This window comes from Lepus europaeus, chromosome 16 (genome assembly GCF_033115175.1).
Source record: "Lepus europaeus isolate LE1 chromosome 16, mLepTim1.pri, whole genome shotgun sequence".
NCBI classification, from domain to species: Eukaryota; Metazoa; Chordata; class Mammalia; order Lagomorpha; family Leporidae; genus Lepus; species Lepus europaeus.
Genome location: NC_084842.1, coordinates 49,091,805 through 49,231,339, shown reverse-complemented (window position 1 = coordinate 49,231,339; position 139,535 = coordinate 49,091,805). Strand labels below are relative to the sequence as shown.

At 43.7% G+C, this 139,535-nt stretch overlaps 1 protein-coding gene across 1 annotated transcript; it reads right to left on the bottom strand.

Annotated features, from left to right (window-relative positions):
* Window positions 1-55,487: 55,487 nt before the first annotated feature.
* Window positions 55,488-137,930, bottom strand: MTMR9 (myotubularin related protein 9). The gene is made up of 10 exons (XM_062213009.1): window positions 137,663-137,930; window positions 114,775-114,883; window positions 107,607-107,732; window positions 89,041-89,214; window positions 85,900-86,117; window positions 73,948-74,109; window positions 72,234-72,375; window positions 70,006-70,226; window positions 62,630-62,781; window positions 55,488-59,667 (listed from the first exon to the last, which is right to left on the bottom strand). Exons 1-10 carry the CDS (start codon window positions 137,842-137,844, stop codon window positions 59,504-59,506), a joined length of 1,650 nt encoding a protein of 549 aa, XP_062068993.1. The 5' UTR covers window positions 137,845-137,930; the 3' UTR covers window positions 55,488-59,503.
* Between the last annotated feature and the right edge of the window lie 1,605 nt (window positions 137,931-139,535).

Genomic DNA, 139,535 nt, shown 5'->3' with positions numbered 1-139,535 from the left:
TTGGTTCTACCCTTTCAGGGACAAGTCAAACATTTGTTTGTTAGTTTAGATGTTTGCTTACAACATTTCTGTATACACAGCATAATGACTTTAGCCCTCTAAATTTACGATACTATGGGTGATTCCAGATGGTATCCAGGAAAACAAATGAGAAAACCAGTCTCTAGCTCCTTGGAAGAGAGTAGGTGTGACTTAATTTGTGCATGATTTCTCTTGCAGCTGTATCATTTCACAGCAGTGATAAAAGCAACAGCATGTTAATATTCTGATACCTAAAATGCGGATTAGAAAGGTTAACAGTTTGTCACCCAGCACTTTCAATCCCCAACCAGTGGAGCCCTGGTGGGGGGGCCAGACAGAGCATTAAACTGGGTGGGCGTATCTTGGAGAGCTAGGAATGTGTTCCCAGAGCCTTTAGGGTTGCACGAAGGCACAGACTTCCCCTTTGGGTGCCAGCGAGGGTATTTTAAGTCATTTGGCTTTGGAGTATCGCCTTCCTCGGTAGGAAACTTCTCACATCTGACAAGAACAATCATCTTTCCTCCTAAATAGCCCAGTAAGCATGTAAAAACAGAAGCAGCATACTTGGAGTAGGTATGTATGTGGACTCTCTTGAGTCTTCCAAGGCATAAGGCAAGGGGGAGGGCCACGAGGTTAGCCTTTTGGGCAGCGGTATCTGGCGGCAATGCTCTTTATTTACTTACTTATTTGACAGATAGAGTTAGACAATGAGAGAGAGAGACAGAGAGAAAGGTCTTCCTTTCCGTTGGTTCACTCCCCAAATGGCCGCTACGGCCGGCACTGCACCGATCCGAAGCCAGGAGCCAGGTACTTCTTCCTGGTCTCCCAGGCAGGTGCAGGAGCCCAAACACTTGGGCCATCCTCCACTGCCCTCCCGGGCCACAGCAGAGAGCTGGACTGGAAGAGGAGCAACTGGGACTAGAACCTGGTGCCCATATGGGATGCTGGTGCCGCAGGCGGAGGATTAACCTAGTGAGCCATGGCACCAACCCCAACGGCAATGCTCTTGCTTCCAGAGTTTCCTGAAAGGTTACTATTGCGTACTTAGCCTTTTAATTTCCCTAATCCATGAAGTTGTCTTCATCTGTAAAGAATTTCCAACCTGGAGCTTCCAATGGGATGTCAGTCAGGTACAACCTGCTGTACCTAAGTCCCCGGAAGGCTCTGGATGCGAGGTGGCTGGATTTAAAGATGGTGTAATTTTTAGAATAGTGTTTAGATGATCAGATAATATGGCTCAGTGTTTCCCAGACAGCCGCAGTGAGCCAGGAACCTCCCCGTTGTTCCAGAAGCGGCAGCACATGGTGAGGTGGGCTGCCCCGGAATGCACCACTCTGCCTCCTGCAGAGCATCGCAGGTGCCTGCAGGTGTGCCCAGACAAGCTGTCAGCCTCAGGTGACTATGTCCAGGCTCTTAGAAAAACACATCATTGGGCAGTTCCTTCTTCAGATTTTGCATCAATAGTCTCAGCCTCATCTCATCCTTGCCTCCTGTTTGCAAAGCAGTCCAAGAGCTCTCTGGGATCTGTCTGTCTCAGGAAGGGTGCTGGCTACAGATTCTAGCCTGAGATGTGAGGATTGCAAGCGGCAGACCTCGTTAGCTTATCTTCAGAGTGACGCCTTCCGAGGAGGCGGCAGCTCTGGCAGCGTATGGTGACAGTGAGTCTTAGGCAGTCATGCATAAGGACCCTTTCTTCATAACGGTTGACACCAGTGACTCCATCTTAACTTCCATATTCTCCCCTTGACATCTCTTTGCTGAAAAGCACCATCGATCGTCATCCTGTAGCTAAGCCCTGTGTGTCAGCATCAACTTCTTCCTGATGTTTGGTCTTATCTGGTCCCACAGATGGGGGAGGGGTGGAGAGTGCCAACCAGGAGAGAGTGTCAGAAACCCTTTGACAGTCCCTCAACAAAGAGATAGAAAGAGGGGGCCGTAGGCCGAGTTTACCTGCAGTCCTTTGTAAGAGCTGTCATTTCTGGGGGCCGACAGCCACCACCTCACAGCATGATCTTGCTGGCAGTTGTCATGTTGTAGAATTTTGACAGGCAATAAACCCAAAACTCAAAAAGGAAAATATTTAACAAAATCAACAAGAACATAAAAAATCAAGTTTGCGTGTTAAAAACAACAAACAGTCTTATAGCAGACATATTGTAGTTTGTTGACTGTTCACCTTAGGAATAGCAGGAAAAGCTGATTTACTACACAGTAAGCTCAGATTTTAAAAACTCTCAAAGTCAGCAAACCTAACCAAGACAGAATTAATTTATTTTTTTCTCTTTTACAACTATAGCACCTCATCTTTTGAAGTTCCAGGGCCTACTAATAAGTAACAATTTTATTTGCTCACCACTATGTGGGAGCTCTTGAAATCAGGCATTCCATATATATTTTTAGATATACCAATGTTTCTAATTGTGTTCTATTATGAAGAGAACAGATGCTTACTGAACCTATGTGTCATGAAAAGCAGAAGCACTCATAAAAGTTTTCAAATTTTGGAGCATTAAGTAGAGAAAATGTAAATCTTTTTCATCTTTGTTTACAAAGACATGGCTCACCAAAGTCTTGCAAACCTTAGTCTTTCAAACAGAAAAAAATCTTTAAACCTAAAAGACAAAATATTTAAGTATACTGGGGCTGGCGCTGTGATGCAATAGGTAAGGCCATGACCTGCAGCGACAGTATCCAAAATGGGCACCAGTTTGTATCCTAGCTGCTCTTCTTTTGATCCAGCTCTCTGCTATGGCCTGGGAAAGCAGCAGAGGATGGCCCAAGTCCTTGGGCCCCTGCACCCGCTGGGAGATGTGGAAGAAGCTTCTGGCTCCTGGCTCCTGGCTCCTGGTTTTGGCCTGGCCCAGCTCTGGCTGTTGCAGCCATATGGGTAGTGAACCAGCAGATGGAAGGTCTCTCTCTCTGTCTCTCCTTCTCTCTCTGTAACTCTGCCTTTCAAATAACTAAGTAAATCTTTTAAAAAAAAAAGTACTAACAATATTTTTTTAAAAAGATAGGAATCTACAAATTTCATCAATGCATTCAGTCTCATTTTAACTAATTATTTTATTTATTTAATTCTTGTTTGATCTCCATTAAAAGTTCTATGAATTTATCAGATTTTTATCAGAGTTCTAGAAATTCTTCATTAGTCCATTTATTTTTTTTAAGGTTTATTTTATTTATTTGAAAGGCAGAGTTAGAGAGAGAGGAAGAAGCAGATAGAGATCTTCCATCCACTGGTTCACTCCCCAAATGGCCACAACAGCGGGGGCTGGGCCAGGCTGAAGCCAGGAGCCAGGAGCCTGGACCCTCTTCCAGATCTCCCTTGTGTATGCAGGGGCCCAAGCACTTGGACTATCCTTTGCTGCTCTCAAGGCCATTAGCAGGGAGCTGGATAGGAAGTGGAGCAGCTGGGACGCCAACTGGTGCTCATATGGGATGCTGGCACTGCAGGTGGCAGCTTAACCTCCTGTGCCCCAGCACCAACCCAGTCCATTGATCTTAAGGCTGTAGTGATCCTGTGTTCAAGAGTATTTGTTAGAGTCTTGTCCATGAATCTGATTATAAATCTTTCCAGAGAAGAACAAGAACTGTGGGTGACAAATAAAACATGATTGAAATTTGGGGAAACAGTTTAGCAATGGACAAGGAGAAGTCGTTGTTTCCATTGCATAGAGTGCTTTTAAAAAGCACCACAGTGGCTTACGATCTATTCTGCCATTCAGGCAATGATGGCGTGGCAGCAATTCTAGAGAACTTTGAAAGGTCCCAAATTCCTTTTTGTATATTTTTAATTAAGTTAATAATCATGACAACAACATCCCACCAGGAAGATCAGATCTCTAGACATGTTCTATAATCTCTAGAATATTTATATCAATAACATACCTACATAAGTGTAACAAAGCTTATGATTTTATAACTTGACCGTACTTTCCATTTAACCAAAGTGAATCTAATTAGCTATTATCTCTGTAAGATGAGAGCTACATCCTTTGAAGATTTCCAGGGGCCAGCTGGAACTCTCAAGGCCAAAGCACTTAATTTAGAACTTTGATTTTGAGAATGCCTGTCACAGATATCAAATGCTTCAGAAACATTAGGTCAAAGTAGGATGCCTGATCATTATGAAATAATCGTAATCATTCATTTAATCAGGGTGATTAACCAGTTATTGGCCAGATTTAATTGTACTTCAGTTTTAGACCAGACTTAACTACACTTAAATATTTTTAAAAGAAGATAACAAAAATCTCAACTCTTCAGACTCAGTTGTCTAAACACTCAAAACCCAACAAAGATAGCAAAAAATGCAGGAGATGATATTGACAAAACATAAAATTTCTGTCTCTCAATTAATTACCAAAAGGTAAAGAAGACTCTTGCAGCGAGTTTCTCCTGGTAGCTCATCCAGATAACTCGGGCGCCAAGCCTGATGGAAAGGTACTGAAGCTTGATCAGACGCTGGAGTCGTCTGTGGCCAAGGTTCTAAGTGGCAGCACATTATAAAAGAGCATGCAAAGCTTGAATAGAAGAGTACCTCTATGAAACAAAAGCAGAAATTGTCTAATTACATGGGACAGTTTGAATACATCAAGAAAAACCAGGAGTATAGAATCAAGTCAGCCTACCTTTCCTAGCTTCTAGGATAAACATTTTTAGTGTCGGGTCATAACAGATGCAGAACCAAGAGCGAGAAAATAGCTTAGAGGAGCTAACTAGATATTTGACAGAGTTACCAAGTAAACAGAAACTATTAAAAGGAGAAACTACACTTAAAAAAATAGATTTCAAAACCAAAGTTGAAGACTTTTTGTAGATATCACTAATACATATAGATTACTGAGGTTCTTAACAGCCTTATTGCTTTAACATAGGGGTTCTAATTCTAGTCTACGTTGGTGTACCTTTGATAGCAATGCACAGTTTTTAGTAACTCATATAAATAATTTCCTCCTAATCTCACCCAAGACCCACATTTCACGAGCCTTCTGTAGCTTTCTTTGATTCCCTCAGTATTTTGTGTTCTATTGTTCATCTGTCTCCTTGCAGAACACCAGCTGGTTCACTTTAGGACAAGTACTAGCTGCTTCTTCCCTTAATGGAGATAGCCCTCTCTCACTCCCCCCTACCCCTCTTCATCCCCCTAGGCACATTCTCGTGAATACAGCTTCCTTTCCATTCCTTGCACCCCTACCGACTGGTTTCTTAATTTGCAGTTTGAAATAATCCTTTGTGGGGCCGGAGCTGTGGCACAGCAGGTTAACACCCTGGCCTGAAGCGCCAGCATCCCATATGGGCGCCAGTTAGAGATCCAGCTGCTTCACTTCTGGTCCAGCTCTCTGCTATGGCCTGGGAAAGCAGTGGAAGATGGCCCAAGTCCTTGGGCCCCTGCACCCGCGTGGGAGACCTGGAAGAAGCTCCTGGCTCCTGGCTTCGGATCAGCTCAGCTCTGGCCGTTGTTGCCAATTGTTTTGTTGCCAATTGACCTATAGATAAAGCAGTGCTCATAAAATTTAACACCATTGGGACTGGTGCTGTGGCATAGTGGGTAAAGCCACTGCCTGAAGTGCTGGCATCCTATACAGGCGCTGGTTCAAGTCCCAGCTGCTCCACTTCCGATCCAACTCTGCCATGGCCTGGGAAAGCAGTAGAAGATGGCCCGAGTCTTGGACCCCTGAACTGGTGTGGGAGACCCCGGAAGAAGCTCCTGGCTCTTGGCTTCAGATTGGCACAGCTCTGGCCATTGTGGCCACCTGGGGAGTAAACCAGTGGATGGAAGACCTCTCTCTTTCTCTCTCTGCCTCTCTTTCTCTCTGTGTAACTCTGCCTTTCAAATAAATAAATAAATCTTTAAAAAGAGGAAATAATCCTTTGAAGCCTCTAAATTAAGACAAAACATTTTCAATAAAAGATATGTAGAATTTTAACACTTAGAAACTTTACAATCATCTTATGTTGTCTTAGAGCAAAGCCTTTTGGAGATTTTAAGAAGCCAAGAGTACATGAACTTATATTTAGAAACGCTTATCTTCTTCACATTTACCCAATTTATTTTTAACAATTATGCTTAGATAACTTAAGAAACTAAAATATTAGACAAGCATGGTTATTATCTCAAGTCATGTTCTTGCCAAAGAACAGCTGTAGAAACTGAATTGTACTTCACACATAGGAGGTAATGAACACTGCATCATACTTTCACCTGCATTATTTGTTCTTAGGTCAAAACTGTACCTTTATTATTTTAAATATCTACTCAACATAAGCAAATCCAGGCACAAAATATGTCAATGACTCTGAAAACATCTTTACTTTGTTTTTATCAACAAATTTAAAGCAACCTATTTATCAAATTTATTTAAGTCACATGAACAAAAAGGAACTTGGATTAGTTTAATAGTGTTAACATTTTTTAAAAAGATTTATTTATTTATTTGAAAGGCAGATTTACAGAGAGGCAGAGGCACAGAGACAGAGAGATCTTCCATCCACTGGTTCATTCTCCAGATGGCCACAATGGCCAGAGCTGTGCCAATCTGAAGCCAAGAGCCAGGAGCTTCTTCCAGGTCTCCCACATGGGTGCAGGGGCCCAAGGACTCGGGCATCTTCCACTGCTTTCCCAGGCCATGGCAGAGGTGGATCAGAAGTGGAGCAGCCGAGATTTGAACCAGCACCTGTATAGGATGCCGGCACTGCAGGCAGTGGCTTTACCCACTATGCCACAGCACCAGTGGTGTTAACTTTTATGAGCACTGTTTTATCTATAGATCAACTGAAACAGACCTCTCAGGTAGGTTACTTCCTGTTTAGAAACCTGAGCTTTGGTTGGGGAGACTTTATATCCTTAGTCTCCTAAAAAGTTAAGATCTGGATGGTGTTTTCAACTGAGTCCTCCTGAGAGGAACTGCAAATGAGAATATCTTCTACCCTTTATAGAGTGGATGCAGTCTTTAATTGGAGCTTCCTAATTTCCTTTGGGAGGGTGTTACCAAACAGTTAAGGGTTATCTAAAGTCCTGAGGAAGTCCAGCTATACTGTTGAGTTATCTTTGAGGACCAATCAGTCCATTTGAAGACAAACAGATACTGGGACCGCTGGCAGAGGAGGCATCCTTTAGGTCTAGGACTGTGTCCTAGGAGGTGCCCTAGCTACCTGATCTAGTGTAGGGCAGAGATTTGGTGTAGCAGGGGGAAGCAGAATGACTGCCTCATTCATGGCACTGAGCTCTGAGCCATTCTGTATCCCCTCCTTTGGCTTTAAAACAGGTAGGATGGAGGTATTACAAAGGGATTGACATGGAACTGGGGCTCCATGGTTGAGAAACCTACCAGTCAAGGATTGGAGTCCCCACTTAGTTTCTGGTTTGAAGGGGTTACTGGTGTCAATGGCAAAACACCGTCCTGTCCTTTAAGAGGACCGTGAGAGACAGCACATGTGGCCCATCCAAGTTGGCCTTGATCCCAAACTTGGGCATCCACCCTGTCTCCGATTTCAGCAGGAAGACCATCCAAGCTGGGACTTGTCTTAGCACGTGTTAGCATCATGAAAAAAAAAAATATTGAGACTTAGGGGCAATGAACCTGAGAGAAGTCCAGAGATGATAGCAAGTCCCTGCCAAGGGAAGGAGTTAGACACGGTGGCACCACCAAAACCTGGTGAGAGGTGAGAATACTTTCTATCTGCAAGCCGGAGGTGAAGTAAACTCTTGAGGGTGAGGTCTGCCATCAACTCCTGCGATGACACCACTCTAGGAGGTTGGGGGGACCACGTGGGAACTCAGTACAGGGTAAGGGGCTCCCGTATCAATTAGAAAACCACTGTTCTTACCTGCGACATGGGAAGTCACCTGGAGCTCCAAGCTTGAGCTGATTACAGGGGGTCGTGGGCCCTGTCTGCCCCCAGATAAAAGCATGGGGGAACTGGGAGACCTCCAGTCCCTTCAGAGCTGAAGGCAGTATCCTACTTCCTGTGCCCCTCTCTTTTACGTGGAGGACAAAGGCCAGGTGGATTTTTCAGGTAGGGACATGCCCTGTGCCAGTGTCCAGCTTCCCACACCTGAAACATTTCCTTTGGGCCTTTTAACCATGGCAGAACACCTCCTGTACCGACCCTGGGGTTGCTGGGTGCTGGGTGCTCCTACTGCTCTCACGAGGCTGCTGCCTGGGCTGCTTTCCCTGTTGAAGTACTTTTTTCCTCTTCAGCCCTGTCTCCATTATTAAACACCTGAAATGCTCTATGTACCATCTGGTTCATGGGAGTCTGGGATCCCATGACAGGTTTCTGAAGTCTCCCAATAATTAAGTAGGTACCCTAGGAGTGGGTCCATGAGAATGAATGTAGAGTTACCCGTAGCGGTAGAACAGCTTCGTGAGCCAGGAAGAGAAAAGGCAGGCATGACTACATGAGGCTGGTCGTGCTCAGGTGCCCGTCCTGAGCCCTGGCATTAGGGGAAGTCTGGTATCCCAGGATCTCCTTTCTGCAGCCCAGCAAGGGGGCTTCCTGTGGCTCTGTGTCCCAGCCCTTTCTGCAGCTCCTTGTGGGTTGACAGACCTGGGATCCCATCCCAAACCTCAGATGCAACCCCCCTGCACCCTGTTCATCTCTGGGGACTTCACCATTGTATCTACAGCCCTTGGCTCCTAGGGGAGTTGCCACCATGCCCAGGGCCCTTGGTGCCTAGGTACTCTGCTGCACCCAAAGCTCCTGGGCCCTGGTGGGAGGCTAAATCACACATGAGGTCTGGTTCAAACCTCAGGCCAGACCCATGTCCAGGCATTTTCAGACCTTGGAGCTAAAACCTGCACCCAAGGACCTCAGGGCTAAACCAGCAAAGGGTGGGGTATGGTCATGAGAGATACCAAGACCCAGGTAGCTAGTAGCAGCCTGACCCCTCCTGGAAAGAGTGGAGTGGCCCACATCAACTGCCCATGGAAGCCGACACTCCATAGGAGCCCTGCAAATCCCACGTCTGGGCAAGGAATGAGCCTGACCCTGGGCCTATTGCCCTTTGCAGCTGGGCCTATTGCCCTATTTGCCCTGGCCAGCAGACATGGCCCGGAAAGGTGGCAGAGTGTGCATGCCAGCCATGTTAGGCCAATCAGATAGATAAATAAAACAGTCCCATGGTGGGGTGGGGGACAGGTTTTGTCAAAACTACAGGTTTTATCAGAATCAGAAGCCCGGTACCTGATCCCACCTCCCACCAGAAGGTGGTTGGTTACCTATTCCCGCTCCCAGATCTCAAATCCAGAAGCTGGATATGGGAATCTGGTCCAGAATTTCTGGCTGCCTGGGACCTGCCCCTGAAGCACCCTCCCTGACTCCTGTGATAGGGTCCCTCAGCGACCTACCCCTCCCTCTCCCGAAGGCAAGTAGGAAGGGTGATGAAGGAAGCGGGGGGCCCTGAGAGCAAAAGACAGGGGTTAGGCCAGTGCCGTGGCTCAACAGGCTAATCCTCCGCCTTGCGGCGCTGGCACACCGGGTTCTAGTCCCAGTCGGGGCGCCGGATTCTGTCCCGGTTGCTCCTCTTCCAGGCCAGCTCTCTGCTGTGGCCCGGGAGTGCAGTGGAGGATGACCCAAGTGCTTGGGCCCTGCACCCCATGGGAGACCAGGAGAAGCACCTGGCTCCTGCCTTGGGATCAGCGTGGTGCGCCGGCCGCAGAGCGCCGGCCACGGTGGCCATTGGAGGGTGAACCAAAGGCAAAGGAAGACCTTTCTCTCTCTGTCTCTCTCACTGTCCACTCTGCCTGTCAAAAATAAAAAAAAGACAGGGGTTAGCCATGCACTCACCATCCATTCCGGAGCTGTGCTTTAAAAAGCTCAACTACTCATGGTGGTGTAGCAGATAAAGCCGCTGCCTGCAGTGCTGGCATCCCACATGGGGGCTGGTTCAAGACCCGGCTGCTCTACTTCTGATCCAGCTCTCTGCTATGGCCTAGAAAAGCAGTAGAAGATGGCCTAAGTCTTTGGGCCCCTGCACCCATGTGGGAGACCCAGAAGAGGTTTCTGGCTCCTGGCTTCAAATCGGCGCAGCTCTGGCTGTTGCAGCCAATTGGGGAGTGAACCAGCAGACGACGGAAGCTCGCTCACTTGCTCTCTCTGCCTCTCCTTCTCTCTGTGTGTAACCCTGACTTTCAAGTACATAAAAATCTTAAAAGAAAAAAAAAAAAAATGGACCACCTCTGGGGAGCCTGGCAGAGGCCGGCATCTCTCACAGCTCCTGCCAGGTTGGGGGCGTGATGGAGAAGTGCTGTGTGCATGCACCCTGCAGGTGGGCAGGTGGGCAGGTGATGGCAGCAGCTACACCCAGGCACTCCCGCACCAGCTTGGAGGCAGGGCATCTCATTGCTGGCTCTACCATGGCTGGGAACTGGGAAGTGACCAGAGGCCTGTATTTCCTGCCTTGTAGAGTGCATTTGGGCCCAGGTGGGGCCTGGTCCCGCAGACCCATAAGGTTCCTCGGCACGGCAGCTTGTGTTCTCCTCTCCCTGGTTTTCTAGGACGTACCTACTGCCTTTTTCCATCAGCTGTCCCCTGCGTCCTGTGTTCCACGGGGGTTCAGCTTCCACTTCATTCCCAACTACTAAGACAGAACACCAAAGTATTTAGGTGCTCAAGAGATGCCCAGAAACTGTGAGCCGAAGATGAAAGAGAAAAAGAGGCTTAAGTGGAGCACAGTAGCAAATTTTAGGTGCTGGAGAGAGACAGAAATAAAAGCTTCACTCAGCAAATGTCTGAGTCGTGTCTATTTCCTGCTCCCCACCTTCTCCTGGCTGTTGGCTTTTTGGTCCCCAAGCTGGATTTGTCCCAAGTTCTTGTCTCTGCGTAGACAGAGTACAGGAGTGGGAGCAGGGCGTGTCCTAAGGTGTCACAGCTCTGAAGTCAGTGTGGCCGGCCTTCTAAGGACAGTCGCTCCCCCGAGGAGAATCATGTGCACCCCAGTTCAGCCGCCCCCTTTGTTGCTTAGGGGCTGGCGCCCTAATTGAATGTATAAGGCGGGGGGGGGGGTGTTTGGGTGGGGTTCAGTGTGTGTGACGATCTCTGGGACAGACTTGTGGCTTCTCTATGTAGGCTCAGCACACATGTGTTCTTCACAGCATCATCACTATGGAGGCGGCTCTGGTGCATCATGGGAATGTGGGTGTGCTAAACCGGCAAGTTAGGGCTGGAGTTTTTAGTGGAGTGGGGCCAAGGCCTAGAAACTGCTGCAAACCTCTTAGCTCCTGTGTCTCTCACTAACTCCCTGCCTCGCCCGTGTGGATCCCACTGCCTCTGGCCAGTTCGGAGCAAGGGGATTGCTAATTCCATACCCTAAAGTGACTACTTTCTGTGTTCTAGTAAATTAGTGAGGGTTTTCAAGCCCTAGTAACTGACTTAGCTTGTGAAGAGACTTTAAAGATTACGGAAGTCACTATATGCACCCCATTCGGTGATGGAAGAGGTGGCGTTCCTCCCAGACAGGTGAAGAGACTGGCTCAAGTCACAGGGCACCAGGGTGCTCACCAGGACATCTGTCCCTGGGGCGCTGACCTTGTAATACACTGTATCATGAGTCCTAGCACTGTCCCTTTACCTCACCTTTGAGAATCATGCTTTTATGTTTAGTACAATTTTACAGGTGCCCATGGATTTGGAATAGGCACTGACCTTGGGCCCAACAGACCAAACCAATTAGAGTTTCATCACAGCGGCCAAGGTCGATAGCAAGAAGTCCTGTGGCCAGTTAAGCGGTAAATGATTGACCAGGCTGTTGCCAATTAAGATGCTTTGTGGGCCTCCTTCTGTTTTTCTATATATGCTTTCAGATGCCAGTGTTGGTTACAGTTCTCAGAAGTAACCCTGACTCTCGGAGCTGCTCGACGCACAAATCACGTTGGTGTTGCTTTGCTCTGCTCAGATAAATTCTACTAAATTTAATGGCCTCAGGAATTTTCCTGTTCACAGAGTTGGCATGGTTGGAAGAAGCAGAAGCTCCAGAGACTGCGGGGAGCGGAGGGAACCCCTCACAGGTACCTCTGAGCTCACTGTGCTGTTCTCTTGCTGTTTCTGGGGTTTATGGATGAATTCCCTCTTTGTGAAGACCCCCGAGATGCGCGTTTACAGTGCAGTTCGGTTGAGCAAGTATTCGGACCTGGATGGGTTGGGAAGTTTCCGCAGAGGACCCTCAAGGGGAGTCTCAGATGCTTGACCGGGTTGGCCAGAAGTCGGACTGAGTTCAGTAGGAACAGGGCTGGGTCCTGGAGGGAAGCCTCGGGCGTCTGGTGGGATTGGACAAGAAAAGCCTCATGGGTTCCGTGGGAGCAACATTTCATCGGCAGCCTTGGAGTCTGTCACTCCCGCTTCTGGAACTCCATCCAGGGCTTTTGCCATGAGGGGAATGCTTAACCTCAGGCTGGTCCCCATGACGGGTTTGTGCTAAGAGAGGGCGCATGACCCTGGTGGGGTTTGCCATGCTGCCTGGATCAGAAGATAAACTGAAGTAGGTCAAGGGTTTGGAAACCTTCCATTTGGATCCAGCTCATTTCATATGTAGGAATTCCCAGAATCTAGACTTAAGAGAAACAGAAATAGGTGAACCTTACTGGAAATAACTTGGATAGACTGACCACATTGAGGGATTGGATAAAATTGTTTACTTGTGGGGCACATTAAAGATCAGTGACCCCCCAGAAGGAACAGGATGTTTTTAAGTTAGCACACAGAAGACTTAATGGGGGGAGATCATGGAATGGCGGGTCTGCCTCTTTAACTGCCCTTGTGCCTTGGTTAAGACCTTTATTTCAGCGCAGTAGGTTCAGGTATCTTAGTCTGGCATAGAAGATGCTTCGTTTGCCCTGTTTGTTAATGGGCCCTGCCCTGGACCCCAGTGAGAGCAACACATGCCGGGTTGAGAAGCTGCTGGAAGTGTGTCCCTCCCGGCCCCTGAAGAAGGAAGAATAAATCCTGGGCCTATTAGAGTGGCGATGTTGTGGAGTGTACATGTCCCCTAGCTGGCTCTGCTCCGTGTGTTTGTCTCTGCTGGAGGACAGAATTCCGAGACATAAAGTGCACGGATCGGGGCAGGATTTATGTAAGGAGATAGCACACGCTCAGAAGTGAATGCAGGCAGCCTCGTGAGAGGAATCGCATGCATCCCAGTTCACCTGCCTCTTTGCTGGGTGGCGGTGACGCCAAAATTGAATATACAAATAGGGTGGAGTTTGGATTGGGCTCGGTGTGTGTGTGTGATGAACTCTGGGAAGGATTTCTGGCAATTTCACGTGGCGTCAGCACACACGTGTTCATCATGGCATCTTCATGATGAACGAGGCTCAGGTGCATCATGGGAATGTGAATGCTGAATTGGCACGGAAGGGGGCGGAGTCTTGTAGTGGGGCAGGGCTACAGAACAGAGGCTGACATAGGCCTCTTGGCGCCTTTGCTTCCTAACTAGCCCATTTGGGAGAAGGCAAAAATACTGGCGTCTATAACAGGCCTCACCTTTGACTGTTTTGTCTTAACGAAGCTCCTACTTCTGCTTTTCTTTGTCTTGGCAGGTGGTGATGTTGAGGCCTGAGATCTAGTTTAGAGCAATAATTAGGTCATCAAGAACATGATAAGGGCCTTCTGACCTGACTTCCATGCTGACAGAGGGCAAACAGCAGATGATAATATCCTTGGAGCAATTGCTTGTTGAGAACACAAAGGAGGCTCTAGAAAAATCAAAATGGTTGGGGCTGGCAGCATGGTGCAGCAGGTTAAGCTGCCACCTGTGATGCCAGGATCCCATATGCGAGCCAGGTTGGAGTCCTGGCTGCTCCAGCTCCTTGCTAATGTGCCTGGGAAAGTAATGGAAGATGGCCCGGTTGCTTGGGACCCTGCCAGCCATGTGGGAGACCCGGATGGAGTTCCAGGCTCCTGGCTTCAGCCGTTTGAGGAGCTGTTGCAGCCATTTGAGGACTTAACCAGCAAATGGAAGTTCTCTCTCACATTTCTCCTCTTTCATACTTTTTTTTTTTTTAAGTGGCTCATTGCAACCTCCGGGTGTGGTGACACCTTCTAGCCAGTGACGGGTTCATCTTCAGACGACTGACAGCAGCCGGTCCCTTTGAAGGCTCTGGCGCAGCATAAGTGGAAGGGAACTTCACCTTGCATAGTTGGCTTTTCTTCAACTTGGTCCTCAGCAACATACCAAAAGTAGGATGTCTTTGCGAGGTATTGCCTGAGCTAGAAATCGTAAAATAGTGTTCATCTATAAAAATGCTGATGTAAAAGTTCAAGATTGCTTGAATTTTACTAGAAATTACTGAAAGTTAAATGCTAATATTTGGTAACTAAATACAAAACTCCTTATGCTTAGAAGTAAGACATGTTTAGAATTAAACTATAGAACATGGACGATTTTTTAAAATCAATTTTTCTATATTTTTATTTTATTTTATTATTTTTTTGACAGGCAGTGGACAGTGAGAGAGAGGGAGACAGAGAGAAGGGTCTTCCTTTGCCGTTGGTTCACCCTCCAATGGCCGCCGCGGCCGGCGCACCGTGCTGATCCAAAGGCAGGAGCCAGGTGCTTCTCCTGGTCTCCCATGGGGTGCAGGGCCCAAGCACTTGGGCCATCCTCCACTGCACTCCCTAGCCACAGCAGAGAGCTGGCCTGGAAGAGGGACAACCGGGACAGAATCCGGCGCCCCGACCGGGACTAGAACCCAGTGTGCCGGCACCGCAAGGCAGAGGATTAGCCTAGTGAGCCGGGGCGCCGGCCTCAATTTTTCTATATTTTTAAAGACTTATTTCTAAGGAAGAGTTAGAGGAAGAGACAGATCTTACATCTGCTGTTCCTTCCCTAATTGGCTGTAATGGCTAGGGCTGGGCCGGACTAAATACAGAAATTGGGAGCTTCTTCCAGGTCTCCCATGTGGGTGCAGGGGCCCAAGCACTTGGGCCATCATCCACTGCTTTCCCAGGCACATTAGCAGGGAGCTGGATGGAAAGTGGAGCATCTGAGACTTGACCTGGTGCCAATATGGGATGTCAGGGTTATAGGTGGCAGCTTTACCTACTATGCCACAATGCCAGTGCCCTTCTCTTATTTTAAAAAAATTCTCATGGGGCCAGTGCTGTGGCATAGAAGGTTAAGCCTCTGCCTGCAGTGTCAGCATCCCATTTGGGCGCCAGTTTGAGTCCCAGCTTCTCGGCTTTCGATCCAGCTCCCTGTTAATGTGCTTGGGAAAGAAGCAGATGATGGTCCAAGTCCTTGGGCCTCTGCACCCATATGAGAGACCCAGAAGAAGTTCCTGGCTCCTGGCTTCAGACTGGCCCAGCTCTGGCCATTGCAGCCATTTGGGGAGTGAACCAATGGATGGAAGATCTTCTTTTTATCTTTTTTTTGTAACTTCACCTTTCAAACAAATGTTCTTAAAATTTTTTGAGAGGCAGAGAGACAGATAGCTCCCATTCACTTCCCAGATGCCTGCGATGGCTGGGGAAGGGCCAGGCTGAAGCTAGAAGCAAGAAACTCAACCTGGATCGCCTACAAGGTTGGCAGGGATCCAAGTACTTGAGCCATCACTTGCTGCCTCTCAGGATCAGCGTTAGCAGGAAGCTGATATTGGGAGCCAGAGTTGAGTTTTGAACCCAGGCACTTAGATAGGAGATGTAGGTATCTCAATCGCCAAGCAAAATGCATGTACTCTCCCAAGTTTTTTTTTTTCTAAAGTAGGATAATCAGTGATTCCAAAATAGGAGGAATGGAATAAGTCAAATAACAGAATGGAGAGGCAGGCTCTAGGTTTGTGGGTGATGAATCTTGTGAAAAGAATCTTATGATCAACTGGCTAAAATTAGAAGGAAATTAAACTTTTTCAAAGAACTCAACATTAATATTAAGGGTAGAAATATGCACATTAGAATTTGGGTCTCTGCATTAAAACAAGGCTTTCTTGGAGAATTGATCTGTTCATTATGGAGAATAGAGTATATAAGGTCGTCTCGTTCTCTAGGTAAACTGAGCCTTCTCTATTAGACCTGATTTCTCCTGTGATGCTGTGGCTTTGTCTATTTTTGAAATCCTTTGATATTTTGGTTGGTTGGATGACTAATGTGTGGTAACCTATGATCTTGATCAAGTTTTCAACCTTTGATATTTTTGACAGATTTCTCAATCAAATGGAATCCTTTGCCCTCTAACCTTGGGATATTCCAGAAGGACCCCTGGAGCTACTGAGAGGGAGGTCTTAGTACTATTTGATAAGTTGCATGGAAAGCATCATCAAATATATGATGCTAGATCTTTTAGTTTTATGAGCGTATTAGTATGTTTCAAAAAGTCTATGAAATTCATAGACATCTGAACGATTTGAGACAGAGCTCTCCCACCTGCTATCCACTCTCCAGATGCACAGGAACCCAATTACATGAGTCATCACCACTGCCTCCCAGGATGCATGAGCAGGAATCTGGTGTCAGAGCCCGAGTCCAGCATCAAACCCAGGCACTCCAATGTGGGACCAGCGTCTCCTACTAGGCTACATGTCTGCCTCTCATCAGACTTTTTTTTTCCCCCTTAGAGATTTCTTTATTTGAAAGAGTTAGATCTTCCGTCCAGTGGTTCACTCCCCAAATGGCCACAACAGCTGGGGCTGGGCCACGCCAAAGCCAGGAGTTGGGAGCTTCTTCCAGGTCTCCCATGTGGGTGCAAGGGCCCAAGGACTTGGGCCATCTTATACTGCTTTCCTAGGCCATTAGTTGGGAGCTAGGTCAGAAGTGGAGCAGCCAGGTCTCAAACCAGCAACCATATGGGATGCTAGCACTGCAGGTAGTGGCTTTATCTGCTATGCCACAACTCCAGCTTATGAAGACAAGCAGTAAAGATTTGGCCTGCTAGTTTTAATCTGGCTATCTGTGGAATAGAACAGGAATCGGCAAACTATCAAGGTCCCTTTATACTATATTATAACAGAGGGTAGAAAATTAACCTAGGCCTAGGACAAGTTCATGAATGTGTGCTGGCTGGATGTGGCTGTGCCAAGGGAATGCAGGCTGCTTCTGAAAACCAGTCACCAGATGAATGGCATACTGAGTTTTAAAGGCTGTGTGGGTCTGATCTCACACAGATACAACATCCGGGCCAGGTGACTCAATTGGAATCATTATTTAAGTTTATAATAGTTCGCCATCATCCCCATGACCTATTTGGATTTGTGAAGGTCACATCAATTCAATGGAAATAGGTAGAAAATTGACACGCTTGCATCCTTTAAGCCCCTGATGGTCCTTAATGAGGGCAGTGATGTCTGCCACTGTGGATGGTCCTGCATAAGACTCCACTTCCACATTCATGCTAAATGCCTCTAATCTCATAAGCATGATAACAGCAGGAGTCCAGTTCAGATGCTTCATCTAAGAGCCTCAAAAGAGCTGTGAATTCACTTCTCCCTGGCAAATATCTGGTAAATGTCACATATCCCTTTAGTGAAAGAGTGGTGAAAACTGCTGATACATAAACTCCCCACGGTGCAGTGGAGTCATTCCTTAAGTAGAATGGGGTCTTAGAATAGCTCCTACTTGGGGCCTACATTGTGGCAAAGCAGGTAAAGCCACCACCTGTGATGCTGGCATCCCACATGAGTGCCAGTTTGTGTCCCAGTTGCTCCACTTCTGATCCAGCTCCCTGCTAATGGCCTGGGAAAATCAGCATAATATGGTCCAAATACCTGGGCCCCTGCACCCAAGTGAGACCTGGATCAAGCTCTCAAAACTGGCTTCAGCCTACCCAGTGCTGGCTGTTGTGGCCATCTGGAGAGTCAACCAGTGGATGGAAGATCCTTCTCCCTGTCTCCCCCACCCCTCTTTCAAAATAAGTCTTTTTAAAAAATAAAAAGGTCTTATTTGGAAACTGGATAGAGAAATGATTTTTTTCCTTCCCATTGTGCCAACTGACATCAGTCTGTTAAGTTTTTTTACTTGTATTTATTTGTAAGGCACAGAGAGCAATGGGCCATCTATAGATTGACTCCCCAAATGCCTGTAATAGCTGTAGCTAGGCCAGGCTGCAGCCAGCAGCCTGGAATTGAATTCACATCTCCCACATGGGTGACAGGGACCCGAGTTTTGGCCACTACCTGCTATCTCCCAGGGTGAGCATTAGCAGGAAGCTAGATCAGAAGTGGAGCCAGAACTTGAACCAAGGTGCCTGACATGGATGTGGGCTCCCAAAATAGCAACTTAACTGCTGAGCCAAACTCCCACCCATGACATCAGTCTTCAACTCACTCACTCTTGATCATATATGAAATCTTGAAATTCGTGCCCATTCTTTCCACTGGGATCTCATTCACAGAGATCTTTCATTTAGGTGTTTTGTTTTTGTTTTTGTTTTGCCAGAGTGTCTTGGCTTTCTATGCCTAATATACTTTCATGGGCTCTTCAGCCAGATCTGAATGCCTTCAGGGCTGATTCTGAGATCAGAGTGCTGTTTAGGGCATCTGCCATTCTATGAGTCTGCTGTGTATCCCGCTTCCCATGTTGGATCATTCTCTCCTTCTTAATTCTATCAGATAGTATTAGCAGACACTAGTCTTGTTTATGTGATCCCTTTGACTCTTAGACCTATCATTATGATCAACTGTGACCTGAACTTGATCACTTGAACTAGTGAGATGGCATTGGTACAGGCCACCTTGATGGGATTGTATTGGAATCCTCTGGTGTGTTTCTAACTCTACCGTTTGGGGCAAGTCAGCTTGAGCATGTCCAAATAGGACAGCTCCTCCCTCTCTTATTCCCACTCTTATATTTAACAGGGATCACTTTTCAGTTCAATTTAAACACCCAAGAATAATTGTGTGTTAGTTCAGAGTTCAACCAATACTATTAACTAGAACAAAAAAAAATACTAAAAGGGATAAAGTATTAAGTTGTCCATCAACAGGACAAGGGCTGATCAAGTCATTGTTTCTCATAGTGTCCATTTCACTTCAACAGGTTTCCTTTTTGGTGCTTGGTTAGTTGTCACCGATCAGGGAGAACATATGATATTTGTCCCTTTGGGACTGGCTTATTTCACTCAGCATGATGTGTTCCAGATTCCTCCATTTTGTTGTAAATGACCGGATTTCATTGTTTTTTACTGCTATAGAGTAGTCTATAGAGTACAATTTACCTAGATTTTTATTTCCTCCTTCCCAATCTGTATATTTTAAAATTTCCTCCTCTTGTCTCACTGTATTAGCTAGGACTTCTAATACAGTATTGAAAGCAGTGGTGAGAGGGAATACTTTTATCTTGCTCCTGGTATTAGCAGGCAAGTTTCTATTTCCTCATCGTAGTGTGTGCTGATGGCAGCATAAAGATTTCTTTATCAAACTGAGCAAGTTCTACTCTATGCCTAGTTTGCTAACAGTTACTGTCAAGGTAGGAGGATTTTGTTACTGTTGTGGTCATATGATTTTTCTTTAGTCTGTTGATTTGCTGGATTGTATCTTTCATTGTTGCCTTTAAAATTTTTTTCTTTTTAAATTTTTTTATTAAACTTTTATTTAATGAATATAAATTTCCAAAGTACAGCTCATGGGTTACAATGGCTTCCCCCTCCCAAAACTTCCACCCACAACCCTCCCCTTTCCCGCTCCCTCTCCCCTTCCAATCACATCATGATTCATTTTCAATTCTCTTTATATACAAAAGATCGGTTTAGTATAAATTAGGTAACGATTTCAATAGTTTGCCCCCATATAGCAACACAAAGTGAAAAAAAAAATACTGTTGGAGTACTAGTTATAGCATTAAATAAGAGTGTACAGCACATTAAAGGCAGAGATCCTACATAATATTTTTTTAAAAATTAATTAATTTTCTATGCCATTTCCAATTTAACACTAGGTTTGTTTTTTTTTTTTTTTTTGATTTCCAATTATCTTTATATACAGGAGATCGATTCAGCATATAATTAGTAAAGATCTCATCAGTTTGTACCCACGCAGAAACACAAAGTGTAAAAATACTGTTTCAGTACTAGTTATAGCATCACTGCACATTAGACAACACATTAAGGACAGATCCCACATGGGATGTAAGTACACAGTGACTCCTGTTGCTGACTTAACAATTTGACACTCTTGTTTATGGCATCAGTAATCTCCCTAGGCTCTAGTCATGAGTTGCCAGGGCTATGGAAGCCTTTAGGGTTCGCTGACTTTGATCTTATTCCGATAGGGTCACAGTCAAAGTGGAAGTTCTCTCCTCCCTTCAGAGAAAGGTACCTCCTTCTTTGATGGCCCCGTTCTTTCCACTGGGATCTCACTCACAGAGATCTTTCATTTAGGTCTTCTTCTTTTTTTCTTTTCCATGGTATCTTGGCTTTCCATGCCTACAATACTCTCATGGGCTCTTCAGCCAGATCCGAATGCCTTAAGGGCTGATTCTGAGGCCAGAGTGTTGTTTAGGACATCTGCCATTCTATGAGTCTGCTGTGTATCCCACTTCCCATGCTGGATCTTTCTCTCCCTTTTTGATTCTATCAGTTAGTATTAGCAGACACTAGTCTTGTTTGTGTGATCCCTTTGTTTCTTAGACCTATCCAAGCCATCAAATGTGAACTGAAATTGATCACTTGGAGTAGTGAGATGGCATTGGTACATGCCACCTTGATGGGATTGTATTGGAATCCCCTGGCACATTTCTAACTCCATCATTTGGGGTAAGACTGATTGTGCATGTCCCAAACTGTGCATCTCCTCCCTCTCTTTTTCCACTCTGAAATTTAACAGGGATCACTTTTCAGTTAAAATTTAAACACCTAAGAATAATTGTGTTAATTACAGAGTTCAACCACTAGTACTAGAACAACAACAACAAATACTAAAAAGGATAAAGTATTACATTGTACATCTAGAGTCAGGACAAAAGCTGATCAGGTCATTGTTTCTTATAGTGTCCATTTCACTTCAACAGGTTTCCCCTTTGGTGCTCAGTTGTCGCCGATCAGGGAAAACAAATGATATTTGTCTCTTTGGGACTGGCTTAATTCACTCAGCATGATGCTTTCTAGATCCCTCCATCTTGTTGCAAATGACTGGGTTTCATTGTTCCTTACTGCTGTATAGTATTCTATGGAGTACATGTCCCATAATTTCTTTATCCAGTCTACTGTTGATGGGCATTTGGGTTGGTTCCAGGTCTTAGCTATTGTGAATTGGGCTGCAATAAACATTAATGTGCAGATGGCTTTTTTATTAGCCAAATTAATTTCCTTTGGGTAAATTCCAAGGAGTGAGATGGCTGGGTTGTATGGTAGGGTTAGGTTCAGGTTTCTGAGGAATCTCCAGACTGACTTCCATAGTGGCCTAACCAGTTTGCATTCCCACCAACAGTGGGTTAGTGTCCCTTTTTCCCCACATCCTCTCCAGCATCTGTTGTTGGTAGATTTCTGGATGTGAGCCATTCTCACCGGGGTGAGGTGAAACCTCATTGTGGTTTTGATTTGCATTTCCCTGATTGCTAGTGATCTTGAACATTTTTTCATGTGTCTGTTGGCCATTTGGATTTCCTCTTTTGAAAAATGACTATTGAGGTCCTTGGCCCATCTCTTCAGTGGGTTGTTTGTTCTGTTGTTGTGGATTTTCTTGATTTCTTTGTAGATTCTGGTTATCAACCCTTTATCTGTAGTATAGTTTGCAAATATTTTTTCCCATTCTGTCGGTTGCCTCTTCACTTTCCTGACTGTTTCTTTTGAAGTACAGAAACTTCTCAATTTGATGCAATCCCAAATGTTAATTTTGGTTTTGACTGCCTGTGCTCCTGGGGTTTTTTCCAAGAAGTCTTTGCCTGTACCTATATGTTACAGGGTTTCTCCAATGCTCTCTAATAATTTGATGGTTTCGGGTCGTAGATTTAAGTCTTTAATCCACGTTGAGTGAATTTTTGTGTAAGGTGAAAGGTATGGGTCTTGCTTCAAGCTTCTGCACATGGAAATCCAATTTTCCCAGCACCATTTATTGAATAGGCTGTCCTTATTCCAGGGATTAGTTTTGGATCTTTGATCAAATATAAGTTGGCTGTAGATGTTTGGATTGATTTCTGGTGTTTCTATTCTGTTCCATTGGTCTATCCATCTGTTTCTGTACCAGTACCATGCTGTTTTGATGACAACTGCCCTGTAGTATGCCCTGAAATCTGGGATTGTGATGCCTCCGGCTTTGTTTTTGTTGTACAAGATTGCTTTGGCTATTCGAGGTCTTCTGTGTCTCCATATGAATTTCAGCATTATTTTTTCCAGATCTGAGAAGAATGTCTTCGGTATCTTGATTGGTATTGCATTGAATGTATAAATTGCTTTTGGGAGAATAGACATTTTGATGATATTGATTCTTCCAATCCATGAGCATGGAAGAGTTCTCCATTTTTTGGTATCCTCTTCTATTTCTTTCTTTAAGGTTTTGTAGTTTTCATCGTAGAGATCTTTAACATCCTTGGTTAAGTTTATTCCAAGGTATTTGATTGTTTTTGTAGCTATTGTGAATGGGATTGATCTTAGAAGTTCTTCCTCAGCCGTGGCATTGCCTGTGTATACAAAGGCTCTTGATTTTTGTGGATTGATTTTATATCCTGCTACTTTGCCAAACTCTTCGATGAGTTCCAGTAGTCTCTTAGTAGAGTTCTGTGGGTCCCCTAAATAAAGAATCATATCATCTGCAAAGAGGGATAGTTTGAGTTCTTCCTTCCCGATTTGTATCCCTTTAATTTCTTTTTCTTGCCTAATAGCTTGGCTAAAACTTCCAGAACTATATTGAATAGCAGTGGTGAGAGTGGGCATCACTGTCTGGTACCAGATCTCAGCAGAAATGCTTCCAACTTTTCCCCATTCAATAGGATGTTGGCCATGGGTTTTTCATATATTGCTTTGATTGTATTGAGGAATGTTCCTTCCATACCCAGTTTGCTTACAGTTTTCATCATGAAAGGGTGTTGTATTTTATCAAATGCTTTCTCTGCGTCTATTGAGAGAATCATATGGTTTTTCTTCTGCAGTCTGTTAATGTAGTGTATTACGTTGATTGTTTTGCGGACGTTGAACCATCCTTGCATACCAGGGATAAATCCCACTTGGTCTGGGTGGATGATCTTTCTGATGTGTTGTTGCATTCTATTGGCCAGAATTTTATTGAGGATTTTTGCGTCTATGTTCATCAGGGATATTGGTCTGTAATTCTCTTTCAATGCTGCATCTTTCTCCGGCTTAGGAATTAAGGTGATGCTGGCTTCATGGAAAGAATTTGGGAGGATTCCCTCTTTTTCGATTGTTCTGAATAGTTTGAGAAGAATTGGAGTTAGTTCTTCTCTAAATGTCTGGTAGAACTCAGCAGTGAATCCATCTGGTCCTGGGCTTTTCTTTGTTGGGAGGGCCTTTATTACTGTTTCAATTTCTGTCAGTTATGGGTCTGTTTAGGTTTTCTATGTCTTCCTGGCTCAATTTAGGTAGGTTGTATGTGTCCAAGAATCTGTCCATTTCTGATAGATTTCCCTGTTTGCTGGCATATAAGTCCTTGTAGTAATTTCTGATGATTCTTTTTATTTCTGTGGTGTCTGTTGTTATGTTTCCTTTTTCATCTCTGATCCTATTGATTTGGGTCTTTTCTCTTCTTTTTTTAGTTAGGTGGGCCAATGGGGTGTCAATTTTGTTTATTTTTTCAAAAAACCAGCTCCTCGTTTGGCTGATTTTTTGTAATGTTTTTTTGGATTCAATCCTGTTGATTTCTTCTTTGATTTTAATTATTTCCCTTCTTCTACTGGGTTTGGGTTTGGTTTGCTGCAGATTTTATAGATCCTTGAGATGACTTGAAAGCTCATCTATTTGGTGCCTCTCCAATTTCTTAATGTAGGCACTTATTGATATAAACTTTCCTCTTAACACTGCTTTTGTTGTATCCCATAGGTTTTGGTATGTTGTGCTGTTATCCTCATTTACTTCCAGAAAATTTTTGATTTCTCTTTTAATTTCTTCTATGACCCATTGTTCATTCAGGAGCATGTTGTTCAATCTCCATGTGTTTGCACGTGCTCTGGGGATTCCCGAGTTGCTAATTTCCAATTTCATTCCTTTGTGGTCTGAGAAGTTGCATGGTATGATTCTAATTCTTTTGAATTTGCTGAGACTTGCTTTATGGCCTAGTATGTGGTCAATCCTAGAAAAGGTTCCATGTACTGCTGAGAAGAATGTAAAGTCCTTAGATGTAGGATGAAATGTTCTGTAGATATCTGTTAGATCCATTTGGGCTATAGTGTCATTTAAATCTGCTGTCTCCTTGTTGATCTTCTGTCCTGTTGATCTGTCTATCTCTGAGAGTGGAGTATTGAAGTCCCCCAGTACTATTGTATTGGGGTTTAAGTCTCCCTTTAAGTCCCTTAACAAGTCTTTTAAATAAGCTGGCGCCCTGTAATTAGGTGCATATACATTGATAATCGTTATATCTTCCTGTTGAATGGATCCCTTAATCATTAAATAGTGCCCCTCTTTGTCTCTCCTGACAGTTTTTGTGGTAAAGTTTATGTTGTCCGATATTAAGATGGCTACGCCCGCTCTTTTTTCATTTCTGTTGGCATGGTATATCTTTTTCCAGCCTTTCACTTTCAGTCTGTATGGATCATTGTTGGAAAGATGAGTTTCTTGTAAGCAGCAAAAAGATGGGTTTTGTTCCTTAACCCAATCAGCCAATCGGTGTCTTTTAACTGGACAGTTCAAGCCATTAACATTCAGTGTGACTATTGAGAAGGAGTAACTTTGCCCTGCCATTTGCCAAAGATATTTTCTAATATCTGGTTTGAGATTCCTGTGATCTTTTGCTGTGAGGTTTCCTTCCTTTACCTTCTTTCATATTGGTGACCGTGTTTCTGTGTTTCTGTATGTAATACATCTTTAAGCATCTTTTGCAGGGCTGGACGAGTGGCAACAAATTCTTTCAATTTCTGTTTGCTGTGAAAGGTCTTTATTTCGCCTTCATTCACAAATGAGAGCTTTGCAGGATATAATATTCTGGGCTGGCAGTTTTTCTCTCTTAGTACCTGGGCTATATCTCGCCATTCTCTCCTGGCTTGTAGGGTTTCTGATGAGAAGTCAGCTGTGAGTCTAATTGGAGATCCTCTGAGAGTAATCTGGCATTTCTCTCTTGCACATTTTAGGATCTTTTCTTTGTGTTTCACTGTGGTGAGTTTGATTACAACGTGTCGTGGTGAGGATCTCTTTTGATCATGTTTATTAGGGGTTCTATGAGCTTCCTGTACTAGGATGTCTCTGTCCTTCTCCAAACCTGGGAAATTTTCTGCTAGTATCTCACTACAAAGGCCTTCTAATCCTTTCTCCCTTTCCATGCCTTCAGGAACTCCTAGAACCCGAATGTTGGGTTTGTTAATAGTATCCTGTAGATTCCTGACAGTATTTTTTAGATTTCTGATTTCTTCTTTTCTTTGATTTGACTGTTTCCTTTCCTGTTCTCTGTCTTCTAATTCCGATATTCTCTCTTCTGCTTCACCCATTCTGTTTTTAAGGCTCTCTAATGTGTTTGCCATTTGATCTATTGAGTTCTTCATTTCATTGTGGTTTTTTGTCACTATCGCAGTTTCCTGTTCTACTAGTTTCTGCATTTCATTTTGATTCCTCCTTAATATTTCATTTTCACGGGAGAGATTTTCTAACTTGTCCATTAAGGATTTCTGTAGTTCAAGAATTTGTTTTTGAGAACTTCTTAATGTTCTTATCAATTTTTTGAGATCTGCTTCTTGCATTTCCTCTATCTCTTCATCTTCATAATCTTGCATTGGCGTGCCTTGTTCACCTGGGGGCATCATAGTGTCTTCCTTGCTCTTGTTACCTCGGCTTCTATGTTTGTTGTTTGGCATGTTGGAGATAATTTATGGTGTTTTGTGTGTGTGTGTGTGTGTGTGTTTTTATGCTGTGGTGTTTTTTTTCTCGTTATACTATTCCTCTAAGTGAGCTGTCTGCTTTGTTGGAGCCTTAGGGGCTATGATGGGTGTGGCCAGAGAGCTATGCTTCAGGTAAACTCTTCAGGTTTAAGGCTGTGCAAAGAGCGTCCCAGATTGCTCACTCCCTTGCTCCTTGCTGGCTCGCTTTCTCTTTTTTTTTTTTTTTTTTTTTGACTCAGTTGGGAGTGGAGTTGAGGGTAGTTGAAATCTGGCCTCTGTGAGTATTCATTTGATCTACCCCTGGGACCACACACAGAGTTTATGCAGCCCTCAATGTGTTCTCCAGTTTCGCTAAAGTTACTGAGTTTGGCTGCGCTTTACATATGTAAAATCGCGGTGCTCTTTGTTTTGCTTGGTGAGTGAAGGGAGAGGCCTCTGTTCCCCCCCCCCCCCCCAGTGTCTCGGGTTTCTGAGGTCTTTGTCTTACCCTCCTCGGTTCCCGCGCTGGCGAGATTCTGTGGCTCTGGCTCGTCTCCCGCCGCTCGGCTCGTCTCGGTTGGTTTTCCACGTGGTGGGCTCCCTGTAAGTCCTCTGTGTCACATCCACAAGATCTGGAAGCGTTTCCTCTGCAGTTTTTTTCTTGAGTCTTTTCCTGAGGCTACAGTAATTCCACTTTTATGAAACTTTATTCTCCCAAACTAAGGCGCATGCCCTCACTATCCGCCATGTTGGCTCCGCCCCCCCTCTTTTTAAATTTTTGAGATAACATTTTAAATTTACATTAGAGTCAAAGGCTTAATGCTCTACTAAATAGTTCAACAAAGAAAAGGTAAAAAGATTGTAGTTCAGTAGGAATATAGGCAAGGATTATAAGCAATAATCAAACAAAACGATGTCTATTCCATCATCTACAGTAAGTTTTAAAATAGTCACGTCATTAAAACTATAGAAGCATATCATGCCTCTTTCTTTAAAGCTTTATTTATTTATTTATTTATTTGAAAGGCAGAGCTACAGAGAGGTAGAGGCAGAGAGATGGGGAGGGAGAGGGGGAGAGACAGACATCTTCCATCTGCTGGTTCACTCCCCAACTGGCCACGATGGCTGGAGCTGCGCCGATCCAAAGCCAAGAGCCTCCTTCCGGGTCTCCCACGTGGATACAGGAGCCCTAGGACCTGGGCCATCTTCCACTGCTTCCCCAGCCATAGCAGAGAGCTGGATCAGCAGTGGAGTAGCCGGGACTAAAACCTGTGCCCACATGGGATGCCAACACTGCAGGTGAGCAGCGCTACCTGCTATGCCACAGCGCCAGCCCCAGTACATCAATCTTAACAATTTGTTTGGCAAAGATTTCAAACAAAGTTTTACAAAACAGTATGTTTACAGGAAAACTCATGCACGCAGGTATTTTTGTTCACAGTTTCTTAAAAAATTTAGATCCACCTTATAAGGGAAAAAATGTGGTATTTGTCTTGCTGGGTCCAGCTTATTTCATTCAATATGATTGTCCCCCAGTTGCAAATATTTTAATGCAAATGATAGAATTTCATTCTTTTTGTAGCTAAATAATCTGTTATATGTGGAATTTTCCTTATCCATTAAATTGATCATGGACACTTTGGTTGATTCCATACTTCAAATGTTGTGAACAGTGCTGCTACAAACACGGTGGTACAGGGATCTCTTTGATGCGATGGGTTCATGTCCTTTGTGTATATACCCAGTATTGGGATTGCTGCATCATATAGCAAGTCTGTTTCTAGTTTTTTAAATTTCCATTACTGTTTCCACAGTGGCTATGCTAATTTGCATGCCCACCAACAGTGTATGGGAGTTCTTTCTCTGAATCCTCGCCAGCATTTGTTACTTCAGTCTTTTGGATAATAGCCATTCTGACAGGGGTGAGGTGATACCTCATTATGGTTTTGATTTGCATTTCCCTGATAGCTAGTTATATTGAGCATTTTTTCATATATTTGTTGACTCTTTGTATTTCTTCTTTTGTCAGTTAAGATTTTCTCATTTCGTAACTGGATTGATTTCGTTTTTGGTGTTTTACTTTTTTTCTTTTCTTTTTTTTGACAGGCAGAATGGACAGTAAGAGAGGCAGAGAGAAAGGTCTTCCTTTTGCCGTTGGTTCACCCTCCAATGGCCACTGCAGCCAGCGTGCTGCGGCCAGCGCACCGCGCTGATCCGAAGCCAGGAGCCAGGTGCTTCTCCTGGTCTCCCATGGGATGCAGGGCCCAAGCACTTAGGCCATCCTCCACTCCACTCCCGGGCCACAGCAGAGGGCTGGCCTGGAAGAGGGGCAACCGGGACAGAATCCGGTGCCAGCACCGCAGGCAGAGGATTAGCCTATTGAGCCGCGGCACCGGTCGTTTTTGGTGTTGTTGATACAGTCTGGATATTAATCCTTTGTTGGACAGGTAACTTGGAAATATTTTTCCCATTCTGTTGGCTATCTCTTCACTATTGATTGTCTCCTTTGTTTTACAGAAGCTTCCAAGTTTGATATAATCCCAATTGTCTAGTTTTTGTTGTGTGTGGTTTTGGGATCTTATGCAAGAAATCAATACCCACACCAGTGTCTTGAAGCATTTCCCCTGTATCTTCTTCCAGCAACTGCAGTCTCAGCTTACACTTGGGTCATTGATCCATCTTGAGTTGGTTTTTTTACATGGTGAGAGGTAGGGATCTAATGTTATTCTTTATGTATATCCCTCCAGTATTGCCAGAACCATTTATTGAAGTGATTATCCTTTCTCCAATGTATGATATGCGCACTTTTGTAAAAAATGAGTTGAGTGTAAATATGTTGATTAATTTCTGTTCCATTGATCTTTGTGTCAGTTTTTTTTTTTTTTTTGACAGGCAGAGTGGACAGTGAGAGAGAGAGACAGAGAGAAAAGGTCTTCCTTTTGCCGTTGGTTCACCCTCCAATGGCCGCGGTAGCGCACTGCGGCCGGCGCACCGCGCTGTTCCGATGGCAGGAGCCAGGTGCTTCTCCTGGTCTCCCATGGGGTGCAGGACCCAAGGACTTGGGCCATCCTCCACTGCACTCCCTAGCCACAGCAGAGAGCTGGCCTGGAAGAGGGGCAACCGGGACAGGATCGGTGCCCCGACCGGGACTAGAACCCGGTGTGCCGGCGCCGCAAGGCAGAGGATTAGCCTAGTGAGCCACGGCGCCGGCTGTGTCAGTTTTTGTGCTGATGCTAGGATGTTTTAATTACTTTGGCTTTGTTGTATGCTTTGAAGTCCGATATCGTGATACCTTCTGCTTGCTTTTTTTTTTTTTTTTTTATGCTCAGGATCACTTTGGCTATTTTGCATCTTTTGTGATTCCTCATGAATTTTAGGACTGCTTTTTCTAATTCTGTAAAGAATATCATTGGCAGTCTGGTAGGGATTGAAGTGGATCTATAGATTGCTTTAGGTAGTATAGACATTTTAATTCAATCCATGAGCAAAGGATATCATTTCTTTATTGTGTGCACTTGGCCATTTCTTTCATCAGTGTTTTATAATTTTCATTGTAGCGATCTTTCACCTTTTGATTAAACGTATTCCTCATTTTTTTATAGCTATTGTATATGGGATTTCTTTCTTGATTTCTCTTTTGGAGAAATCATCATTAGCATATAAAAAGCTACTTACTATATTTATGTTGATTTTGTAACCTGCAACTGTACTGAGTTGGTTTTTTAGCTCTAACTGCCTTTTGGTGGAGTGTTCAGGATTTCCGTGTACAACACTATGTCATCTGCAAATGTGGATATTTTCACTTCCTCCTCTCATATTTTGATGCCCTTTATTTCTTTCTCCTCCCTATTGCTTTTGCTAATACTTCTGGTGCTGTATTGAAAAAGAGAGGTGCAAGTGGACATCCTTGTCTTTTTCCAGATCTGAGGGCAAATGCTTTCGGCTTTGCCTCATTCAATATGATATTGGCGGCTGGTTTGTGATATATGGCCTTTATAATTTTGAGTTTTGTTCCTTCTATACTTGGATTTTTATAATGAAGGGATGTTTAATCATATCCAATGCTTTCTCCACATCTATTGAGATGACCTTGTGGTTTTTGTTCTTCATTCTGCTGATGTGATTTATGATGTTTGTTGTTTCATGAGTATTAAAACACCTTTGAACCTCTGGGGTAAATCCTACTTGATCGTGATGTATGATCTCTTTGAGGCAGTGTCAGATTTGATTTGCTAGCATTTTGTTGAGAATTTTTGCATCTGTGTTCTTCAAGGATGTAAGTCTGTGGTTCTCTTTTTGTTGTGTCTTTGTTCAGTGTTGATACCAGTGATGCTGGTCTCAAAGAGTTTGTCAGGGTTCCATTCTATTCAATATTTTGGATAGTTCCAAAGTATTGTAGTTAGTTTTTTTTAAATGTTTTGTAGAATTGAATAGTAAAGTCATCAGATCCTGGAATTTCTTTGATGAAAGACTTTGATTACTGCTTCAATTTCATTGCTTAAAATGGATCTGTTTAGATTTTCTAGATATTCTTGATTTAATCTTGGCAGATTATATGTGTCCAGGAATTTATCCATTTCTTTAATTTGTAAGCATAAAGTCACCCACAGTGGTTTCTTATGATCCTCTATATTGCAGTGCTATTGGTTGTAATTTTCTTTTCATCTCTAATTTTAGTTGTTTGAGTTTTTTTCTCTGTTAATCTGACTCAATATTTGTCTATTTTGTTTATCTTCTTTAAAAACTGTTTTGATCTGTTGTATTTTTTTAGTGTCAGTTTCAATTATTTCTGCTGTAATCCTTATTTCTCACCTCTTGCTAATTTGGGGTTTGTTCTTGTCTTTCTAAGTTCTCCAGATGCATCATTAGGTCATTTAATTGAGACCTTTTTTTTTAATGTAAGCACTTAATGCTATAAACTTCCCACTGAATACTGTTTTTGTTGTATCATATAGGTTTTGATATGTGTGTTTTCATTTCATTGATTTCAAGAAAGTTTATTTCATGTTTCATTTCCTAGTGACCCATTCAGTAACATGTTTAATCTCTACATAAGTGTTCTGTTGATTTCTAGTTTTATTCCTTTGTGGTCTTGGAAGATACATGGTATGATTTCAGTCTTTTAAAACTTACTGAAAATTGGTTTTGTAGCCTAATATATTGTCTATCCTAGAAAATGTTGCTGAGAAGAATGTGTATTCTGTAGATGTCGGGTGAAATTTTCTGTAAATGTCTATTAGGTTCATTTGCTTAATAGTGTGGTTCAACTCCTATGTATCTCTGTTGATTTTTTTTTTTTTTTGGCCAGATGATCTGACAGTTGATGATGGGGTTGTTAAAGTCTCCTACCTTTTTTTTTAATTTGAGCCTATCTATCACTTTATATCTAATAGTATTTGCTATATATAGCTGAATGGTATATTGTGTTGGGTGTGTATATATTTATGATTGCTATATCTTCTTAATAAATTGGTCCTTTTATCAATGTATAATGTCCTTTATCTTTTTTTTTTTTACAGTTTTTGATTTACAGTTTTGTTTGATACAAGAGTAGCTAATCTTATTTGGTTTTGGTTTCCATTTGCCTGTATATCTCTTTTCAGCCCTTCACTTTCAGTTTATGTGTATCTGTGAAGCAAATTTCATTTAGACAGCATGCTGTTGGGTCTTTTTTTTAAAAAAATATTTATTTGAAAGGCAGAGTTACAGAGAGGCAGAGACAAAGATCTTCCATCTGCTGGTTCACTCCCAAGATGGCCACAATGGCTAGAGCTGCGCTGATCTGAAGCAAGGAGCCAGGAGCTTCTTTTGGTCTCCCGTGTGGGAACAGGGCCCCTAAGACTTGGGCAATCTTTCACTGTTTTCCCAGGCCACAGGAAAGAGCTGGATTGGAAGTGGAGCAGCCGGGACTCAAACTGGAACCCATATGGGATGCTGGCGCTGCAGACCGGGGCTTTAACCAGTGCCACAGCACCAGCCCCACTGTTGGGTCTTGTTTTTATCCATTCAACCGACCTAAATCTTTTGGCTGTGAAATTTAATCCCTTTAAATTCAAAGTTAGTATTGATAGATAACAACTAATACTTGTCATTTTGTTGATTGATTACCAATTGAATCATGTTTTCCAGATTCATCCATTTTGGAATGACCAGATTTCATTTTTTTTTTATTGCTCTGTAGTATTCCATGGTGTACATATCCTGTAATTTCTTTATCCAGTCTTCAGTTGATGGCCATTTGGGTTGATTCCATGTCTTAGCTTTTGTGATTTAAGCTGCAATAAACATGGGGATGCAGATAACTTTATTTACTGATTTCATTTCCCTTGGGTAAATTCCCAAGGAATGGGAATGCTGGGCTATACGGTAGGTCTATATTCAGATTTCTGAGGTATCTCTATACTGTCTTACATAGTGGCTTTACCAGTTTACAGTCCCAACAACAGTGGATTAGGGTATTTTCCCCACATCCTTGCCAGCATTTTTTGTTGGTTGGTTTCTGTATGAAAGCCATACTAACAGACAGGGGTGAGGTGAAACCTCACTATGGTTTTGATTTGCATTTTCCTGACAGCTAGTGATCCTGAAAATTTTTCCATGTGTCTGCTAGCCATTTGAATTTCCACTTTTGAAAAATGTCTGTTTAGTTCTTTGCCCATTTCTTAAAGGGGTTGTTGGTTTTGTGGTTGTTGAATTTCTTGATCTCTATAGATTCTGGTTATTAATCCTTTATCAGTTGTATAGTTTGCAAGAAATTTCCCCCATTCTGTCAGTTGCCTCTTGACTTTCCTGAGTGTTTCTTTTGCAGGAAGGAAGCTTGACAATTTGAAATAATCTCATCTGTTGATTTTGGTTTTGATTGCCTGTGTATCTGGGGTATTTTCCAAGAACTCTTTGCCTGTGCCAATGTCTTGCAGGGTATCCACAATGTTCTCTAATAATTTGATGATGTTGGGTCATAGATTTAGGTCTTTAATTCATTTTGAGTGGATTTTTGTATAAGGTATAAGGTAGGGGTCTGGCTTCATACTTGTGTATGTGGAAATTCAGTTTTCCCAGCACAATTTGTTAAAGAGACTATCCTTGCTCCAGAGATTGGTTTTAGCTCCTTGGTCAAATATAAGTTGGTTGTAGATGCTTGGATTGATTTCTGGCATGTCTATTCTGTTCTGTTGGTCTATCCATCTGTTTTTGTGCCAGTACCAGGCTGTTTTGATAATAAATGCCTTGTAGTATGTCTTGAAATCTGGTAATGTGATGTCTCTGGCTTTGTTTTTGTTGTCTAAGATTGCTTTAGGGCCGGCACCGTGGATCAATAGGCTAATCCTCCACCTGCGGCGCTGGCACACCAGGTTCTAGTCCCAGTCAGGGCACCAGATTCTGTCCTGGTTGCCCCTCTTCCAGTCCAGCTCTCTGCTGTGGCCAGGGAGTGCAGTGGAGGATGGCCCAAGTGCTTGGGCCCTGCACCCGCATGGGAGACCAGGAGAAACACCTGGCTCCTGGCTTCAGATCAGCGTGGTACACCGGCCGCAGCGCACCAGCCACAGTGGCCATTTGAGGGGTGAACCAACAGAAGGAAGACCTTTCTCTCTGTCTCTCTCTCTCACTGTCCACTCTAACTTTCAAAAAAAAAAAAAAGATTGTTTTAGCTACTTGGGGTCTCCTGTGTTTCCACATGAATTTCAGCATCATTTTTTCTATATCTGAGAAGAATGTCCTTGGTTTTTTATTGGTATTGCATTGAATCTGTAAATTGATTTCAGAAGTATGGACATTTTGATGACATTCTTCCAATCCTTGAACATGGATGATTTTCTCATCTTTTTCTATGTTCTTCTATTTCTTTATTTCATGTTTTGTAATTGTCATCAAAGAGATCTTTGATATCCTTGGTTAAATTTATTCCAAGGTATTTGATTTTTTTTTTGTAGCTATTGTAAATGAGATTGATCTTAGTTCTTTTTCATCCATTGCATTGTCTGTATATACAAAGTCTGTTGATTTTTGTGTATTGACTTTATATCCTGCTACTTTTCCAAACTCTTCTATGAGTTCCAATAGTCTCTTAGTGGAGTCTTTTAGATCCCCTATATATAGAATCATGTTATCTGCAAATAGGGATAGTTTGACTTCCTCATTCCCAATTCATATCCTTTTGATTTCTTTTTCTTGCCTAATGGCTCTGGCTAAAACTTCCAGAACTGTATTGAATAGCAATGATGAGAGTGGGTGTTCTTGTCTGGTATCAGATCTCAGTGGGAATGCTTCCAACTTTTCCCTATTCAATATGACGTTGGCCATGGGTTTGTCATAAATTGCCTTGATTGTGTTGAGGAATGTTCCTTCTATACCAAATTTGTTTAGAGTTTACATCATGAAAGGCTGTTGTATTTTATCAAATGCTTTATCTGCATCTGTTGAGATAATCATATGGTTTTTGTTCTGCAGTTTGTTAATGTGGTGTATCACATTGATTGATTTGCAAATGTTGAACCATCCTGCATATCAGGGAAAAATCCCACTTGGTCAGGATGAATGATCTTTCTGATGTGTTGTTAGATTCGATTGGCTAGAATTTTGAGTGTCTATGTTCTATGTTCTAAGTTGTCTATGTTCATCAGGGAAATTGGTCAGTAATTCTCTTTCTCTGCTGCATCTTCTTCAGGTTTAGGAATTAAGGTGATGCTGGCTTCATAGAAAGAATTTTGGAGGATTCCCTCCCTTTCAATTGTTTTGAATAACTTGAGAAGGATTGGAGTTAGTTCTTTTTTAAATGTATGGTAAAATTCAATAGTGAAGCTGTCCGGTCCTGAGTTTTCTTTATGCAGAGGGCCTCTATTAGTGATTCAATTTCTGTCTTGGTTATGGGTCTGTTTAGGTGTTCTATGTCTTCATGGCTCAATTTAGGTAGGTTTTATGTGTCTAGGATTCTATCCATGTCTTCTAGGTTTCCCAGTTTGTTGGCATATGGCTCTTTGTAGTAATTTCTGATGATTCTTTTTTATTATTTCTGTGGTGTCTTATATTTCCTTTTTCGTCTCTAGTGTTATTGATTTGGGTCTTCTCTCTCCTTTTTTTGGTTAGTTGGGCCAATGGTGTGTCAATTTTGTTTATTTTTTCAAAAACCCAGCTCTTCATTTTGCTAAGCTTTTGTATTGATTTTTTTGTTTCAATTTTGTCTATCCTCTAATTTTCATTATTTCTATTCTCCTATTAGTTTTTGGTTTGGTTTGATATTTTTCTAGATCCTTGAGATGCATTGATAGCTCATTTATTTGGTGCCTTTCCAATTTCTAGGCACCAATTGCTATAAACTTTCCTCTTAACACTGTTTTTGCTGTAGCCCATAAGTTTTGTTACATTGTATTGTCATCTTCATTTGTTTCCAAAGACTTTTTGATTTCTCTTTTGATATCTTCAGTGACCCATTGTTCATTCAGGAGCATGTTGTTCAGTCTCCATGTATTTGCATAGATTCTAGAGATTCCTGAGTTGCTGATTTCTGGCTTCATTCCATGTGGTCCAAGAAATTGCATGGTATGATTTTTGATTTTTTTTAATTTGTTGAGACTTGCCTTATGGCCTAGCATGTGATCAATCCTAGAGAAAGTTCCATGCACTGGTGAGAAGAATGTGTATTCTGCAGCTATAGGATGGAAAGGTCTATAGATATCTGTTAGGTCCATTTGGTCTACAGTGTTGATTAAATCTACTGTTTCTTTGCTTATTTTCTGCCTGGTTGATCTTTCCATTGCTGAATGTGGGGTATTGAAGTCCCCCATTATTATTGTATTGGAGTCTATGTCTCCCTTTATATTCCTTAACATTTCTTTTAAATAGCCAAGTGCCCTGTAATTAGGTGCATATACGTTTACAATAGTTACATCTTCCTGTTGAATTGATCCCTTAACCATTATATAGTGCCCGTCTTTGTCTCTTTTAACAGTTTTTTTTGTTAAAGTCTATTTTGTCTGATATTAGGATGGCTATACCAGTTCTTTTTTTGTTTCTGTTGGCATGATATATCTTTTTCCATCCTTTCATTTTCAGTCTGTGTACATCTTTGTTGGTGATCTGTGTTTCTTGTAGGCAGCAAATAGATGGGTTTTGTTTTTTAATCTATTCAGCCAGTCTATGTCTTAACTGGAGAGTTGAGGCCATTTACATTCAAGGTGACTATTGATAAGTAACGACTTTGTTACTTATTTGTTACCTGTCATTTTACCAAAATATTCCTAGTTTTTACTTTGAATTTCCTTTGTACTTTTACTGGGTGATTTTCTTCCTTTACCTTATATAATAGTGATGTTTCTGTGTTTCTGTGTGCAACATGTCTTTAAGCATCTTTGATAGGGCTGGAAGAGCAGTGACAAACTCTTTCAATTTGTTTGTTATGGAAGTTCTATATTTCACCTTCATTCATAAATGAGAGCTTTGCAGGGTACAGTAATTCTGGGTTGACTGTTTTTTGCTCTTAAGACTTGAAATATATCTCGCCATTCTCGCCAGGGTTTCTGATGAGAAGTCTACTATGAGTCTAACTGGAAATACTCTGAAAGTAACCTGGCATTTCTCTCATGTACATTTTAAAATCTTTTCTTTATGTTTTATTATGGTGAGTTTGAGTACAATGAGTTGTGCTGAAGATCTTTATTGATCATGTCTATTGGGAGTTCTCTGTGCTTCCTGTATTTGGATGTCCCTTTCTTTCTCCAAATTAGGGAAGTTTTCTGTTATCGGTTCACTAAAAAGGCCTTCTAATCCTTTCTCTCTTTTCATACCTTCAGGAACTCATAGAACCCATATGTTGGGTCATTTGATAGTAGATTCCCAAAGGCGTTTTTGGTCTATCTATTATTTCCTGCAATTTATCTTCTAAGGTGGATGTTCTTTCTTCTTACTTCACCAATTCTGTTGTTTAGGCTTTATGCTGCATTTTTTAGTTTGTTCTAATGAATTATTCATTTCCAAGATTGTATTTTTTTCTCTTTAAGATCTCAATGTCATCAGAAAAATTTTGTTTCATGTCATGTACAAATTTTATTAGTTTGTGCATTTGCTTCTTATAACTTGTAAGTAATCCTACGATCAATTTTTTTATTCCATTTCTGGCATTTCTACAGTCTCTTCATCTTCACAATCTAGTATTGAAGTGTTGCGATCTTTTGGGGGTGTTATGTTGTCTTCCTTATTCTTGTTTCTTGACTCAGTGTGTTTATTATTCAGTATTTGTGTAGATACTTGTTGGTTTCTTTGTTTTTTCGCTGTGGTGGCTTTTATCTTTAGATTATGCCTCTGTGGATTTATGGAATGTCTACTTTATCAGTGAATACCTAGAGGTGTGTGTTGGGTGGCTAGGGAGCTCTGTTCAGTGCCCCAGGGTGAAGGGAGTGTCCAAGGTGACACCCAGGTGGGCGTGGTAAATATTTTATTTATATATATAATTTTAAGCTGAGGGGAGGTTTGTTTTGCTCTCTTGGTTTAGACTCAGCTCACCTCCACTCCTCAAAGGAGACCAGTGCCTGGGCACTAGCCCCAGTTGGTATCATATTGGCACATACATATTGGTATAATATTGGCACACAAAGGATCTGTGCAGTCCTCAGTGTAAGCACAGATTACACAGCAATGTCCCTAACCAGGGAACCAGGGAGACCAGAGCATGTGTGGAGCCTCCCACAGCAATTGCCCAAAGTCCCAGCCACACCCTGAGCCCCCCAACATGGCCTCAGTGTTTTCACAGTCACAAGCATCCAGCCCCCTGTCAATTCTCCCTGCCAGATGTGAGAGTCTTCCCCTCAGCTGGTTGCTGGGTACAGACATGAGCTGGTACAGCTGTTTTGTATATCCAAAATGGCATGTGCTCTCTATCGGTTTGTTACAGGACATCATTGCAGGGTGATTGGGGAGAGAGAAATGTGCCCCCTCCTTTTTTTATTTCTCTTCTAGTTTGGCTGGTACACTATCTCCCATGGAGCTCTAGGCCGGGTTCTCTCCAGGTTCTTCCTGAAGCTTTATTGCTAGTGGCTTGGGCTGCTACAGTCTGGTCTCGCCTCACTCTCCAAAGCTGGTGCTGAGACTTTCAGCAGCTGGGGTCCTGAGTTGTGTGCATCCAGGCCCTCCACATAGGTCCACAGTGTCCCTCCAGCTTGCATGGAGTTTCATCTGCTGTTTTCTCCCTAACTCTTCCCTGATACTGCACTCTCCCCCATTTTTAAAAACTCTGTTCTCGAACATTGGAGAAACCCTGCAAGATATAGGTACCAGCAAAGACTTCTTGGAAAAGACCTGGAAGCACAGGCAGTCAAAGCCAAAATTAACATTTGGGACTGCATCAAATTGAGAAGTTTCTGTGCTACAAAAGAAACAGGAAAGTGAAGAGGCAACCGACAGAATGGGGAAAAAGATTTGCAAACTATGTAACAGATAAAGGGTTGATAACCAGAATCTGCAAACAGATCCAGAAACTCCACAACATCAAAACAAACAGCCCACTTAAGAGATGGGCCAAGGACCTTAATAGACATTTTTCAAAAGAGGAAATCCAAATGGCCAACAGGCACATGAAAAAATGTTCAGGATCACTAGCAATCAGGGAAATGCAAATCAAAACCACAATGAGGTTTCACCTCACCCCGGTGAGAATGGCTCACATAAAGAAATCTACCAACAACAGATGCTGGCGAGGATGTGGGGGAAAAGGGACACCAACCCACTGTTGGTGGGAATGCAAACTGGTAAAGCCACTATGGAAGTCAGTCTGGAGATTTCTCAGAAACCTGACTATAACCCTACCATACAACGCAGCCATCCCACTCCTTGGAATTTACCCAAAGGAAATTAAATCGGCAATTAAAAGAGCTGCCTGTACCTTAATGTTCATTGCAGCTCAATTCACAATAGCTAAGACCTGGAATCAACCCAAATGCCCATCAACAGTAGACTGGATAAAGAAATTATGGGACATGTACTCTATAGAATACTATACAGCAGTAAGAAACAATGAAATCCGGTCATTCGCAACAAAATGGAGGAATCTGGAACACATCATGCTGAGTGAAATAAGCCAGTCCCAGAGGGACAAATATCATATGTTCTCTCTGATGGGTGACAACTAACCAAGCACCAAAAAGGAAACCTATTGAAGTATAATGGACACTATGAGAAACAGTGACTTGATCAGCCCTTGTCCCAACTGTTGATGTACAATTTAGTTTTTTTTTTTTTTTTTTTTTTTTTTGACAGGCAGAGTGAATAGTGAGAGAGAGAGACAGAGAAAGGTCTTCCTTTTTGCCATTGGTTCACCCTCCAATGGCCGCTGCGGACAGCGTATCTCGCTTCTCCTGGTCTCCCACACGGCTGCAGGGCCCAAGGACTTGGGCCATCCTCCACTGCCTTCCCAGGCCATAGCAGAGAGCTGGCCTGGAAGAGGGGCAACCGGGATAGAATCCGGTGCCCCAACCGGGACTAGAACCCGGTGTGCCAGCGCCGCAAGGCAGAGGATTAGCCTGTTAAGCCACGGCACCGGCCTGATGTACAACTTAATGCTTTATCCCTTTTAGTATTTTTTTGTTTTGTTTTACTTAATACTATTGGTTGAACTCTGTAATTAACACACAATTATTCTTAGGTGTTTAAATTGAACTGAAAAGTGATCCCTGTTAAATATAAGAGTGGGAATAAGAGGGAAGAGATGTACAATTTAGGACATGCTCAATCGGACTTGCCCCAAATGGTGGAGTTAGAAATGTGCCAGGGGATTCCAATACAATCCCATCAAGGTGGCCTGTACTAATGCCATCTCACTAGTTCAAGTGATCAAGTTCAGGTCACAACTGATCATAATGATAGGTCTAAGAGTCAAAGGGATCACATAAACAAGACTAGTGTCTGCTAATACTATCTGATAGAATTAAGAAAGAGAGAACGATCCAACATGGGAAGCAGGATACACAGCAGACTCATAGGATGGCAGATGCCCTAAACAGCACTCTGGCCTCAGAATCAGCCCTGAAGGCATTCGAATCTGGCTGAAGAGCCCATGAGAGTATATTAGGCATGGAAAGCCAAGACACTCTGGCAAAATAAATAAATAAATAAATAAATAAACCTAAATGAAAGATCTCTACGAGTGAGATCCCATTAGAAAAAACGGGCCATCAAAGAAGGAGGTACCTTTCTCTGAAGGGAGGAGAGAACTTCCACTTTGACTATGACCTTGTCTAAATAAGATCGAAGTCGGCGAACTCAAAAGGCTTCCATAGCCTTGGCAACTCATGACTAGAGCCTGGGGAGATTTCTGATGCCATAAACAAGAGTGTCAAATTGTTACATTAACAACAGGAGTCACTGTGAACTTACTCCTCATGTAGGATCTCTGTCCTTAATGTGTTGTTCAATGTGAATTAATGCTATAACTAGTACTGAAACAGTATTTTACACTTTATGTTCTGTGTGGGTGCAAACTGATGAAATCTTTACTTAATATATACTAAATTGATCTGTATATAAAGATAACTGAAAATGAATCTTGATGTGAATGGAATGGGAGAGGGAGCAGGAGATGGGAGGGTTGTGGGTGGGAGGGAAGTTATGGGGGGAAAAGCCATTGTAATCCATAAACTGTTCTTTGGAAATTTGTATTTACTAAATAAAAGTTTAAAAAAAAAACTCTCTTCTCCTAGACTAGAGCAATAACTCCCTCCCTACTCCACCTCTTAATCCCTTTCAACACTTCTACTTCTAAAGTAAGATTCCCTTCAGAATTTCTGGTCTAGTTTGGTGGTGATGAATTCTCGTAGTTTTTGCTTAGCTGGGAAATGTCTTATTCCTTCCTTCCTTCTAAAAGATAGCTTCACTGGATTTAATAATGTTAGCTGAAAGTATCTTTTTTTCTTTTGAGACTTTGAATATATTACCATATTCTCTTTTGGTCTGTAGGGTTTCTCTTGAGAAGTCTGCTTTTAGTCTAATTGGTTTTCCTTTATTTATGATTTGATGTTTTTCTCTTCCCATCTTTTGGATTATCTTTATTGTTAACTTTTGACAATTTCATTACAATATGCCCTAGAGAAGATATTTTTTTTTTTTGGTTGAGTCTCCTTGGGGTCCTTTGCACTTCCTGCATCTGGATGTCCATATCTTTTTTTAAGACTTACAGTTTTCAACCATTGTTTCATTTGGAAGATTTCTCAATGCCTTTTTCCTTCTCTTCTCCTTCAGAAGTACCTATAATGCAAATACTTGGTTGCTTAATGGTATCCCATTTTTCACATAGGCTTTTTTTTTAACTTTTAATTTTTTTATATAAGGTGAACAAATGTCATGTTCTTAAATCTGTAAATATGAAATACATAATTATGCTTCTCATTTTATCCTCCCTTCCACCCACATGCCCATCCTCCCTCCTTCCTTTCTTGTTTTTTAATTTTTACAATGACATACTCTTAGTTTATTTTACAACCACAAACCTAACCCTCCACCAAATAAATAATTCAACAAGTAGCAAGCAGTAAAAACCACTGTTCCTCAAGAGCATGGACAAGGGCTGTAAACAATGACCAAATATCAAAATGTTAATTTCACTCATATACATTACATTTCTTGTGCTCTGTATATTAATTACCACAAATCAAGGAAAATATATTTGTCTTTTGGGACTGGCTTATTTCACTAAGCATAATGATTTCAAGTTGCATCCATTTTATTGCAAAAGACAGGATTTCACTATTTTTCATAGCTGAATAGTATTCTATTGTATATATACATCACATTTTCTCTTTTTTAATATTTATTTATTTATTTATTTGAAAGAGCTAAAGGGGCCAGCACTGTGGCACAGTGGGCTAAGCCTCTGCCTGCAGCATCATCATCCCATATGGATACCGGCTGCTCTTCTTCCTATCCAGTTCTCTGCTATGGCCTAGAGAAACTTGGGCTCCTGTACCCACTTGGGAGACTGGGAAGAGGCTCCTGGCTCCTGGCTCCAGGTTGGCTGCTGTGGCCATTTGGGATGGAAGACTTTCTCTCTGTCTCTCCCTCTCACTGTCTGTAACTCCAGCTCTCAAATAAGTGAAATCTTTAAAAAAAAAAGAAGTACAGAGAAGGGGGAGAGAGAGAGAGAGAAAGGAGGAGGAGGGGGAGAAGGGGAAGGAGAAGGGGAGGAAAGAGTGGGGAGAGAGAAGGAACACTATTCCATCTGCTGGTTCACTCCCCAAATGGCCTGAGCCAGACCAAAGCTGGGAGCCAGGAGCTTCATCTCGGTCTCCCATGTAGGGGCAGGGGCCCAAGGACTTAGGCCATCTTCTGATGCTTTCGCAGGTACATTAGCAGGGAGCTGGATTGGAAGTGGAGCAGCCAGCACACGAACCAGCACCCTTATGGGATGCGGTACTGCAGGCTGCAGTTTTACCCACTCCATCACATTGCCAGCTCCACTGTATTTTCTTTCTTTTTTTTTTTAAGATTTATTTGAAAGGTAGAGCTACAGAGAGGCAGAGACAGGGAGAGAAGTCTTCCATCTGCTGGTCCACTCCCCAAAGGGCCACAATGGCCAGAGCTGGGCTGATCTGGAGCTAGGAGCCAGGAGCTTCTTCTGGGTCTCCCAAGCAGGTTCAGGGGCCCAAGGACTTGGGACATCTTCTGCTCTCCCAGGTCATAGCAGAGAGCTGGATTGGAAGTGAAGCAGCCAGGACTTGAACCGGCGCCCATATGGGATGCTGGCACTGCAGGCAGAGGCTTTATTTGCTATGCCACTGCCAACCCCTCCACATTTCCTTTATCCAGTCATCAGTGATGGACAAATGAGTTGATTCTCTGTCTTAGATATTGTGAGTTAAGCTGCTATAAACATGTGCTGATTTCATTTCCTTTGGGGAAATTCCCAGGAGTGGGATGCCTGGGTCACACTGTAGATCTGTTTTCACAATTCTGAGGAATCTCCGTACTTCTTCCATAATGGTTGTTCTAGGGTTTCTGATGAGAAATCAGCTGTCAGTCTAATCAGAGATCCTCTGAAGGTAATTGCATTTCTCTTGTGCACATTTTAGAATCTTTTATTTGTTTTCCTGTTGAATGCTTGACTGTACTGTGTCATGGTGATGAATTTTTCTGGTCATATATTTGTGCTTCCTGTACTTGGATGTCCCTTTCTGCAGATTAGGGAAGTTTTCTGCTATTATTTCATTGAATAGCTCTTCTAATCCATTCTCTTTCCACACCTTCAGAAACTCCTAAGACCTGTATGTTAGGTCATTTGATTACTATCACATAAATCCCAAACACTGTTTTCAGTTTTTCTAGGTTTTTTTTCTTTTTTTTTTTTTTTTTTTGGGTGGGGAGGAGGAAATGCCTGAGATATTTCCAAAGATTTGTCTTCTAGCTTGGATATTCTTTCTTTGGCCTCACCAAGTCTGTTAAGGCTTTCCATTGTATTTGTTAGATATATTCATCATTTCTAATATTTCAGATGATTCATCTTCAAGATTTTTGTCTCTTGGCAAAATTTTTCATCCATGTCGTGTATAGATTTCCTTTTTTTTGTTTTTTGACAGTTTTCAGCCTTTTATTTTTTATTTTAAATTTTATTTAAGGAATACAATTTCATGGGTTTCATAGATTTAAGAACATAGTGACAATTCCCACCCTTCCTTCCCTTATGCCCATACGTCTATCCTTCTTCCTCATCCCTCTCCTATTGCCATTCTTAATTTTTACAAATATCTATTTTCAGTTTACCTTATAAGATTAACCCTACACTTAGAGTTTAAAAAAATAGTATAAAGAAAAAAAAAAACCACTGATATTCAACATTAGAGACAAGGGCTCTAAAAAATCATCAAATCTCAAAATATTAATTTCACTCTAATGCATTACATCTTAGGTACTCTGTTAGTTACCACAGATCAGGGAAAACATGGTATCTGTCTCTTTGGGATTGGCTGATTTTACTAAGTATAATGGTTTCCAGTTGCGTCCATTTTGTTGCAAAAGACGGGATTTCTTTATTTTTATGACTGAGTAGTATTCCATAGTGGGTGTGTATATGTATATTTTATATATACATATACACTATATATGTATATATACATTATATATCATATATATATATAATCATAATTTTTTTACCCACTGATCAGTTGATGGACATCAGGGTTGATTAATTTATGAATTGTTTCCAACTGTTTTTGAGTAATCATATGATCATTCTTTTGAATTCCTTTCCAGGCATTTCATTAATCTCTATCTTCACATTCTAATATTGAAGCACTATGTTCCTTTGGGGGAGTCATAGCATCTTCCTTGTTCATATTTCTCTATTTCTACATTTACTTTTAGGCATTTGTGAAACCACTTGTATATTTTCTTGTGGCTTTTGTCTTTGAAATATGCCTCTGTGGCTTAGTGGAGTGTGTGTTCCTTCAGTGTGTACCAGGTGGGGTCAGGGAGTTCCAGGCAGTGTTCAGAGTGGTGCAAGAGTCCAGGCGACACCCAAGTTGGGTGTGGTAGATCTCTGTTGTGAGCAGGGGTGAGGTATAAGCACATCAGCTGGTGTGATCAGTGCCTCACCTCCTCTCTGTGCCAAGGGGATCCATGCTTGGGATGAGCCCACAGTGGCTACATACCCCACCCACACATATGTTTGAACCACACAAAGATCTGTACAGTCCTCAGTGTGAGCACAGAACCCTCTGCAATGATCCACCCCCGGCACTTGGGGAACTCTGAGTCTCTGAAGCCAGACACGGTGGTTGCCTAGGGCCTGAGTTGCACCTCGTGCCCTAGCATGTTGTCATAGAATTCCCAGTCAGGGCCAGCATTGTGGCATAGTGGGTAAAGCCACCACCTGCAAAGCTGACAGGGGAAGATGGCCCAACTGCTCAGGCTCTTAACACTCTAGTGGGAGACCCAAAGGAAGCTACTGGCTCAGCCCTGCCCTTGCAGCTCTTTGGGGAGTGACCCAGTGGATGGTGTCTTCCTCTCTCTCTAACTCTGCCTTTCACATAAATAAAGTCTTTAAGAAAAATTCCCACAGTCATAGCGTGCAGGGCTCCCCAGTCACAGGGAGCAGGGAATCCACTCTCGGCCCCGAGAACTTGCTCCATCCACAGGGAGAGCCGAGGCGTTCCCAGAACCTGCTGCCTGTCAGAGTTTCCGCCTTGGCCGTATGAGTGTGGTCACTCACGATCAAGTTAGGAGAGGGGAGTCCCTCACAAGCTGACGTGGGCTCCCCGCCCCTCCCAGTCCTCCAGCCAGACTCAGTAGGGGTCATGGATGTATCCCTCAGAAAAACTTCCCTACATGAATGCACACGAGCTGCTGCTGCTGCCTGCACTCACCTTATCAAGACGGTGCCTGCTCCCTGCTTGTTGCTGCGAGCCCTTGTCTGGGCGACGGGAAGCAGGCAGTGTGCTCTCTTTTCATGGGGTTAAGTGGGCACCCTGCCCCCTGCTGGCTCTCCAGGCTAAACTAAAAATCTGTTCTGCAAGGTTCTCCCCAAGGCAGTTATCAGCAGTGACAGGGACTGACACAGACACAGGCTCCTTCCACTTCTCCCTGAGAGCTGGCATCTCCTTTCTTTCTTTTTTTTCTTTTAGAAAGCTTTTATTTAATAAATATGAATTTCATAGCTACAGCTTTTTTTTCAAGAATTTATTTTATTTTATTTATTTGAAAGAGGAGTTACAGAGAGAAGTAGAGCCAGAGAGAGATTGAGGTCTTCCATTCTGCTGGTTCACTCCCGAGATGACCGTAACGGCCAGAGCTGAAATGATCTGAAGCCAGGAGCGAGGAGCTTCTTCCAGGTCTCCCATGAGGGTGCAGAGGCCCAAGGACTTGGGCCATCTTCTACTGCTTTCCCAGGCCATAGCAGAGAGCTGGATCGGAAGAGGAGCTGCCAGGACTTGAAATGGCACCCATATGGGATGCTAGTGCTGCAGGCTGGGGCTTTAACCTGCTGTGCCACAGTGCTGGCCCCCAGCTTCTGGATTATTGTGGTTCTTCCCCCCTACCTGCCCTCCTACCCCCACTCCTGTCCCACCTCCTACTTCCTCTCCCATCCCATTCTTCATTAAGTTTCATTTTTAATTATCTTTATATACAGAAGATCAACTCTATACTGAGTAAAGATTTCAACAGTTTGCACACACACAGACACAAAGTATAAAGTACTGTTTGAGTACTAGTTTTACTGTTAATTCTTATAGTAGAACTCATTAAGGACAGAGATCCTACATGGGGAGCAAGTGCACAGTGACTCCTGTTGTTGATTTAACAAGTGACACTCTTATTTATGATGTCAGTAATCACACTCTTGACATGTGTTGCCAAGGCCATGGAAGCCTCTTGAGTTCACAAACTCCAACCTCGTTTAGACAGGGCCATAAGCAAAGTGGAACTTCTCTCCTCCCTTCAGAGAAAGGTACCTCCTTTGATGGTCCTATCTTTCCACTGGGGTCTCACTCACAAGGTCTTTCATGTAGGTCATTTTTTGCCATAGTGTCTTGGCTTTTCATGCCCGAAATGCTCTCATGGGCTCTTTAGCTAGATCTGAAGTTGTATCTCTTCCCAACTGCCCGACTCTTAGCTGCTGAGAGTGGCCCTCTGTGGAGTGGGGGAGGGGAAGAAGCAAACACTCAGACTCGGCTGCCCAGACTGAAGTACAGGTCAGTGGTGGCAGTGGAATTCGGCAGGTGCACAGTGATTTCTTCCTCCCCTGGTGCGGCAAGAGCACTGCTCATAGCTAGTGGCACAACTGTCTGCATGGTTTCTCCCTCTCTTCTCCTCATGTCCCACGGAATCTTCATTGTCTTTTTCACTTCTTTGCTGAAAATTCCCATCATTCAGACCCCTGGAAACATGGTCCTTCCTTTGTCTCTTCATATCCCAGAGTAGCTGAAGTTGGTGTGGCTACAATCTATTCAGCCAACTCGGGAGTCCCCTGCTCCGCTTCCGTCTTCATGCTTGGTAATTCTTTTCTTTTGTCTTCCAGGTAAGAAATTGTTTCCTCAGCTTGGCCTATCTGCTGTTGAAGCTTCATTCATATTGCTTTATTTCATTAACTGAAGTTTTCAACTCTAAAATTTTTGTTTGGCTCTTTTTAATGATTTCAATCTCCTAAGTGAATTTCTCACTCGTGCCGCGTAGTATTTTCTTCATTTCTTCAAGCTGTGTTATCTTGTATCACACCGAGTGTGATTATTTTGACTTCTATTTCTGGCATAGTTTTCTTCAGATCGGGATCTTTCTGGAAAACTGTGTTTTACAGGTGCTGTGCTACCTTTCTTCATTCAAGAGACTGAATGTCCCTACTTTGACATCTGTGCATCTGGTGCAATAGTTCCTTTATGTAGTAGGCTTCGTTTTAAGAGCTTGTTTAGATGGAATGCAAGGGTATCATTTGGTTTTTTACTTTGGCTTTGGTTTTAGGTGAGCCCATAAATACACCTCTGAGTGATTTTTTTTTTTATGTGATCAAGGTCAGCCCATGTCAGCGTGTGGTGCAGTGGCCTAGTCTGCAGCAGCTTGTGGGGGTGCAAGTGTGTCTTTAAAGGTGAATGCGGGCTTCCTGAGGTGTGCACCCTCAGTGCCCTGAGAGTTTGGTGTCGGTTACACTAGGAATTGTGATAGCCATGGCCTCATTTTTGGTGCTGGGGAACACGGAGGGTGCTCTCCACCTGTCCCCCTGGCATGGCTGAGTGACGCTGGCACTTGTGCACCAACAGCTGTGGCTCTAGGATTGTGTGATGTGGATGGGAGCTTCCCAGGTCCTGCTGGGAGAGGGCAGCTGGGACTGGGGCTTATAGCACCAAAAGCCCCAATCCCAGGACTGGAGGATGCGAACTGAACCCTGCTCCAGTGCTGTTGAAAGACTACAAGGCAGACACAAGATTTTGCATGGGGAGGTATGCATCTGGAGAGGTGGAATGCTAGCTGCAGGCAGGTACTTGTTCAGGTCCCACCAGGGAGATTCCGCTGGGTTTGAGGAAATTGGCACTGGTTGTTACAGTCCTGGTGTTGCAGGATACAGTGGAGTTGTTCCCACATCTTGCAGGGCAGCAGCCAGGATTTGGGGATGGTGGTCGCCGCCTGCATGAAGCCGAGCGATGCAGGTACTGAGTGCCTGTGAGTTACTCCAAGGACCATAATGACAGCATCGAGTCCCAGCTCCGCAAGGCACAGATGGAGCACCCCGCAGTGTTCACACACCACGCAAGGGTGCTGCCGGGGTTTGTGCCTGGGACTCCCAGCACCACGGGCAAGGAGGTGCAGAGGGAACTTTCGCGGGTTGAGTCTTTTTTTTTTTTTTTTTTTTTTTTTAATGGGTTGCTGCTGGTTCCAGCCCCAAGAAGCTGAGGGGGACCCTCTTGGATCACAGAATGAGTGCAGCTCTGGGGCTTCTGCCCAGAACTCCTGCAGCTTCAGGATGCGGGGAGTCTGCTCCGCACCCTGTAAATGGCCCTGGCCACCCCTGGTAGCACTGTGACTGCTTGCTGTCTGCCGAGATGGAACCGAGTTTAGTCGTGACTCTGCCACAGGCAATGGTGTCCCAAGTTGTATTAATTTTCTCACGTTAAAACCAGCCTTACGGGGCCAACACTGTAGCGTAGCAGGAAAGCTGATGCCTGCTGTCCCAGCAACCCCTGTTCCTATCCAGCTCTATGCTGTGGCCTGGGGAAGCGCAGGAGGATAGCCCAAGTCCTTGGGCCACTCCACCCACGTAGGGGACCTCAGGGAAGCTCCTGACTCCTGGCTTCGGATCAGTCCAGCTCCAGCTGTTGTGGCCGTTTGGGGAGTGAACCAGTGGATGGAAGACCTCCCTCTGTCTCTGCCTCTACCTCTGCCTCTCTGTAACTCTGCCTTTCAAATCAATCTTTTGAAAACCAGCCTTACCTACTTGGGATATCATTCCCTCCCCTGTTATTCAATTTCCTGCCTTTGGATTGCAACTCTATGTTTTGTTTTTATTTTAATTTTTTTTTTTTTAGGCACCAGCCCCTAGATTAGAAATTTTAATTTGATTATATTTTAAGTACTGATAAGAATGGGCTTCTGCCATATTTTTTTTTTTTGTATATTTTGTAATGTCTTGTTCCTCATGTCTTCCATTGCTGTTGTCTTTTGCATTTAGTTGAAGAATTTTTTTTTTTTTTTGAGAGAAAATACTCCTATCCACTGGTTTACTCGCCAAATACTGCCAACAGCTTGGGGAGGGTCCAGGCTGAGGCTGGGAGCCAGGAACTCAAGGCAGATCTGCCATATGGGAGGCAGGACCCCAACTACTAGAGCCACCACCCTGCCTCTGAGGGTCTATGTTCACGGGACACTAGACTCAGGAGCTAGAATTGGGAACTGGACAAAGGGTACTCTGATATGAGACGCTGGCCTCCTAACTGGTGTTTTAATTACTAGGCTAAGTGCCTGCCCCTTGAGTTTTTGTAGTGGTATCTTTCAATTCCCTTCTCATTTCCATTTCTGTTTTCTATATTTATAATTACTGTAAGTATTACATATAAAAATATAAAGTTACAATGAATCTGGGACAAGTTTGGTTCTTGGTTAAGATACCTGTTAAGGCATCTGCCTCCCACCTTGGAGTCCTGGCTTTGGTTCCTGGCACCAGCTTCCTACCAATGTAGAGACCCTGGGAGATAGTGCTGATGGCTCAACTGATTGAGTTTCTGTCACCCCCTTGGGAGACCTGGAATGAGCTCCCAGGTCATAGCTTTAGCTCTGGTGGAAATTTGGGGAGTAAATTGTCAGATGGGAGCTTTTTCTGTTTGTTTCTCTCAGTCTCTGATAACAATTTCAATAGCATAGAAAAACTGTATTCCTTTATGGCTGTTACCCACGCTTTTGAATTGATATCCCAGATTGTTATACATTGAATACCCAAAAACAGACTTATAATTATCTTCCATTCCTTTAATTCTTGTAGAAAATAAAGTGGAATTATAAACTAAAACTACAATACTCCTGGTTTCTACATTTGCCCTATTACCTGAACTGGAGATATTTAATTCTTCGTATGGGTTCAGTTATTGTCTATCATGCTTTCATCTAAAAGATGCCTTTAGCATTGCTTGTAGACCCTGTCAGCAGTGACAAACTCACTTGCTTTTATTTATCTAGGAATACCTTAATTTCTTGCTAGTTTTCAGAGGACAATTTTGCAAGATAAATTCTTGGTTGATTTTTTTCTTTCTGGCACGATTTAAAACATAACGTCTTCCTTCTGGCCTCAATGAATTATGAGAAATCAGCTGATAATGTCATTGAGGACCTCTTATATGTGATGAATTGTTTCTTGTTCCATTCTAGATTCTATGTTTAATTTTTATTTTATTTTTTTATTTGAGAGGCAGAGGCACAGAGAAAGGGAGAGAGGTCTTCTATTCACTGGTTCACTTCCCAAATGGCTGCAACGGCCAGAGCTGCGTCAATCCGAAGCCGGGAGCTTCTTCTGGGTCTCCCACACGGGTTCAGGGGCCCAAGGACTTGAGCCATATGCTGCTACTTTCCCAGGTGCACTAGCAGGGAGATGGATTGGAAGTGGAGCAGCCAAGGCTCAAACCAATACCCATATGGGATGCCGGCACTGCAGGCAGCAGCTTTACCCGCTATGCCACAGCACTGGCCCCGGTAACGTCTAATAGTTTTAGTATAGTATGTCTCAGTGTGGGTCTCAGTGAGTTGACACTACTTGAAGTCATGGAGCTTCATGGATTTGTAGATTCAATCTTTCATCAATTTGCTTTGCTTTGGGGCCAGCACTGTGGTGCAGCAGGTGAGGCTGCTGCCTGCAGCGCCGGCATCCCATATGGGCACCAGTTTGGGACCTGGCTGCTCCATGTCTGATCCAGCTCTCTGCTAGGGCCTGTGAGGGCAGTGGAGCATGGTCCAGGTTCTTGGGGCCCTGAACCCATGTGGGAGACCCGGGGGATGCTCTCGTCTCCTGGCTTCAGATCGGCACAGCTCCGGTTGTTGATTTTCACTCTTTCCTAGGGTTTGTTCGTACCACTATTGTTATCAAAGGTTGTAGTAGCTCACGTTTACTTTCAAATAATTATTACCATTGAGGGCTGCAGTTGTCCATGCTATTCTTCCAGCTACTTTTTGCAAAGACTGTGTCATTTGGCGTGTGTGGTCAGTCAATCCTCTGAAGCTTCACTTTGGGTGCCTTGAGTGTCAGGGGCTAAAAACAAAGCCATACACACAGACACCCCTTCCAGTCCTAGCATATCAGTCTGTACTGGGGTCTTCCTTTAACTTCTGTGCGAGATTGGATAAGTGTTGTACATCACCCCTCAGCAAAAGTTCAGGCTTTTCTTCATACTTTTCTGAGCATGCATCTCCCTTGGGCATTTACATGGCCTAAATTCTCTGTGTACACACATTGCTTTAAATGCCTTAATTTCCTAGAGATCCTCCTGTGCTTTTCCCCCCAGGCCTGAGATGGTCTATTACGTGTCATGTCATTTTCCCCAGGTGTCTGTAGGCTTTTTGGTTTCCTCCTAGCGTTTTCTAATGTATTTTTTAAAGATTTATTGATTTGAAAGGCAGAGTTGAGCCGGCGCCGCGGCTCACTAGGCTAATCCTCCGCCTTGCAGTGCTGGCACACCGGGTTCTAGTCCCAGTCGGGGCGCCGGATTCTGTCCCGGTTGCCCCTCTTCCAGGCTAGCTCTCTGCTATGGCCTGGGAAGGCAGTGGAGGATGGCCCAAGTGCTTGGGCCCTGCACCCCATGGGAGACCAGGAGAAGCACCTGGCTCCTGCCATCGGATCAGCGCGGTGCGCCAGGTGCAGCACGCCAGCCGCGGCGGCCATTGGAGGGTGAACCAACGGCAAAGGAAGACCTCTGTCTCTCTCTCTCTCACTGTCCACTCTGCCTGTCAAAAAAAAAAAAGGCAGAGTTAAGAGGCAGAGAGTGAGAGAGAGGTTTTCCATCCGCTGGTTCACTCCCCAGATGGCCACAGTGTCTGGAGCTGCTTTTAGGGCCCCCACGCAGGTGCAAGGGGCCAAGCACTTCCTAGGCCATAAGCAGAGAGCTGGATGGGAAGAGCAGCTGGGACGCAAAACAATGCCCATATGGGATGCCGGTGCTGCAGGTGGAGGGTTAGCCTATTATGTCACAGCGCTGGCCCCCATCCTATACATTTTGAATGACTTATTTTTCTCTTTAAACATTAAAGTAGCGGGAAAAAATATTAAAATTAAGCACTATAACTTATAATTAAGCTGTGAGAGATACATAGCATACAATATGCCATCTTTACCATTTGTAAGTGTATAGGTCAGCAGTGTTCAGCATATTCACATTGCTGTATAAAAGATCTCCGTAGCTCCTTCACCTTGCAAATGGACTCTACACCCATTGAACTCTCCTTCCACTCCATGCAGCTCCTCACAAGCACTGCACATTCTACTTTGTTTCTATGGATTTGACTCTTTTTAACAACCTCGTGTAAGTGGAGTCATTCACTACTTTTGTGACTTATTTCAGTTAGTGTCATATCTTTGTGCATGGTAGAATTTCCTTCCTTTTTGAGGCTGAATATTATTCCATTGGTTAAAAGGCACACCTTTCCTTATCCACTCACCTCTTATGGGGCATCTGACTTGCTTCCACCTGGAGCCTATTTACGAGCAGTGCTATAATGAACACGAGTGTGCCAGTATCCCATCACTAGACTCCCATACTGTCTTCCACAGCAGTCGCACCATTTTACATTCCTACCAACTATGCATAAAGTTTCAATTTCTCCACATCCTTACCAACACTTAGTTTTTCTGATAAGTCATCCTTATAGGTGTGACGTCATTTCTTACTGCAATTTTTGATTTGCATTTCTCTAGTGTTATCTTTCCTCTCGTTAGCTGTATGAACATCATCTTTGGAGAAATGCCTGTTTAAGTCCTTTGGTCCCTTGTTGAGTTGTAGAAGTCTGTTTTAGATATTAACTTTTTTTTTTTTTTTTTTTGGACAGGCAGAGTGGATAGTGAGAGAGAGACAGAGAAAGGTCTTCCTTTTTGCCGTTGGTTCACCCTCCAATGGCCGCTGCGGCCGGCGTATCGTGCTGAGCCGAAGCCAGGAGCCAGGTGCTTCTCCTGGTCTCCCATGCAGGTGCAGGGCCCAAGGACTTGGGCCATCCTCCACTGCCTTCCCGGGCCATGGCAGAGAGCTGGCCTGGAAGAGGGGCAACCAGGACAGAATCCGGCACCCCAACCGGGACTAGAACCCGGTGTGCCGGCGCTGCAAGGCGGAGGATTAGCCTGTTAAGCCACGGCACCGGCCTAGATATTAACTCTTGATTATATGTTTTGCAATTTTCTTCCATTCCATATGCCGTCTTTCACTCTGTTGTTTGTTTTGATGCACGGAAACTTAAAATTTTGGATGCAGTCCTATCCGTCTGTTTCTGTGCTTCTCGTGTCATACCCAGAACATAATCAAGTCCATCATCATGAAGATTTCCCTTGGTTTTAGGAGTTTTACGGTTTAATCTTTCATGTAAATCTTTAATATATTCCAAGGTAACTTTTCTATGTGGCTCAAGGTAAGGGTCCAGCCTCATTGTTCTGCATGTGGCTTTCCAGGTCTCTCAAGGCCTTATTTTGTGAGGAGTCGGTCCTTTCCCCACTGTGTGGTCCTGGTGTTCCCGCCAAAAATCCTTCGAGGAGACACTTAGCATCTCGGTGCACTCTTTCATTCCATTGGTCTCTGCTTAGGTGAGTACTACAGTTTTGATTACTGTAGTTTTGTAATATGTTGAACTCTGTTACATCATCCTTTATTTTTTATTTATTTGAAAGGCAGAGTTATAGAGGGGGAGAGAGGGAGAAAGAGAATCAATCATCCCTCTACTGTTTCACTCCCCAAATGGCTGTCATGACTCAGGCTGGCCCAGGCGGAAGTCAGGAGCCAGGAGTTTCTTCCAGGTCTCCCATGGGATACAGAGGCCCAAGCATGCAGACCATCTTCCACTGCTTGCCCAGGCCATAAACAGGGAAGTGGACCAAAAGTAGAACAATGAGAACACAAACTGGCGCCCATATGGATGCCGTTGCCTCACCCTTTATTTTTAACCTAGGTCACGTTAATTCTCGTTACAGCACAGAGTTTGATTTTGCTTTATTTGAAAGATCTTCAAGTTGGCTTATAAATAAATCTTGAAAGCCTCCTTTGGGAGGCTATAACATATTTGATGCTTAATAAACACCCTGTCGGCTGGTGCCGCGGCTCACTAGGCTAATCCTCCACCTGCGGCACTGGTACTCTGGGTTCTAGTCCCGGTTGCTCCTCTTCCATTCCAGCTCTCTGCTGTGGCCTGGGAATGCAGTGGAGGATGGCCCAAGTGCTTGGGCCCTGCACCCACATGGGAGGCTCCTGGCTCCTGGCTTCGGATCAGCGCGGTGCGCCGGCAGCAGCGGCCATTAGGGGGTGAACCAACGGAAAAAGGAAGACCTTTCTGTCTCTCACTGTCCACTCTGCCTGTCAAAAAAAAAAAAAAAAAAAAAAAGCTTTATAGCCTTCCTTTTCCACAAATTCGATTAAGAAACATCTTCAAAAAGCTTATGGAATGTGTTTTCCACAAATTTTTTGAAGCCTTTTTATATTTTTCATAGGTTTACCTGGTACTTCCTCTTCATTATATTCAGGTTGTACTTTTTTTTGGCCCCTGTACTATTTTTAAATTTTTTTTTAAAAGATTTACTTACTCAAGGTAGAGTTAGAGGGAGAGACAAAATCTTCCATCCTCTGGGTCACTCCCCAAATGGCCACCAGCGGCTGGAACTGACCCGATCCGAAGCCAGAAGCTTCTTCCAGGTCACTTGGGCCATCTTCTGCTTTCCCAGGCCATCAGCAGGGAGCTGGGTCAGAAGTGGAGCAGCTGGGACTCGAACCGGTGCCCATATGGGATGCTAGTGCTGCAGACGAATGCCTAACCCTACTATGCCACAGCACCTTTTCCCCCACGAAAATGATGCTGTGTTCTCAGAGGAGCAGAACATAAGGCAAACGATGTCACATTCTATTCATTACTAGTGATGTTAACTTTTGCTTGGATAAGGTGACATTTATCAGGTCCCTCCACTACAGAGGAAACAGTCTTTCCCTTGGTAACCAGTATGTAACTTGTGAAAAGACATTGTGGGCCTCAGACACCTTAACTGGCTGGTCCTAGCATTCATTGATGAATGGCCTAAATCAAATTCCATCATTCTTTCTACATTTAAGAATTGGTATTCCATAGAAAGGCTTTCCCTTTTCCCTAATTTACTTATATTAATACGTTCTAAATCAACAGAATGTGCAATACATACTCCTAATTCTGGGAAGGTATGAGATTTAGAAGCAAGGACCATGATGTCCACAACTTCCTTGAAAATATTTCGGCACCATAACAAAGGAAATATATATGTGCTAAGCAATCGTGGGAAATGTTATTCACTCAAACAGGATATGGGAGATCACCGTCCTATTCTACCTACAAGGTTGGTCTCAAATTTTTCAAGTATAGAGTAAAGTAAAGCAATTTTAATTAAAACTGTCCAAACCTTCACAAATCTGAAAAAAAATCAGCCCTAAAGATGTAACACTCGAATAAATTCAAATTTTATTATCATTGTCCATAGAAAGGTAACACTAGCATCTGCGCGGCAGAGGGCAGAGGCAGCACACCACACACAAACAGTACACGGAAGGCAACAGCACTGCGCTCGCTCAGATCGCTTCCCGACGTGGTAAACCAGCTGGACCAATCGGCCCACTCAAGGTGAATGACTCCAGGTTCAGGACATAAGTAAACCCACCATCTAGTGAACATTACAAATAATATTAAAATGTTCTACACACTTAGACAAGTTCAGAATTTTTCCTTTAGACAGGTTCACACTGTAAAAACCTGTACCTTACAGCACACTGAGGTTTTAGCAAAGCATAATTGACACATTTGCCATCCAGTGCAATTTGATTGTGTAAGACAGGAATAATAGTGCACTTAAATCCAGAGTCACATTCAAAGATAGCAAGAGTACAGTTCAAATACCTGGCTATTGAAGAAATACATATTCCTTTATATAAACTAAGTTGTGCAAGTACCATATTTTTAGTGTAGAGGGGAATAGTTCTATCGGGATTCTAAACAGGGTGTCGCGTAATTGTGTAGAATAAATCACCTCTCCAAGGCTCTGTGCATTTTAGAAGTGAAGCGAATGTCTTGGCTCAACAGACACAGGCAGTGCTGCACACCTCTTTCAGTACAAACCCCAGAGGTACTCCTTAGACTCACAGAGGGAAACAGGATGGCGTCAGGAGCCCTCGGGCCCTCGCCAGGACAAGGCAGGGTCTACAGCGACCCTCCTGACCTGTTCAGCAGTGTCCGTCACTCCAGGGATACAGCGCTGTTTCCTAGGGGATCTAGATAACAAGTTCAATTTTTTGAACAACTCAGTCCTAGAACTTCAGAGGGTTGCTTTTGGGACTAATGATTTAAAGGAAGAAGATGCTGTGGACAGTGGATTATAAAGGCTAGGAGAAGACAGAAGTAGTCATCAAGAAAATGAGAATCGGGCAAACTGATACAAGAACTTTAGCATTTCATATCATCTAAGCATACAGATAAATGGTAGAAATCAGTCTTTTAATGTTTAAGTATGGCAACATAAAAATATTACCTGACAATAACTTAGGTTAGTTGCTTCTCACTCTTTAACATGGCCAGATGGTTTATCCCCTCCGGCTGGTGTCCTCTGCTGTGGCTAGCTAGAGCATAAACCTGTACCAGATGGACTGAATGACTTCATTCCTGGAAAAGTTCAAAGCTTCCAGAACAGGGAAACACTAAATATTGCCCCTGTTTGTCCAGGAAATACTTTTCTGATTAACCGTGCTCATAACAGCCTCGCGTAGTTTCCATTAAATCTGGAAGTGGGCAAATACCAAAACCTGTGCCCCAGGTTAAGGGCTGCTAATAAGTGAACTCTGACCTCCTAACCAGAGTTACAGGAGACTCCAAACCAGTGGTCATGGCATGATGATGACATTTTCTTAAAGATAAACTGAATCAGGCACCAACGTTTAAAGAAAAGCTTTAAAATCCTTCATATATTTTAAATGAATATTTCTCACTGTCTTTCTTAGAAACAAAGTGTATCCATAGGTTATTTAAAACTTATTGAATTTTTACTATTTCTGCTTTTCTTATTTAATAAAGATTTGACCAAATTACTGAAAAGTCTTGCCATTAAAAAATAAGTTTCAGGTTTATTAAGTCAACTATGTCTGGCTTTTAATAAATTATACGGATCTTTGTACTACTGATAAAGCACAAGTGATCCTTTTTAAAATTTTAAACTACTGTTTGTGGGGCTTAAAATGCAAAACATCCCCCCCATGTAAACCAGCCTTCGCTACAAATGATAGAGAAAATGACTAATATACATGACTTTGATTTTCTCAATTACAAGTACTACTAGCTCCTGTACAGCAATGTGCTTGTGTTAAACTTTAGTGAAAAGAATGGTGGCAGAATTATCAACTCTCCAAACTGTTTAACAAGTATCTTTATGAGTGTGTCCATTTTATTCTAACCTAAAGGAGGACTAACTCAGTATTAAAACCATAAATGCACTTGTTTTTGACAATTTGCAAATTTGGGAAAACTTGGCATTATTAAGGAACCCTTCTGAAAGCACAGTTACAAATTGTAAAAATAAACTTTGCTAAATGGATCTGAAGTTTGGACAGCCCCTAATTATAAAATATTAAAATGCACACTTTTCAAAACAAGCCAATGGACTACGATGCTGGTTCTGTACTGTGGCTCACACGCCACGTGCTCATCAGGAAGACAGGTAGAATTTGAGAGCATCTAATTTCTCCACAACCAAGCCTCATAAAAACTCCTTTCTAAGTTTCTGCACCTGGAAGCCCAATGGCCAGTCAATATAAACAGTGGGAGTCACTTTGAAAGAAATTGCTAAACAACAGAACAGAGCCTAGATGCTTTTCCTTAGGGCTCATGAGTCAAGAAGAAAAAGTCTCCCTCTTCATATTTTGTCAGGAGACAAAAGCCGAAACCACAAAGGCCAGCGGTGTGGACACAGAGCAAGCATTTTAGGAACCATAAAGAAGTGAGGCTACTTCACATAACAGAGTCGCAGCAGGATGCAACACAGCGTATGCTCCTTCCTTTGGCCTTCTTAGTGAGGGCTTTAATGCCCCAAAATCCATAACCACAGCCAAGGAAGAAGTCAAGAGTAAAACTGAGCTCGGAGAAGAGGGCAGGCACCTGCGCCGAAAGCTCCTGCAGCAGACTGGGCACCTCGCTGCGATCCGGAGGGAGCTCGGGAAACTGCAGGGGGCAGTATTCGCCCCTCTCTAAGGGTTCCCAACCAATGTGGCCCTAAGTTCTGCTAGAGCTGAATTCTTTTCATTGTATGTTCCGTTCAATTGATGGCTCTAAAACAGGGTTCAATGTGATATATTGTACATGGAAATGGTGGTATACAGATGGTGTGGAAATATTAAGTGTTGAAAAGGGTATCGCCACAAGACAAACACGCATGGAAGAAACCTTCAGAGTTGCAGGGGTAAACAACCGGAGCATGACTGGAGCCACCACCGTTTCTATAAAACAAACTGTTGAAACGCAGAACTGCACCATATTTATAAACGCCTCCTCCACTGAAATGATATTGCCTTAACACACAATGGATAAATCAGCAGAGTTAAGATTAATGTTGGCTTGAGCTATTTGAAGTTTTAACCTTAGTCAACTAAAATAAAACGCATACATACGTAAATCAGTGCGGTAAGAACTTCAAATAAGGGCAGTGCATCTCTGGTTTAAGGAAACCATAGCTATAGATCAGTTATGACAGACAAACCCTATGCTAAGTGATGGTTTCATTCTACATCTAGCATCTGATATACATTTTTTATCTATCATCAAAAACCTTGAAAAAACCATTTCAACAGTAACAGTCCTCTATCAGTAACAAAGTCATACATTAATTCTATATTGCACATGTCTTAGTGTCTACTATTTAAATAAATTTAATTCTTAATGTAAGTATCAGAGGCTGATACCTATTGCCCTTGTAGAAATAATTTACCTTAGGTATTCAGAGCTTCCTTTGACAAACCAGATTGAGTCTAAAACTATTTTAACGAGAAAGGCTATTTTATGTAGCAAAGATATTGGAAACGGCAGATCAAACACACAACTCTGGGTTTAGCAGCCATTTCAATTCTGAAAAACACGTCTATACGCGGGAGTGCTTGAAACCTGACTCCTTCCTCTAAAGCCAGACAGTCCCTACAGCGATGAGCTGTAAACACGGCTGCGCTGGGCCACTGTGCGGAAAGTGCACACAGAAAAGCTTCAGGTGAAAGGGTGCAGAACGCGAATGGCTGTAGACTGGTCACCTACTTCACACAAGATAAAATGACTAGCACCTCCTTCCTGCTCCCAAAGTGAAGGACCTACAGGCCACGTCAAATTCAGTTCTGTTCATACCGTGTTGGGGAACCCATGACGGTAGAGAGGTCCCACAGTGTAGGAGTAAATTGAAGGGCGAGAGGAGAGAGGGGCAGGACGCCTCTCAGGGACTCTCCTGCGGCCCGCCCTCTGTTTCCAGTTCCGCCAGCTGCCTCCGAAGGATGTTGACTTTCGCTTGTAATTCCTTGTTATATTCAATGATGTTAACCATTTCTTCATAGGCTTCATCCAAATACTTAGAGGATCTGTTCCACCGCAGGAAAATACCTATTGCATCCAGAAGGGGAAAGCAGAGGCAGAAAGAGACAGTCAATGGATTAACATATTTGTGGATATAATCTATAATTCCATGTGTCATATTCACAACTCATCTGTTTTATTACACTGATATACAGACGTCTACAGGTATTAGTCTCCAAGAAAATACTATTTTATGTATATGCTAATTCAGAAAATCCCACAAAATTATCAAATAATATTCTGTGATATATTCAGGAAAGCAAGCTGATAATCTACATAGCTATCAAATTCACAGTACAGATCATTTGTTTTTACGATTACAGAATTTCACTGAGATATGTACCATCTTCTACATGTGAAGCCATTTCACTAGAAATGTGACAGAATAAAAACAGAACCACATAAGTTATTTAAAAACCTAACCTTGTGTGCATGTGCTCTCTCCTCCTGTTATTGATCTTCTAATTCTGTAGGTAATTACTTCCTTCCCCTAATAATGATTATCCTCTTATTATAGAATAAACAGATACAATCATCCCTCCGTCCCCTCAGGGGACTGGTTCCAGGAATCCACGCAGACACCCAAGCTGGAGGATGCTCGAGTCCCTTACGTAAAGTCTTAGTATTTGCAGCTAACCTACACACATATCCTTCCATATACGTTCACTCATGTCCAGATTACTCAATCTGCCACAGTGGAAATGCTATATATGTAGTTGTTACACAAGTAGGGTGCTTACAGAATGACAAGAAAAAAAGGCTGCACATGTTCCAATATTTTCTCTTTCCAGTATTTTTGACCTGCACTTGGTTGGATTTGAGGACATGGAATCTTACAGATGCAGAGGACTGCCTGACAAGGGTGCTTCCAGAGTTCACGTGGGGCAGGCATTTGGCCTGGCAGTTAAGATGCCCACGCATCAGAGCGCCTCGGCTGGACACCTGGCTCTGGCCCCTACCTCCAGCTTTCTGCCGAGATGTAGCAGTGACAGCCTAAGGAACTGGGATCCTGCTTCCACGTGGGAGACCTGGAATGAGTTCCGAGCTCCAGCCAGACCCAGCCCTGGAAGCTGCAGCCATTGCAGACGTAAACCAGCAGATAAGGACTCCCTGTCTTGACTCTCTCTCAAAATAATTGAAAGTTTAAAATACATGAAATTTGTATGCCTTAAATAAAATTTTAAAAATTAGGAAAAAGTTTGTTTAAAAATGGAATTCAAAGGCTATTCTGGCACAAAATTGAAAAAAGTTTTATTTATACAAAAAGTGCATATTATGAAAAGATGAGGCATGGATTTAAAAAGTTTAATTTTTTGAAAGATAGAGCAAGCTCCCATCTGTGGGTTCACTCCCTAAATGCCTGCAACAACCAGGGCACTATCAGTCTGACGCCAAGATCTGGCAACTCAATCCAGAGCTCCCACGTGGCGGCAGGGATCTAAGCAATTGAACCATCACCTGCTACCTCCAAGGTAAGCATTAGCAGGAAGCTGGGAGTGAGCACAGTGCTGGGATTCAAACCCACACTGACATAAGTGGGTGTCCCACTTAGTGACTCACTGACCAAACCAAAGGCCTGCCCCAAGGCCACCTCTTAATTCCATTTTCCCATGACTTCTCTGAAGTACCCTCGAATTTTCTCCTCTACATAGACCAATGTTAAGGCCAGAGAGTAGTCTCGTCCATCCCTATGCCTACTGTAAGATTTTACCAAATGCAGACTTTCTCCCAGCTCTAAGCTGAGGAGCACTCAACACACACTGGAACTCCGTTCTTAATGGGATGGTAGGAATTCATCCATATAGGAATGAAGACTTTCTCTTAATCCCCAAATTCTCAATGAGGTTTGGTAAAAACTAGTTAAATCATCCTCAGGTCACCCAACTACCAAATTTGGCTTTTCTCTCACACAAGTAGCCTCTCATTTAAATTATTCAACGTTCCACTGGCTTCTGGGAAAGTTGTCCCGGAAGTCTGAAGGAGCACAGCCGTGGCCTCTTGTTTAAGACAGCACTTATCCTGCACCTGTGGCAGGTGCCACAGTTCTGAGCAGTAGAAGTCCTTCCCCAAATCGAGGCACGAAAGCTGATACTCAAAACTCAAAGAGGATCTAAGGCCATTTCCTCATAGTTCTAACAAGGGGGAATGCCTCAACAGCAAAGACTAGAAGCACAAACTGGGGTAGAAGGAAGCAGCAAGTGGTAGATGGAGCAGTAAGTGACAGCTGACATCCAGAGAAGGGACAGAAACAGATGTGGTCCTGCACCAAGAAAACAAAGCAACCTGAGACCCTTTTATACAAAGGGCGAAGTTTTCCACACACCCCTTGCCCTGGATGGTGCAACAAATTAGGGGATGAAATAGCAACCGACATTTGTATGGATGCTTTATGCTGCTTCATACACACATGGATAGAGATGGACTTATTGGCTTCAAAATGACTTAAAATTAAATGGCATATTATAATCTTTTAGTGAGCAGTTAATACATTTTAGATTTGGATTTTTAAAGTAAGCTTTGCCATTTCAGGGGACTGTCCATAGGAATAGTGAGGTATCTGCCTTACTGCTTGATGGTATTCTGTGTCTACTTAGACTCTTACGGGATGACGAGTCCTGTGCCCTCTGATGGCATTTCACACAGGCCCTCTCTAAAGTGACCACTGCATTAAGGAAACAAACTCTCCCCGAGGTGCTTAGTCACACAGTTGATTTATGGACTTCCTACCAACTCTCGTGTGCAGAAACTAATATGCTTTCTTATCTAGGGAAAATACCCAACATAAACAGCAATGGCTATTAAATAATTACTATTAGTTTCTCAGATGGAGTTTGAAAAAGAGAATACCGGGCAAACAGTCCCACACAGGTCTGAGGGCCACGACCAGCTCGCCATGCCCGAGCAGCAGCAACAGCAGCTTGTACTCACAGGCAGCAGCGAGACCACCCCCAGCTGCAAGTGCCACGCTTGCCAAGGATGACCGCTTTACCTTCCCACAACTGAAGACTCTGTGGAGCCACCGAAGGCCAGATGACAAGGGCATTGGCTTCAAAAAGAGGATTGGTGAATTTACTCAGCTCACTGGGTCGGTTGACCCAGGACCACAGCGACATTGTTTTCTGCTGTAGCTTCAACTTACATCTGATTGAGAAAGAAAATCGCCGTTAGAGCACTTAATGTATAATAAACACTGTTAAACCTTCCGTCTTGACAGGACAGCTTCTCTCTGTATAAGACGGGACACAGACTTTGAGTAGAAAAACGTAAGATAAAATAGGTGTCCAGCTGGCATTGTAACTCAACAACCAGAAAACAAAGACTTCTAAAGCTTCCAAGAAGCTGGCGTGGAGGATAAAATCAGAATCTGGTCGTGTCGGGTTTGGTACTAAATCAATCCAGAGAACACTAGTATATACACGAAGTCATCTGTCGGATCTAGCACTGTTTTTCAATTTAGTCTAAGTATTCAAAAAAAAAAACACTTGTTTCCAAGAAGTCTAGGATAAAGATATGCAAGTTGCACACATCATTAAAGCTGAAGGTTAAAGGGCAGGCATGGGATACCACCTGGAACGCCTGAATCCCATATCAGAGTGCCTGGGTTCCAATTCTGGCTCTGCTTCCAATCGCAACTTCCTGTTACTACACACCCTGGGAGGCATTAGCTGATGGCTCAAGTACTGGGGGTCGCCACGTGGGAGACCTGGCGTGAGTGCTGGGGTCCTAGCCCTGGCTGTTGTAGACATCTAGAGAGTGAACTAGTGTGTGGGAGATCTCTTTCTCTCTGACTTTCAAACTTTTATGTTGAAAGGGAGCTCGAGTCTGATCTCAGACAAAACTTAAAAAATGTTTAGAGGCAGTTTTCTTGGAAAAATTAATTACATGTACATATGATACAGGATTGCCAATGATTACAAGTATGAATCTTGATACAAACACCGATTAAAGCTCAGCCATATACATACAATGAACAGGTTTTTTTTTTTTTAATAATCCTGAAAACTTTAACACTCTTTATCATGGAATAATTGGAGAAGGACAGCAGATTGTTAAATAGAGGTAAACTTTACATTAATTAAGATAATATATTCAACTTTAACAGGATTCTGTTTAAGCTGAAGTTTTGTTATAAAGTCTATCTTGTCTTAATACCATGTGTTCTCCCTTACCTATGATAATAGAGCACCTAAAAGGCAATCTGTGAAAATGAAATTGACACTTTGAATAGCCCTTGAGTGCTGAGGAACAGTTCTTTTTTTTTTTTTATATACTATTTGTTAAACTCTTAGAGTTAACCATGTGTATAAAGTTAACTGAAAATTTAAAGAAGTCTAGTCTCTGGAAACACAGGATCATTTTAAGTTACCTACAAAGTGATTGTGTGCATTTCTTTTAATGCTAGCAGTAAAAATAGTTCACATTAATTTCAGAACCTTTGTGCTATTAGACTTTTAAATGTTAGAATGGCATAGTCACTCATTTCTTAAATGTGGAGTTAGAATGATAAACACTGCTTTATTGAAAGGCATCTTGGGGTCGGCATCCCATATGGGTGCCGATTCAAGTCCTGGCTGCTCCTCTTCCAATCCAGCTCTCTGCTGTGGCCTGGGAAAGCAGTGGAAGATGGCCCAAGTCCTTGGGCCCCTGCACCCACGTGGGAGACCTGAAAGATCATGGCTCCGGATCAGTGCAGCTCGGGCCGTTGTGGCCAACTGGAGAGTGAACCAGCAGATGGAGGACCTCTCTCTCTGCCTCTCCTTGTCTCTCTGTGTAACTCTTTCAAGTAAATAAATCTTTTTTTTTTTTTTTTTTTTTTTTTTTTTTGGACAGGCAGAGTAGATAGAGAGAGAGATAGAGAGAAAGATCTTCCTTTTTGCCGTTGGTTCACCCTCCCATGGCCGCTGCGGCTGGCGCATCTCGCTGATCCGAAGCCAGGAGCCAGGTGCTTCTCCTGGTCTCCCATGTGGGTGCAGGACCCAAGGACTTGGGCCATCCTCCACTGCCTTCCCGGGCCATAGCAGAGAGCTGGCCTGGAAGAGGGGCAACCGGGATAGAATCCGGCGCCCCAACCGGGACTAGAACCCGGTGTGCCAGTGCTGCTAGGCGGAGGATTAGCCTGTTAAGCCATGGCGCCAGCCCTGGTCTATCATTTTTTAATATACTTGGGTACTCAGAATCAGAATTGTAAATAGGTTTCACCTCACAGCCTGACTCCCGAGTGGTGGAGGATACCAGTTATCTCTCCTTTCCCTTGCATCAGATGCCACAGAGCCTGAAGAGTTCACTCACTTGCCTTCACGTTCAGCAGAATCAAGGTAACAGCCAGAGGACTTGTGTGACTGTCAAAAATGCCTCCAGTGCTCTTTCCTAGGCTGGTGGCAAGGCTGGTTATGGATTAACAGGAATGGATAAAGGAATTCATGTTTTAAAATGCCTATTAGTGAAAAGTATCACACTAGCAGTTTTCACATGTTTAATGCTGGATTCTCATAGCAATCCAGCAGGGTAGATGTTAATTGTTGCCTTTAATATCAGCAAAAATATACTCAGGGAAGTCACATGGCTAGTAAGAGGCATAACGGAAATTCAGACACAGACTTTCTAATTTCAAGTCCCAGAAAGAAAGGAGGAAGAAAGGGGGTAGAAACGCCAAAAAGCTAGGAATCCATAATAGGAGCAAAAGTAGAAAATCCATAAACACAATTCTACAACACACTCTGAAACAACCAATGGGTTATCAAGTACTCTCATAGATGAATGAAAAGAACATCAAAAATTTAAGCTATACTCATAAAAACAGAAGCAAATATCTAGATCAGAAAAAGAACAAAGATTTCAAATTACCAACCCAACTTCATATCTTAAAAAACTACAGCCAGCGCCGTGGCTTAACAGGCTAATCCTCCGCCTTGCGGCGCCGGCACACTGGGTTCTAGTCCCGGTTCAGGTGCCAGATTCTATCCCGGTTGCCCCTCTTCCAGGCCAGCTCTCTGCTATGGCCAGGGAGTGCAGTGGAGCATGGCCCAGGTCCTTGGGCCCTGCACCCCATGGGAGACCAGGAGAGGCACCTGGCTCCTGGCTTCGGATCAGCGCGATGCGCCAGCTGCAGCAGCCACTGGAGGGTGAACCAATGGCAAAAAGGAAGACCTTTCTCTCTGTCTCTCTCTCTCTCACTATCCACTCTGCCTGTCAAAAAAAAAAAAAAAAAAAAAAACACAAAAATAAGAACAAACTAAACCAACACCAGCAGGAGGAAGGAGAAGGGATTAGAGCAGATAGCCAAAATGGAATAGAAAACACAATCAATGAACTAAAAGTTCTTTGGAAAAAAACAACAAAAAATTTATAACCCTTTTTATTGAACAAGGGTGCCAGTTTTCACCACTGCTTTTCAACTCTGTACTAGGAACTTTCTACAGACAAGAAATGAGAAAGCATACAAATTGAATTACATATGTAAAATCCTCAAATAATACCCACACAAAACAGCTATTCAATCTAATACACAAATTTGGCAAAATTACAGGGTAGAAGATATGCAAAAAAAAATTTGTGTGTCTACATACCAGCAATGAACATTCTGAAAATGATATAAAATTCTATTTACAACAGCATTAAAAATAACAAATTCCAAGGAATCGATTTAACCAAGGAGGTAAAAGTCTTGTTTGCTGAAACTATAAACACTTCCCATATTCAGATTGTAAGACCTAATACTGGAGGCCAACACTGTGACATAGTAAGTTAAGTTCGAGTCTCGGGTGCTCCACTTCTGATCCAGCTCCCTGCTATGGCCTGGGAAAGTAGAAGATGGCCCAAATGCTTGGACCCCTGCACCCAGATCATCCCAGCTCTGGCCTTTGTGGCCATTTGGGGAGTCAACCAGCCTGTCACTGTCTCTCCTTCTCTCTGTAACTCTGCCTCTCAAATAAATAAAGACTTAGTACTGTTAAGTGACAGTACTACCCAAAGATACTTATAAATTGAAGATATTCCCTATCAAAATTCTCTTATCTCAATAAAAACCCAATTTGAAACTGTGCAAAGTATTTGAATAGGTATTTCTCCAAAGAAGACACTTAAATGACCAAAAAACACTTGCAAAGATGATCAATATCACTAGAATTAAGGAAAGGCAGATCATGAGAAACCCCCTTCCACCCAGTGGGATGACTGCATCAAAAGGGCAGACAATAACACACGGTGATGATGTGGAAAAGCTGGAGCCCATACACATTGTTCGGGGGCAAAGAAAATGGTTCTGCAGCTTTGTTTCACAGATCCTCAAAACATGCAAGTGTTACCATACAACACAGCAATTCCACCTTCAAGTTTAAACCTAAGACAAAGGAACTAGTTAGTGTCCATCCAAAAACTACTATGTGAAAGTTTACTGTGGTATTATTCATGGCAGTCAAAAGGAAACAAACCAATTGTCCATCATAAATGGATATGACTATATAAGGCTGTATTACTCACTAATATAAAGGAATTCCACAACATGCAAGAACAGTGGAAAAAAAAAAAAAAGCAGTCACAAAAGACCACATATTGTCTAAGTCCACTGATAAGAAATACCAAAATCAGGCCGGCGCCGTGGCCCAATAGGCTAATCCTCCGCCTAGTGGCGCCGGCACACTGGGTTCTAGTCCCGGTTGGGGCGCCGGATTCTGTCCCAGCTGCCCCTCTTCCAGGCCAGCTCTCTGCTGTGGCCAGGGAGTGGAGGATGGCCCAAGTGCTTGGGCCCTGCACCCCATGGGAGACCAGGATAAGCGCCTGGCTCCTGCCATCAGATCAGCGCGGTGCGCCAGCCACGGCGGCCATTGGAGGGTGAACCAACGGCAAAGGAAGACCTTTCTCTCTGTCTCTCTCTCACTATCCACTCTGCCTGTCAAAAATTAAAAAATAAAAAATAAAATAAAATGGAGATTTCCACTAGATAAAAATTTCTCTTAAAAAAAAAAAAAACCAAAATCAGCAAATCTGTAGAGAAAGATGCATGATATTCAGGGAAGAAGGAGTGGGGACAGGGAGACTGGAGAGTGACAGTGCCAAAAAGATATGCAGTTTGTCTTAGGTGATGAGAATGTTTTAAGATTAGGTGTGGCGATGGTTGCACAACTCTGAATATACTTGAATATACTCTAAGTGATTATCTCAAAGCTTTTTTTTTTTAAATGCTCACTTTCCCTCTATTAATTCAACATATCTTTTTAAAAAACTTATTTGAAACGCAGAGCAACAGAGGGAAAGAGAGTGATCTTCTAACCACCGGTTCACTCCCACAAATGCCGACAACAGCTAGAGCTGGGGCAGGCCAAAACCAGGTACCTAGATCTTCATCTCGGGCTTTCACATGGGTGGTAGGAACCTAAGTATTTGAGCCATCATCCACTGTCTCCCAGGATCCACACGAGCAGGAAGCTGGATCAGAAATGGACATGCATCTCAAACCCAGGTACTCTGACACAGGATGTGGGCATACAAGCAGAAGTTAACCCACCCCACTACAATATTTGTCCCTCAAACTCATTGTTTGCCAAGAAGTTTCAGTGCTTTGTAAAGATTTGTTGTTGTTTTTTAATAGAACCAGTACTATTCCAAATCTCCCAGGTTCTTAAGGTTCAAGTAATTTTAGACTCTATGTTCATAAAAAACCCTAAAACCTCTTATCCTTTGGTCTATAATATATATACTTAAAAGGAAAATGGTATGGTCATTGCTTTCAATCAGGTCATCTCTTCCAAGTAAACTCTGTGCTGACTAGCAACATTGTAGATCTCGGAGATCAACAGAACCCTAATGTCACCTGTTCTTAAAAAAACAGAAAAAGTACCTTATGTTCAGTTGGATTAACTGTGGTGTTACAAGACAGTTTCTGGGGGTGGGAAAGCTAAATGCTTACAGTACCTCTACTGTGAGTTGACTCAAATCCCACTTTTTTTGAGTAGGCCTGCTCCTTTGGCATAAGTAGTGTACACAAGTCTAAATATAGTCATTACAGGAAACAATACCAAAATATCCAAACTAAAATCTCTCCCACCTGCAGGTTTTCAAAAGGTTCAGTTTCATAATGCCAATTTAAGACATTTCAACTTGAATATGCCTAAGAACAAGTTGGTCCTGTCCCAACTCCACACTGTTATCAAGGAAAACATTTAGAACAAATGAGGAAAGAATACAAATTGTAAATATACCCAGGGGTCGGCACTGTGGTGCAGTGGATTAATGCCCCGGCCTGAAGCACCAGCATCCCATATGGACACCGGTTCAGCTGCTCTACTTCCAATCCAGCTCTCTGCTATGGCCTGGGAAAGTAGTAGATGGCCCAAGTCTTTGGGCCCCTGCACCCATGTGGGAGACCCAGAAGAAGCTCCTGGCTTTGGATCGGCGCAGCTCTGGCTGTTGTGGCCAACTGGGGAGTGAACCATCGGATGGAAGACTGCTCTCTCTCTGCCTCTCCTCTCTGTGAAACTCTTTCAAATAAATAAATCTTTAAAAAAAATTGTAAATGTACCTGCTAAATTATCTTTTTTGTCAAACTGACAACATGCAGATGGGGTAGCTATAGCCAAAGAACAGTAAGGAAACTATGGTAACAGGATCTTCTATAGCATTCAGATAGTTCTAACTTTTTCTGCAACTGAAGACAAAAATCTATAAGAAACTAATACTGAAAAATGTGTCAACTGGGCTACAAGTGAAAAATACATATTGTGCCATCTGCCAGATTTTTCAGCAAGTACAGAGGTGACAACTCCATTCCTTTGTGATAAGGACTTGTTTAAATTGACTACGCAACTCCATGATGCTGTCACCCAGAGGAAACCTGATGACTGTACTCAGAAGACAGGTTTCCAGTCAGGCATTTGTAAAGATCTTTCTGATATGTATCTCTTAAATAAACCTTCAAACTTGATGGCACCTGAGATGTGAAGTGAGGACAGTTCCTAGGTCTAACCATCAGTCAGGGCTACGAGCAGGATCAGGAAGAACTGTACTCCAAGCCATACTTTTGGTGAACAACTGGCTGGGTGGCCCTGAACAAGTCACTTCTCTGGATCATGCTTTGCTAATCAATAAAGTTGGATAGATGGAAGGCGTTTTCCAGATGTAAGATCCCATGTAAAATGATTGCCCTATTTATTCAAACATTTTTAAATCAGTATGTGGACTAATTTTAATCTAATAGAATAAAGTCTATGATATGTTCTCAACTAGCAAATGATTGGCTAATAATAAGCATAAACTTCATGTAATTTATACTTAAGTACAGCTTTTACCTTATGTAAATAACATTAACATAGACCTGCATTCTGGCCTCTTTCAGGAAGTGGTATGTCTCCATGTGAGCAGTATACCCACCTTTCACTTTCATTGTTGCCCAGAAATGTTCCAAACTGTGAGGCATAGGCATGCTCAAAAAGCATGATAAGGAAATTCTCATTGAATTCAAAAGAACAAGGAAACTGACGAAGTATCTGCCAAACACAGTCCAGGAAGAGAAGAAACACAGGCGCCTCCCACTTCTGCTTAATATTACAATAGGCTGACTGTGCACAGCGCTGTTGGAATGGGTGGCCAGCCTAAGAGAAAAGATGGAAATGTGACAGTCACATCTGAATGAGACCACATTAGAGCACATTCTATTAAGCATCGTCTCACACAATTACAATGATTTTCATACTGGCTGGAACATCTTAAAATTGGAGAAGCTCCTGTTTAATGATTTCTTGGTTTAAAATGAAAATTTCAGCACCTAAGGAAAAAAGACAATTTCCAAATCCTCAACAAGACTGCAGAGTTAAGACACATTGTAGGAACTACAATTGTCCTTGGAATATCCAATGAAAGAATAATGAACCTATGACGTATCTACCAAATAAACCTTTCTAGGTCTGTCAATTGTGGAGCAAAGTCAAAGAACATAAGCTCCCAGGTACAAAACAAAACAATGATCACCTATCTATCTAAAACAGTATAGATAGAGATTGTGTTGCCAGGTACCTAAGCTTCGTGGAGGCAGATACGGGACTCTGATACTCAAAGGTCAGCTTTGATATTAAATTTTTCATTACATATGGGAAAGGTTATTTTCTTGAAGAGATTATTATACTGTACTTTCCTATTAGAGATACAGCTGTCCTTAGTTACTCTCTTCTGAATGCAAGTTTGCCATCCACGGCCTGGAATGAATTTAAGTATCATTTGGCCTTTTGGCCTAAAACCCAAGCAATGACCTCATCACTTACCAATTTCTACCAGGTATTTTACAGACCTGCTTTTGTCTTTGGGTCAACATACTACTGTAATTGACAAGGATTGTGCCATGAAAATTTTCCAGTGTCCAATGGAATCTGAAAACCCATTAAAATGATATAGTATAAATAAACAAATCAAATTCATCGTGTATCATGCACCATGAAGAATGTAGCTGAAAAGCCTTTCAGCAAATATGGAAGGTAAATTTAGAACAGTCTGATGTAGTCAGTTGTCAGGCACAGCAGACAAGGTATAACAGCATTCACGCAGAATATTTGCATTGTAACTAGTAAGAGACACAAGTTCTTTTTCACCAGAGATACAGCCATTTTCAACATGTTACCAAGTGAAAATATATTCATAAATTAATATCTGATATACAGAATTTCAATCCATATTATAAGACCTTTATTTTAGTAGCCATCCAGTATTTTATGAAGTATTGTGTTGTGTCCTAAGGATAACGGATGAATAGGTTCTATGACCTCAAGTCCCTTTTAGAAGGTCTAGGGTAGGAAACAGGACATGAAGAAAATAATCATTTTCATCTGTGAATGAGGTTAAGGTCTTATAAACTTCATGAAAACAGGCACATTTAGCTGGACCTTAAAGGCTCACCTGATGGATAGGAGGGAAAGATGCAGCAAGATGGAAAAAAGGCAGAGATAAGTTCCTTGTAATCACAGTCTCTACACTCCTGCCCTGCTTTTGTCTCTTATCTCCATGAAGACTAAGCTTAAGAGACCAGACTATGTCTCGTACTGTTTGTACTTCCCTTATATGTAACCAAGTACAGATTGAGTGTCCCTAATCCATATGCTTGGGACCAGAAGTATTCTAAGTTGTGGGAAGTTTGCACATACACAATGAAATGTCTTGGGGATAGGAACCCAAGTCTAAACATGAAATTCTTGTATGCCTCATATACACCCTATTCACATAGCCTACAGGTAATTATATACAAGATTTTTAGTGTGTCTGCATTTTGACTGTGACCTGTCACATGAGGTCAAGTTTCCGTGCTCAGAAAGTTTCAGATCTTGGAGCAGTTCAGATTTTCAGGTTAGGATGCTCAACTACACAGCTAACAAAAGTCTGTTAAGTGAATGAAGTTCCAGGTAAGCAATGTAAAAAACGGAGATGCAGACATCTAGAGACAGTAAAGATGATGACTATTCTTTGAAGGGAAGAGAGATGAATTGGCTTGCAGAAAACTGAACAATTAAAAATGTGAGTCCATCAAAATTTCATACATGATGTCATCTACCACAAACTAGCCCTACAACATCAACGTTAAGCCGTTCCTCTGCAATTCCAACAGCTTTATTCACCTGTAGCCACTCTCTTTCTATCAGGGCCTCAAAACCTCGGATGGTCCTGCTTCTCGGTTCCAAGATGATCTGGGCCAGGGAGGTCACCTGAAGCGTGGAATCCGTGCCTTCTGTTCCATGAATCAGTATTGATGCTCCTTCCCTGACAGGAAAGTCCAAAGGAAAAAATGGGATTCTCTGACATGGTCACGGAACGCTGTTGACAACATACTATTTTAGTCTTAATGCAGTCTGCTCTGTCCAGTAGGGTTTAGAGTCTAAATGAAGTATATTATAGATGAAAGTTTCTCTTGGGAAAAAACAAGACTATAATGAGTCCTAAATTTCACATGGCAAGAACTCCATGAAGTTATGACAAATTTCACAAAATAACTTAGCTGAATTTTCTCTCCCTTTTCAAAACACTTCTTATCACAGAAGGCACTTACATTTCCAGCTTTAGTTTATTAAAGCCCTTTCTCATCAAACTTATAAACATACACTTAAAATTATGTTTCTCACTTTGATTCTACCTTTCCACCATCAGCTGACAGCCCGCATGCTTAAGCTGTACCAATTGGGAAACAATTCCTACACCACACTTTGAGAAACAAGAAAAAGCAAAAACAAAACTGTCAATCTAGAAGGCCAGTGGGAGTGAACCAGCGGATGGAAGATCTCTCTCTCTCTGCCTCTCCTTCTCTCTGTGTGTAACTCTGACTTCCAAATAAATAAATCCTTAAAAGGGGGGGGGGGCATTCTAAGCTTCTGCAATAACTTACACTAATCTTTCTGCCTCAAGTCTCAAGGATTAGCAACCTTTAACTTTATGAATAAACTAAAATCGCTTCATATAACTCACATCACTAACATTATGTCATCTCAACTTGAGATCCAGATATGACAGCAAATAGCAAGTAATTTGCAGTAAGACAGCTGAGAGATGGAAAGGATCATTTTACTGTGTTAACAAAAACAACATGTTTCCTTTCAATGATATTTCAGAAGTATGGAGGTCAATGGGGGCCGGCGCTGTGGCGCAATGGGTTAATGGCCTGGCCTGAAGCGCAGCATCCTATATGGGCGCTAGTTCGAGACCCAGCTGCTCCACTTCCGATCCAGCTCTCTGCTATGGCCTGGGAAAGCAGAAGAACATGGCCCAAGTCCTTGGGATCCTGCACCCACGTGGGAGACCCAGAAGAAGCTCCTGGCTTCAGATCGGCATAGTTCTGGCCATTGCTGCCAATTGGGGAGTGAACCATCGGATGGAAGACCTCTCTCTCTGTCTCTCCTCTCTCTGTGTAACTCTGACTTTCAAATAAGTAAATAAATCTTAAAAAAAAAAAAAAAAAAGTAAAGAGGTTAGGCTGGTCCTCTGAGAAAAAAAAATAAGAAAACTTCCTTTTATTACTTTTCAGTTTAAGAAAAAGAAAATTGGTAAACTCAGAACTTAAAGATTTTATAGAAAAGGCTTGTTATTATTTAAAAATTTTGTGTCATAGAAGACATGTGTATGTGCATAGTTCACATTTAACAAACATTAATTATGGATTAAATGCCAGACTCTACGCATACCCTTTATCAATAACTGAATTATGTAGTAATTCATAAAATGATCTGATCACAAGATACAGAACTGGCACAAACTTTATCAATCTATAAACGTATGTCTGGGTAAACACAAAGTCTGCTTGCCAGCATATGTCTCTTTCCAGAACAGGGATAGGTACTTTACCTGTCAATGCACTGGGCTGCAAGGCAGGCAGTAGTCAGAATTTCCTTGACGTGAGTCAGCCAGTTGGAGGCCTCCAGCTTACTGAGCCATCGGTCCATGTTATGTGTTTGGTCATTACAAGCTTCCACAAGTTTGATTAAGCTCTCCTGAAGAATGTGATATCTTTTAAAAGAAAGAAAGGGAAAGTCACAAATGAAAACAAGAGAACAATTAAACAAAAAAACCCGCAATCTCCAATTCATCCAAGAGGAAAATCAGTTCAAAATACCACAAAAACATTTACCCTGCTATGTAGTAACTTGAGGATTAGAGATGCAAAAACCAATATTTAAACACTGTAGCAAAGATGTTTAAAATGCCTGTCATAGTTAACAAACTGCTCCTCATTTGAAGAGAGGAAACCCAGTTCACACAGCCAGATTACGACTGGGGAGAAATCCTGCCTGCACTTTGGGACAGGTTATAAGACATAGCCCTGGCTGGCGCCGCGGCTCAATAGGCTAATCCTCCGCCTTGCGGCGCCAGCACACCGGGTTCTAGTCCCGGTCGGAGCGCCAGATTCTGTCCCGGTTGCCCCTCTTCCAGGCCAGCTCTCTGCTGTGGCCTGGGAGTGCAGAGGAGGATGGCCCAAGTCCTTGGGCCCTACACCCGCATGAGAGACCAGGAGAAGCACCTGGCTCCTGGCTTCAGATCGGCGCGATGCGCTGGCAGCAGCGCACTGGCCGCAGCAGCCACTGGAGGGTGAACCAATGGTAAAGGGAGACCTTTCTCTCTGTCGCTCTCTCTCTCTCACTGTCCACTCTGCCTGTCAAGAAAATTAAAAAAAAAAAAAAAAAAAAAGACACAGCGCTGCTTACATTTGCAACCTATTCCCGCTGCTCTAACCTGACACCTTGGTATCATGAGCAGTGATACTCAAGATCAGCTCGGATCCCACTGGTTTTAGTTTTGACTCCTACTCATGGGCTCAGAAGCACTCCCAAACCACTCATTTGAAGTGTAAATCAGAGACTATATAGACAGAAGAAATGGGGTGAAAATCAGTGGGCCTGGGAAGAAATTAGGTCCCAATGGCTTTGATTTGGGAAACATCATCGGAAGCAGCCAATCCGTTCAGTCAGTTTAGCAACCACATGCCTACACTTAGAGGAGCAGATCCTCTGGCGACAAGGTCACGGCCAACTTACAGAAGAATGTTGACTAAACCTCATCCGTGGGCATCCAAGAGAAGCCCTGGTTTTGTTTATTTCATAACATGAGAGCGAGCTGGTTTTTTGAAAAAGCTGAAGTTCGGAACGCCGGATTCTGTCCTGCTTGCCCCTCTTCCAGGCCAGCTCTCTGCTGTGGCCCAGGAGTGCAGTGGAGGATGGCCCAAGTGCTTGGGCCCTGCACCTCATGGGAGACCAGGAGAAGCACTTCGCTTCTGCCAGCCGCGGCAGCCATTGGAAGGTGAACCAATGGCAAAGGAAGACCTTTCTGTCTCTCTCACTGTCCACTCTGCCTGTCGAAAAAAAAAATAGAAAAAGCTGAAGTTGAAAAACCTTTAGCTAGACTAACTTAAAGAGAGAAGACTCAGGGCCGGTGCTGTGGTACAGCGGGTTAACGCCCTGGCCTGCAGCACCAGCATCCTATATGGGCGCTGGTTCGAGACCCGGCTGCTCCACTTCCAATCCAGCTCTCTGCTATGGCCTGGGAGAGCAGTAGAAGACGGCTCAAGTTCTTGGGCCCCTGCACCCACGTGGGAGACCCAGAAGAAGCTCCTGGCTCCTGGCTTCAGATCTGGCCATTGCTGCCAATTGGGGAGTGAACCATCGGATGAAGACCTCTCTCTCCGCCTCTCCTCTCTCTGTAACTCTGACTTTCAAATAAAAAAAAAAAAAAAAAAAAAAAAAGACTCAAAATCAGAAATAAAGGAAGAGACATTACAACTGATTCTAAAGAAATATTTAAGATCCTAAGAGCCTTCTATAAACAATTATATACAAACATGTTGGATAACCTAGGGGAAAAAATGGATAGATTCCTAGAAGCATACAACCTGTCCCAAATCTATATCTGTTTGAGAAAATCTCAACAGATCAATAGCAAGCAAAGAGATTGGTACAAAATTTTCTAATTCCTGACCCAAAGAAAAGCATAGGTCCTGATGGCGTCACGGCTGAATTCTACCAGCATTTAACTAAAAATTAAAACCAGTCCTTCTTAAACCCTTCCAAAAAACTGAATACTTCCAAATTCATTTTATGAGAATAGCATTACCCTGATATTAAAGCCAGAGCAGGGGGCTGGCGCTATGGCGCAGTGGATTAGAGTACCGGCCTCCAGTGCCGGCATCTCTTATGGACGCCGGTTCAAGTCCTGGCCACTCCACTTCCGATCCAGCTCTCTGCTATGGTCTGGGAAAGCAGTAGAAGATGGCCCAAGTCCTTGGGTCCCTGCACCCAGATGGGAGACCCAGAATACACTCCTGGCTCCTGGCTTTGGATCAGCTCAGCTCTGGCCATTGTGGCCATTTGGGGAGTGAACCAGTGGATGCAAGACCTCTTTCTCTGGCTCTACCTCTTTCTGTAACTCTGCCTATCAAGTAAATAAAATAAATCTTTAAAAAAAAACAACAACAACAACATGGGAGCAACTTAAAGAAATCCTGCTGACTATGAAACATTAAAAAAAAAAAAAAAAAAAAGCCAGAGTAGGACTACAAAAAACGTCAGTATCCATTAGGAACACAGATGCAAAAGTCCAACAAAATAACCAACAAACCAAATTCAATGGCACATTAAAAAGGTAACTCACCACATTCAAGTGAGATTTATCCCTTGGAGGTAAGAATGGTTCAACACACACATACACACACACACACACACCAATAAACGTGAACCATATTCACAGAAGAACACAAAAATATGATCATCTCAATAGATGTAGAAAAACAACATCCTTTCATGAAAAAGACTCAAAAAATTGGGTATGGAAGCAATGTACCTTCACACAATAAAGACCACAAATGACACACACAGAGCTGACATACTCCTGATCATAAGATCATGAACAAGACAAAGAAGCACACTCCCACCACTTCTGGTACTGGAAGCCTCAGGCAGAGTAACTGTGCAAGAGAAAAGAAGAAATAAATTATTTGAAAACCAGATGATCTTAAAGAAGTATAGAGAAAACACAAAAGACTCAACCAAAAACTCTTAGAAGGAACAGTTGTTCATTGACATACAATGGAGCGCTTCCACACTAACAAAGAACTACCTGAAGTAGAAATCAAGAAAATCCCATTTACAACAGCAATAAAAAGAACACACTTCCTAGGAAAGTTTAGGGGATAAAAGATTTACATATGAAAATTTTACAATACTGATGAAAGAAATCAAGGCAGAATAAATGGAAAGATATTCCCTGTTCATGGATGAAGAATATTAAAATACCCATACTACCTTACTGATCTACAGATTTAATACAATCCCTATCAAAATTCCAATGATTTAATAGAAAAAAATCCTAAAATTTGAACAGGCTCACAATAAGCATCAAAAACCAAAGCAGTCTTGTTTGAGCAAAAAGAACAATGCTGGAGGTATCACATTACCTGATTTTAAAATAAACTACAAAGCTATAGTGATCAAAATATCATAGTACTGGCTTAGTTAGATAGATATTGACCAATGGAATTGAAAAGACAGCACAGAATAATTCCATGCATTTTTGGCCAACTGATCTTCAAATAAGGCTTCAAGAACACACATTAGGGGCCCGCGCTGCAGCTCAATAGGCTAATCTTCTGCCTGTGGCACCGGCACCCCGGGTTCTAGTCCCGGTCGGGGCACCGGATTCTGTCCCGGTTACTACTCTTCCAGTCCAGCTCTCTGCTGTGGCCCAGGAGTGCAGTGGAGGATGGCCCAAGTGCTTGGGCCCTGCACCCACATGGGAGACCAGGAGAAGCACCTGGCTCCTATCTTCGGATCGGCGCGGTTCACCAGGCTAGAGGAGAGAAAAAAAATAAAATAAAGGGACCGGTACAGACACAATTCTCTCTCTCCACTCACCTTACAAAGGCGAGCAAGACAAAGAACAGGCACCATTTTGGACATATATAAAAGCTGTGCCACCTCTGGGCTGCACCCACCCTCAGCAAAGCAGAAAAACCTGACTCTGGTGGGGAGAAATAACAGGAAGTTAGGACCTATTGAATGTGTGGAGCTAATGAACTGAGACTGTGGGGGAAAAAAAACAAACAGAGGGTGTATGAAAGAACTCACAGAGTGCCTGAGATGTGAGTAGTCTCAGGAGATGCCACAATCTTGATAACCTTGGTAACCCAGTGGGAGATTGCAGGGGAATCTGAGCTTACACTCAGGACTGAACAGATCCTTTGTCCTTGGGACAGGGCAGACAAATATTAAACCCACAGGGGCCAGAGCTCAGACACTGACTGCCTTCAATTCTGCTCAGCTGTGTGGAATTACTTCGCTTTTGAATAAAAAAAAAAGAGAGAGACAGAGAAGATTTACCAGGCCTAACCTGGGTGTGTCACCTCTGGCACACCCTTAACCCTGAAGAACTGAACAGAGCTCTCTGGCCACACCCACCACAAGCCTCTAAGGATCCATCAAAAGCAGACAGTCAACTAAATCTAGAGTCATAGTATAACAAGAAAAACCACCACAGCGAGGAAAAAAAAAAGAAGAAACCAAAGAATATCTCCATATCTCCATAATGCCAAGTAACAAACGCAAAAACCGAGGGAACAAGAACAAGGAAGACATTATAATGCATCCAAATGAACAAGACACCCCAATTCAAGATTATGAAGATGATGAGATAGAAGAAATACAAGATACGGATTTCAAAAAAATTATGATAAAAACATTTAGAAGTTTTCAAAAAAATTCTTGAACTACAGAAATCCTTACTGGACAGGATAGAAAATCTCTTCTGTGAAAATGAAATCTTAAGGAGGAATCAAAATGAAATGCAGAAACTAGTAGAACATGAAACTGTGATAGTGAAGAAAAGTCAAAATGAAATGAAGAATTCAATGGATCAAATGACAAATGCATTAGAGAGCCTTAAAAACAGAATCAGTGAAGCAGAAGAGAGAATATTGGACTTAGAAGACAGAGAACAGGAAAGGAAACAGTCAAACCAAAGAAAAGAAGAGGAAATTAGAAATCTAAAAAATATTGTCGGGAATCTACAGGATACTATTAAAAAACCCAACATTCGGGTTCTAGGAGTTCCTGAAGGCATGGAGAGAGAGAAAGGATTAGAAGGCCTTTTTAGTGAGATACTAGCAGAAAACTTCGGGGGTTTGGAGGACAGAGACATCCAAGTACAGGAAGCTCATAGAACCCCTAATAAACATGACCAAAAGAGATCCTCACCATGACACATTGTAATCAAACTCATCACAGTGAAACATAAAGAAAAGATTCTAAAATGTACAAGAGAGAAACGTCAGATTACTCTCAGAGGATCTCCAATTAGACTCACAGCAGACTTCTCTTCAGAAACCCTACAGGCTAGGAGGGAATGGCAAGATATAGTCCAGGTACTAAGAGAAAAAATCTGCCAGCTCAGAATATTATATCCTGCAAAGCTCTCATTTGTGAATGAAAGTGAAATAAAGACCTTTCACAGCAAACAGAAATCGAAAGAATTTGTCACCACTCATCCAGCCCTGCAAAAGATGCTTAAAGATGTGTTACACACAGAAACACGGCCATCAGTATGAAAGAAGGTAAAGGAAGAAAACCTCCCAGTAAAAGATCACAGGAAGTTGAAAGCATATATTAGAAATATCTTTGGGCCGGCGCCGTGGCTTAACAGGCTAATCCTCCGCCTTGCGGCGCCGGCACACTGGGTTCTGGTCCCGGTTGGGGCGCCGGATTCTATCCCGGTTGCCCCTCTTCCAGGCCAGCTCTCTGCTATGGCCCGGGAAGGCAGTGGAGGATGGCCCAAGTGCTTGGGCCCTGCACCTGCATGGGAGACCAGGAGAAGCACCTGGCTCCTGCCTTCGGATCAGCGAGATGTGCTGGCCACAGTGGCCATTGGAGGGTGAACCAACGGCAAAGGAAGACCTTTCTCTCTGTCTCTCTCTCTCTCACTATCCACTCTGCCTGTCAAAAAAAAATATATATATATCTTTGGGAAAATGGCAGGGCAAAGTTACTACTTATCAATAATCACATTGAATGTTAATGGCCTCAACTCTCCAGTTAAAAGACACAGACTGGCTGAATGGATTAAGGAACAAAACCCATCTTTATGCTGCTTACAAGAAACACATCTTTCCAACAAATATGCATGCAGACTGAAAGTGAAAGGTTGGAATAAGATATTCCATGCCAACAGAAACCAAAAAAGAGCTGACGTAGCCATCTTAATATCAGACAAAATAAACTTTAACACAAAAACTATTAAGACAGACAAAGAGGGGCACTACATAATGATTAAGGGATCAATTCAACATGAAGATGTAACTATTATAAATGTATATGCACCTAATTACAGGGCACAAGTTTATTTAAAAGATATGTTAAGGGACTTGAAGGGAGACTTAGACTCCAATACAATAGTAACAGGGACTTCAATACTCCACTCTCAAAAATAGATCAACAGGACAGAAGATCAACAAGGAAACAGCAGATTTAATCGACACTATAGCCCAAATGGATTTTACAGATATCTACAGAATTTTCAACCCTACATTTAAAGAATTTACATTCTTCTCAGCAGTACATGGAACTTACTCTAGGACTGACCACATACTAGGCCATAAAGCAAGTCAGCAAATTCAAAAGAATTAGAATCATACGATGCAGCTTCTCAGACCACAGTGGAATAAAGTTGGAAATTAGCAACTCAGGAATCCCTAGAGCATATGCAAACACATGGAGACTCAGCAACATGTTCCTGAATGAACACTGGGTCATAGAAGAAATCAAAAGAGAAATCAAAAACTTTCTGGAAGTAAATGAGGATAACAGCACAACATTTCAAAACTTATGGGATACAGCAAAAGCAGTGTTAAGAGGAAAGTTTATATCAATGGGTGCCTACATCAAGAAACTCGAAAGGCACCAAATAAATGAGCTTTCAATGCAGCTCAAGGATCTAGAAAAACTGCAGCAAACTAGACCCAAAACTAGTAGGAGAAGAGAAATGATTAAAATCAGAGAAGAAATCAACAGGATTGAATCCAAAAAAAAAAAATTACCTGAGATCAGCCAAATGAAGAGTTGTTTTTTTGAAAAAACAAATAAAACTGACACACCATTGGCCCAACTAACTAAAAAAATAAAATACCCAAATCAATAAAATCAGAGATGAAAAAGGAAATGTAACAGACACCACAGAAATAAAAAGAATCATCAGAAATTACTACAAAGAGTTGTATGCCAGCAAACAGGGAAATCTATCAGAAATGGATGGATTCCTGGACACATGCAACCTACCTAAATTGAACCAGGAAGACATAGAAAACCTAAACAGACCCATAACTGACAGAAATTGAAACAGTAATAAAGGCCCTCCCAACAAAGAAAAGCCCAGGACCAGATGGATTCACTGCTGATTTCTACCAGACATTTAAAGAAGAACTAACTCCAATTCTTCTCAAACTATTCAGAACAATCGAAAAAGAGGGAATCCTCCCAAATTCTTCCTATGAAGCCAGCATCACTTTAGTCCCTAAGCCTGAAAAAGATGCAGCATTGAAAGAGAATTACAGACCAATATCCCTGATGAACATAGATGCAAAAATCCTCAATAAAATTCTGGCCAATAGAATGTAACAACACATCAGAAAGATTATCCACCCAGACCAAGTGGGATTTATCCCTGGTATGCAGGGATGGTTCAATGTTTGCAAATCAATCAATGAGATACACCACATTCACAAACTACAGAAGAAAAACCACATGATTATCTCAATAGATGCAGAGAAAGCATTTGATAAAATACAATATCCCTTTCATGATGAAAACTGTAAGCAAACTGGGTATAGAAGGAACATTCCTCAATACAATCAAAGCAATTTATGAAAAACCCACGGCCAACATCCTACTGAATGGGGAGAAGTTGGAAGTATTTCCACTGAGATCTGGTACCAGACAGGGATACCCACTCTCACCACTGCTATTCAGTGTAGGTCTGGAAGTTTTAGCCAGAGCCATTAGGCAAGAAAAAGGAATTACAGGGATACAAATTGGGAAGGAAGAAGTCAAACTATCCCTCTTTGCAGATATGATTCTTTATTTAGGGGATCCAAAGAACTCTACTAAGAGACTATTGGAACTCATAAAAGAGTTTGGCAAAGTAGCAGGATATAAAATCAATGCACAAAAATCAACAGCCTTTGTATACGTAGGCAATGCCACAGCTGAGAAAGAACTTCTAAGATTGATCCCATTCACAATAGCCACAAAAACAATCAAATACCTTGGAATAAACTTAACCAAGGACGTTAAAGATCTCTACAATGAGAATTACAAAATCTTAAAGAAATAGAAGATACCAAAAAATGGAAAAATCTTCCATGTTCATGGATTGGAAGAATCAATATCAAAATGTCCATTCTCCCAAAAGCAATTTATAGATTCAATGCACTACCAATCAAAATACCAAAGACATTCTCAGAGCTGGAAAAAAAAAATGATGCTGAAATTCAATGGAGGCACAGGAGACCTCGAATAGCTAAAGCAATCTTGTACAACAAAAATAAAGCCGGAGGCATCACAATTCCAGATTTCAGGGCATACTGCAGGGCAGTTATAATCAAAACAGCATGGTACTGGTACAGAAACAGATGGATAGACCAATGGAATAGAATAGAAACACCAGAAATCATTCCAAACATCTACAGCCAACTTATATTTGATCAAGGATCTAAAACCAAATCCTGGAGCAAGGAGAGTCTATTCAATAAATGGTGCTGGGGAAACTGGATTTCCACATGCAGAAGTATGAAGCAAGACCCCTACCTTACACCTTACACAAAAATCCACTCAACATGGATTAAAAATCTAAATTTATGACCTGACACCATCAAATTATTAGAGAACATTGGAGAAATCCTGCAAGATATTGGCACAGGCAAAGACTTCTTGGAAAAGACCCCAGAGGCACAGGCAGTCAAAGCCAAAATTAACAATTGGGATTGCATCAAATTGAGAAGTTTCTGTACTGCAAAATAAACAGTCAGGAAAGTGAAGAGGAAACCGACAGAATGGGAAAAAAGATTTACAAACTATGCAACAGAAAAGGATTAATAACCGGAATCTACAAAGAGATCAAGAAACTCTACAACAACAAAACAAACAACCCACTTAAGAGATGGGCCAAGAACCTCAATAGACATTTTTCTTCTTCTTTTATTTATTCATTTATTTTTTGACAGGCAGAGTGGACAGACAGAGAGAGAGGAGAGAGAGAGAGAGAAAGGTCTTCCTTTGCCATTGGTTCACCCTCCAATGGCCGCCACAGCCAGCGTGCTGCGCTCAGCGCACCACGCTGATCTGAAGCCAGAAGCCAGGTGCTTCTCCTGGTCTCCCATGGGTGCAGGGCCCAAGTACTTGGGCCATCCTCCACTGCACTCCCGGGCCACAGCAGAGAGCTGGCCTGGAAGAGGGGCAACCGGGACAGAATCCGGCGCCCTGACTGGGACTAGAACCCGGTGTGCTGGCGCCAATAGACATTTTTCAAAAGAGGAAATCCAAATGGCCAACAGATACATGGGAAAAAAAATGTTCAGGATCACTAGCAATCAGGGAAATGCAAATCAAAACCACAATGAGGTTTCACCTCACCCCTGTGAGAATGGCTCACATAAAGAAATCTACCAACAACAGATGCTGGTGAGGATGTGGGGAAAAAGGTTCACTAACCCACTGTTGGTGGGAATGCAAACTGGATAAGCCACTATGGAAGTCAGTCTGGAGATTCCTCAGAAACCTGAATATAACCCTACCATACAGCCCAGCCATCCCACTCCTTGGAATGTACCCAAAGGAAATTAAATTGGCAATTAAAAGAGCTGCCTGTACCTCAATTTTCATTGCAGCTCAGTTCACAATAGCTAAGACCTGGAATCAATCTAAATGCCCATCAACAGTAGACTGGATAAAGAAATTATGGGATATGTACTCTATAGAATACTATACAGCAGTAAAAAACAATGAAATCCGGTCATTCGCAACAAAATGGAGGAATCTGGAACACATCATGCTGAGTGAAATAAGTCAGTCCCAAAGGGACAATTATCATGTGTTCTCACTGATCGGTGACAACTAACCAAGCACCTGTTGAAGTGAAATGGACACTATGAGAAACAGTGACTTGATCAGCCCTTGTCCTGAATGTTGACGAACAACTTAATACTTTATCCCTTTTAGTATTTTTTTTTGTTTGTTTTACTTAATACTATTGGTTGAACTCTGTAATTAACACACAATTATTCTTAGGTGTTGAAATTTAACTGAAAAGTGATCCCTGTTAAATGTAAGAGTGGGAATAAGAGAGGGAGGAGCTGTCCTATTTGGACATGCTCAAGCTGACTTGCCGTAAGTGGCAGAGTTAGAAATGTGCCAGGGGATTCCAATTCAATCCCATCAAGGTGGCCTGTACCAATCCCATCTCACTAGTCAAAGTGATCAATTTCAGGTCACAACTGATCATAATGATAGGATTAAGTGTCAAAAGGATCACATAAACAAGACTAGTGTCTGCTAATTCTATCTGATAGAATTAAGGAGAAGAGAACGATCTAACATGGGAAGCGGGATACACAGCAGACTCATAGAATGGCAGATGTCCTAAACAGCACTCTGGCCTCAGAATCAGCCCTTAAGGCATTCAGATCTGGCTGAAGAGCCCATGAGAGTATATTAGGCATGGAAAGCCAAGACACTCTGGCAAAAAAAAAAAAAAAAACCTAAATGAAAGAACTCTGCGAGTGAGATCCCAGTGGAAAGAACAGGCCATCAAAGAAGGAGGTACCCTTCTCTGAAGGGAGAAGAGAACTTCTCCTTTGACTATGACCTTGCCTAAATAAGATCAATGTCCACGAACTCAAAAGGCTTCCATAGCTTTGGCAACTCATGACTAGAGCCTGGGGAGATTTCTGATGCCATAAACAAGAGTGTCAATTTGTTAAGTCAACAACAGGAGTCACTGTGAACTTACTCCTCATGTAGGATCTCTGTCCTTAATGTGTTGTTCAATGTGAACTAATGCTGTAACTAGTACTCAAACAGTACTTTACACTTTGTGTTTCTGTGTGGGTGCAAACTGTTGAAATCTTTACTTAATATATACTAAATTGATCTTCTGTATATAAGGATAATTGGAAATGAATCTTGATGTGAATGGAATGGGAGAGGGAGCGGGAGATGGGAGGGAAGTTATGGGGGAGGGGGGCGGAAGCCACTGTAATCCATAAGCTTTAATTTGGAAATTTGTACTTATTAAATAAAAGTTAAAAAAGAGAGAAAGTCACAGTAAAAAAAAAATTGCTTTTTTTTTTTAATTTATCAGGTAGAGTTACAGAAAGTGAGAGGGAGAGGGGGAGGGAGGGAGAGGGAGAGAGAGAGAGAGGTCTTCCATCCACTGGTTCACTAAGAGTAAATCTTAAATGTTTTCACCACATACAGGAAAGTATATAAGGCAATGCATGTTAATTAACTGATCCGAGATCTGTACCTATATCAAAACAGTATATTTTACCCTGTAAATATACACAATTTGTGTCCATTAAACATTAATACAGCTGACCCCCCCCCAAAAAAAAAAAAACAACCCCAGACACAATGAGAAGATTTTCAAACAGATTGCTCCTAAATTAACATGTACATTTCATTTAAGCACTTGTGTTTTCTGAACAGCTAAGGTCTCACCCACTCTAATTATCTTCCAATAAGGATCCCTCGGTCTCCAGTTTTTTACCTCTCAATGGACTTGTGAATTCGCCTCCACTGGGGATAATGAGCTTCTTGTTCAAAGCCGCCTCCTTTGGCCCTAGCTTGCTGAGCCACGTTTAGAGAGCGTGTGTCAATGATGTAGCCGCGCTTCCCTGCCCTGAGGGTAGCATTTATTAGCTTCTCATCTTCCTTGCACCTTCTCCCATTTGTGCCAGTGAGTGGCTGACCACTGCGCATAATCACCTAGAAATACAATACAGCTGAAAATTCAGTAACAGTTGCCTTTAAAGGTTCTGAAAACACAAGGGAATGAACGAGGTTATGAGTATCTCAAAAGCGACTGTGCAGAACTTTGGAGATTTGACGCAAAAGCAAAGAAATATTTCCATGTGTGAATGACTGTAAAAGAAGATAACTCTTACACTTTTAGATAATCTGTCTTCCTACTCTCAAAGTACTTTCACACAATAAATTCTATCACCTTTTTCAGATCAAATATTGTAATCTACTTAGTCCATGAGTCGAATACCCAGTAGACCTGGCCTGTGATGAAGACAATAATGGCCAATGAGCCAATAAAGCCTGACCTTGTGAAAGAGTAAAATATCCCATCCCAAATACATTTCTTTGATGTATTCCAACTTGCTTGTTCACAGCAACTGCTGACTTCTACAAGCACAGGAATGGCTCTGAAAAGCTGGCCTTTCATGAAACAAAATGTGTATCTATCCACATTAGGAAGGAGCAGACACAGCACAGGCTTTCCGGAGAGCCACCTCCTTCTGCCTAGGAGGATCTTGATAGAGAAAAGAGATCGGAGTCTGGCCCACAGGGATGACCACAGGTGGCCACTGCTGGGGAAATTTCATCTGCATTACCAGACAACCCTTGTAGGCTGTGCAGGTCCTCCCCCAACCTTTCAGAGCCTGCACCACCTCCCTCAAGGACACAGCCCTGTCTCTGCTATTATCTAATAAAAGTTCAGCCACCTGGCTACATAGTCCCATGCCCTAGGCACATAATCACATTTGGATGTTCTTTATCCTTCTATTTTCAGTTTATTTGCCAGACTAACTTATCAGCTCTTTTGAGGGGATAGTAAATTTATGACTCCCCATAACTTCAACTTTATATACAAGGTTGACAGGCTTTAGGAAGAATTATTTAAAAGTACCAATGGCAAAATAAGAAAGTGTATGCAATTTGTTTTGTTAGAGAAATTGTTTTAAATATCTCAAAAGCTGCTGATCTTTGGCTTATTCTCAGTAGCACTCTGCCATCCTTTTCAGTACTCCAAGACTTACCCACTTGTCTGTAAACACTGCAAACTTTGCTCAAGAAACAAGTACTGGGACCAGCGCTATGGCATAATAAGCTAAGCCCTAGCCTGCGGCGCTGGCATCCTATATGGGCACTGGTTCTAGTCCCAGCTGCTCCTCTTCCAATCCAGTTCCCTGCTATGGCCTGGGAAAGCAGAAGATGACCCAAGTGCCTGGGCCCCTGCAAGTACCTATAATACTAATCTGATTCCTGGTTAATAATATAGAATTATTCAGCGGATCATCACTATTTGCTGATGCACTAACTACCAGGAAATTTAATGTGACCAAGAAAGGTCATCTAGAGGATGGCAATGCTGAACTCTCAGGCAGGCTTACCACTCAAATGGGCTTAGTGTTAGTTGTTAAAATGCTTTATAAGGAATCTTCCGAAGAGCACTACTACTAAGCATGCAGGATAGATGGCCTGTTGACTAAGCAACATATTAACAAAAAAAAATCTTTTTATCTTAAATATCCATGTCTGACATATTAGGAGGAAAAAGAAAACAGAAGATAGTTATAACTTATTTACTTATTATTGATTTAAAAATGAACAGTTTATTGCCTGAGAGAAAATGAGAAAGAAGAGAGATTAAAAAACTATTTTGCAAACATGTACACACAAGGCCTGTGCCTGTTCAATTCACGACTCATACCTAACTTATTACTAAATGAAAAAATCTCCCTTTTGAAAATACAAACATCTTAATTCACCTTAGCCAGGGAAATCTGGCAAGAATAATTAAAGTATCTCATCATTATTCTGGGCAGAGAAAGTTCCCATAAGAATAAAGCTGCAAGGGGCTGGAGCTGTGGTGTAGCAGGTGAGGCTGCTGTCTGTAGTGCCAGCATCCCATGTGGGCGCCGGTTCAAGACCCAGCTGCTCCATTTCCAGTCCAGCTCTCAGCTGTGGCCTGGGAGGACAGCGGAGGATGACCCAGGTCCTTGGGCCCCTGCACCCACATGGGAGACCTAGAAGAAGCACCTGGCTTCGGATTGGCCCAGCTCTGGCCATTGCAGCCATCTGGGGAGTGAGTCAGCAGATGGAAGATCTCTCTTCTAACTCTGCCTTTCTGTGGCTCTGCCTTCTGAACAAATAATCTCTTTTGAAAAAAAAAGATAAAACTGCAAGGATTAAACAAGACACTGGTTTCCTTTGTGTCCTGTTTTCTGAAGCTAAGTTTATCTGGGCTTTAACCCCCCCACACACAACTTTTTTTTTTATTATTTTTAAGTTTAGTTTTTAACAAATTCTATGTAATTTATAGATAAAATAAACCTTTTAAAAAAAGGAACTGTATTTATTTGAAAGACAGTTACAGGGGGAGGTAGAGACAGAGCCAGAGGTGTCCCATCCACTGGTTCACTCTCCAAATGGCCATGACAGCCACAGCTGAGCCGATCCGAAGCCAGGAGCTCCATCCAGGCCTCCCACATGGGTGTGGGGGCCCAAGGATTTGGGCCACCCTCCACTGATTTCCCAGGTGCATCAGCAGAGAGCTGTATCAGAAGTGGAGCAGCCAGTGCCCAAATGGGATGCTGGCACTGCAGGCAGGGGCTTTAACCCACTGTGCCACAGCGCCGGCCCCTGTAGATACAACTCTAAGAACATTATGATATTCCCTTCCTCTCTCTCTCCCTCACCTTATCTGGGCTTTTTCAGAGAAAGGATTCAGTCATATCTTCATCACAGAAAACACACTACTCCTGATTCCTTAAAGTTTACATGAAGGAAGCCCTAGTAGGAGAGACCCAGCAAAACACTACAATGAACAGGTACACAGAAAAGGGGAACATTCCAAAGATCCTTATCCTATGGTCAAGCAACAGTTCTGTACACTTACCATTCCATTTTTTTTATGATAGTAGCTTAGTACTGGGAAGCGCCCTCCATGTCGAAATGTAGCTACCTTCCGAAGAGCTTCATCATCAATGGATTTGGGCACTACGACAATTGGTGGGTAGGAGGGACAGACAGCAAACTCCTTATTGACATAGCTTAGCCTCCATTCACTGGTCTGAAAAACACAAACATTTCAATGCTAAGCAATGATTTCAATATCATAAAATAATACAAAAAATTTTAAAGGATCTTAGAAATTAACTTTCACTGATGAAAAAGCCATTTCTCAAGAATTTAACAAAAGGAATCCTTCAAATATGAAAGAACTTTAAAAAGCTCATAGAAAAATTAAAAGAAAAATATTATTTCTCAATATAAGCTCCATCCAATTTAACACATATTTTAAAAGCTTTTCATTTTATTTATTTGAAAGGCAGAGAGATGAAGAGAGACAGATCTCCTATCTTCTTGTGCACTCCCCAAATTTCCACAATTGCTGGGGTTAGACCAGGCCAAATCCAGGAGCTGTTGTTTGATGAGAGGAATGAGAGGTAGCATTGTTGTATGGAAGGTTGTATAACGAAGCTTTCCCAGGCATTTTTTTCTGCTAAAGCTTTGGCTAACTTTCCTAAAACACTCTCCTAATAATCAGATGTTATCCTTCCTTGGCCCTCCATGGCCCTGTTGCCATGACCTTGGCTCTAGATTGGTCCACTGTAATTCGGACTGGACCCCTTCCACCTCTTGGTGGTCGCTGCTTTGTCTTCAGAATCATACTGGTAAAGCCACATTTCATCTGGTCCAAGCAATTCTTTTTTTTTTTTTTTTTTTTACAGGCAGAGTGGATAGTGAGAGAGAGAGACAGAGAGAAAGGTCTTCCTTTTTGCCGTTGGTTCACCCTCCAATGGCCTCCATGGCCAGCGCACTGCGCTGATCCGAAGGCAGGAGCCAGGTGCTTCTCCTGGTCTCCCATGGGGTGCAGGGCCCAAGGACTTGGGCCATCCTCCACTGCACTCCTGGGCCACAGCATAGAGCTGGACTGGAAGAGGGGCAACCGGGATAGAATCCGGCACCCCGACCGGGACTAGAACCCGGTGTGCCAGCGCTGCTAGGCAGAGGATTAGCCTAGTGAGCCACGGCACCGGCCCCCAAGCAATTCTTCAGGACTTGATCCCACTTGTCTATAATTTCCACTAGAAGCTCTGCTCTTGTTTGCAGCTGATCTGTGCACAACAATTTGGCACCAACTGTGCAGAAAGCTTGCCCTGTTTTCAGTCAGAATCGTGTAATCTGAACCAGTTGAGTTGACCATTGCCCAATGTTACTCGTTGCTTCTCTTCAATTAGGGCAAGCACGAGATTGATTTTTTTCCTTGAAAACTGTTGTAGATGGTGACGTAGCGAGGACAAAGCCCTAGATCTATTCTAGTCCCTTGCCTAGGTGACAAGGGCAGATCCCAATCCTCTGTATTCTTCCTCTACCAGCTCGACCCTGCCCCGACCACTAGCCTGCACCCACCAAGTCTGAAAAGTCCACACCCACAAAAAAAGTTCATGCAACCAGCTCAGCCCCACCTAACACCCGCATACTCATGGCCCTCAACTGCCCTAACTACATAAGCCTCCGTCTGTAAGAGAACAGGGCTTCGGCCGCGAACTCGCTGCTAGTGAGCCCTTCTCAAGTTTGCTCTGAATAAGTCTGTTCTGGCTGTCTCCTCTTTGCCTTGCTCTTCTACCCTTACATTTGGTGCAAGAGATCAGCCCCTTCACCCCCTGGGGTCCCTCGGAAGCTCATGTGTCTGGTAGGCAGTGGTGGGAGAACCTGCCTCTCACAAGAACCTGCTACGCTCCTTCCACCTGGTAGGGGTTTTATACTGGCCTGCCCCACACTAACAGAGAGCAAACCGGGGGTGAGGACCATGAGATGACCGTTGACGTCCAGCCCTCATGGACCCCTTCATCTCCAGGGAAGACAGCCACGCTGTTCCCACACAGTTGTACTCCGACCCAACTCCTCTCACCCTCCATTTTCCCTGCTTTTCTCTGCCCTTTCCCTCCCCCACTGATCCCATTAAATCCACTTGACCTTCCCATCTCTCTGCTTCCACACAGCTCCAGCTGCAAATCCCTCCCCACCACGTGCAACTTCCGGACTCGATTCTCAAATCAGCGGACTGCTCAGAAGTCAGCCATCTCCCCATCTCTCACCACCCGTTCCCTATTTTCCTAATTCTGCCTCTTCCTCTCCAACCGACCCAATTAAATCAACACCACCACCACCCACCCCCCCCCTTTCGTCCTTCTGTTCTCACATGAATGCCAGCCGCAAACCTTTTGCCAGATCTCTCCACCACAGGCCACACAGGACCTGATTCCCAGCCTGTGGACTCTTAAGAGGTCAGCCTTTGCCTTCCCAAGGGCCCTGGGGCAGACTTTGGCTTCAGCTGCTCCTCTCCCTGTCCCCTTAGTTCTGGGAACAAGGGACAAATCTTCAGAAGGTTTTGGGGAACAATCCCACATCCTGATCTAGGGACACGTGTCTTGAACACTGGGACTCCTTCTCTTCTCTGGAAAAAGATTTGGGTCGTGGGAGCTCCTTCCTGGGAAACACCCCAGGCCGAGCCAAGTTTTCTACCTGATCCATGGGTTCCGAAGTTTCTCGCATTTCTCCAGTCTCCCCACTGGCCTGCCTTGGGCCTGAGAGGGGAGATAAGGCCAAAATGCTTACTTTTCTCCTTACTACATACTATGTTCTGGAACAATATAGATTGGACAATGATTCTCAGTGGCCAGAATTCAGCACTTTCGATCCCCAAATTCTCCACAACCTCGAGAGCTTTTCAGAGGGAAATGGCAAACGGTCAGAGGTCCCTTATGTCCAGGCTCTCTTGCTCCTGAGGTCACCCCACTCTCTGTAGCTCTTGTCCCTGCTGCAAGTTATCCTCGTGGAGGAAAAGGCCTGAACTGCCCCCACCCCCACACCACTCTCCGCCCTGCCCTCCTGTCCCACCCTCTTCCTCCTCTGCCTCAGGGACAGAGCCGCCCCCACCTCCCCCTTCCCGGCGGTTCCTCCTCCCACCCCTCAGCAGCAGCCACAGCTGCCCCTCCACTCCTTTCTCCCTCGCACTGTCCTTGTGATCTTGACCCCCTGCCCCTCCACTCCTTTCTCCCTCGCACTGTCCTTGTGATCTTGACCCCCTGCCCCTCCACTCCTTTCTCCCTCGCACTGTCCTTGTGATCTTGACCCCCTGCCCCTCCACTCCTTTCTCCCTCGCACTGTCCTTGTGATCTTGACCCCTGCCCTCGGGCTCCCCACTCTGTTCCTCTTGCACCCTCTTTAGCCTGTTCTTCCCACGAAGACAAGCCCTCCCTTCCTCCCTCTCACATCCTCTTTGACCCTGACCTCAGCCCGGGGTCCTCCCGAGCGTTTGTCCGGCTCCTCTCCACCACACCACCCCATCCCCCCCTCCTCCCGCCACTCCCCCCTGCACTTTACAACCTAGGCTGGTTCCCCTGAGGGAGGTGGCTGTCCTAGGAGGTCCAGTCAGGGTCCGGGGTCCTTTCTCTTTATCAGACCTTAACCAAACTGAGGAGCATTTCGGCTCCTTCTCAGAGAACCCCTCCAAACACAAGGGATGCTTCCCTGATCCAGGCCTACAGCTTGGCAGGGTCTTTATCTCATTCTATCCTCTACTTTAACTCCAGATGAATGGGAGCATATTTGGCATGGTGCCAAACAGCACGCAGATGCGCTGTACTGACAGGCCTCAGATAGACACCCACAGGCCACTCGGGCTGACCCTAGAGCCACCACTATCTCGGATTGGGCCTACCAACCCAGGGATCCAGGACTACAGGCCCAAGATCACATGATCTCCTGCCCATTGGCAGCAAATGGATAAGAACAGCAAATGGATAAGAACAGTTACTACAGTAAGATTCACGAGATCAGCCAGGGGCCTGATGAAAACGTTGCTCTCGCTATGGCCCACCTTACAGAGGCAATGGTACCAACATGGATCCCAATTCCCAGAAGTCTGCTGTTCTTATGCCTCCAATTCATCCCAGTTGGCCCCAGATATCCAGCGTTACTCCAAAAGCCAGAAGATGGTCCACAAATGCCCTAGAGGGACCTCATGATTGTGGCTTTTTGTATCTTTGACAATAGGGATTTAGGAGAAAAACACACCAAATTAAAGCGTCAGATGCTTGCCTCTCTAGTCCACCAAACCCAACAAGCCCACCTGTAAGCCAAATCCCAGCCCTCAATAACGCAATACCAGGCACTGGGTCAAGGCCTGCCCCAACTCTAGGCCTGGCCCAAAACTGCAGACCACAGGGACACTAGAAGACAGACTGCCCCCAATGGGATGCCCTCTCCATCCGGGACAGCCCTCTTTTCAGCCAGTTCTAACACAGGACATCTCATTTCTGTTAAACTTAACAGAACGAGGAAGCCCGAGTTCGGTGGTGCTGTCGCTGATGAGTCCACGGACCTAAGGTGACAGGAACAGTATCTGCAAGTGGATCTCTTTCTTGATGGACACTGGGGCTAGCTTATCTGCTTTAAATGAACATTGTGGCCCACTCCTTCCTCCCTCTGCCCCTGCTGTCAGCATGAAGGGCCTCACTGAAACACCATACAAAACTCCTGCTTTATATTGATCCTTTGGAGATATTAGCCTCTGCATTCCTTTCTTGTTCTCCCCAACTGCCTCGACCACCACCACCACCCAACACCACTCCTTTTGGGCGAGACCTCCTCCACCAGTTGGGAGCATGTGTCTCCATTCCCTCTGGGGACAAAACCCTTATGCTTTTTCGCTACATCATGGACCTCCCTCTCCCCACTTTCCCATCCCAGACCCCCTCTCTCCCTGTGGTCAACCCTACAGTGTGAGATATGTCCCACCCCGTAATTGCCACCCACCGTACTCCCGTTTGCACCTCCCTAAAGGATCCCGTAAAAGCTACTGCTGTTCCTCAATATCCTGAGTCCAGGAGGCCACAGAGGCCTAAAGCCCATTACAGACCGCATCCTTCCGGCTCGCACACTCACCCTGGCTCCCTCGCCCCATAGCACACCTAGACTTCCTGCCGAAAAACCAGACAGCTCTTCTCACCCAGGACAGGACCTCCACTGCATTAATGCCTCTGTCCACCCCACATACCCAGTCGTGCCTAACCCCTATCTCTTCTCCCAAATAGCCCCTACCACTTCTTTTTCTCTGTTCTGGATCTAAAGGATGCCTTCTTCACAATTCTTCTCGACCCATCTTCCCAGCCACTCTGCTTTTCCCTGATCTCACCCCGATTCCTGCCTGACCTGGCAACTTACTGCATGTTGACCCCAAGGTTCTGAGAGTCTCTAGTGCTTTGGACAGGCCCCCCCAGGCAGACCTAGCTTTTATCTACTTTCACCCAACACCCTTCTTCAATATGTTCATGATCTTATACCCAGCAGCCCCTCCCAAGAAACCTGTCTTCAACGTACCACAAGTCTTTTACATTTTTTAGCTGAAAAAGGCTACAGGGTATCAAAAAAAGACTCAGTTAATCTCTACTCCCATTACCTTTCTGGGACTTTTTGTGACACAAGACACTCATGCAACTCCTGCCTGAAAACAGGCACCGTACGTCCACCCTTTCCCATGTACTAAACATGACTGCTTTTCTTTCTTGGGACCCATGGGATATTGTCACATCTAGATTCTAAACTTCTCTTATTGCTAAATGTCTCTATGAAGCTAAGGAATCTAGATGAGCCCTTACAAGAGAACTCCCCACAAGAAACCCCATTCCAAACTCTAAAACAGGCTCTCCTAGAAGCACCCGCCCCGAGCCTTCCTAACCCATACATAAACCATTCCTTCTCTGTTTATGGTTCTAAGGGAAAAGCACTTGGTCTCCTGGCCCAGAGGGCAGGAGACTAACACCCCTGTGGCCTACTTCTCCAAGAAATTGGGCAGGGTTTCTCCGAGCTGGCCCCAGCGTCTGAAGACCCTGGCCACGGCAGTGCTCCTCCACCCCTGAGGCCCAGACACTCACCTGTCATCAGCCACTACCAATCTGGTTCTCCCACAGCTACAAGACCTTCAGTCACAAGTTCTTCAGTCTGTATCACCATCTTGCACCCAGAGTCTCCATTCCACTCTTCCCTAGCCCCCTGTCCCCTCCCACTGCTGCCCCTCTCTTAACCGGGCTCTTTCTCCCTACCACCCTATCTGATCTCCACAAACCCCACTCCTGCCCGGATTTCCTTGACTTCTCCCCAACTACACTCCTCCACCACATGGACAATCGCCTTCCCCTAGCCCCTGATTGGTTCATTGATGGCAGTGCCTCCAATCCCACCCACCCACCCTTTTTTTTTTTTTTTTTTTTGGCTGGATGTGTGATAATAGTGATAATATACTCTATAATGATACCTTCTCTTTTCCCCGCCAAAGGCTCATCGAGGCTTGACCCCTACCTCAGGGCACAAACTCCCAACAGGCCAAACTGTTGGCCTTGACTCGAGCTCTGACTTTAGGAAAGGGAAAGACCATTAACATCCACACTTCGCGATGTGCTTATATCATTCTAACACCCAGATATGGCAAGAGACAGGGTGCCTGACAGCTAAAGGAATATCTATAATAAATGGCAAGCTCTTCTTGATACCGCCTAGCCACCAACAAAAGCTGCTATTATTCATTGCAGGGGCCACCAAAAGGATAAACAGTACTTGTCAGAGGCAAATAACCAAGCCAACCTGACAGCTAAAGTGGCTGCCCACGGCCAAACAGCCCATCATTCCTCTTCAATCTGGCTCCTGTCTATTCAGATTTAGAGATCTCTCATTTTCAACAGGGGGCCTCCATGGAGGACTCACGGTGGTTCTGGATAATAAACTAATACTCCCGTCTTCTCTCCAAGTTATCTTTTTAAGAAACCTTCACTCTTTACATCACTCAAACCCAACCTCTCTTCTTGATTTTCTAAAATCACACATACACCTGACTCCCACCATAAGGAAATTCTGTGTGACACAGTCCAGACACGTAAAGTCTGTCAGACTGTTAACCCCGATTCTAATATCAGACCAGCCCTGTTCCCTACTCGCAGGCCCATGGATTGCTCCTGGGAGAGGACTGGCATAATGATTGCGCCCACATGGCACCAGCTAACTGGATATACTACCTTCTGGTTATGGTGGACGACTTCTTAGGTTACTCAACCAACTCAGAGGCTTTCCTTACTGCCAATAAAAAGAGGCTCTGCCATTTCTACTACAATATTAGAAGACATTGTTCCCAGATTTGGACACACCGCTTCTACTCGGATAACAGACCAGAATTTACCTTCCAAATTACTCAAAAACTATCAACCTTTCTCCATGTCTCATGGCATTTCCACATTCTCTATTGATCCCCACTCCCCCTTTCAGCAATAGTGGAACAGATGAATGGAATTTTAAAACAAGCTCTGACAAAACTCTCTGCTCAGGTTCACCTAGACCGGGTAAAACTCCTTCCTTTGGAACTATTAAGAATTAGATCTCGGGGGCCGGCGCTGCGGCTCACTAGGCTAATCGTCCACCTGCGGTGCCGGCACCCCAGGTTCTAGTCCTGGATGGGGCGCCAGATTCTGTCCTGGTTGCTTCTCTTCCAGTCTAGCTCTCTGCTGTGGCCCGGGAGTGCAGTAGAGGATGGCCCAAGTGCTTGGGCCCTGCACCCACATGGGAGATCAGGAGGAAGCACCTGGCTCCTGGCTTCGGGTCGGCGCAGCACACCGGCCACAGCACACCAGCCATGGCGGCCATTTGGGGGGTAAACCAATGGAAAGGAAGACCTTTCTCTCTCACTCACTATCTAACTCTGCCTGTCAAAAAAAAAGAATCAGATCTCGGTGCTGGCGCTGTGGCATAGCAGGTGGGGCTGCCGCCTGCAGGGCCAGCATCCCATATGGGCGCCATTTCAAGTCCCAGTTGCTCCACTTCTGATCCAGCTCTCTGCTATGGCCTGGGAAAGCAGTGGAAGGTGGCCCAGGTCCTTGGGCCCCTGTACCTGCGGGGGAGATCCAGAAGGGGCTCCGGGCTCCAGATTGGCATAGCTCTGGCCATTGCAGCCAACTGGGGAGTGAACCAGCGGATAGAGGACCCCTCTCTGCCTCTCCTTCTCTGTGTAACTCTTTCAAATAAATAAACCTTAAAAAAATTTAGATCTCTTCCCCAGAAACCATAACGTTCAGCCCATTTGAAATTCTCTGTGGAAGACCTCTTCTCACACCAAATTTCCCTCCACTCCCTAATTCTGAAGCCATTGCTCCTCCTCTCACTTTCCCCCTTCTCAGACATGGGCTCTTATTTACAGGCCTATGCAGACGTGCAGCTCCCCAAACCATACCCTCCACCTTCTGGCTATATCCCCACCTTTCAACCCAGCAACTGCATCTAAAACAAATTGAGGCTGCTTTAAATCCAAAGTGGGAACAGACCCTACCTAGTGATACGGACTACCCCTACTGCTGCTAAGCTCAGCGGACACCCTCCCTGGGTACATTTTACTTCATTCAGATTAGTTACACCTCTATTATACAAATCAACCCCAACAGGACCCACCACTCTCAGGTTGACGCAGCTCTCTGCAATACTGGAAGAGCCGTCTCCTCAAGCCCCTGACGATTCCTGAATTCGACAGATTTCTTCAAGTAACTCTACAGGAGCGACAATGGTATGCAGCTCCATCAGTCTGCCCTCTCCATCTTATCCCAGATTGGTGGCTCCACAGTGATCTGCGACTTCACTCCTCCTCAGACACCCTTGCTCAGTTTGCTTACATTCTGACTATAATGCACTGTCACCCCCGCTGCTATCTGTGGTCGCAGCCTTCTCTACTCCTTGCCATATGTCTGGTGGCGGTCACCCCAACAGGCTGGACCTGCGGTGAAAAATTCCTCTTGGAACTTGTTTACCTCTTCTTGGTACAATGCCTTACTACTGTCTGCTGCTTCTAACCTGGCTCCTTTTCCTTCATGATGAACACTGCATGTTTTTCATTAATGTTACCCAAAGCAGTAACCTACCGCCTCTCAGGTTCTGCCATGTGGGGACGCATTGAGCCAATGACACCTGGCCCCTGCAGACATCTCCATGTGTCCCCATCCTGGTGTGGGTACCGAACACCCAGACCCTGAGAGTGTGGGAGTTCTTACAGGAATGAGTGACTGTTATCAACCTGAGCCATCACACAGCAATGTTTTAAGACTGCTATTCTATAATCAACCTGATCCAGAGTATAGACACCCACCTTACATCAACACCCACATCAGCAGGAAACAGAGGGAAACTGGTGCCCATCTCCCTATCTATATCAAGAGTCAGGATTGACACGGCCTTAAATCTTTTAGTCCCTTGCCTCTTGGCTGAGAGCAGATCCCAACCAGCTCAACCACAAGAAGCATCCGTGTTTTGTCCCCACAAAGCATCAGTGATTTTGCCATTCTACCCAGGCTTCCATAAATTTAATGTTTGTTCTCGCTTCCGTTTAAGTGGAATTCATGTTGCTCCGATAGCGGCTCTTTTCAAACTGATATTTTGTCTTAGTGCCTCAAACTAGACCCTGTTGATCCATGCTATAACAAGGTAGTACAAGTTATTTTGGTGCAAAAAAAATTAAATTCAAAATGCAGTTTTTTCATGAACTTTTTGAAGGTCCCTCAAACCTATAGAAAACAGAAGTTCCATCTTTCAGGGCCAACTTTCTGCATTCCTAGATATCACTAGTTCCTAGAATGTTCTTCCCCAAATTGAGTAAAACCTGTTGCTCTGTAACTTCCTCTATTTTTGTAAACCATGACTTCAGATAACACAGTACAAATTCCCTATTACACATGGCATCCTATAAAATGAGACAGTTGTTTCCCTTCAGTATTTCTCTATCTTAAATATATTAAGTACATCCATGATCATCACGGCCAACCTCATCCTGTTCATCCCTTACTGGTTAATGATTTAAAGTATCATACCAGTAAGACCGTAATACACCAGATAATGCTTAACCAAAACAGTTTAGAATAGAGCTGCTATCTACATCAAATCCTTTGTTCCCTCCTGCATTTTAAAAAGGAAGAGGGGCCAGCTTAGTGGCATAGCAAGTTAAGCTGCCACTTGCAACACCGGCATCCCATATCAGAACAGCAGTTTGAGCCTTAGCTGCTCTGCTTCTGATCCAGCTCCTTGCTAATGCACTTGGGAAACCAGCAGAAGATGGCCCAAGCACTGGGGGCCCGCCACTCATGTGGGAGACGCAGATGGAGTTCCAGGTTCCTGGCTTTGGCCTGGATCAGCCCCAGCCATTGCAGCCATTTGAGGAGTGAACAGACGGAAGAGCTCATTCTCATTCTCTCACTCTCTGTGTGTCTCTTGCTCTTACTCTCCCTCCATCACTCTGTCAAATAAATCTTTTAAAAAATAAAAACGAATAAGTGTACAGAGATTAGTAAAATGTTTCTTAAAACACTAGCAACTCACTACTAAAGGTAGGTTACACTGAAGGTTAATGAAATAATTTAACTTTGTACACTGAGGACTAAATGTATGCAACATAAAACTATCAAATGACAACTTATTCCAAATATCAGAACTGAAAACTGCTTAAAAATTGTAAAAAGCTTTTTAGTTTAAAAAAAAAAAAACAAAGGCAAATCTCAATGTTTCTGTGAATCTGAGATGGCCTAAGATACCAACCATAGGTTATAGTATTAATAGGAAAAAGCTTTAAAAGTATGTCAGATAGACTACAAGAGTATTTTTTTAAAAAAAATGCTTTTATAAGATTAAATATCAAACAAAATTGTTTTCATTTTTCAAACTTATCTTTAAAAAATAGTTCCTGGGGCCAGTGCTGTGGCGTAGTGGGTAAAGCCACTGCCTGCAGTACCAGCATCCCACACGGGCCTGGTTCGAGTCCCGGCTGTTCCACTTCCCATCCAGCTCTCTGCCATGGCCTGGGAAGCAGTGGAAGGGGGCCCAGGTCCTTGGGCCCCTGCACCCATGTGGGAGACCCGAAAGAAGCTCCTGGCTTCACATCAGCTCAGCTCCAGCCGTTGCGGCCAATTGGGGAGTGAACCAGCAGATGGAAGATCTCGCTCACACTGTCTCTCTCTCTCTCTGCCTCTCTGTAACTCTTCCAGGTAAATAAATCTTTAAAGAGAAAAAAAGATAGTTCCTAAAAGGGTCATTAATTAAAAGTTTTCTAGTTCCTACTCAGCCATCCCAGATCCCTTTCCCTAAAGGCAACTATTTAATATTGTTAGAAATTATGTCTAAGAGTTTACCTCCAAATTTTGAAATAACATGATAATTCTGTTTCTTGAATGCTCATTATTATGTATTATTACTTGATTTACTGCTCTGGAGAACCACACGCCTCCACTGACCTGCAATGCCATACCTTAAGTTTCCAGAAGAGGGCGCTAATGCTCCCCTATTAAAGGTACACATGATATCTAGCAGGCTAAGTGCCTTCCTCCTTCCTTTTTTTTTTTAAGATTTTATTTATTTGAAAGACAGAGTTACAGAGAGAGGTAGAGACAAAGAGAAAGGTCTTCCATCCGCTGGTTCACTCCCCAGATGGCTGCAAAGGCCAGAGCTGTGCAGATCCAAAGATAGGAGCCAGGAGCTTCTTTCGGGTCTCCCACGTGGGTGCAGGGGCCCAAGCACTTGGGCCATCTTTTACTGCTTTCCCAGGCCATAGCAGAGAGCTGGATGGGAAGAGGGGCAGCCAGGACTAGAACCAGCACCCATATGGGATGCCGGGGCTTCAGGCCAGGGCTTTAACCCGCTGCGCCACAGTGCCGGACCCCCTTCTTGTTCTTAAAGAGTTTGCCCTTTTTTGTTCCATGTAACTGTCACCAAATTTCATAAATAAACCAAATGGGGTTGTAATAAGACTATATTCACTTTATGGATCATTTAGAGAGAATGAATCACACCTTTGTGATATCCAATCCTCCTATCCATTAGCACACTGCTTATTTAGGCTTTAACTTTTTCCATAAAGTTTGATAATTTTCTCAACAAAGGCCTTGTATATCTTTTTTTAGATTCCTGAAACCTTTTAATTTTTGCTGCATTTTAATTCTATCTCTGGCCGGCGCCGCAGCTCAATGGGCTAATCCTCCGCCTGCAGCGCCAGCACACCGGGTTCTAGTCCCGGTCGGGGTGCCGGATTCTGTCCCGGTTGCCCCTCTTCCAGGCCAGCTCTCTGCTATGGCCCGGGAGTGCAGTGGAGGATGACCCAAGTGCTTGGGCCCTGCACCCCATGGGAGACCAGGAGAAGCACCTGGCTCCTGGCTTTGGATCAGCGCAATGCGCCGGCCGTGGCGGCCATTGGAGGGTGAACCTACGGCAAAGGAAGACCTTTCTCTCTGTCTCTCTCTCTCTGTCCACTCTGCCTGTCAAAAAAAAAAATCTCTTAAAAGTTTCATTTTGTGTAGAGAAATGCCTTATCTCAAGATTTTTTCATTTTCCTTGCTTCATTTCAACCTGATACATTACATTTTCCTTCTTGTCTTACTGAGGTGACTAGGAGTTGTGACTGGTGGACATCCTCACCCTGTGCTTAAACTTAAGGAAACTGACAGATGATTTGCCTTTTCATATTTTGGTTTTGGCAACCATTATCTCTCATATTAAATAAATTCTTCAAATACAACATGGCTAAGAGCTTTTATCATGAACAAATGTTCATCAGTTTTTTTCTCTCCTAATTGAATACCTTATAGGTAATTTATCGTTTCTTTCAGGATAATGGTGTGATAATCTCTTTACTGTTCAGCAGCTGAACAACACATGTCTAAGATTTGTTTCATTATCCTGTATGGTGTATGCTAGGACTCCTTAACCTGAGAGTCTGATGACTTTTACTGATTCTAGATAATTCTCAAGTTATTTGAATATTGTCTTTCTTCCATTTTTTCTATTATCTTCTTGAACTCCCATGTGATAAATATTAAATCTTCTTTTATTACCCATATATACCTCCAATTTGCTTTTCAACCTTTATTTCTGTGTTCTGAATTCTGAGTAATTACCTCATTTCTATGTTCCAGATCACTAATTCTCTTCAGCTATCTCTAAACAGCTACTTAAGCTTTACATTATTCTTTTTCTTCTTTATACTCAATTTTTGAGACAACCTTTATGAAAAACTGGATCCATTTTCATGTGTAAATGCCCTAGTCTTGAAAGTTACATACATCTGTGAAACACTAAGGAAACACTAGTCCACTTTCTATTACTTTTGGTGTCACATAAGACATTTTCCCTAATGCAAGGTCATCAAGATTTTCTCCTGTGCTTTTCCCAAGTACTCTCATAATTGTAGCACTTATATTTAGGTAATACATTTTGAGCTACCTTTTGTTGATGGTGTTAGACAAGGGCATAGGTTCATTTTTTTTTTTTACATGAATATCCAGTTTTCCCAATGCCATTGGTTGCAAAAAGTATCCTTTTTCTTGGCATCACTGTCAAAAACCTGTTGATTATAGGAGGAAGATTCATTTCTAGACTTCTAGTGTTTATTGTTTGCATTTTTTTTTTTTTTTGACAGGCAGAGTGGACGGTGAGAAAGAGAGAGACAGAGAGAAAGGTCTTCCTTTGCCGTAGGTTCACCCTCCAATGGCCGCCACGGCCGACGCGCTGCGCTTATCCGAAGCCAGGAGCCAGGTGCTTCTCCTGGTCTCCCATGGGGTGCAGGGCCCAAGCACTTGGGCCATCCTCCACTGCACTCCCGGGCCACAGCAGAGAGTTGGCCTGGAAGAGGGGCAACCGGGACAGAATCCGGCACCCCGACTGGGACTAGAACCCGGTCTGCTGGCGCCGCAGGCGGAGGATTAGCCTATTGAGCCACGGCACCAGCCTATATCTCTTTCCATCTATTTTGTTCCTACCTACCTGCATCTTTATATTCAAGATGCAGCACAAGCAGATTAAGCTGCTGCCTAAGAAGCCCACATGCCGTATCAGAGTGCCTGGGATAAAGTTCCACCTACTCTTAGAATCCAGCTTCCAACTAATATGGATGGGAGGCAGCAGGTGATAGCCCAGGCACCAGGGGTTCCTGCCACCATATGGGAGATCTGGATGGAGGTCCAGGCTCCTGGCTTTGGGCCTGATCCAGCTTCAGCGGTTGTGGGCACTGGGGCAGTGAACCAGAAGATGGCAGACTTCTCTCTCTCTCTTCTCTCTCCCTATTACTCTGCCTTTCAAATAAAGAATTTTTTAAATAACAAAACAAAATGTATCTCTTGAGCATTCAATATCTGAGTCTTACTCTTTAATTTACTATGGCAATTTCTGCCTTTTAATGCATGTGGAGCTCATCAATATCATGATTTCTGATATGGCTGGATTTTAGTCTACATTTTAAGTATTTTCTGCTTGTCCCCTCTGTTTTACTGCTATTTCTTTTGTGTTATTTAAGCACGTTTTAAAATCCTATTTTAATATATATTAACTTTTAAAAAGAAAGATTTATTTAAAAGGAAAGGCAGAAGGAGAGAGAGAGACAGAGATCTTCCATCCACTAGTTCACTCCCAAAATAGCCACAATGACCCGGGCTGGGCCATGCCCAAGCCAATAGCCCAGAACTCCATTCAGGTCTCCAACATGTGTGCAGAGGCCCAAATATGTAGGCCATTCCCCACTGCCCTTCAATAATAATACTGCCCAGTAATATTAGCAGGGAGTCAGATCAAAAGTGGAGCAGCAGGCACTCAAACCATACCCATGTGGATGCTGGCATTGCAGGCAGCTGAATCCACTGTGCCACAACACTGGCCCCTCAATCATCATATATATTTTTAAAACACTAAGGGGCCAGCACTATGGCATAGCGGGTAAAGCAGTGCCGGCGCCATTAACTCGGTTCAACTTAAACTGAAAACTTAGAGCACCTGGGTTCATGGAAGCCCCAGGTTCCCTTTCTCTGGCTCTCTCTTTCTGACGTTTACCACTCTCTCTTGCATTTCTGGCTGTCCCAGGCTCCTTCCCCTGGCTTCTGCCACAGACAGAAAGCAGCACTTCACTGGAATGTTAGCTGCTCCGCACCACCAGTCTGCAACCAGGAAACTCACGCTGCCTTTCATGTCTGTAAGTTTTGATTTCTCTCCAAAATACTGCTGTCCACTGACCACAGCCTTCAGGTGGGCATTTTTGGCATTTTATTCATATTTGACATTGAATCTGCAGGAGGGCTGGTCAGAGAGGAACCCTTCAAGCAGAAGCAGAACTTTCATCAACACCCTTTCTCATAAATGATCTCTAACGTGGTAGATTAGGGAAGCACAATTAACTGCATATGTGTATCTTCAGGAAAGTCTGATAACTTTCCAGCACTCAAAAAAATAAAAAATTGTTCAATACTTTGATTCTGCAGACAAGAAAACTCAGTCCCAGAAACTTAAGCAGCCAATACCATATCAGAGGTACAACATCAGGTGTCTTGATAACTAGGTCTTAACATTTTGTCTTCTTTACATGTCCCTTCACGACAGAACAGAAAAAAAATGAACTGATTGACATTATACTTAGGGAGTTTTTCACTGGTCAAGAAAATCTTGCTAAAGGATACTGATTAACTGATTTATCTACCTGGCAGAAGGTTTCTAAAGTGATACACAGAAGACTCTGTTGTCCATTTCCCCTATCCTGCATAAATACATGTGTCCCTGTGTTTGTTCATTCAATAAGTACTCCTATTTCTCACTTGCCTATCACATGCTAGGAACACGGTAAAGAACAACAACAGCACGGTCACAGTTCCTGCCCACGTAAAGCTTATCTTCCAGCAGCTCATGAGCATTCTGGTCCAGGAGAGAGAGAAAAAACAACGAATAGGAAGCCTGCTAGATGGCTGACTCCTGCTACCTGACACCTCTTCCTCCTCTTTCTCCTTCACCCACCCCTTAAGTTCTTGGCCCACTTCTCATTTTCAGACGTTCCCCCCAGGCAATCTAAGCTTCTCATCATGGTTTCCACAACATGCAGGGTGATTACTCTCAGTTTTCCATTTTTAACCAGATCTCTCAAAAAAGCCCTAAGCTGTATCTTGGACATACTCAACAATATGTGTCACATAGGCCCTTGGAATTCACTATTTCCAAAATGAACTCAACTCTGTCACATACATTTCTCTGTCTTTTCTCTCCCAATGGTAACATCACAGATGGCCCTGTTTTACCTCCTGTACCCAGTGAACTGCTATCAACTCTATTGCATTCTACTTCTTGAATCTTTCTGTAATATAACTTCATTGTTATTGATCCAACTATCATCTTTATATTATTACAGTAGCCTCTTAAGCAGTTTCTCAGCATCAGAATTACTCTCTATAACATAAATAGTGTCAAATTCCCTGTGCCTTACGGATACTTTTATTAGTTCTGATTTTACTGTACTTATCAAACAAGTAGAGAAAAAGTGCAATGTTTTGTACATCTTAAATTTCCAGTATCTAGCAAGAATAATACTTCAAATAATTAATGATGTTCTTATTATATCTGTGGAAATAAGTGACAAATAGACTTTCAAGTATAAAAATTGCTTAAATAGTCAAAACCAAAAAGGAAATACCTACTAGGAAAAAATGTTTAAATCAAAAGAAAGTAACACAAACATAGGGAAATATCTTAACACATGTGAAAAGACAAAGCAATTTCAGTTTATTTCATTCATAATTCTCAAAAAAGCTAATTCAGCTTTAGGCTACCTTAAAGTATTAGTAATATTTCCAAGCTAAACTAACTTTTAAGAGAATCAGTGGTAAACTGAAGGTCCTACTGAGAGGAGCAACCAGGACAGTGCGGGGCCCTGAAGTCAGTCTCACAGGATAGAAAGATTAATGGGGATATAAAGGTTCTCAATTTGAAGAACAGTTCACAGTAAATGCCCAAGGTAATCTGTATGATGCAAATCAACATCAGAAACACAGGGCATAAACTACAGGAAGACAGAGTATACCTCAGTGTAAGAAAAAACAATTAAAGCTGTCCCCAAACAGGATGATTACCATGTGACTATTCAAATTCCCCTACACCGGACAGCTCAAGCAAAAATTGGGTGGACACCAACATCACGAATGTACTTCATACAGGGGATTTCTTCACAGCGTAAGGAACTGAACTGAATGTTGACTTCATAGAATAAAGTCAGACTGGTTCACTTTGGCACCCAGAACTCCAAGACAAATCATGAGCAAGTAATTTGTACAAATATGTCAGGGTACCAGACACCTCCCTTTCTAATCACATGCTGACTGCCATCTTGCCAACTAGGAAATAACTAAAGATTCTTCTATGGCACAGTTAGGTGGCAATCAACTGATACAAGACAAAGCATTAGGCACTGAGAATGCTTGCTGTGCAGTTCTTAAAGCAATACACGCTGAACATAAGTAGACACAAGTAGTAAACTATGCACTACAAAAAAATAGCCCCTTCCTTCCTCACTTGGCTGCTGTAGATACCTATGCTGTTTAAATCCATTGGCATGCTGGTTCCTACTTCTTGATACTCTCAGTACCCATAACAGAGTGATGATGAAAGAAGTAAAATGGCCAAGACCAACAAAGAAAACTTGGTTCTGGTAGCCTGGTCTTGCAACTCAAATTCTAAACATAAAAAATAATCCACAGAATCAAATGGGCTAGATGGCTCTCTAGTGCTGCCTTTGGTACACAACGCAGTCAACATTCTGTTTAAGGATCACTCATAACACAATACCTACATACAAAGTTGTTTGTAGGAGTGGGTGTTGTGGCACAGTGGATTAAGCATCCCCTTGGATGACTGTGTCCCATATCAGAGTGCCTGGTTCAAGTCCTGTCTATACCACTTCCAGTCCAGCTTCCTGCTAATATACATCCTGGGAGGCAGCAGATGACAGATCAGGTACTTGTGTCCCTGCCACCCACATGGGAGAACCAGATGAAGTTCTCAGCTTTGGCCTAGCCCAGCCCTGGATATTGCAGGAATTCGGGGAATGAATTAGCAGAGGGAAGATCAATCTCTCTCTCTCTCTCTGCTTCCCAAATAAATATTTTAAGAATTGTTTCTAAAGAGATACTCTTAAAATACCTAACACTTAATTCATAATACATCAGGATTACCTTTACACAAATCTAAGTTTTTCCAATGTCACTTTAAAAAAATTTTTAGTATGTGGAATACAGTAGATCCATTGCAAGAAAAGTTACATGAATACAGCACTGAGAACAAATTATACAAACCTCTGGATCAGAGAAGCTGCAGCACCAATAACTAATACATGTGAGGTATCTTCTAACAGTTCATGAGAAGTGTGCATTATCCAAAACACTGTGATCTAAAAATCTTCTGCATCAAAATAAAATCATCTCTTACTTGCTTGTTTTAAGAAACTTTCTGAAGTACCCTGGTACTTACTATGGACATACATAAGTCAACCTCACTTTATTACTCTTCAAAAGGAAGGGATCATTTTCTTAAGTAACAAGGTGGAGGGTATTTCTCGTTAGACATAGTTCTCGAAAGTTCACTCACAGCTGAGGAGTAGAGCTCGAACTCTTGCTCGGGCAGGAAGGAATGCCAGCCGTCTTCTACGACTTCAAACATAGGCCGGTAGAAGAAAGGGTACATCAGGGTGATGGAGTCCAGGGTAGACAATGCCTACGGAGCAAAAAGAACACAAGCAGGAATCTACCACAACCTGAAACATTCCAACTGACAAAGTGGTATTAAAGCAACTGCAGCCTAATAATGATGGGCACCCAACGCTGTCTAAAAGGAGAATCTGACTGAAGCTCGTGCCTTTGTGCCTCAGTTTCCTCAACTGTAAAATGGGGGACATAACAGCACCACTTCAGGGTTGTTGGCAGCACTGAGAGATTACATATATAAACAGGCTTAGAATAATGCCTGGATCATAATACAATTCAGCTAATTTTCACTGTTACACAACCCACACAGGTAGAAATTCCATCCGTGTCCGTTCATTTCCTTCCTTCCTAGAGTGTTGCTCCTCTTGGCCAGATAACATCACATCTTCATGCCACACGGACCCCTTCCCAAAGTGGAGCAGTAACTATGTTCTCAAAATGAGCCTGTATTTATCCGAAGCACTTGAATTCTGGATCACAGACGACCAGGAAGCCCTGACTGGAGAACAAATGCATGGAAAAACCTCCATCACCTGGCAGATCCATCTTCCCGACAGAGCAGTTACAGAAAAAAGCACTTCTACGACTGGGGCAAAAAGGCACCACGTTGATTAGCATAATTCAACTGAAGCAATTACAGACACTCACCTGGAGTGGGGAGCAGGCCCAACAACGCGCGATGGGGAGGTGACAGTCTAAGTATAGCAAATTCTATGTCACTATAGAATCTGGCTCACCAAAGAATGGACACACACACACATCACAATTTATACAGACATAAATTTTCTTTCCACTTCTATCTTGTCTTTGATTCTCAGTCACCCCCTAAAAAACAGAACGGCCAGTGTCCACATCTGACCTAGACAGAGGGGCCAGCAGTAAGCACCATTTCAAATGCAGGGCAGGAGCCAATCCAAAAGGAAATTAGCTCTCAGATTTTGACCTGCCTTGACTGTATTTTATGTCACTAGAGCTGGATCTCTTCCTCTAAACACATCAATGCTGAAAAAAACAGAAAGAGGCCGGTGCCATGGCTTAACAGGCTAATCCTCCGCCTTGTGGTGCCGGCACACCGGGTTCTAGTCCTGGTCGGGGCGCCAGATTCTATCCCGGTTGCCCCTCTTCCAGGCCAGCTCTCTGCTATGGCCTGGGAAGGCAGTGGAGGATGGCCCAAGTCCTTGGACCCTGCACCCCATGGGAGACCAGGAGAAGCACCTGGCTCCTGGCTTCGGATCAGCGAGATGCGCTGGCCGCAGCGGCCATTGGAGGGTGAACCCACGGCAAAAAGGAAGATCTTTCTGTCTCTCTATCTACTCTGTTACAAAAAAAAAGAAAGAAAAAAGAAAAAAGAAAGAAAGAAAGAAAGAAAAAAAGAAAGAGAGAGAGAGAGAGAGAGAAAGCATTTCAATTCCAAAGGCAGTTTGAAACTACAGAGGCCGGCGCTGTGGCTCAATAGGCTAATCCTCCGCCTGCGGCGCTGGCACACCGGGTTCTAGTCCCGGTCGGGGCGCTGGATTCTGTCCCAGTTGCCCCTCTTCCAGCCCAGCTCTCTGCCGTGGCCCGGGAGTGCAGTGAAGGATGACCACATGGGAGACCAGGAGGAAGCACCTGGCTTCTGGCTTCGGATTAGCGCAGCATGCCGGCCGCGGCGGCCACTGGGGGTTGAACCAACAGAAAAGGGAAGACCTTTCTGTCTCTCACTGTCCACTCTGCCTGTCAAAAAAAAAAAAAAAAAAAAACAACTACACAGAAAAAGAGCTTCATCAGATTTCTTACAATTGGCAAAACTGAGCCCTTGCCAAATATTCTACCAATGGGGTTCCACTTGTGGTGGCCTAATGTATGGGTATATGGACCCAATTACAAAGAACAGCTCAGTTATAATATATGAAGAATACACTTATTGCTCCTAAAATAATTCAAAATATAGGAGGGAAGAGAAAGGGCGGGGGAATGGATACCAGGAAAAGGCTGGCTACATGTATTCAGGATGCTGTAAAAGACATTCAACACAGCCACCATTTTCTGGGGTCAAATTAGGTTATATATATACACACACACACACACGTATACACACACACACATATATATATGTGTGTGTATAGATAGATAGATAGATAGATAGATAGATTGGTGCCAGGTGCCAACGAAGCTAAGTGACTGCAGTCACAAGGGTGTCCTATGCTCTGTGCTCTGTCCTCTTTCTTCACCACTGAGCTTCAACACAGGCAACACCTCCAATCCCACCCCAGTCAGCCATCCTAAAATCTCTGGTCAGAAGAAAAATGTAAATGGGTCAGTGAAGATACAACATCACAACTTAAAAACAAACACATGCCCAAAGTGGGCCAGCAGCATCCCTCTGTCCAAACAAGATGTTGTGTACTGCAATTTAATAGAAGCTACAATGCTTTCTCATACTATGCAATTCAGCCTATTCAACATTACACATCACTTCCAAATGACAATTGTGTAAGATGAGCAGTTTATTTCATCTCATTTCCCTAAGTAAAATTTAGCAAAGGCAGAAGTGAAAATTTCACATGGCATTTACTCAGTACCACAACAGTTCTTCTATTTCTCTATTCCTGTTAAAAAAAAAAAAAATTTTTTTTCATACAAATGAGCCAGCACTGGGGCGTAACAGGTAAAAGCCACCACCTGCAGCGCCAGTTGAGTCCCTGCTGCTCCATTTCTCACCCAACTCTTGCTATGGCCTGGGAAAACAGTGGAGGATGGCCCAAGTCCTTGGGCCCCTGCACCTGCGTGGGAGACCCAGAAGAAGCTCCTGGCTTCAGATCAGCCCAGCTCTGGCCATTGTGGTTATTTAGAGGTGACCCAGCAGATGGAAGACTTCTCTTTCATGCTCTCTCTCTCTCTGCCTCTCTGCTTTTCAAATAAATAAACCCTTATTAAAAAATTAAAAAGTTACACAATCCAAGTTACCAATTCTTAAGACTTTCTGCCTCCTTTAAAGAGCTAAAGCAATGATGTGTTTTTTGATACAAAGCCAAGATTAGTCAGTAAGGCAAAGACAGAAAAAAATACCAATGTGTATGATTATGTAAAAGATACTGTAAACAGGGGCTGGTACTGTGGCGTAGTGGGTAAAGCCACTGCCTGCAGTGCCAGCATCCCATATGGGAGCTGGTTCATGCCCTGGCTGCTCCATTTCCAATCCAGCTCTCTACTATGGTCTGGGAAAGCAGTGGAAGATGGCCCAAGTCCTTGGGCCCCTGCACCCGCGTGGGAGACTGGGAAGAAACCCGTGGTTCCTGGCTTCAGATCAGCACAGCTCTGGCCATTGCGGACAATTGGGGAGTGAACGTGCAGATGGAAGACCTCTCTCTCTCTGCCTCTCCTTCTCTAACTCTGACTTTCAAGTAAATAAATAAGTCTTAAAAAAAAAAAAAAGACATTGTAAACAAAGTTAACTGATATAATTTAGTGATAATGATTTAAAATGAGGCAATTTAAAATTTAAGTGTATAATAAAATAGTTGGTTAGAATAAGAAAAGGAGAGCTCAGTTCCTGAACTTTTTTTTTTTTGACAGGCAGAGTTAGTGAGAAAGAGAGAGACAGAGAGAAAGGTCTTCCTTTTTCCATTGGTTCACCCCCAAGTGGCCGCTACGGCCGGTGGGCTGTGCTGATCCGAAGCCAGGAGGCAGGTGCTTCTCCTGGTCTCCCATGCGGGTGCAGGGCCCAAGGACCTGGGCCATCCTCCACTGCCTTCCCGAGCCATAGCAGAGAGCTGGACTGAAGAGGAGCAACGGGGACAGAATCCAGCGCCCCAATCAGGACTAGAACCTGGGATGCCGGCACCGCGGGAGGAGGATTAGCCTAGTGAGCCCCGGCACCGGCCGCAGTTCTTGAACTTTTAAATCATCCATGCAAAATTTATATTATTTGTAATCTAGACCAATATTCAATATTGCTTATATAAATACAAAGCAAACATACCCTTGTGTGAAGCAAACTGACATAAGGAAATTCAGATTTACCAAAAACAAATAAAAGGCTACAACCATTTGTGACAATTACTTTCTTCAGAAAATAAATCACTTTTGAAAACTCTTGCCATATATGTATACACACACCCACAATGGAATATTCAGCCTTAGGAAGGAAATTATTACAACTTATAGAAGAACCTTGAGGATATTACACCAGGTGAAATGAGCCAGTCTTAAAAAGATAAATACTACCTGCTTCCACTCACATGAGGGATCTACAGTGGTCAAATTCAGGGAAAGAGAAAGTGGAATGGTGGCGATCAGGAGCTGAGGGACAGGGAAATGAGGAGTTACTGTTTAGTGGGTACAGAATTTCATTTCTGGAGTCGGCACTGTGGTGCAACAGGTTAAGCCATTGCTTGTGACATCGGCATCCCCTGTGAGCACCAGTTCTAGTCCCTATTGCTCTGCTTCTAATCCAGTTCCCTGTTAATCCACCAAGGCAGGCAGAAGATGACGGCTCAAATCTTGGGCCCCTGATACCCATATGGAAGACCAGGATGGAGTTTTCTGGCCCCTGACTTTGGCCTGACCCAGCCCTGGCTATTGTGGCCATTTAGGAAGTGAACCAGTGGATGGAAGATCTCTTCCTCTTTCCCCGTACCCCGTCACTCTGCCTTTCAAATAAATAAATCTTTTTAAAAAAAATTTTGTTTCTGCAAGATAAAAATGTTCTGCAAAGCTGTTGCACAATAATGTAAAGGTAATTATGCTTAGAAATGGTTAAGATGGGGCCGGCGCCGTGGCTCAATAGGCTAATCCTTCGCCTTGCGGCGCCGGCACCCCAGGTTCTAGTCCCGATCGGGGCACCGGATTCTGTCCCGGTTGCCCCTCTTCCAGGCCAGCTCTCTGCTATGGCCAGGGAGTGCAGTGGAGGATGGCCCAAGTGTTTGGACCCTGCACCCCATGGGAGACCAGGAGAAGCATCTGGCTCCTGCCTACGGATCAGCACAGTGCGCTGGCCGCAGCGGCCATTGAAGGGTGAACCAATGGAAAAAGGAAGACCTTTCTCCCTGTCTCTTTCTCTCTCACTGTCCACTCTGCCTGTCAAAAAAAAAAAAAAAAAAAGAAAGAAATGGTTAAGATGGGGCCAGGCATTTGATCTAGTGGTCAAGAGGCCTGCATCCCACATCAGATGCCAGAGTTCGAGTCCCAGCTCCAGCCCCTGCCCCCAGGGTCTGCATTTGCAAGAAGCAGTGGTGATGGCTTAGGTAACTAGGTTTCTGTCACCCAGTGAGACACCTGGACTGAGGTTTCAGCTCCCAGTTTTGGTCAGCCATTGCAGGCATTTGGAGAATTAACCAGCAAATGGGAGCTTTCTCTCTGCCTCTCAAAGAAAAAAAAATTAACATTCTAAATTTCTGTCTCTTTTTTAACCAAAATTTAAAAATAAAAATCCTACCATAAAGCCATACTAAAACTACAGAAGGCCCTCAAATGGTATGTGCCAAGTATTATCATACATCAAGGAATAAAAAAGTTTTACAATAGACTAAAAAAGTAGATATTATCTTCATTTTTATAAAAAGTATCAGGGGCCAGCGATGTGGTGTAATAGGCCAAGCCTCGACCTGCAGCACCAGCATTCCATATGGGCACCGGTTCAAGTCCTGGCTGCTCCTCTTCCGGTCCAGCTCTCTGCTATGGCAGTGGAAGACAGCCTAAGTGCTTGGGCCTTGGCACTCACGTAGAAGACCCAGAGGAAGCTCCTGGATCCTGGCTGCAGATGGGCCCAGCTCCAGCCATTGCGGTCATCTTGAGAGGGAACCAGTGGATACAAGATCGCTCTGTCTCTCCCTCTGTCTGTAACTCTGCCTCTCAATAAATATATCTTTTTTTTAAAAAAAAAAAAAAGTAGTAAATTTGTCAGACCATGTGACACATGGTCACAACCCATCAAGTAGTAAAATCAAGAGTCAAACTGTGCTGAATCATATTGTATTATATTATAGATACTTCCATTCAAGTTTCTAGAGTGTATCTTTGACATGATACTCCAGTACACTCAAGAAAAAATGATTCTGCTTTGAGGCACTAATCTAGAAAAGAAGTAAACACTATACCTGATTAATCTCAATCGTGGTTGTCAACAGCTCTGAGGAAGCCCTTAGGGGCAGGTGGGAAAGGTCAAGTCTACAGGGGCCTCTTGGTACCCCTAACATCTGCCCATGTAACATGAACAAAGGCAATTCTAACTATCTGCTTTATTCTTTTAAGATTCTATATAGGATTTTATTTGAGCAAATTCACTGGGCAGAAAACAAAGTCCACAAACTCTCTGTGGTACAGAGAAGTATCGTGGTTTGTGTAGTGAACATAAAATACAAGGAAAATGTTAAAATTTCTCCTGAGGGAAGGACATTAGGGCGTAGTAGTTAAAACACTGACTGAGATGTCCACATCCATGTCAGAGTACTTGTGTTCAAGTGTCAGGATTGCTTCTGATCCAGCTTCCTGCTAATGTGTACCGTGGGGGTCAGCAGGATAGTTAGGTATTTGGGTCCCTGCCACCCACGTGGGAGACCCAGATGAAGTTCAAAGTAACTGGCTTTGGCCTGGTCCAGCCCCAGCTGTTCTGAGCATTTGGGATATGAACCAGCAGATGCAAGACCTTTCTCTCTCCATCTGTCCCTTCAAACAAAATTTAAGTAAGTTAATCAAATGAAATTTCTCTGAAGAACTACTTTACTCAATTCTCTAATGGTTCTCCAAATAAGTACCCAGACATACTGAAGTGAAACAATCTATTAGTCGATCAATATGAACTCATGAAAATTCTGAAAAGCCATTGGAATGCAATTCTGTGGAATTCGGAGTAACTCATGGAATTGGGTTACTCATACAAAATGAATTAAGAAAAAAAACTGCTATAAGTCAATAAACTCTCATTACACCCGTTAACAGTGAAACACAATGAGATTTTTCTTGTCTGCAGTATCTGAATCAGAACAAGATCAAATGTCTTAAGAAGAAACATAAGCACTGCACTGAAACACAATATGATTTTTTTCATTAAATTTTGCTTCCAAAATTCTTACCTCAATGGAACTGGCTATATTCAAACATTCTTCCATTCCAGGAATATCCAACTGAATAATTCGAAAATCTTTGCATTTTATGATGACAGTACCCAGAGATCCCACAAATCTAAAAAAAAAAAAAATTATAAATGATGCTTAGGAACATATACATTCCCAACTTTTAAATATAGTTTCTTTGAAAAGAGAATATGGTTGTAATCACCATCTAAATTCAACTTTCTTCCCCCTAAAAAGTTTAGTCAAGCCTGCATCACTAAAATGTGAGCCATAAAATATTTAAAATGTATTTTTTAAAAGTTTCAAATACATAAAATAATTCACATCAGGCTAATTCATCTAACAGATGTTCAGAATAACTTCCATACCTAATTATAAAATTCACATTAACTTTCATACAAATTTAATTTTGCCTCAGCTGGCACATTTGTGTTGTTTTGTTAATACTTGTTGATAGTTCTGAGTTTTATTTTACCTTGTCACTGATTTCCCCAACAATTTTCCACTAGAACTTCTGTGCATTCTACAATTGGCCAAAAGCTAGTAATTTTATTTACACTCTACCCAATTGAGAAACACAACTCGTATGGCCACTCTTCCCAGCTAGGTCCCACCTCATCGTCAGCCCTCTCTCTGGTGTCACATCACCAGGCTGTTAATCTTGGTAGGCACATGTGATCAACACGGAAAATCCCACATGATGTCCAAAACACATGAACACGATGGAATGCCTCTTATTAAAATTATTTTCAAGAATCATGCTTGGCATTTCTGTTTTCAGTGAAAAAAGGATAACAGGGACTTGATTTACCCTTCCACATTAAACAAAAGTACAGGAAAATATAAGGAATGACTCTTCAAACCCCTGGACATCACACAACGAAGAAGAGAAATCCCTAAGAGACGGAAGACAAGACAAGTCCCACGGCTGCTCCAACTCATTGCTTTTGAAAATCTCATATTTCCAGGCTACCCTAGACAGAGAGGGACCCTGAGCAGAGGCGATCGTCCGAGGGGGGACTAGTGGGCTACAGCTCACGCGTTAGAGAAGAGACAGAATTCTGGAGGTCGTTGAGGATAAACCTAAGTACTAACTGGCACATGAATGAGAAAGCCAGCTAAGGCTGCTGCTGTGCTTCGTGCGCTGGAAACTTACTCCCCAGTGTGCCGGTGAGGAGCGGAGGCCCTCGCAGGGGTGATTAGGCGATGGACTAATGCCATCAGAGGGAGTGCGCTCCTTCTCTCGTTGGCAGGTGCATGCTCTTCTGCCTTCCTCCTTCCACAGTGGGATGATGCAGCGCATAGGCCCTCACCAAATGCTACCACCTTGAAAGTGGACTTCCCAGCCTCTGAACTATGGGAAATAAAGTTATCTTTATAAATTACCCAGTCTGTGGTATTTTGTTACTGTGACACAAACAGACCAAGACAGCTGAGAGTGAGGGGAAATGGTGCCTCACACAAGGTTGGAACGGTGTCACCAACCAGACTAGAAAAACCTTAGGGGCCGGTGTTGTGGCACAGTGGGTAAAGCCACCACTTGCAGTACCAGCATCCTATATTGGTGCCGGTTCGAGTCCTGGCTCCTCCTCTTCCAATGCACCTCTCTGCTACAGCCTGGGAAAGCAGTAGAAGATGGCCCAAGCCCTTGGGCCCCTGAACCCGCATGGGAGATCCAGAAGAAGCTCCTGGCTCCTGGCTCCCTATCAAAGCTCCGGCCATTGTGGCCAATTGGGGAGTGAACCAGTGGATGGAAGACCTCTCCCTCTCTCTCTACCTCTCCTTCTCTCTGTGTAACTCTGCCTTTCAAATAAATAAATCTTAAAAAAAAAAAAAAAGACTCATAACTCACAGGGCATCAGGTAGACTATCCAGAATGGCTTGTCTCAGTGCTGAGAAATAACTGCCTTGAGATTGAGCACTGCTTAAGACCCATCTTACAAAAACTAAAACCAGGGCCCCAAAAGATCAAATGGTTGCCAAGTAATCTAATTGAATCCCAGAAAGAAGCTAAAAAAATATTTGTACAAGGGAAAAAAAATGAGGAAAGTAAAATATATTAAAAATAGAAAAAGATTAAAAAAGGAAACAAAAGGAAAAAATTTAAGACAAAGAATATTTGTGCAAATACAAAAATATCCAGCACTCATCAAGACAAACTTGCAATATTTGGCATATAATCAAAGATGACCAAGTGAGAAGAAACAGGAAAATACCCACGAGAAAAACAATCAAGCAAAATCAAATCCAACCCTTAAGTGTCACAGATACTACAATTAATAGACAAGGATATTAAAGCAACTATAACTGGATTTCATATGTTCAAAAAACTAAAGAGAAATGGAATACATAAAAAACAGAACTTCTAGAGATTAAAACTATAATGTGTAAATTAAAAAAATATATAGAATGGGATTAACAATGGATTAGAGAAACAAGAAGGTTATAGAACAGAAAAGTGGGCGGGTGGGCAGCCAGCCTGTGCTTCAGACACCCAGGTCCTACACCAGTGCCTGGGTTCAACTACTGCCTCCAACTCCCGACTTCAGCTTCTCGCCAATGCAGATCCCGGGAGACAGCAATAGCAGCTCAAGTCATTGAGTTCCTGCCATCCACGAAGGAGACCTGGATTGCAGTTCTAGGTCTTGGATCCACTGTGGCCCAATCCAGCCAACGTGGGCATTTGGGAAGTAAACCAGCAGATGAGCTCTGTCTGCCTCTACCTATTTCTCTGCCTCCTGAGTAAATAATAAAATGAGAAAAAAAATAATTTAAATAAAATGAAAGGTACATCAGTGAGCTGTGGGACCACAAGCATGCTAATATACATGAAATTAGAGTCCGTGAAAAGAGGGAGAAAGGCAGTCACAAATTGATTTAAAGCTATAATGACCAAAAAAGCTTTAATTTAATGAAAATTATAGAACTTCGGATTCAAGAAGTTCAACAAATCCCTAAGATAATATTACTAACAAATAACTTTAAACACCACAAGTATACTGCACATGATAGTCAAATTACTCAAAACCAGTGGTAAAGAGAACATCTTGGGCCGGTGCCGTGGCTTAACAGGCTAATCCTCCACCTTGCGGCGCCAGCACACCGGGTTCTAGTCCCGGTCGGGGCACCGGATTCTATCCCGGTTGCCCCTCTTCCAGGTCAGCTCTCTGCTGTGGCCTGGGAGTGCAGAGGAGGATGGCGCAAGTCCTTGGGCCCTGCACCTGCGTGGGAGACCAGGAGAAGCACCTGGCTCCTGGCTTCGGGTCAGCAAGATGCACCGGCCGCAGCGGCCATCGGAGGGTGAACCAACGGCAAAAAGGAAGACCTTTCTCTCTGTCTCTCTTTCTCACTATCCACTCTGCCTGTCAAAAAAAAAAAAAGAGAGAACATCTTGGGGCTGGCGCTGTGGCATAGTGGGTAAAGCCAGCGCCTGCAGTGCCAGCCTCCCATATGGGTGCTGGTTCGAATCCTGGCTGCTCCATTTCCTATCCAGGTCTCTGCTATGGCCTGGGAAAGCCCAAGTACTTGGATCCCTGCATCTGTGTGGGAGACCTGGAGGAAGCTCCTGGCTCCTGGCTTCCGATTGGCCCAGCCCCAGCCGTTGAGGCTATCTGGGGAGTAAACCAGCTGCCTCTGTCCCTCTGTAACCTTGCCTTTCAAATAAATAAATCTTTAAAAAAATACAGATTTTGCAGGCGCCGCAGCTCACTAAGCTAATCCTCCGCCTGTGGCACCGGCACTCCAAGTTCTAGTCCCGGTTGGAGCACCGATTCTGTCCCAGTTGCTCTTCTTCCAGTCCAGCTCTCTGCTGTGGCCCAGAAAGGCAATGGAGGATGGCCCAAGTGCTTGGGCCCTGCACCCACATGGGAGCCCAGTGGCTTCTGACTGGCACAGGGCGCCGTCCGTGGCAGCCATTTTGGGGGTGAACCAACGGAAGAAAGACCTTTCTCTCTGTCTCTCTAACTCTGTCAAAAAAAAAATACAGATTTTATAAATATATAAAACCTTGAGAAAACGCAATGCCAGCAAATGTGCACCATAACAAATGTTAAAAAAAATTCTTAAAGTAGAAGGAAAATGTTACCAAGTGAAAAATGCAAATTCATAAAATGGAACAAAAAAACACCAGAACTGTATATAACAAATTTAAATATACAAGATTTTTTCTTATTATTTAAGTCTATTTAAAAGACAATTTAAAAATAACGGTGCATCATAGGGTTTATCACATACATGACAACAATGCCATGTTGTTTTAGGGGAGAAATGGACAAATTGTTTAATGTAAGGTTCTTTTTTTATTTTTAAACCCAAATTTAATTTATTTTATTAAAATAACATAATTGAGGAACCATCAGATAACTGTATTTTGTCAGGCGCAATAAAAACAAAATTAAAATCCAAATCATCCAGAAAACCTCTTATTACTGGCTTCCTTGCATAATGTAAGGTTCTTATGCTACATACAAGTTGTATAATATCTTGGAGGTAGCCTGTGGTCAGTTAAAGATTATACAATTATATATATATATTTGTGGATCTAAGTGGAACTCGGGCAGAGAATTTTATAAAGAAAAAGATTTATTTTGCCTCATGGTTCAGAGGTACAAGGTACAAGGATGGCACCTGGTAATGACCTTGGTAGCTGAGTTCCAAGACTACCCAGGGCATCACATGGCAGAAGACATGGAGTGTGTATGTGCCTGTTTCTCTCCTTCTCCTTATACAAACACCAGTATTCACTTGTGGGTGCTCTGCTCCAATGACCTAATCATTTCCCAAAAGACTGAACTCTAAACACATGGTCAGATTGAATTACTCTAATATTTCACAATGAGGATAAGTTTCAACACATACAGCCTTAGAGGGCACTCAAACCATATTCAAACCACAGGAACAATAAACTATAAGATAATCGTAAAAATAAAGCAACAAAAAAGTTAGTGAACAAGCCAATAAATAAGAGTCATTTTAAAACACACAATCCAGGGGCTGGCACTGTGGTGTAGTAGGTTAAGCATCCACCTGTGATGCTGGCATCCCATACTGGCGTCAGTTCAAGTCCTGGCTGCTCCACTTCCAATCCAGCTCCCTGCTGATGGCGCGGAAAATCAGAAGACAGCCCAAATCCTTGGGGCTCCATACCCACATGGGAGACCCAGAAGAAGCTTCCAGCTCCTGGCTTCAGACTGGCTCAGCTCTGACCATTGCAGCCATTTGGGGAGTGAACTAGGGTATGGAAGACCTCTCTTTCTCTGTAACTCTGCTTCTCAAGTAAATAAATCTTTAAAAAAAAAAATGTAATTCAAAAGTAGGCTGTAGAACAGGGGGGAAAAACACAGATGGAGCAAAAAGAAGACATGTGATATCATGTCATACAGCAAGATGACTTAAACCTAAGCGTTTGATAGTTGATTAACATGGGTTAAACTCCCATATTAAAGGCAGAGACTGTTACATCAGATAAAAAAAGACCCACCTATATGCTACTATAATAAACATACTTAATATAAAGTAACACATGGGTTACACATAAAATAATGAAAAATATATACCATACCAACCACAGTTAGTACTAGGTATACTTTCAGACAAGGTAGATTTTTTTTTTCTTTCAAAGTGAAGAATATTTTAGGAGTAAACAAAGTCCTCTTATAGTGATAAAAAGGGCCAATTCATCAAGATACAACAATTCTAAATGTTTACACATTTAATTTTGCTTCAAAATGAACTCCACAATCAGAATCAGAGACTTCAATACCTTTCTTCAACAACTGATACAAGAGCTGACACCATGGCACAGCAGGTTAATCCGTCGTCTACAGTGCCGGCATCCCATATGAGTGCCCGTTCAAGTCCCAGCTGCTCTACTTCCGATCCAGATCCCTGATAATGTGCCTGGGAAAGCAGTGGAAAATGAGACAAGTCCTTGGGCCCCTGCACCCATGTGGGAGACCAGAAGGAAGCTCCTGGCTTTGGCCTGGCCCAGCCCTGGCTGTTGAAACCACTTGGGGAGGGAACCAGCAGATGGAAGATCTCTCTCTCTCTCTCTCTCCCACTCGCAACTCTGCATTTCAAATAAATAAATAAATCTTTAAAAAAATGATAGAATATTGAAGGGAATATTGAAGACCAGAAGATTAATGACAACTTGTTCTAACTGCTATTTATAAAACATCGCTTAACAGAATTAGTCTTTTCTTAAGTGCACATGGAATTTATAGCAAGAGAGGATGTCTTTGGGGCCATAAAATCAGTCTAAATAAAACTTAAATAGTCTGACCATAAAAAAAATTAGTTATCAATAGTGACCCCTAGAAAATACTCAGGTAATTAGAAACCAAATAATACACTTATAAATAACCTACCAGCCAAAGAAGAAATCAAAAGAGAAATCAGAAAGCATTTATAACTGAACGAAAGCATAAAATGTTAAAGTGTAGCATGCTATTAAAGCAGAACTAGGAGGGGAAATATTATGGAGAACTCATGGTGACCGCAGTCTACTTTGAGTAAGAAAATAGCAAGTTAAACCCAAAGCAGAATAAGGGAAATAATTAAACATCAGACCAAAATTCAATAAAATAGAGAAAAACAAAAGCAAAAATGATTGTTGAAAGATCAATAGGCGGCCGGCACCACGGCTCAATAGACTAATCCTCCACCTGTGGTGCCAGCACACCAGGTTCTAGTCCCGGTCGGGGCGCCAGATTCTGTCCTGGTTGCCCCTCTTCCAGGCCAGCTCTCTGCTATGGCCCGGGAGTACAGTGGAGGATGGCCCAAGTGTTTGGACCCTGCACCCCATGGGAGACCAGGAGAAGCACCTGGCTCCTGGCTTCGGATCAGCGCAGTGCGCCGGCCACAGCGCGCAGGCCGCGGCAGCCATTGGAGGGTGAACCAATGGCAAAGGAAGACCTTTCTCTCTGTCTCTCTCTCACTGTCCACTCTGCCTGTCAAAAAAAAAAAAAAAAGATCAATAGGGGCCAGTGCTGTGGCACAGGAGGCTAAGCCTCCACCTGCAGTGTCCACATCCCATATGAGAGCTGGTTTGTGTTCCGGCTGCTCCACTTCTGATTCAGCTCTCTGCTAATGGCCTGGGAAAACAGCAGACAATGGTCCAAGTGCTTGGGCCCCTGTATCCACATGGACAACACAGAGAAAGCTCCTGGCTTCGGATCAGCCTCGCTCCAGCTGTTGCAGCCATTTGGGGAGTGAACCAACAGAGATGGAAGATCTCTGTCTCTATCAAATAAGTAAATAAATCTTACAAATAATAAATGTCATAAAACTCTAAGAAAGAAGAAAGAAGTCATAATTTATCAATATTAGGATTAAGAGAGGTGATAATCACTATAGATTCTAGACATTAAAAGTGTAATGAGAATATTAGGAACAACGTTATATAAATTAATTCAACAAGGTAAATGAAACGGATAATTCACCAAAAGATGCAAACTACTAAGGAACATTCATGAAGAAATAACTTGACTAATTCTATATTGATTAAAAAATTCTTGCTAAAATCTTTCCCATGGAGAAAACACCAGCTCCAGATGGCTTCACTGAGGAATTCAATAAAACTTTTTTAAAGATTTATTTATTTTAATGTCAGAGTTACACAGAGAAAGGAGAGGCAGAGAAAGAAACAGAGGTCTTCCATCTGCTGGTTCACTCCCCAATTGGCCGCAACAGCCAGAGCTGTGCCGATATGAAGCCAGGAGCCAGAAGCTTCTTCAGGGTCTCCCACACAGATGCAGGAGCCCAAGGACTTGGGCCATCTTCCACTGCTTTCCCAGGCCATAGCAGAGAGCTGGATAGGAAGTGGAGCAGCCAGGATTAAAACCAGCTCCCATATGGGATGCTGGCGCTTCAGGCCAGGGCGTTAACCCGCTGCGCTATAGCGCTGACCCCTCAACAAAACATTTAAAACAAACTATTCCAGGAAATTACAGGAGAGAGAATTATTTCTTTAAAAAAAAAAAAAGATGTATTTTATTTATTTGAAGGTCAGAGTTATAGAGAGGTAGAGACAGAGAGTCTTCCATCTGCTGGTTCACTCCCCAGATGGCCCCAACGGCCAGAGCTGCGCCAATCCGAAGCCAGCAGCTTCTTCCAGGTCTCCCACACGGGTGCAAGGGCCCAAGGACTTGGGCCATCTTCTACTGCTTTCCCAGGCCATAGCAGAGAGCTGGATTGGAAGAGAAGCAGTGGGACTTGAACCAGCGCCCATATGGGATGTCGGCTGCTGCAAGCCAGGGCATTAACCCACTGCGCCACAGAGCCGGCCCCGAGAGAATTATTTCTAATTCATTCCATGAAACCAGCATTACCCTCATATAAAAACCAGATAACTATACAGGAAAACAAAAGACCAATCTCTCTCATGAACATAGATGCAATATTTATAAACAGAATATCAGCAATTCAAATACGGTATATAAAAAGATAAAGCATCACAACTAATTGAAGTTTATCCCAGAAATGCAACATTGGTTTAAGACTTGAAGTCAAGTAACCCACCATACTGAAAAACCAAAAAAGAAAAACCATGTATTACATCAAAAGATTTTGAAAAAGCATTTGACAAAACCAGCATCCATTCCTCACTATAAAACCAAAAACCTCTCAACAAAGTAGGAACAGAAGGGAACTTCCTTCATCTGATGAGAACATTTATGGGGCTGGCATTGTGCACTACAGGTTAAGCTGCTGCCCCACTTCTGATCCAGCTCCCTGCTAATGTGCCTAGGAAAGCAGCAGAAGATGGCCTAAGTACTTGGGCGCCTGCCAACCACGTGGAAGCCCTGGATGAAGCTCCTAGCCCCAGCCACTGAAGCTATTTAGGGAATAACCAACAGATAGAAGATTCATATTCTCTCTCTCTCTCTCTCTCTCTCGCTCTCGCTCTAGCTCTGCCTCTCAAATAAGTAAATAAATCTTGTTAAAAATTTACCAAAGGAACCCTTCTTAAGCTAATAGTGTATTTAATAGTGAAACACTGAATTCTTTTCTTTTTAAGATCAGAATGTTCACGCTGACCACCACCATTCAAGGCAGCATTGAAGGTAACAACCAGTACATAAGTCAAGAAGAAATAACAGGCATCCAGATTGAAAAGGAAGTAACCCTATTTGCACGTGACATGATTGCAATTTAGAAAACCTAATGAAAACTGCTAAAATGCTACTGGAATTGTTAAGTGAGTTTTAGTAAGGTTGAAAACAAAGGTAATATACAAAAATCAATAGTAGTTCTATGTACTACTGCAACAATGTTTTAAAGTGAAGCCAGGATTTTGCTTTTATCCAGGTCATAGTGAGGTCAACAAATCTGAAGATGACTACCACTGGAAACAGTTTGTTATTCACAAACTGGACAAGGCAGGTAGGCAAGCTGAACAAGTTTGGGTTTGGATAGCTTAATTTTGGCAGGCTCTAGAATCTAGTGGTGGTCCCTGGATTCTGGTGCCTGGCCCTGGGTAATTTTAGGTAGGAGATAGTGGCCCTGACTGCAGAAGCTGGATAAAAGGAGATGGGGGGTGTAGACTTGAGTTTGTTTGGTTTCCATATCAAAGGCATGCCTGCATGCAAGGTATTCACTATCTCTGGAAATTAAAGAATCTTGGCAAGAGGTCTGCAAAACCCTAAGATGTTAAAGCATCCCAAAATAGAAAAAATAAAAAGCTTGATTAATATAAATGAGCAACTGGAAGTTAAAATTTTAAAAACAGTATCATTAAAAACAGTATAAAATATGAAATACGTATCAGGAAATATATAAAAGACCTATAAGCAAAAATGAGAAAATATTGAAGAAAATAAACATCTAAATAGATATATTTCATTCATGATTAAAAAACTCAATATTTTAAGGTGTCAATTCTCCCCAAATTCATTTATTGATTCAATATAATTCCAGTCAAAAATCACATTAGGTTTTTCTGTAGAAATTGAAAAGCTGATTGCAAAATCCATGTGGAAGTATGAATTACTCCAAACAGTTGAAATAATTTTGAAAAAGAATAAGGGCCAGGGGCAGGCACTGTGGCGTAGCAAGTAAAGCCACCACCTGCAGTGCCAGCATCCCATATGGATACCACCTCCAGTCCCAGCTGCTTCACTTCCAATCCAGCTCCCTGCTAACGTGCCTGGGAAAACAACAGAAAATGGTCCAAGTCCTAGGGCCCCTGCACCCACATGGGAGACCCTGAAGAAGCTCCTGGCTTCAGACCAGCCCAGATCCAGCCATTATGGCCATTTAGGGAGTGAACCAGTGGATAGAAGACCTCTCTCTTTGTATCTCTCCTTCTAACTTTGCCTTTCAAATAAATGAATCAATCTTTTAAAAAAGGGAAAAAGAACAAAGATGGGCAGTTAACACTACATAATTTCAAGACTTAATATAAAGCTATAGTAATTAAGAAAACATAATAATGGCATAAACAAATAGATCAGTAAAACAAAAAGTCCTCATCACATAGTGACAGATATGCCAAGATAACTCACTGAAAAATGACCAGTCTTTTCAGCAAATGGTACTAAAACAAGAATGTGGGTGTCAGTTTTTAAAAAAGAAAAAGAATTTGAATCCATACCATGAGCTAAACACAACGCAGAATGGAATCTTATACTTAAATGTAAAATCCACAGCTATAAAAATGCTAGAAGAAAATATGTGTGACCTCAGGTTAGGAACTTAGATAAGACACCAGAATCCCAATCTATAAAAGAAAAAACAGATGGAGGTCTGAGCTGTGGCATAATGGGTTAAAGCTGCCACCTGCAGTGCCGGCAAACCATATGGGTGCTGCTTCAAGTCCCGGCTGCTCTACTTTCAACACAGCTCCCTGCTAATGTACCTGGGGAAGGAGTGGGATGGAAGACACCTCTCTCTCTCTCTTTGCCTCTGGAACTCTGCCTTTCAAAGAAATCTTTAGGCCAGTGCCGCGGCTCACTAGGCTAATCCTCTGCCTGCGGCGCCGGCACACCGGGTTCTAGTCCCAGTCGGGGTGCCGGATTCTGTCCCAGTTGCCCCTCTTCCAGTCCAGCTCTCTGCTGTGGCCTGGGAGTGCAGTGGAGGATGGCCCAAGTGCTTGGGCCCTGCACCCCATGGGAGACCAGGAGAAGCGCCTGGCTCCTGGGTTCGGATCAGCACGGTGCGCCAGCCACAGTGGCCACTGGAGGGTGAACCAATGGAAAAAAAGGAAGACCTTTCTGTCTCTCTCTCTTTCACTGTCCACTCTGCCTGTCAAAAAAATAAATAAAATAAATAAATTTTAAATAAAGAAAACTGATGAAGTAGATGTCTTCAAAATTTAAGATGCCTGCTCCTTGAAGATATTACTAAAGAGAATGAAGACAAGCCACAGACTGAGAGAACACATTGGCAAACCTTGTAGCTGATAAAGCACTTGTATCCAGGATATACATTCTCTCTTGCTCTGCCTTTCTCTCCTTTCCCTTTCTTTTTCTCTCACCCCTCCCCCTTACCCCACAACTCAATAAAAAAGCAAACAATCCAGTTAAAAATGAGTAAAGCACTGGGACACTTAGCCCTAAAATCCATTGGATGAGTAAATAAGCTCGTTTATAAAATGCCCCACATCATAAGGAAATTACAAATTTAAAACATGAGATACTACTTCACACTACTAGAATGGATAAGATTTAGAAGTCTGATCATAGCTTGCTCTGTTTTTCTCTCCCTAACTCAGACTTTCAAATAAATAAAACAGATCTTAAAAAAAAATTAAAGTGTGATCATAGCAACTACTGGCAAGGATACAAAGGACCCAGAGCTCTCAAGAACTGCTGACAGGAATGTAAAATTGTAGGAACAAGCCCCGGGGAAAACAGCCTGTGAGGATCTTCAAAAGTCCGTGCTCTTACATCCCATCCAGCCATCTCACTGGCAAGTAAATACGCAAGAGAAAAGAAACCAAATGTCACACAAAGAGTTGTACGACCATGTTCATAGCTGCTTTTATTTTATAGCCCCAAACTGGAAACAATCCAAACTTCCATCGAAAGTGAATAAACAAACTGTGGAATACAACTCTGCAATAATAAGGGATGAAATACGGATTCTTACAACATGGCTGAATCTCAATTATGTCAAGTAAAAGAGCCCCGGGGGGGGGGGGGGGGGAGACACTGCACACTTTATGATTGACTGATACAAATTTCTAGAAAGTGTACAACAGTCAGTGGCTAAGGAGAGAGGAGAAGGGGATTGCAAAAGAGCATTAGAAATTTGGAGAGTGGAATGCAGTGGGTTAAAGCCCTGGCCTGAAGCGCCGGCATCCCCTATGGGCTCCGGTTCTAGTCCTGGCAGCTCCTCTTCGGATCCAGCTCTCTGCTATGGCCTGGGAAAGCAGCAGAAGATAGCCCAATTCCTTGGGACCCTGCACCCACCTGAGAGACCTGAAAGAAGCTCCTGGCTCCTGATCAACGCAGCTCCGGCCATTGTGGCCATCTGGGGAGTGAACCAGCAGATGGAAGACCTCTCCCTGTCTCTACCTCTCTCTGTAACTCTTTCAAATTAATAAAATAAATCTTTTTTAAAAAAATCAAGAGAATTTCTTTATAAAGAAAAGAACTTTGGGGGGTGATAAATTCATCATCTTTTTTTTTTTCAGGTTTGTGCTCAGACTGTATTCACACAGAGACACATGGCAGCTTAACATTGGACAAAATGAGTCATAAAAATTGGCTTTAAATATGGAAAAACCAAGGCCCTGTCATCCCATGCTACCCTAACACTGGGACCAGGTAGGCCATCACAGTCTGGGAAGGGCCAGGGCTGGGGCCTGGGGCACAGGCATAGCATCACCCTAGCCCAGCACACACACACACACACACAGAGGCGGATTATTGCTGGGCACGTGAATTTGGGATGTCAGGGTCAGCCAGGAAACCCCGCCTCCTCCCACAGTCTAGGCTGGGGCACTTCTGCCAGAGGTGTTTGCAGGACAGAGCGGCGCCCAGGGAGCTGGAAGGCAGTAGTAGACTGTCTGCGATGCGACAGCCTGGGCAATGGACTGATGGGTCCCACAGTCACCCAATCACTGGCCACACTTTGGCCCAGGCCGAAAGGGACAACAGGAGCCCCAGACCCAGCTGTGACAAGCATGGAGAATGGACAGTGTTGGGCCCCAGAAGGTGGCAGCCTGAGCCCAGGCCAGCAGGGGGTAGGCACAAGTTTCACCTGGAGGTCAGTGGTGTCCAGTGCGGTGCTGGGGACTTGGGGTCAGGCCTGGCTCAGCCTTGGCCCATCTCAGCTGGACCTGAGGAGCCCCGAGTTTGGCAGCGGCTCCTCTGCCAGCTCCTGGCTCTCCTAGGCAGGGCAGTCTGCTCCGGGGAGCCGAGACCAGGCCACGGTCCAGGGTGAGAATTAAGAATGTCCTTTCAAGCCGGCGCCACGGCTCAATAGGCTAATCCTCCGCCTGCGGTGCCAGCACACCGGGTTCTAGTCCCGGTTGGGGCGCCGAATTCTGTCCTGGTTGCCCCTCTTCCAGGCCAGCTCTCTGCTGTGGCCAGGGAGTGCAGTGGAGGATGGCCCAAGTGCTTGGGCCCTGCACCCCGTGGGAGACCAGGAGAAGCACCTGGTTCCTAGCTTCGGATCAGTGCGGTGTGCCGGGCACAGCGCACCGGCCGCGGCGGCCACTGGAGGGTGAACCAACGGCAAAGGAAGACCTTTCTCTCTGTCTCTCTCTCTCTCTCTCTCACTGTCCACTCTGCCTGTCAAAAAAAAAAAAAATCTGCATTTTAAATATGTATGTCAATTGTACTTCAATAAAGCCGATTTGAAAATCACATTCTCATTCTGTTTGAGCTGGGAAAGAAACACACAGACCAAACTATTTCAAGTTATAAAAACAAAACATGTAAAAGATGGAGATACAAGTTTATCCTCTTGTAAATTTCCCCATCTGTTTCCATCATACCAACGCCTTTTGTAAAGTGAATTCTGCTTTCTGTTAGTACAGCTGAGCTATGGTTTGGTACCCAGGGTGGTGGCGGTGATGGGAGACAACGGGACCTTTGGGAGGTGGGGCCTAGGAGAAGGGCCTTGGGTCAACCTGGGGAGAAGGGGGACATGTGCTCAGAAGAGATTAAGGTATTTCTGGAGAGCCCGTCCTTAGTTCTCTACCCAGTCCAGTCTTTGGCTTCCCTTTTATAGATGTGATCCTATTCCCACACCTACCCCTACCATTGCCATCCATGATGTGACACAGCCAAGAGGGCCCTCGGTGGGACTAAGCCAATGCCAGCACCACACCCCCTGAACCTCCAAAACTGTGAGCCTGTCTGAGGCATTTCATTGCAACAGGGAAATGCTGACTGAAACATTAGTCCATTTAGTGTTACACAGTATGAGGGATTAGAGGAGTTAAAAATAATTGTTACTAGGGTCCAGTGCTGCTGCACAGCGGGTAAAGCAGCCGCCTGCAGTGCTGGCATCCCATACAGGCACCAGTTCAAGTCCCGGCTGCTCCACTTCCAATCCAGCTCTCTGCTATGGTCTGGGAAAGCAGTAAAAGATGACCCAAGTCCTTGGGCCCCTGCACCCATGTGGAAGACCCAGAAGCTCCTTGCTCCTGGCTTTCAATCGGCACAGCTCCAGCCATTGTGGCCATCTAGGGAGTGAACCAGCAGATGGAAGACCTCTCTCTGGCTCTGCCTCTCTGTAACTCTGCCTTTCAAATAAATAAATCTTTAAAAAAATAATTGTTACTATTATGTGCTGTGGCACAGAGTAAAGCCACTGCTTGAAATCCCACATCCCAAATGCACACCATCTCCTGTCTCAGCTGTTCCACTTCCAATCTAGCTCCCTGCTAATACACCTGTGAAAGCAGCAGAGGATGGTCCAAGTGTTTGGGGCCCTGCTACCTAGGTGGGAGACCCAGATGAAGCTCCTGGCTTCGGCCTGGCCCAGCCCTGACTGTTGCAGCCATCCAGGGAGTGAACTAGCAGATGGGAGATTCTGACTCTTTGAAATAAATACTTAAAAAGTAATAATAATTATTACTTTATTAAACTACTCTCCATTTACTTAGCCAAAGTTTTCAGTAAGTAAATGTTACTTGTAGAATATTGGGCCAGGGGCTGGCGCTGTGGTGTAGCAGGTAAAGCCACCACCTGCAGTGTCGGCATTCCACATGGGCAACGGTCCCAGCTGCTCCGCCTCCGATCCAGCTCTCTGCTGTGGCCTGGGAAACCAGTGGAAGATGGGCCAAGTCCTTGTGCCCCTGTACCTGCATGGGAGACCCAGAAGAAGCTCCTGGCTCCTGCCTTCAGATCGGTGCAGCTCCAGCCATTGCGGCCAATTGGGGAGTGAACCAGAGGATGGAAGACCTCTCTCTGTGTGTAACTCTGACTTTCAGATCAATCAATCTTAAAAAAAAAAAAAAGAAGAAGAAGAAGAAGAAGAATATGTGGCCAAAAGCTATTTTTAAAAGCCTAAAAATCTGGGGCTGGCACTGTAATATAATAGGTTAAACTTCCATCTGCAGCACCAGCATCCCATATGAGTACCAGTTCATGTCCCTGCTGCTCTTCCAATCCAGCTCCCTGCTGATGGCCTGGAGGATGGTGGAGGATGGCCCAAGTGCTTGGGCCCCTGCACCCACAAGAAAGACCCAGAAGCAGCCCCTGGCTTTGGATCAGCCTAGCTCCAGCCGCTAAGGCCATTTAGGTAGTGAACCTGCGGATGAAAGATCTGTCTCTCCCACACTCTCCCTAACTCTGCCTCTCAAATAAATAATCTTTAAAAAAAAAAAAAAAAAAAAAAAAAAAAAAAAAAAAAGCCGGCGCCGTGGCTCAACAGGCTAATCCTCCGCCTTGCGGCGCCGGCACACCGGGTTCTAGTCCCGGTCGGGGCACCGATCCTGTCCCGGTTGCCCCTCTTCCAGGCCAGCTCTCTGCTGTGGCCAGGGAGTGCAGTGGAGGATGGCCCAAGTGTTTGGGCTCTGCACCCCATGGGAGACCAGGAGAAGCACCTGGCTCCTGCCATCGGAACAGCGCGGTGCGCCGGCCGCAGCGCGCTACCGCGGCGGCCATTAGAGGGTGAACCAACGGCAAAAGGAAGACCTTTCTCTCTGTCTCTCTCTCTCACTGTCCACTCTGCCTGTCAAAAAAAAAAAAAAAAAAAAAAAAAAAAAGCCTAAAAGCTGTACAAAATTCCCATGACAAATCAATTACCAGATTCAGCTCTATTTAATACTTTCTCTTTATGGTCCCACTCATGCTGTGTATATATTCCTATCATAACATAAGACACTTTATTAGTTACTAGCCTATATATTCATCTCTTACAATAGTTTTAAGGCCGCCATCAAGCTATGCTTGATGAATTTCTGTATCCTCTGTTCCTAGCGCAGTGCCTGGCATGCTTGCAATCCTAAAGCTCCATTAAGGGATATGAAGGAAGACCTGAATAAATAAAGACAGTACTGTTATTCTCGCATGTCGACACATCAATTTGACTCCAGTTCATCTATAATCCAAAACAGTTCATTTTTCAAAAACCTTTTGGAAACTGTATAAAGCCTGCAGTCCAGTTAACAGTATTGCACCAGGGGCACCATCCTATTTCTGATATTACACTGCAGTTGTCAAAGACATCATCACCAAGAGGGAACCCAGTGAAGGATTACCAGATCTCTTTGTGCTATTTTTGCAACTTTCTGTGAATCTATAGTCATTTTAAAATAAAGTTTTTAAAAATCCTATGAATATGCAAATTTTTAAAAATTTCATGGAAGCATAAAGTTGCAAACATTGTTGTCAACTCTTTAAATATAAGTGGAAGGAGGGGGAAGTTGCACTGATTTTAAGACAAGGCACAAAGCCAGATGGAAAGAGTATGATGATAAAAGAACAGACCAAACTAGTGGATCAGGACAGTGAACTCAGAAGCAGAAATGCCAACAAGTATGTCAAGAGATACTTAAACTCAACAATAATTAATGAAATACAAATTAAAACAAGATATTATTTTACAATCTTCACATTGGTAAAAATTTGGATAACAGCAAGTGTTGGAGGGAACCTGGGGAAGAGAGACCTCCTGCTGTACCAGTGGCAGGGGCACCAGTTTGAGGCGAGATACCTCCCTGCTTTGCGGCTCTGTCCCTGCCTGTCCTGTCTCAAACACTTGCTAGAGACTATAAAGAACATGAACGAATAAGTTTATCAGAGTTGCTTGTGACAGCAGGGAGAGGAAAGTTATCTCAGGCCTGACAAAACATCAGGCACTTGGAATTCCATGCTGCAGTTAGAAGCAGTGAAATGGACAGACACGCAGCAATATGAAGAGACCTTGAGAATATTGAGTAAATCTCAAAACAGAACAAGATGTGTAGCATGATGCCAGTCAGGTCAGTTACACTCCCTTACACATGTGGGCACACATCCACACATAACAGTGAGATCTTGATCTCTGAATCAATAAAGAAACTGATAAGTCAGCAACTAAGTCAGATCAAATCAGTTTTCTTTATCTGAGGTCCATAAAAAGGAAAACTGTTCTAATTGTAAAACCACATACAACCCTGTGTGTTGAACAGATCAAAAGAAATTATGTAAACAACGTATATGAAAATTTCTGTACAGTATTAAAATATAAGCTAACGTGTGGTATGAGTAGGGTTATCTTCTTCACATATGATAGAACTAAGGCTCAGAGAGGTTAAATAGCTTGCCCAAAGGCACCTCGCCAATGAGGCAGAATTCAAGGAATCATCCTTAATGACTTTTTCTTTCCCTATTTACAACTTACCAGCAAGGCATGGCATCCCAAATCCGCCTACTTGTGACCACACTACTGCTCCCATTCTAATACATTAGGAGTCCAAAGGAGGTTGTTTAGTACAGTGGTTAAGCTACCACTTAAGAGAGCCCAGTGCTGTGGTACAGCAGGTTCAAGCCCCGGCCTGCAGTGCCAGCATCCCATATGGGCGCTGGTTCGGGTCCATGTCCTGGCTGCTCCACTTCCAATTCAGCTCCCTGCTAATGTGCCTGGGAGGGCAGTGGAGGATGGCCCAAGTCCTTGGGCCCCCACACCCAAGTGGGAGATCCAGAAGAAGCTCCTGGCTTCGGATCAGCTCAGCTCTGGCTGTTGTGGCCATGTGGGGAGTGGACCAGCAGATGGAAGACCTCTCTCTAACTTTCAAATGAATAAAATAAACCTTAAAAAAAAAAAAAAAAAGATACATCTTGACACATCTGGATCCCACATCAGAGTGCCAGGAAGCAATCCCAGCTCTGCTTCCAAGTCCAGCTTCCAGCTGACACGTACTCCAGGAGGCAGCAAGTGACATTCAAGCACTTGGGTCACTACCACCCATGTAGGGGGCCTGGATTGAGTTCCAGGCTCCTGGCTTTGGCTTGGCCCAGGCCCACAGGTGCGGGGAGTTTGGGGAGTGAATTGACAAATGGAATATCTCTGTCTTCTCTGCTTTTCAAAGATAAAGTTCACAATTCAATGCTGAAAAAATTTTAAGAAAATGTCTTTTTACAAAGTTTTTTTGGCTCAGTTTTGGATGTTCAAGGGCATGGTGCTAGCACTGCTTTAATTTCCATGAGGGCTCTCTCCACTCTGTCACTTCATGGCGACCATAATGGCAGGAATACAAGATCACATTTCGTTACAGGAAGCCAGAGGGAGACAGGGTGGGGTGAGGCCTTTCTAACAGTCTTCTAGAGAGACCTAAAGAAGGTCCTAGGAGACCTGATCCTTTTCAAGGCCATGCCCCGATTGACACAAGGACCTTCCCCCCAGCCCCACCCCTTGAAGCCTCCAGTTCACCTCCAGCACTGCCACCCCCGGGACCACGTCACCACCATATGAACCTAGGAGGGCACAAGCAACATCCAGACCATACCAGTTGCCATTGTCCTTCCTCTGAACTACTCAACAGTCTCCTGACTGAGCCACTGCTCCCCCTGTTTCCCCTCTACAACTCACTTTCCACCAGCAGCCAAGAAGCACCCATTAAAAAGTCTATCAGCAGGGACGGGCAATTGGCACCACAGTTAAACAACTGAAGTCCTGGCTCCTCCACTTCTGATCCAGCTTCCTGCCAATGTGCACCCCAGGAGGCAGCAGTGATGCCTCAAGTACCTGGGTCCCTGGCACCCATGTGAGACCAGATGGAGTTTCAGACTCCTGCCTTTGGCCTGGCCCAGCCCTGGCTGCTGTGGGCATTTGGGGAGTGAACAAGCAGAGGAAAGCTTGCTCGCACTCACTGCCTTTCAAAAAAAGTAAAATTAAGGTTTTTAAATATCAGTTGCCACTTCCCAGGAAAACCATGTAACGGCCTCCAAGGTTGTCGGTGATCCAGCCCCTACTCATCCCTCCACCCACATTCCCATCAACCTAGCAGTCCCTACGCTTTTCTCCCTGCGCTCCATCTCACCTGGCCTCCTTGCCCTTCCCTGTATATGCCAAACGTGTTCCTCACTTGGGTCTTTGCACATGGCTGGAATAATCTTCCCCTGGGTGTTCACAAGTCCCCCTTCCTTAAGGTCTCTTAGTCAAAAGTCACTTTCCCTCTCGGAAGCCTTGATGGACACTCTCTACCCTCTCATCTGCCTTAATTTTCCTTCTCGCATTTATTACTTGACACTGTGACACGAATTTGTTGATTTACTCAGTTGCCCCTCTCCCACACTAGTACGTCAGAGTCTTGTCTGGATCCACAGAGGCCAGACAGTGCTCAGCACACAGCAGGCACATGGAGGGAAAAACATTTTTTAAAATGTATTTGAAAGGCAGAAAGCCAGAGGGAAGGAGATCTTCCACTGGCTAGTTCACTCCCCAAATGAGCCAGGAACTCCATCAGGGTCTCCCATGTGAGCAGCAGGGACCCAAGTACTTGAGCCAAACCTGCTGCCTCCCACAGTGTCCTTAGCAGGGAGCCGATCAGAAAAGGAGGCAAGACTTAACTCTAGCACTCCAAAACCCCAGCACGCCAAAACCCCAGCACTCCAAAACAGAATGCACGCACCCCAAGCATCTGCCGAATCTGCCGCACCAGAACACTCACCCAAGAAGTCAATATTTTTTTGTTGTCGTTGTTGTTTTTGTTTTTTTTTTTTTTTTTTTGGACAGGTAGAGTGGACAGTGAGAGAGAGACAGAGCGAAAGGTCTTCCTTTTACCGTTGGTTCACCCTCCAATGGCCGCCGCAGTAGCGCTCTGCGGCCAGCGCACCGCGCTGATCCAATGGCAGGAGCCAGGTGCTTCTCCTGGTCTCCCATGGGGTGCAGGGCCCAAGCACTTGGGCCATCCTCCACTGCACTCCCTGGCCACAGCAGAGAGCTGGCCTGGAAGAGGGGCAACCGGGACAGGATCGGTGCCCCGACTGGGACTAGAACCCGGTGTGCCAGCGCCGCAAGGCGGAGGATTAGCCTAGTGAGCCGCGGCGACGGCCAAGAAGTCAATATTTACTGAAAGTGACAACCTGGGATCTGACCCTAGCTCGTGCTCTTTCTCCTGCATCATGCTGCTGCCCAGGGAGAGATAAAGGTACACTTTGTCATGTCTCCACACATATTAAAAGGTGCACGACTTATGCCCTTATGAAGCCTAGCATCAAGCAAATGCTAAGTGAATATGAAGAAATTAATGAGTGAAAAGTAACCACAGAAGGAGGTCAATCTGAGAGGAGGAAAAAAAAAAAAACAGTTGAAGCTGATGATCACGGAGACACTAATAATTCATATTCCACGGCACCTATGACAGCCAGTACTCAGTTCTTTTATTCCCTATGTGCCTATATGCCTAGCCACAGTTAGGAGTTACGAAGAAGATAAAAAACATTAAATGGGAATACTGACTGCAAAGAGCCAATACATATGTAACCATTAAAATGCATATTTGAATATACTTGCAAAAAAGGTATAATTAAAGAGCCATAGGATTTCAAGGTGAGAGGAATTACTTACAGTAGTTAACAAATTAATAGACTCTGTTAAGGAGCTGGTTAAACTGCATATTGAAAGATGCATAACAGTTAGATGATCACCTATTAACCCCTGAAAGATCAGAACTGTATTATAGGGCCAGCACTGTGGCGCAGCAGGTTAAAGCCCCAGCCTGCTGCTCCGGAATCTCTGGTTCTAGTCCCAGCTGCTCGACTTTCAGTCCAGCTCCCTGCTGGTGCACCTGGGAAAGCAGCAGAGGATGGCCCAAGTTCTTGGGCCCTTCACACACATGGGAGACCCAGAGGAGCCTTCTGGCTTCGGGTCAGCTCCACTCCGATTGTTGCAGTCATTTGGAGGTGGATCAACAGATGGAGGACCTCACTGTCTCTCCCTCTCCCTGTAACTTTCAAAGAAATAAATCTTTGGAAAAAAAAAAAAAAAGAACTGTATTGTACTTATCTTGGCGTCTTTTTTTTAAAATAAAGATTATTTATTTGAAAGTCAGTTACACAGAGAGAGGAGAGGCAGAGAGAGAGAGGTCTTCCATCCAATGGTTCACTCCCCAACTGGCTGCAATGGCCGGAGCTGCACCAATCCTAAGCCAGGAGCTTCTTCTGGGTCTCCCACACAGGTGCAGGGGCCCAAGGACTTGGGCCATCTACTGCTTTCCCAGGCCATAGCAGAGAGCTGGATCAGAAGTGGAGCAGCTGGGACTAGAACCGGTGCCGATATGAGATGCCAGCGCTCAGGCCAGGGCGTTAACCTGCTGCGCCACAGATTGTAACATAAAGTCATTGGATAAATGTTTAACAAATTTGGGAGGAGCAAGGTATTTCCGCAGAAGGAAAAGGTCAGTAAAAATACAGAGAATGCAGGACATAAAAGAGCAGCAATAAATAGCAAGGACTGACTAGCAACAAGGGCTTAGGAGAGGAAACACAGAGCGAGTTCATGAAAAGGAATAGGAGGAAATAAGGGAAAAGATCAGGGCCAGAACACGGGCAGCCTTGAATGCAAATGGAGACCACTGAGAACTCTCACACAGCTAAAGGTGGCTTGAGGAGTCTAGCAAGAACCTGTGCTTGAATGGATCAAGCAAGCAATCTGCCACTGCTTCCCCCAAACTGCTTGCGATTCTATTAGAAGTGGTTTTATTTTAAGGCCTATTTTACAAGAGTTTTAATATTCACATTCTCCTGTGAGACAACAGAAAAAGTTATCATTCACTCACACGTTAGTGTAAACTGGATAACCCACTTGCCTTCTTGCTAGGGTACACAGGGCCACTAGGGAGAGGAATTTTGAGGCAGGTGGACATATAATTTTGACTTTGAGACACTGCCTTGGAATTGCAAAGGAGGGAGGGAGGGAGTGGGAGAGAGGAGGTGCTAATTAGTTCATTATTCTCATTAAAAGCCAACCCTCTTTTCAAAAGCAGAACCGAAACATGAAACAGAAGACATAACCTCCTTGTGTGTGAGGTTAAATTGATGATCCACAAGGTAAGAAATACGATAAAGTTAACATTTTTGAGGGCAGGCAGAATTATCTCACAGCACACAAACCTTTCAAACCACAGTCCGTTCTTTGAGTTTTCCTCCAAATTAGTAAGGATTGTACAGAAATCATTATCAAATCACAACTGCATGAGCTGTGATTGATACCCAATAAGGATTCAAGGAAAGATGCAACAAGAAGAAACGTGAAGATACTGAAAATCTATTCACACGGCGTTATTCACCAACACCGATCATCAGAATGACAATAAGCACCAGAGAACCCCGAGTCCTCCAACCAGATTTAATGGAAACGCAAAACCGGAATCCAAGCCGGAGACAGCTCATTCTGCCAGCTGCTTGGGCGACGGGAAGCGAGGAAAAGCCCCGATAGCTTTTGCTGGGCATCCACAGCACGACCCCCGGTTCTCTGCGGGATGAGGAGTGGGGTGGGCACTCACCGCTTGTCAATGGCGTCGATGTTTGAATGAAGGAGCCACAGCTCCTCCGTGTTGTCCTGCCGGGAGGACAGGATCAGGTGGTGGCCCGTCAGACACAGAGTCCCCTCGACGGCCGGATAGAAAGGCCGGTGCAGCACCACGTTGTCCACCCGCGGGGTCTTAATCAGCTCCGCAAACTCCATGCCCCCCAGCGGCAGGAACCAGGGGACTGCGGAGCCCCGGCAGCGTGGAGGTTACAGCCGCAGAGCTGCAAATGACCCAGCGCTGGGCCGGCCGGAGGGGCGGGGACGGGGCGGGAAGCCGGGCCCCGCCCCAGGCTGGGGTGGGCACCGCCTGTGGCCGCGGGAAGAACGCGGCTCGCGGCTGGGGCTGGGCCAGGTCCGGGTGTGTCTCCCGCACGTCCTTGTCAACCAGGACCAAGACGGGCCTCGCAGTCGCCTCCGCCGCCTGAGCACCCAGGGTAGAAGGGGGAGGCCGCTGTAGGGCCAGCTTCCAAGCCCGAGCCGCTGGGGACTCCTGGCGGAAGTGGCTGCTCCCCTAGAACAACTCCGGGCGGAAGTACCAGAACCGGAAACTCACAAGCCAGGGACGTCGTATCCGGAAGTAGGTTATTGCATAGGTCCGGTTGTTACACCTCGGGCAACACAACCGGACCTGAAAATTTGTGTTCCTATCTGGAGAAAGCTTTTCTTTGCCTCCCCGCCCTCGCTTGGCACCTCTCTACCTCTCCAGTTACTCCTCATCAAAAAAGGTCCAGGAAGAAGGGAGGACAAGAGGTCCCTGCCTTCTCCCCGAGTGGTATTCTCTCCAAGGGCTCTTAGAGCGTGGATAAATTGTGATTTTCATGCAGCCCTCTTGAAGAGATGTCAGGTATGGGATTGAATCTGTAATTGTGACCTAGGAGAAGCTGCCAGGTCTAAGGAAGAGATGCAGGGCGGATGCCTCCGACTCCCGGTGTGACCTTGAACAAGACATACACCTGTGAGAGGACCCTCAGTGAGTATAAACGCAATGCACCGAAGAGGAACTACAGTGAACTGCTGGAGGCCACCCAGTTAATCTGTAGCACAGCCGGCATGACTCTCTAGATCTACGAAATCCAAAAACATTGCTGCGCTGGTCACAGCACACACCTCCCTAAGTACAATCCACCTGAACTTTGTTCCCAGACACCTGAATTAGGTAGGAAATTTATTCAAATAATGTCTCCTTGCTGTCCCTCCCTCCTTTAAACTGATCTTTCATCTGAACTGGGAAAAGGTCATTAGCCTTTGGAGTCTTCACTTATGTAGTGCCCAAGAACAGCAAGTTGACAAAGTGTCAGTATTCACAGCCTCGCACATCACTCAACACTTGTCCCTGCTTTTATCTTTGGCCTTCCTAAAGTTCCCTTCTTAAAAAAAAAAAAAGTTTTTATCCCAAAGGGTCCAGTTTATCTCATTTCTCTTCATAAGAAAAATAGGCACTAAAGCCGACGCCGCGACTCACTAGGCTAATCCTCTGCCTTGCGGCGCCGGCACACCGGGTTCTGGTCCCGGTCAGGGCACCGATCCTGTCCCGGTTGCCCCTCTTCCAGGCCAGCTCTCTGCTGTGGCCAGGGAGTGCAGTGGAGGATGGCCCAAGCCCTTGGGCCCAGCACCCCGTGGGAGACCAGGAGAAGCACCTGGCTCCTGCCATCGGATCAGCGCAGTGCACTGGCCGCAGCCCACCAACCGCGGCGGCCATTGGAGGGTGAACCAACGGCAAAAGGAAGACCTTTCTCTCTGTCTCTCTCTCACTGTCCACTCTGCCTGTCAAAAATAAAAAAAATAAAAAAAGAAAAATAGGCACTAAAAGTGAAGGGGAGCTGAGGGAAATGATTTGTAACACTTTT

What these genes read in the sequence shown, in the direction of transcription:
- MTMR9 (XM_062213009.1), bottom strand. Translation starts at nt 137,844, where the DNA reads ATGGAGTTTGCGGAGCTGATTAAGACCCCGCGGGTGGACAACGTGGTG. An exon ending in TCGAGCTCTACTCCTCAGCT is followed by an intron (nt 89,215 to 107,606) that starts GTGAGTGAACTT and finishes TGTGTTTTTCAG; the next exon opens with ACCAGTGAATGGAGGCTAAG. An exon ending in ATCATAAAAAAAATGGAATG is followed by an intron (nt 86,118 to 89,040) that starts GTAAGTGTACAG and finishes TTGTATTTCTAG; the next exon opens with GTGATTATGCGCAGTGGTCA.